Consider the following 144,179-nt stretch of genomic DNA (forward strand, 5'->3'; position numbering starts at 1 on the left):
TATTTGAGACTCTTGTGGTCGGTAAAGATCTGGCACTTCTCCCAGTACAAATAATGTCTCCAAATCTTCAATGCAAATACTACGGCTGCCAACTCTAGATCATGGGTAGGATAATTCTTCTCATGAATCTTCAACTGACGAGAAGCATATGCTATCACCTTCCCATGCTGCATCAATACTGCGCCTAACCCAAGTTTCAAAGCATCGGTATACAAAACAAAATCTCCGGGTCCTGACGGCATGGCCAACATTGGTGCTGAAATAAGAGCTTGCTTCAATGTATCGAAGCTCTTCTGACATTCCTCGCTCCACACATACTTAACATTCTTCTTCGTCAATGATGTGAGTGGAACTGCAATGGAGGAGAATCCCCGAATAAACTTCCGATAGTATCCTGCTAGCCCAAGGAAACTACGGATCTCTGATGCATTTTGCGGCACAACCCAATCTCTGACTGCTGCAACTTTCGCTGATCTACCTCAATACGACTGCTAGAAACGACGTGGCCTAAGAACGCCACTTTCTCTAACCAGAACTCGCATTTGCTGAACTTCGCGAATAGCTTATGCTTTTGTAAGGTTTGCAATACTGTGGTCAGATGTCTGCTGTGATCCTCTTGATTCTTTGAGTAGATGAGGATATCATCTATGAATACTATCACGAACTGATCAAGGTATGGCTGAAATACGCGATTCATGAGATCCATGAAAATCGCTGGCGCATTCGTCAAACCGAACGGCATCACAAGGAACTCAAAGTGACCATAACGAGTCCTAAAAGCAGTCTTGAGAACATCGGCGTCTTTCACTCTCAGCTGATGATAATCAGAACGCAGATCAATCTTGGAGAATACTGAAGCTCCCTGCAACTGGTCAAATAAATCTTCAATCCTCGGGAGTGGGTATTTGTTCTTCACTGTAACTCTGTTCAATTCCCGGTAATCAATGCAGAGCCTCATCGTACCATCCTTCTTTTTCACAAATAAGACTGGCGCTCCCCATGGCAAAAAGCTCGGGCGAATGAACTCCTTGTCAAGAAGTTCCTGAATCTGTTTCTTGAGTTCTGCCATTTCTGTCGGTGCTAATCGATATGGTGCTTTCGATATCGGTGTGGTACCTGGCATAAGCTCAATAGAAAATTCCACCTCTCGTACAGGTGGTAAACCAGAGACGTCATCAGGAAAAATGTCTAGAAAGTCCCGGACAATAGGAACATCGGATGCTGACTGCTTGGGCGTCTCGGGAACAGATACAAGAGTAGCTAAAAATGCCTGGCACCCTCGATGCATGAGTTTCTTAGCCTGGACACAAGATATCATACGCAGTAAATTAAAATACCTGTCTGGCTCGAATAAGAATTGTTCCATCCCAGGCGGTCGGACTAGAACAGATCTCCGCTGGAAGTCAATCAAAACTCTAATCCTCAATAGCCAGTCCATCCCTAGAATGATATTAAATTCTGGCATCGGCAAAACGATAAGATCCGCATACACAAGATTACCATGAAGTTCAAGGTCTATATCTCGAATCACATTAGTAGCTGTCATCTCCTCTCCAGAAGGCAATGCTACGGAATACGCTATGTCTAGCCTAATTGAATTGATCTTGAGAGAATTTGCAAAGGTTTCTGAAATGAACGAATGAGTAGCCTTTGAATCTATCAAGGCTTTCGTAGCTGAACCGGCTATAAAGATTCTCCCTGAAAGGTTGGAATATCATGCTAAACCCAATAATTTTACAAGAATTATGCTTATTAACATGCAAAGGTCAAAGTTCTTCTAACCTAAATTCCCGTAAATAACATTGATTAGAACATGCAATCCTATCATACTTCTAAGTTCAAAATCTTAACCCAAAACATTAAACTTCAAATACAACTTAAAGATTTAGGATACCTGTCATGAGCATCATCTCCGGGTTAGTCTCCGTAGCATGGAGAGCAAAAACTCTGTCTTGGGTAGGCAGATTCTTCTGAGGGCAATTCTTCAATATGTGGTCAGTACTACCACATTTGTAACCCTTTCCTGAACCATACATACAAGTCCCAACATGCAACGTGAGCACTTGACACAGACTGGGTACTCCACTGTCCTTGGGACTGCTCGTCCCTGCTATTGCTGCTGCGGCTCTCTGTTCCTAGGCGGACCGTGGAAAGGTCTCTTATTCTGATGCTGCGGCTGAGGGGGACGGTGTGGTGCCTGAAATGGTTGTTTGCCCTGACGATCACGCTCAATATCATGCTGGTCTTGCTCTGCCGCTAGAGCTCTGGAAACAGCAACATCATAGGTAGTAGGGCCAGCCACCCTAACATCACGGCGTAAGATCGGCCGCAGACCATTCAGAAAATGCCTCAATTTGGCTCCAGCATCATTAGCAATTAGGGGAACAAAATGACATCCCTTCTCGAACTTACGGATGAACTCCGTAACAACCTCGAACGCACCTCTTCAGTAAAATATTTAGAGTAGAATACCTTGGTGAAGCGCGCCCAGCTCAAAGTAGTTAAATCCAAAGCCACTGATGCTCCTTCCCACCATAGGCGAGCGTCTCCTCCGAACAGATAGGTCGCACATCGAACCCTATCTCCATCTTCAAGCCCCATAAACTCGAAAATAACCTCAAGGGACTTAATCCAGCCCTCGGCAGCCATAGGATCGGACGTCCCTAAGAAATCCTTTGGTCGCATCTTCATGAACCGCTCATAGATAGCCTCCGGTCCCGTCTATCTGGCTCCCACTGCATTGTTCCCTGCAAATTGTGCGAAGAACTGAGTCATCCCAGCTAGCATCTGGGCATTCATGTCCGGTGGAGGGGGTGGTGGTAAATCTCTCTCCTCGTTCTCTCCTTGTCTCTGATCCTCACCGTCCTCATGACGGCGCTCATCATCACCTCTCGGGCGTCCAACACGGCGTCTAGGAGGCATGCTGTTCCATAATTATAACCCATACGTAACCAACATGCATAATTCCACTATTTTTTTAAATTTAAATAAATAATGCATAATCGTAATCTTGACATAAAATCTTTCATGCAATCATGATGTAAGAATTATTTCAGGCTTTAAAATATATGCGTAATCGTAAAACTTACAGACCGAAGACGTGACTTCATGAGCTTCTCGAGAGCAGTAGTAGTACAACCCTTTACAAGATCATAGGCTCTGATACCAACTCTAAAGGCCCGTATTTCGTATTCATATTTTAGCGGAATTATTAAAAATTTTCTAAATAAATAATTATCTTGCCTCATTTATAAAACAAACATGTAAAAATATTTTAACTTTAAAATAACAGCGGAAGTAAATAAAATTTTCAAGCAACAATTTAAAAATAATCCAACGTAAACAACAATTTAAAAATAATTCAACGTATTAAAACTGAGTTTGAATGATAAAAGATGCATAAACTAAAACATGAGGTCCTCGGGTTTTCTACTGCTGCCACAAGATAGCTCACTAGTCTACGCCCTCTGTCTCGACCTCATTAGTACCTACAACAATCAAGTCTAGTGAGTCTAAAAACTCAACATGTATATATCATGGATAACAAGTAAATATATCATAAAATCGCATGCAACGTAAAAATAAATTATCGTAAAGTGTACGGTGAAAATCTTATCATGAATAATTATAACTACGTGCATATCTGAAAATCATACGTAAAAGCTTTGCTTAATAGAGCTCTATCATAATATATCATAATTTTCTGGTAGAGATAATGTTTCTAAGCAAGTGGCCCATAACATAACGTGAGCGCCTGATCAGGCTAAACCACAGTATACTGGGCGGTAGAGATCAATCACAGCCCTTGGACTGGATGTCCGTACCCATACATAATCATAAACCGGTCGTAAGTCACCGGTTGGAGAGGTCCTCGGTTGCGTCTACCGACTTCCAAACCCATAAACATAAGGTGTCCACAAGACATATCGTATATATCTCAAAAATAAACATTTTATAATTTTATGCACGTAATATAATTATAACCTTATTTTTACCGGATGAGTTGGATCGTTCCCAGGCTTGCTGCAACTTACTTCTAATACGTGACACATGCAATAAATCTTAACTTGACAAATTTTTAACAATAGAACCAAAAACGAGACGATTCGGACCAACAGTTTGATTTTTAACCATGGCTTCGTACCAACCCGAACCAACATTAAACCCACGTTTAACCATGATTAAAAATACCCCAAACGTTCAGAAAAATATTCATAATAACTGTAAAACCCGAAAATGGGTGAAAGAAATCCAAAAACATAAAACACTCTTTCTAGAGTCATTTTGGCACCTTTCACCGTAAATTCTCGTACGACCTCTAAACTCGACCAAATCACGAATGGCCAAAAACATGACTTTCCTAACTCATTGAGGTACTGTCCAGTCCAAGTCCATGGGCTAAAAGCCAACCAAGAACTCAAACCACCTCCAAAACCGAAGCTCAAGTTGCTGTCAAAAACCAGAAATAGCAGCAGCAACTATTGTGCTTGTTTTGATCAATTTATGAAACTAATGGCCCTTGGGGCTTGAACCACCAACCAAAGACTCTTACCAAAATCCTAAGGCATGGCTTGGACCATGGATAAGGGCTAAAAGCCAACCACAAACCAAGCCATTTCCTGATACAACAACAGCTCCCACCCGAGAGCCCCCTTGTTGTGTAGTGTGGTGTATTGACTTGTTTTACTGTCTTGGGTTGTTCCAATGGTCATTTAATCAACCATGGCTCGATCTAGACATGATGGAGTGTTGTATGAACCATGGATATGGGCTAGAAGCCAACCACAATCCATTCAAACCCCCAAAACCGAAACCCCTTCACACAGGAAATGAATAACCGAAATGCACTTGTGTTGTTCTTGTGAAATTCTGATGGATCCGTGAACCAAGCTTGGAAAGGACAACTTGGTCACATCCTAGACATGTTAAGGGAGTGTTCTAACCGTGGCTACGGTCCCTAGGACAGCCAAGGTTCGAATACACACCTTAACCATTCAAAGAACCAAAACCGAGACTCACTTCTGCACCTAAGAAAGATTTTGCTGTCATTTCTGTATTTGTGAGGTTGTGGATGTAAAACAACGGACCAATAACACCGTAACACATTCTAAATTATGTCTAGAAACAGCCTTGAGAGCCTAGAACTGAGCAACTCCCCATAACCAACAAAACACACCAAACTGTGACATTGAAACCAAAGGATCCGAGAACATTGTACAGAATTTTTGCTTTGTTTGAAAGTTGCTGTAATTTCGAGTTGTTGCTTGAATCATGCATATACATAATGATTTAAAATATCTATAGGACTTGATTTTAGAGCAGAGAAACAATATATACATGCATGGAATTTGTTTTGACAAAAGCAAATCAATACGACGAATACGAGCGGCGGAACGGAGTTGGATTCCTCTTCTTATTTCTGCTACTGTTCACGAATTTTATCAGCTGGTTTCTTCGGATATTTTTGAGCATATGATGGTAGGAGATGTAGGTTATGAAGGTGAATGATATAATAGGTGTTAAAGGTGCCATAATATGCATTGAGGTGGGAGTTACAAGTGAAGGAGTTGAATGGTTTTGAATTGCTTCTCATTCCTTGCTGCCGTTAATTTTTGTTTCTTATTTTTCATGCTTTACACGTTGATCTGATAGGGAAATGAGTTGAGAAGAAATGGGGTGTAATATGGTATTTGAATTAATCATAATTGGTGACTTAAAGGTGGAAAATGAATACACTATAGAAGCCATTTAGGAGTGACTTGAATGGGTTTACTCCACAATTGAATTTGTTTTAAAAGGGTTGACCAATTTCCTACTAATTTTAAATGGCATGTTATGGTTTAAATCTTGCGTTTTAATTGTTTAAGGTTTTAAATGCCCATGATACATTTTAGTGAATTTACACATTAATTTAGACTAAACTCTTGCATGGCATTGCATGGTTTATAATTTAAGTATTTAAATGCTATATTTAATTTCTTGAATATATTATACCTAGATTAATTCATCCTTATTTGTTAACACATTTTAATTTAAGCTTTAATTAAATATTGGACCTAAAAGAATTATTTACTAATTTAGCTTCAATTAATTTAATAAATCCTAAAAACATTCTTTTTCATTAAAATAAATCATTCCTTAGATTAAATTAAATTTATGAATATTTTTCTTATTATTAATCTTATCTATATTCTCCAACTCCGGTCCGGCCTCACGTATTTATCCTGAAAAGATAAACTAAACATCTACTTTTTAAATAAATAATCATGACTCAACAATTATAAAAAAATGAATTAAACACTTCATATATTTATAAGAATTCATTTTTAATTTTAATAATTGTAATTATGCATCGCTTATACGTAATCTGATTTTCGGGTTCTACCTAGCCCAACTGGTACCATGTCCCTTTGAACTATGTACTTATGCCAGGATTTCATGGGTTCGAGACTTGGGGAGGTACCACTCCACCAACCTTGTGTGGAGAGTCCTATGAGTAATGGCGCATGTGGAAAGCCCGTGAGGGAAAAGGCCCCAGAGGGAACCCAAGATGGGACAAGGCCCCCGAGGGAGCCCAAGATCGGGATAGCCCATGGTCGTTACAAATCCTTTACCTTGGTCTGATAAACATACTAATGCTGTTAAAAATATTAAAGAAAAGGTTAAAAATCTCCCTTGTCTTATGCTTGCAAATCTCCAATGGGATAAAAGTGTTGAAACAGATGTTTCAGATATAGGTTTTGGAGGAATCTTAAAACAGATAGATCCTCAAACAAAACAAGAATATCTTATAAAATTTTATTTTGGAAAATGGAATAATGCCCAGAAAAATTATTCCACAGTAGCAAAAGAAATTTTGGCTATTGTCAGATTTATTTTAAAATTTTAAGATGATTTATATAATCAAAAGTTTATTATAAAAACTGATTGTAAATCTGCAAAATTTATGTTTAATAAATATTTTAAACATGATGTTTCCAAACAAATGTTTGCAAGATGGCAAGCTCATTTAGCTCCTTTTGATTTTGAAACCATTTATAAAAAAGGTGAAGATAATCACTTACTAGATTTCTTAACTGGAGAATATTTATCCTAATGTCTTTATTTACAGATATGAATTCTCGAGGTAGAGGAGAGTCCTCTTATAGAGGGTGAGGTGGTAGGAAAAAATCCCCTAATATTATTGTCCAGCATGGTAAACAGAGGCTAATAGCCCAGAACTTATCTAGTTCATCAGCCAGTAATACTGAGCAGAATAATGAGTTATACAAAGAGTTTCAAGAATTTTTGAAACAAAAGCAGAGAAATAATACATATTCTCAAGTTTCAGCATCATATGCTAACATCATCAAAGAAGAAGATAATGATTCAGCTCTATATACAGAGACAAAACATCGTGAATTAATTCTTCTTATAGAAGAAAAAGATTCCCAATGGGAGAAAACTCCATGGACTATCATGGAAAGATACTTAACCAATACATCATATGTATATGGTTCCTACAAACAGAGAGGATCTGATGAAAATCTTCTTTTATCTACAAAAAGTGTTGATCTAACTCACTTTTTCAGTAATACTCAGCAGAAAGGAAGTTATAACTTCTCCAAGTTCATTATCAAAAATATAATAGCTATTGAAGAATGGGGTATATCTCCATTGGTTGAGAAAAAGAATTTTATTATGAAAATCATAAAATGAGTTTTAAATTCAATTTTTGGGATTATATTGAAAGTTTTGATAAAACTTTGTTTTATGAAAATGAAAAGAGAAAACATATATGGTTTCTAAAGGTTTGTGAAAATGTTTTTTATCATCCTATATTAAATTGGTTTTTAATCTGGTGGAAGATATTTGGTCCATCCGTAAAGATCTTGCCAGAGGTTTTTATAAAGCCCATGAATACTTGGTTAAATGTCTATCCAAGTATTAAAAAGTCATTTTCTGAACATTGGATAGATGGAAAAACTTTATGTTTGTTCTTCATGGAATTTTGAATCCCATGGATCTGGAAATGGCAACCAGAATTTGGATATACTGATGAAGGAATCCCTTGCATATGGCGAGTCAGTTCTACTAAATTTTGGGACAAATTATTACGATATGATCCAGTAACTGGAAAACCTTATGGTTATGATACTCTTCATCAAATGGAGGAAAAAATTTTGTTATACCAGAAAGATTTTTATAATCAACAAGAGAAGGAGAAAGCCTTTATGAGTCCATTTAAGATTCTCACTCAAAAATGCTCTGAAATTTATTCAAAAGAAAAAATGATTGAAGTTTACATTGAAGAAATGAAGAAGGATCTTTATAAGAATATTGGATGTTCTGATTCAAAATCTGATCAATCTATGGCATCTGAATCCAGTGAAAATCAATTTATTCATCGAATGAAGATGCATGATGCACAAGATCAAGAGGATGATATTACTCAACTCTCTCAAATTGATGACATTTTTGAGAATTTGAAAAATTCTATAAAGGACAATATTAAAGATGACTAAAATTATTCATCTTTAATTATGATTGATGGAAGTGGAATCTAACTATTCAGAGTTTGTGGAATAACACATCATGGTATTTCGTGACAAAAAGTGGGTTGCATATCACTGTAGGTTTGTTGAATTTTGTAGCCCTGTTACTATTTACTTTAATAAAGTATTGTACTGTTTTTATTATAAGATGGAATCCGGGGTTTCATGTCCGGCTCTTCTATCTATTTATATGTTCATTCTGTGTTCTTAGGAGGACACGGTCGAGTTTGATCCCCTCTATTCTCTCTTGTAAAAAACCCTTCTGAAGTTTATCAATAAAAGTTTTAAGTTCTGATAACAACCTTGTAAGTTTATACTATTTTTATTTTCTATTTTTATTTACTGTTATAAAATTTTAAATTTCATAGTTTAGCCTGAATGACAGGCTAAAGTATTTGTGCTAAATTATTACCTTACTATGACATGATTTATATAAAATTTAAAAATCTTAATATATTTATATAATAAATATAGATCATGTCATTGTAAGATAATAATTTAGCACAAATACTTTAGCATGTCATTCAGGCTTCCAATAGTTACAATGGGAAAAGTATTTATGAGTGGAATACTGATGGTTTTAGTGATAAGCAAATTTATAATACAGCTCATAGAATGCTTATGTATAGTACTGCATGTAAAACATCAGGCAATAATGATAAAAATATTGCTAAAATGATTATAGCATGATTTACCGGCCAACTTAAAGGTTGGTGAGATAATTATTTAAATCAATCTAATAAAGAAGAAATTCTCAATTCAATTAAAATTGAAAATCAAATACAATAAGAAAATTCAGTTTATTCATTAATAATAACAATGATTGAACATTTTACTAGTAGATTCACTGATAATGGTGAACAAATTCGTATTTTATTAAGTAATCTAAAATGTAAAACATTTACTGATTTTAGATGGTACAAAGATACCATTTTATCGAGAATATATGATATTCCAGACTTTAATAATAGTCTTTGAAAAACCAAATTTATAGATGGTTTACCTTTTTTATTTGCTGAAAGAATTAGAAAAATTCTAAGAAAAGATGATATTTATATTCCATATGACAATTATATTTATGGAAAAATAATAAGGACTTGTATTCAAGAAGATTTAGCTCTTTGTAATGAATTAAAATTAAACAATCACATTTAAAGACAGAATTTACTTGAGAAAAAAACAATTAGGTAAATTTTGTGATCAATTTGGTATGGACCTACCTAATAAAGGTAAGAAGAAAATAATAGATAAGGATGAAAAACCTTATAGAAAGAAAAGACATTTGTCTGAAAGACAAAAAGAGAAAAAGAAGAAAAGAAAAGAAAGCCGTGATTTACGGAAAACAGATAATTATAAAAATAAAAATAAATATAGATCATGTCATAGTAAGGTAATAATTTAACACAAATACTTTAGCCTGTCATTCAAGCAACTATGAAATTTAAAATTTTATAACAGTAAATAAAAATAGTATAAACTTACAAGGTTTTTAAACATTTAGATATGTTTAAAAATATTGTTATTCAAAATGGTTTTGTCATATCAAAATCTAAAATGAATTTATTTCTCCTCTAGATTATACGTTAGATATATCACAAACTTCTAGAGCTTCTACTTCTCAGATAAGAGAAGATTTTGAATCTTCTGTACAAGATACAAAAGAAGAATTAATCATTAATCAAAACAATATTGTTCATAAAAATAACTTTCAAAAAGTTAAAGAAACTGATACAGTTTCAGAAATGAATTTTAGTACTTAATGGATAGTAAAATAATAATTTATTTTACTAAAGAATCTCTTGCTAGGGCAAAGACCAATGCAAAATTTTATCTACTCAAATGAAAATCTTTCAGAGATTGGTATTGTAAAAGTTTCTCTGAAGAAGAGTTTGAATTTATTGTTTAAGAATTTTATAAATATTGTGAAAACCAGAATAAATTAATACATTTTGTTCCTTGGTTTTTTAAAACATTCATTATAGATTATATTAATATACTTGAAAGAAATTATAAACATTCTTCATGACAGATTCAAAAATCTGTTTATCCTCCTCAACAATCTTTTGTTATAGAAAAAAATAATAAAATTTTAAATTTTACTGCTTTTTCAAAATTATTTGAAAATGATAAGTTACAAATAACTGTTAAACATATTAATCAAATAATTGAAAAAAAAAGAATTATACAAATTTATATCTCACGATAATTGGAGAGGAAATAAATTCTCTTAAAGATCGTATTGATAAAATTATTTTAGCCATTAATCAAATTAAACAAGATGTTCATATACAATCTAAAGAAGAAACTAATATTATTTCTATTGCAACTTCTTCTATTTAATCCCCTCCAGATATAAAAGATTTTAAATTTAAATTTTCGGTGTCTGATATAGAAAAATTATTAGCAGAAAAATTTTAAAATCTTAATTTAAATACTCTTAATGAAGAGTTTGAAAATATTAATAATCATTCTAATAAAGAAATTAATAAAATCAAATGGGCAGATTGACCTACCCAAACCAAGTATTATTATGATAGACCCACTCCTATGGATGTTCTTTTAGAAGAACAAGAATATATCTTTTCCAATAGTCACAATGGGAAAATTATTTATGAGTGGAATATTGATGGTTTTAGTGATAAGCAAATTTATAATACAACTCATAGAATGCTTATGTATAGTACTGCATGTAAAACATGAGGCAATAATGATAAAAATATTGCTAAAATGATTATAGCAGGATTTACTGGCCAACTTAAAGGTTGGTGGGATAATTATTTAAATCAATCTAATAAAGAAGAAATTCTCAATAAAATTAAAATTGAAAATCAAATACAATTAGAAAATTCAGTTTATTCATTAATAATGACAATGATTGAACATTTTACTGGTAGATTCACTGATAATGGTGAACAAATTCGTATTTTATTAAGTAATTTAAAATGTAAAACACTTACTGACTTTAGATGGTAAAAAAATACCTTTTTATTTAGAATATATGATATTCCATACTGTAATAATAGTCTTTCGAAAGCAAAATTTATAGATGGTTTACTTTTTTATTTGATGAGAGAATTAGAAAAATTCTAAGAAAAAATGATATTTATATTCCATATGAGAATTAAACTTATGAAAAATTAATAAGTACTTGTATTCAAGAGGATTTAGCTCTTTGTAATGAATTAAAATTAAACAATCAAATTAAAAGATAGAATTACTTGAGAAAAAACAATTAGGTAAATTTTTTGATCAATTTGGTATGGACCTACTTAATAAAAGTAAGAAGAAAATAATAGATAAGGATAAAAACCTTATAGAAAGAAAAGACATTTGTCTGAAAGACAAAAAGAGAAAAAGAAGAAAGGAAAAGAAAGCTGTTATTTACGGAAAACAGAAAAATATAAAAATAAAAATAAATTAATAATTTGTAGAAAATGTAAAAAGCCAGGACATTATGCAAATCAATGTTGGGCTAAAAACAAAATTAATAATTTAGATATAGATGATAATCTAAATGAAACATTATTTAAAATAATAATGGATTCCAATAATAATTCTGATAGTGAAACTGAAAGTTCGTTAGAATCTTATATTTTAGAAGTAATATTAGATAGTGAATAAGAAATTTCTGATTTAGAAGAATGTAATAATTGTATACAAGGAAAATCTTGTATAAATCATATAAATGATAATAATGATAAAAATGATGATTTTTATAAACTTATGTCTCAATTTCAAAATTTGAATATAAATGTGTTAACTAACAATAATATTTTAGAATTCCTTAAAATGATTAAGGATCCAATATTAAAATCTACAATTATAGATCAAATGGAAAATACTGCTTCAACTAGCAATAATAATAACATTCTTGTTAAACAAGAACAAGCTTATTCTATGAAAGAAGTAAAAAATCTTCTACAACAAAAATATAGCAAACAAAATCCAGTTATTATACACGATTTAGTAAAAGAAATAGATAATCTTAAAGAACAAGTAAAAATTTTACAACATAATAATAATAATAGTTTAAATTATCGTATTTCAATAATTGAAAATAATAATTTAAATTCTAATTCTGAAAGTTTTGAAAATATTCAAGATATTTCATTTCCTGATCCAAATTCAAAAACATTTATCTGTTTCAAGTATGATTATATCTCAAAAATGGTATACTAATATTACCTTATTAATTGATAATTCTTATAAGAAAAATTTCATTGCTATGATAGATAGTGGTGCAGATTTAAATGTTATACAGTAAGGATTAATTCCTACGAAATATTTTCATAAAACTACTCATTATCTTTCTCATGCAGGAGGAGAACCACTATAAATAAATTTCAAATTACCAAAAGCATATATTTGCAAAGGTAAAAACTGTATTCAAACCAGTTTTTTATTAGCAAACGATATTTCTAGCCAACTTATACTTGGACTTCTTTCATTTATCAAATTTATCCTTTAATTTATGTTGATGAAACAGGTATTATAGGAACTTTTCAAGGTAATCCTATTTATTTTCAGTTTATAACTAAACATGTTCATAGAATTCTTAATGAATTACAAGAATAGATTGAAAGAAAAACTTTTCAAATAAATTCTTTAAAAGAAGAAGTTAAAATTCCAACTATAGATGATAAATTAAAAAATCCTAAATTACAGGAAAAAATTAAAATTATTTATAATAAATTTTCATTAGAAATATGTAATGATCTACCAAATGCTTTTTTCGATTCAAAAAAGCATATTATCTCTCTTCCATATGAAGAGAATTTTGATGAAAAGAATATTCCTACCAAGGCTCGTCCTTGTCAGATGAATTCTGAATATTTAGAATTATGTAAGAATGAAATTCATTCTTTACTGGATAAAGGGTTAATAAAACCTTCACAATCTCCTTGGTCATGTACTGCTTTTTATGTTAATAAACATTCTGAGCAGGAAGGAGGAGTTCTTAGATTAGTAATAAACTATAAACCCCTTAATAACGTTTTAAAATGGATTAGGCATCCTATTCCTAATAAAAAAGATTTATTAGATAGATTGGTTCATGCAATTATATTATCAAAATTTGATTTAAAATCAGGATTTTGGCAGATTCAAATAAAGGAATCTGATAGATATAAAACTGATTTTAATGTTCCAATAGGACATTATGAATGGACTGTTATGTCATTTGGCTTAAAAAATATCCTTCAGAATTTCAACAAATTATGAATGATATTTTTTATCATTATAGCAATTTTATAATTGTTTATATTGATGACATTTTAGTTTTCTCAAATGATATAGAAACACATTTTAAACGTTTAGATATGTTTAAAATTATTTTTATTCAAAATGGTTTTGTCATACCAAAATCTTAAATAATTTTATTTCAAAGTAATATTTGATTTCTTGGTCATATGATTGAAAAATTAAAAATTATTCCTATCCAAAGAAGTATAGAATTTGGTTCAAAATTTCCTGATATCATAACTGATAAAACTCAGTTACAAAGATTTTTAGGAAGTTTAAATTTTATTTCTCTATATATTAAAAATTTAACCAATAATTCTGCTATCTTATATGATAGACTAAAGAAGAATCTTTTACCTTGGTCTGATAAACATACTAATGCTGTTAAAAATATTAAAGAAAATGTTAAAAATCTCCCTTGTCTTAATGTTGCAAATCTCTATTGGGATAAAATTGTTGAAACAGATGCTTCAGATATAGGTTTTGGAGGAATTTTAAAACAAATAGATCCTTACACAAAACAAGAATATCTTATAAGATTTATTCTGGGAAATGGAATAATGCCCAGAAAAATTATTCCACAATAGCAAAAGAAATTTTGGCTATTGTCAGATGTATTTTAAAATTTCAAGATGATTTATATAATCAAAAGTTTATTATAAAAATTGATAGTAAATCTGCAAAATTTATGTTTAATAAAGATTTTAAACATGATGTTTTCAAATAGATGTTTGCAATATGGCATGCTCATTTAGCTCCTTTTGATTTTGAAATCATTTATAAAAAAGATGAAGATAATCACTTACCAGATTTCTTAACTCGAGAATATTTATCCTAATGTCTTTATTTACAGATATGAATTCTCGAGGCAGAGGAGAGTCTTCTTATAGAGGGCAAGGTGGCAGGGGAAAACCCCCGAATATTATTGCCCAGCATGGTAAACAGAGGCTAATAGCCTAGAACTTATCTAGTTCATCAGCCAGTAATACTGAGCAGAATAATGAGTTATACAAAAAAGCAGAGAAATATACAGATTCTAAAGCTTCAGCATCATATGTTTACATCATCAAAAAAGATGATAATGATTCAGCTCTATATACAGAGAGAAAACATCGTGAATTAATTCTTCTTATAGAAGAAAAAGATACCCAATGGGAGAAAACTCCATGGACTATCATGGAAAGATACTTAACCAATACATCATATGTATATGGTTCCTACAAACAGAGAGGATTTTATGAAAATCTTCTTTTATCTACAAAAAGTTTTGATATAAATCACTTTTTCAGTAATACTCAGCAGAAAGGAAGCTATAAATTCTCCAAGTTTATTATCAAAAAGATAAAATCTATTGAAGAATAGGGTATATCTCCATTGGTTGAAAAATAATTTTATTCTTAAAATCATAAAATGAGTTTTAAATTCAATTTTTGGGATTATATTGAAAGTTTTAATAAAACTTTGTTTTATGAAAATGAAAAGAGGAAACATATATGGTTTCTAAAGGTTTGTGAAAATGTTTTTTATCATCCTATTCCAAATTGGTTTTTAATCTGGTGGAAGATATTTGGTCCATCTGCAAAGATCATGCCAGAGGTTTTTATAAAGCCCATGAATACTTGGTTAAATATTTCCCCAAGTATTAAAAAAATCATTTTCTGAACATTGGATAGATGGAAAAAATTTATGTTTGTTTTTAATGGAATTTGGAATCCCATGAATCTGAAATGGCAACCAGAATTTGGGTACACTGATGAAGGTATCCCTTGCATATGGGGAGTCAGTTCTATTAAATTTTGGGACAAATTATTACGAGATGATCCAGAAACTGGAAAACCTTATGGGTATGATACTTTTCATCAAATGGATGAAAAAATTTTGTTATACTAGAAAGAATTTCATAATCAACAAGAGAAGGAGAAAGCGTCTATGAGTCCATAAGATTCTCACTCAGAAATACTCTAAGATTTATTCAAAAGAAAAAATGATTGACGCTTAAATTGAAGAATGAAGAAGGATCTTTATAAGAAGATTGGATGTTCTGATTCAAAATCTGATCAATCTATGGCATCTGAATCCAGTGAAAATCAATTTATTCATCTAATGAAGATGCATGATGCACAAGATCCAGATGATGATATTCCTCAACTCTCTCAAGTTGATGACATTTTTGAGAATTTGAAAAATTCTATAAAGGACAATATTAAAAGATGACTAAAATTATTCATCTTTAATTATGATTGATGGAAGTGGAATCTCACTATTCAGAGTTGGTGGAATAACACATCATGGTATATCGTGACAAAAAATTTGTGGCATATCACTGTATACTTTTTGAATTTTGTGACAAAAAGTTTGTGGCATATCACTGTAGACTTTTTTGAATTTTGAATTTAGAACATAAGATAAAAAGATGAACCAGGAAATGGTAAACACAAGGTTAGAGTTTATCCAGGAAATAATAAATTCATGTTCTAGCCCTTCTGCCTGCTTAGCCGAGAAATGGCGTTTAAGGCATTTATGGGTGATTTTTATGAATTTATGTTTCTATGAGCCCTCTGTAAAATCCTCTGTTGTTTAATTTCTTTGGTATATCTTTCATAAATATTATTATTAATAAAATATTATATTATTATTAATATAATATAATATAATATTTTAAAAAAAAGATAAATGAGAAACTTACGAGAAAGTTTCATTTCAACAGAAAGTTTTGACATAAGAGAGGTGAGAGAAAAGAAGTGGGTTTTCGATTTTTCTTTTCGGTCTTGCGACTTATCGATTTATCCAATCGACGAACCAATTTAAGTTCTGAGATCGATCAAATGAGGTCTTCTATTTGAGGTATAAATTTTATATTTTTGGTGATGTTTGAAATTCGTCGATTTTTGGAATAAATCCGATAAATTGTTAAATCATACAAAAATTGAAGATTGTTGAATATTGTATGATTTTAACGAAGAAGAGAAGATTATAGTGATGTTATTTTGAATTATTACCAATTTATTATAATTAGAAAATTTTAATCGTTGGATTGAGATTGAAAAATTATTTATCAGTTGTTATTGATTCTAATTATATAGGCGGTAGAATAACCGACAAGAAATAATGTTTTACAGTCGGAATTGAATTATGCTATCGTTGGAATTTTATATGAATTTTTGAAGTTTCAAAAGATATTCGAAACTTATATTGTTGATTTGAATGAAATTATTGATTGAAATGAATGTGTTATTGATGTAGATAGATTATTATACTTATATCTTCAAGCTACATCGACTGGAACGAAGAATTGAGGTATGTTGCAACCGAGTAACATACGACAGGTATCTCTATCATATAATATATTTTTGATTGAGAATATATGCCTATATGTCTTATTTGTTGAGTTGATGTGGCGTAATGACATACACGTTGAGCTATGATCCTTGGATATCTTGATATGATTGGATTTGATTATGGGGTTTGTGAACACGATGCTATGTTTGGCATTATGTGGCCCTTAAAACATAGTCATTAGTGGCCCCGCTGATTGCTTGAGATTTGGAATTTGATAGCGCTTTGTCGACGTTATCATACGAATATCCCTGACTGAGGCCGTGTGCCAGCTCGAGCATTGATTTGATAGCGATTCGATTGATTCTGATATATACTCAGTGGATGGACATTTGACCTTATACCTCCACGACAGGCATTGCATATCATATATCATTGTTTAGATACTTGTGGTATATATTTTGGTTGTTTCAGACTAAGCTTTGCTCACCCAGAGGGGACTGTTGTTGTCTTAGTATGTGGACAATAAAAGGTACTCCAGGTTATCAGCAGACCGGAGAGCGTGCTTCTGGAGGGAGTCACAGTTTTAGCTGAGGTTTAGTGGTCTATCCAGTATATATGTATATGTATCTATATACCGGGGCGTGTCCCGAGGATATGATTGTTTGTCTGTATTTGGGTTTGATTATGTGTGGGCATATTTTATGATGTGAGATGAAATACAATTTTTAGTATTCAAATAAGATGTTTTGGGCTCATTGTAACGAAAATTTAAACTCATTTTCCGCCGTAATTATTTAACCCTAATCAAATTGCATTTAATAACGATTAGGAGCTAAAGGGCCCCGCATTGTATGGTATCAGAGCATAGCTGGGAATGCTCGATTGAGTCTGATGTACACTTGAATAGGCACAAATGGATTGTACGTTTGTGTTTGATTTATTTGTATTGCTTGCTTCTACTTGATTTAGTTTGAGTAAGTTGTTGATGAGATTGATGATATGATCTGATGATGATGTGAAATTCATATTTGTTTGTGATATTCATCTTCTGATTTGTAGACGGATCCTATGAATGAAACTGCGAGTAGTAGTACTGAGAGGATAGTTGGAAAATTTGAAAGAAATTTCCATGGATTTAGTGATGGCTCAATTCCAGGATTTGAAACCACCGAAGTTCTTTGGCATTGATAGTGCTGAAAGAGCAGAGGCCTGGTTGAAAGATATCGAGCACTTGTTTAATGTTGTTGAATATTCTCAGGCTCGGCGAATGAAACTTGCTTTGTATCAATTGAAAGACCGAACAAAATCTTAGTGGGAAGCCGCTGAGATTGGATTGAAAGAAGCCGAGATTGAAGTCACATGGGATGTCTTCAGGGCCCAGTTTTTTGTAGCAGTATTATCCTCCGTCATATTATACTGCCCAAGAGAATGAATTTAATAGTCTGCAGCAGGGAACGATGACTGTTGCAGAGTATGCTTCAAAATTCTCTACGTTGTTGAAATATGCACCTCACGTAGCAGCGAATGCAAAAGCAAAATATAACAGGTTTGTAAATGGTTTACTTCCTGCTATTTATACTTTTGTCATATCTGGTTTGCCTACGAGCTACGCAGAGGCAGTTGAACGAACCAAGGCCGCCAAAGCTGGACTAAGGCGAGGAGGTCCTCAATACGCTCCTTCACCTCCAGTGTCAGCTCAACAGCCTACTTTGCGTCCAAGAGGTAAGAAGTTTAAGAATACTGGTTCCACTGTTTCTTCCTCTTCTTCGGGTTCTAGTGGATCCCAGAGAGGGAGTCATGTGATTGTTCCGTATTGTAGTCATTGTGGGGGCAAGCATACTATCGAGCAGTGTCAAGGTATGTTTGATAATTGTTATCAGTGTGGACAGGAAGGTCATTTCTCTCGTGTATGTCCGATTAGGGGTACGACTTCTTCTCAACCCCAGCCAGGATTTAGAGGGGCCCCCAGTAGGATGAGACCTGCTGTTCCTGTTCCCTCTTTTCAGCAGTCGAATGTTCCACGATATCGAGGACCAGGTGGTCAGACTGCTCAAGTCTTTCCTCAAGTTCGAGTGTATGCTATGACTGAGGATCAGGCGAAAAAAGCTCCTGGTGGTGTGATTGCAGGTATTTGCATATTTTTCGATTATCCTGCACGTGTTTTATTTGATACAGGAGCATCTCATTCATTCATACCGCATGCATTTGTTGCATCCCATGATATTATGGGTACCACGTTGTATGATACCTTATCGATAGCCACGCCAGCAGGAAAGATTATTCTGTCTGAGCAAGTTGTGCATAATTGTGTATTGATATACGAGAATAATGTGATATTCCCTAATTTGATTGTCCTCCCAATGCACGACTTTGATTGTATTGTTGGCATGGATATCTTGACAACAAATCGAGCTACTGTCGATTGTTTTCATGTAGCGTTTCGATTTCGACCTATTGATGGACCCAAGTGGAATTTTTATGGCAAAAGTTTCCAAGCCAAAATTCCATTGGTATCCTCTTTGGAAATGTCCCGACTTTTGTTTAGCGGGGATGAGGGTTATCTTATCTATGCCATTGATGTCTCTTAGAAGGAGCCTTCTTTAACTGATATTCCTGTTGCGAATGAATACCCGGACGTATTTCTCGATGTGATTCCTGATTTTCCTCCTCATCGAGAAGTTGAATTTAGTATTGATCTTATGTCGGGGACTGCGCCTATTTCTAAAGCTCCTTATCGCATGACACCATTAGAATTGAAAGAACTGAAAGAACAATTACAGGATCTTCTCGATAAGGGATATATTCGACCGAGTGCATCACCTTGGGGAGCTCTAGTTTTATTTGTTCAAAAGCAAGATGATAGTATGCGAATCTTTATTGATTATAGGCAACTGAATCGGGCTACTGTGAAAAACAAGTACCCACTTCCTCGTATTGATGATTTATTTGATCAGCTTCAGGGTACTTCTGTTTACTCTTAGATTGATCTTCGTTCTGGATATCATCAAGTACGAGTTCGAGATGAAGATGTGCCTAAAAGAGCTTTTCATACCAGGTATGGCCACTATGAGTTCTTGGTTATGCCTTTCGGTCTCACGAATGCTCCTGCTGTTTTTATGGATCTAATGAATCGTGTCTTCCGAGATTTTCTTGACCGATTCGTTATTGTGTTTATTGATGATCTTCTTGTCTATTGGAAATCGATAAAGGAGCATACTGAACATCTGAGACTGGTACTTCAAACCTTTCGTAATAGCCATTTATATGATAAATTGTTTAAATGCGAATTCTGGATGGACAAAGTAGTATTTTTGGGCCATGTTATTTCGAGACATGGCATATTAGTTGATCCTACGAAGGTTGAAGCTGTATTGAATTGGCCGAGACCTACGAATGTTCTTGAGATCCGTAGCTTCATGGGTTTAGCTGGCTATTATCTTCGTTTTATTGAAGGATTTTCGAAAATAGCTAAACCTATTAATCATTTGACACAGAAGAATCAGCGATTCATTTGGTCTGATGAATGTGAAGCTAGTTTTCTTGAAATGAAGACGAGATTGACCACAGCACCTGTGCTTACTATTCTCTCAGGTATCGGAGGATTTGTAGTGGGTACAGATGCGTCTGGTAAAGTTTGGGATGTGTTCTGATGGAACATGGCAAAGTGATTGCTTATACGTCTCGTCAATTAAAATCTCATGAAAATCGTTATCTTGTTCATGATCTTGAATTGGCCGGCATCGTGTTTTCTCTAAAGATTTGGCGCTATTATTTGTACGGAGAAAAGTTTGTTATTTATTCAGATCATATGAGTCTGAAATATCTCTTTTCTTAATCTGATTTGAATATGAGGCAACGCAGGTGGATAGATCTCCTGAAGGATTTTGATTGTGAGATTCAATATCACCCTGGATCGATGAATGTTACTGCAAATGCCCTTAGTCGTAAGGTGCATGATTATGTTTTAACTTCTGTTTTTGTCGCAAAAGTACACGAGGATATATGTACTTCTGGTTGGACTTTTCACTCGAATTGGAATTCTGTCACTGTCTCAGCATTTCAAATTGAGCTGAACTTGATATCTAAAATACGAAAGGCCCAACAAAGTGATGCTCAGATCCAAAAGTCGAAAGAAATTGTATCTGCAAGACATCAATCTGGATTTCAGAATTCTTCTGATGGTTCTTTACGACTTAATGGTCGGCTGGTAGTCCTTGATAATTCTTATTTGAAATATGCCCTTCTTCGTGAAGCACATTGTAGCAAATACAGTATTCACCCTGGAGGTCGAAAGATGTATTTGACATTGAGACCTCAATTTTGGTGGAGATGTATGAAGAAGAACATCGCTGAATTTTTTTCAAAATGTCTTATCTGCCAGCAAGTGAAAACCGAGAGAATGAAACCTGGAGGATTACTCCATAGTCTTGAAATCCCGAAATGAAATTGGGAAAATATTGCTATGGATTTTGTGACTCATTTACCTCGTTCGCCCAAGGGCTGTGATGCTATTTGGGTCATTATTGATCGGCTTTCGAAATATGCACATTTTATTCCGTATGAGCGGACTTATCCTTATAAGAGAATGGCCCGTTTATACATAGAGAATATTGGGAGACTGCACGGTGTTCCAGTCTCAATTGTATCAGATCGTGATATCAAGTTTGCTTTTAAATTCTGGGGTAGTTTCCCAGAAGCGATGTGTATGCGTTTGGCTATGAGTACTGTGTATCATCCTAAAACTGATGGCCAGACTGTGCATACAATTCAAACGTTAGAGGATATGTTACGTACGATTGTGATGGATTTTAACATGGGATGGCAAGATGCTTTACCATTGGTGTAATTTTCTTATAATAATAGCTTCTAAACTAGCATTGGCATGACACTTTTTGAAGCCCTATATGGGAGACAATGTAGGTCACCGTTATTCTGGGATGAAATTTGTGAAAGACAAATGATTGGACCTGAAATGATACATGATATGAATGATAAGGTTTAGTTAATTCGACAGTAGATGAAAGTTGCTCTGGATCGTCAAATGATTTATGCGAATAAACGAAGATGACCCTAAGAATTCCTGAAAGGTGATAAAGTGTTTTTGAAAATATCTCCCTTCAGAGGCACTGTTCGATTTGGCATGCTAGGGAAGTTATCACCTCGATATGTTGGTCCATACAAGATTTTTGATCGAGTTGGGGATCTTGCATATCGGTTAGCATTGCCACCAACTTTATCTGCCATTCATGATGTATTTCATGTTTCTATGTGGAGAAAATATGAACCAGATCCATCACATGTACTTCAACCTGATGAAGTTGAACTTGATTCTTCACTTTCTTATGTTGAACAACATGTTTGCATTATGGATCGGAAGGAGAAAGTATTGCATAATAAATTGATTCCGCTAGTTCGAGTGCAATGGACATGACATGGTGTAGAGAAGTCAACGTGGGAATTGGAAAACAAGATTCGAGAATCATATCACTTATTCGATTATATTCCACATGTTTCATTGTATTCAATGTATGATGATCCATTTACTGATTTTAGTTTTGATACGTACTACAACTGGTAACATATTATATGTTTGTCAATGTTATGTATATTGAGATGTTTGAGATTTCGAGAACGAAATCTTTTAAGTTGGGGAGAAATGTGAGACCCCGAAAATAAAAAAAGTATTGATGGTATTTTTGTAAATAAGTTGAAAAATATTCAATTTATTTTGATGGTATTTTGTAAATAATTTGAAAAATAATGAATTAATTTTAAGGTTAAAATGGTAATTAGTGACATATTTTAGTCATATAAAGTCAAAATGATTTGAGATTTGAATATAACGTAGAAAACTCGAAGATATAGAAGTTTCATGTTTTGAGTTTTGGAAAATTTGATCGTTTGATAGGTCCAAAGTGATATATCGAGGTTAAAATGTTAAACATTATATATTATATTATTATTAATAACATAATATTAAAAAAAGAAGATAAATCAGAAACTTACGAGAAAGTTTCATTTCAACAGAAGAGGTGTGAGAGAAAAAAAGAGGGTTTTCGATTTTTCTTTTCGATCTTGCGACTTATCGGTTTATCCAATCGACGAACCGACTTCAGTTCTGGGATCGTTGACACGAAGTCTTCGATTTGAGGTATAAATTTTATATTTTTGGTTATGTTTGAAATTCGTCGATTTTTGCAATAAATCCGATAAATTATTAAATCATACAGAAATTGAAGATTGTTGAATAGTGTATGATTTTAACGAAAAAAAGATGATTATAGTGATGTTATTTTTAATTATTCCCAATTTATTATAATTAGAGAATTTTAATCCTTGGATTTAGATTGAAGAATTATTTGTCAGTTGTTATTAATTCTGATTATATATGCGGTAGAATAACCGACAAGAAATTAAGTTTTATAGTCGGAATTAAATTATGCTATGATTTGAATTTGATATGAATTTTCGAATTTTCAAAAGATATTTGAAATTTATACTGTTGATTTGAATGAAATTATTGATTGAAATGAACGTGTTATTGATGTAGATAGATTATTATACTGATATCTTCAAGCTACATCGACTGGAACGAAGATTTAATGTATGCTACGACCGAGTAACATACGACAGTTATCTGTATCATATGGTATATGTTTGATTGATTTGATTGAGAATATATGTTATATGCCTTATTTGTTGAGTTGATGTGGCATACATGACATACACGTTGAGCTATGATCCTTGGATACCTTGATATGATTGAATTTGATTCTGGGGTTTTTGAACATGATGCTATGTTTGGCATTATGTGGCCCTTAAAACATAGTCATTAGTGGCCCGCTGATTGATTGAGATTTCGAAATTGATAGCGCTTTGTCGACGTTATCATACGAGTGTCTTTGATAGAGGCCGGTGTGCCAGCTAAAGCATTGATTTGATAGCGATCCGATTGATTCTGATATATGCTCAGTGGATGGGCATTTGACCTGATACCTCCACGACATACATGCATTGCAAATCATATATCATTGTTTAGATACTTGTGGTATTTAATGTGGTTGTTTCAGACTGAGCTTTGCTCAGCCCAGGGGGACTGTTGTTGTCTTTGTATGTGGACAATGACAGGTACTCTAGGTTATCAGGAGACCGAAGAGGGTGCTTCTGGAGGGAGTCACAGTTTGAGCTGAGGTTTTGTGGTCTATCCCAGTATATATGTATATGTATCTATATATCGGGGCATGTCCCGAGGATATGATTGTTTGTCTGTATTTGGGTTTGATTATGTGTGGGCATATTTTATGATGTGAGATTAACTACTATTTTTAGTATTCAAATACGATGTTTTGGGCTCATTGTAAAGAAAATTTAAACTCGTTTTCCGCTTTAATTAATTAACCCTAATCAAATTGCATTGTAATAACGATTAGGAGTTAAGGGCCCCACAAAGATTTTAATCGATACAAAGATTGTACAGACCAAATTCAGTTGGAATTAGCAATGCCAAAACTGAAACTCTTTGTTTACTAAATATCTCACAGTTGTTCGAGTGAACTTAGCACAAATGATATAGTTAAGATCAGATAAACAATACAACGATTTGTGCTTGTAAGCTCGAAAAGTAGCCTCAAATGCTACAAATAAGTCAGATAAGTGTGAGATTTTGATCTTTGAGTAAGAGCTATGAATTCAGCAGGGTAACAGCAAGCTTGAGAATAGATAGATCGACTGGTTGCTTGCTCAACTGCTCTTCTCACCTATTTATAGGCTTCTCTTCAACTGTAGAGCCCAACATCACGTAAATCACATGCATTTATTTAATTTTTAAATCTTTTATTTAAGTTTAAAATGATTTTAGTGGTCATGATTTATTTAAAAATGAGTTTTAGCGATGCATTTATTTAAATTGCATTATTTTAATGTTTATGTGATGCACATTAAAATATTTTCTCGAGTTTCATGTTTCAGGCGATTATTCGATGCGGAATCGAGGGAAAGAGACCGATGACGATTTTGGCAATTTTAAAATGTAGTATTTTATTTTAAGTCAAGGATGAGGCATTTTAAATAATTTATTTAGTTGTAGCATTTTAAAAGTCTAATTTGGTTATTAGGTGATTTTAAAATTTCAGAATTTTAAATGGTGTAACTATTGTGTATTTTATTTCAATTTTTAAGATGCTAGTATTTTGTGAGGAGTAAGAATTTTAGTTAGTGTTTAATTAACTTTTAATTAGGGGTTAATTTTTAGTTAAGCAATATTTTAATCCCCTAATTTGACTAAACACACACACACCGAGACACACACACACATACATGTTTTAACACACACAACACACACACATATATCAATTCAGATTTTCATATTTTTGAGAGAAGAAAACTAGGGTTCCTTGAAGCAAGAACAGCCGCCCCTCTCCTTTTAACTCTCCAGCAATTTTTCGTGAATTTTCTTCAAAGAAAATATTGCCACGTTCGTCCCGGATCAAGCCTCGCTCCATTTCCGGTTCGGTATCGCCGTATCATGTATATTCTGTTTTTCATGCGTCGATCTAGTCATTTTATGTGTTGCGATGTTTTTATGCGTGAAAGTTCATGTGTGATGTGTAGAAGTTTGAGCAATCATGTTTGGATCACTTTTGAAACAACTTTTGAGATCTCAAATCTTGTTTTTGCTGTTTTTTTAAGTAATGCGATTTTTCGGTCGCTTTTTTGGAAAAAATTTCAACATATGAAACATATAATTTTTTGATACCTTCGATTTGATATAAAATTCGAAATATTTGGATGAAAATTGAGTGAGTTATGGTGTTTTTCGTGGGACTGCTCCAACTGCGTTTTCTGAAAATTATGCTATTGATGTGTTTTTGAAGTTTATTTGTGCAGGCTTCGTTGGGAACCGTCGGGTGATCGCTGCTGTGTTTAGGTATATGGGGTATGAGTTTGGGATGAGTTTTGATGCTTCGTTTCGTGTCGAAAGTCTTTGGCTGCATTAGAAATCGTAGGAAACCATTGGTGTCAAAATTTGAGTTTACGGATTTGTTTCTTGTTTGGTGTGCGTCGTCGTTTGGGACGTTTTGTGGAGTCGAGTCAGTGCTATAGTGTCCTACGATGAGTCTCGAGGCGTTGTTCACTGTCTGTGTAATCCAATTTGGAGAGTATAAGTTTCTGAGTTGCGGAGTCCCGAAGACTCGGTGCCCGAGCGGTAATATTTTACCGCCCGAGCACCGCTCTTTCTGTCCGAGGGTTAATTTCCAAAAGACCTGGCGCTCGAGCTGTAATTTGTTACCGCCCGAGCGCGGCCCCATCTGTAAAAATGTTTGGTTTCTTTCTTCTTTTGAAGTCTAATAGTGAGTTCATGTCTATTATTTTGGGAAATGTTCACATCATCACTTTAGGGACTTTTTCGGGGTTCGATGTCATGGGTTAATACGATGATTTAACGAGTTTAAATCCCGAGTGATCTAGAATGTCATAAGCTATTTAATTACTTCGGTGGTGAGCACGAGTACCTATGTCTAAGCTATGAAAGTTAAGTGCATGTAGTCATGTTAGTATGTGCAGCAGTGATCCCAAGCGAGATCTAACGAATCCCTCAACGCTAAGTAAGTAAGTATGTTCGACGTGGAAAGAAAATACTTTTAAGTTTTTGAGGTATGCTAAATGTCTTGTGACCAACTTATGTATGGGATTGGAAAGCGGTAGAGCATGACCAGGGACCAATCCACCTCGTTAAATCATGAACGGGTTTAGATCAGTATTGGACAGCGGTAAAGTATGACATGGGACCAATCCACCCGTTAAAGCATAAACGGGGATCTCATGTATGTGGCAGTGGATTTTCTCTGTCATCCCAGTACTGTGGTTTAGTCTGATCAGGTGTATTAATAGATGGGTCACTTGCTTTGAAACATGCCCTACGCAAAATGATGAAGTTATGTATGTTCAAGTATGTCCAAGTATGCAAGCATGTTTAAGAAAAATTTCACGTTATGGCACGTCTATGTAATGTATGTAAGATCAAGCTTTTACACGCATGTTAAAGTTCAAGTATGTATGTTCCATTTTAAAGTTGCATGTGCTTTTATTACGTATTACTTGCTACTTCCAGTTTATACGGGTTGAGTCTTTAGACTCATTAGACTTGATCGATGCAGGTGATGATGCATTTGAGGAGACGAGGGGTGAGGACCAGGGAGTTGGCTTGGACTGAGAGGGAGGCTAAACCCGACGACCGCCATGTTTTAAGTTTTTATGAATGTTTAAAAATACTCTGATTTATGAGATTTTAAACCAATACTTTTGGAAAACTTTACTTTGAGATCTTTTGTGCAACTACCTTGAGATGAACAGTTTGTTTTATCGAATTTTGAAGGTTCACGATTTATTTATAAAAATTTTTATTTTTCCGCAAATTTCAAGTAGTGTAAAGTACGGTACATTACATCAACGGTAACTTTAAATGTAATTTGAATCAATATATCCATTTATTGCCACGTCGATATGCTTCTGACATTCGTACACTTTAAACTCTGAAATGCGGCGTTCCACTACGAGTTGCAGTCTGCTTTGTACTGTTGTCGGTCGAATGTCTTTTTCAAATAATGACGTGTACATCTGAATGATCAGCTGATAAGCTCACAACTGAATATGTCCACTGTCAGTTGTCTTCGATAGTTCAGTTCAGCTGGTTTAAGTTGCCATCTATAAACTGCACATTAATCTTCAGTTAGGCAACTGTCAATTGATTTTTATAGTTCTGTTACTACAATTAGCTTGATTAGTTAGTCCAATTAATTAATCACTTAGTTTGTCAAACGACCGGAATTATGTTTCCAACACTCTTGATTATCATTCCTTATAGCATTATAACTAAGATATTTCAAGGTTCTAAATATCCATACAATTCTCACTTATTGCTAAACCAGACCCTAAATTTCTTAACAATTTCAAAATTAATTCCTAATTTTCTCGAAAATTTTCCCATTTTTACTTAATTTAGAAAATTATACATTAACCTTAAGTTCTTGACATTCCTAATTCCATTCTATAGGTTTCTCGTAACATAAAGTTCAATAATTTTAAGATTATTAAACCCAAAATCAATTCTCATTACCAATCTTACATTTCCATCCAAACTAAAATATACATTTTTATACTTCTAAAAACAATCGCAAATCTTCAAATCATTATTCCTTATATGTAATTCTAAAAAATTAACTCAATTAATAACAAAGAATCATCAGTATTTTATTAGAAAATATATATGTTCCAAAAGCATTAACAATCTTCATGATTAAATTATGACCCAGAAAGTAGAACATCAGCACTAAACCCAAAAATCAATATAGTCAAATCATTTTCAATCTTTCCTAACGCCCATTAACCAAATCCTTAAACATATCCAATTTCACTACAAAGTCAGCATAAATGAAAATCATATAATTTATTATTTCATATCGTAACATGCATAAAAATTCTGAAGCGTCTAGTATTTTACCATAAAAAAAATCCTGCAACCATGCAGGTTCAATCAAAAAAATCATTTATCATGCAAAATTAAACATAAATGCCATTTAACTTCAAAAAATGTTTAAACATGTAGCTTAAACGTATAAAACATGTAAACATGCAGGTGGTAACATCAAAAACATTTAAAGTTACAGACTTGAGGCTTGATGATTGAGCTTTCCGGAACTGACCGTGGCACAACCCTTTGCAAGAATATTGCTCTAATACCAACTGAAACGTCTACTACTCGTTTTTCTTTAAAATGTACTAGAATTTTTTCTCTAAATCATTCGGACGAACCAAATCCATATATATTGGAATACTTTGCACCGTTTAAAAATAAAATCACTAACTAATTATTTGAAAATCCAAAAACACAATTCGAAAAATGAAGTCGTAAACGTCAACCAAACCTAAACATAGCATTTTTTCAAAATAAAGCATTAACATATTAATCCCTCAAAATATCTTAAAAGAACCAAAAGTAATAAAATCTTTAAAGTAAACTTAAAATATAAACGTAATGCGTAAAACTAGCAAAGGTCCTCGGGTTATGTGCACCATCAGTCCAGCTAGTTCAACCATCAAGTCCTCCATCAAATTCATTCTCACCTGCATCGATCACACCTAGTGAGTCTAATGACTGAACAAGCCTTGATCGTGATAACAAATAGTACTTATACAATCACATGCATCAATAAAAATACTTTTACTAAAAATAACTTTTCATGAATTTGCATAACTTTAAATCTTTCATCATAAACATTTCCTTTCATCATATACGTATATATTTTCCTTTTATTGAATTCAATTTGTTAATTGTGACTTCGTTTAAGCTGTAGGTCGATGGATCCATTTACGTATAATAATGGAACCAGGCGGCAGGGATATCAACGACACTCTCACACATCAACTGAGCCTTGGCCTTACATATCATCATATCATTTTGATGAAAATATGATCTTCGGGCTCCCTCTGGGCCTTCTCCTGTAAATGGGCTCCCTCTGAGGCCATTTCCCGCATCCGGGCTCCCTCTGAGCCTTCTCCCATAGACAGGCTGAAACTTCTACTACCAAAATATTAATACAAAGTTTTTTTCTAAAAGCTCTTTTCGAAAATATATTCAAACACATGCATGCAATAAAAGCTGTCGATATAGAATTTTCGAAAGTCATTCAACAACTGAATAAAAATACTGTAGTAAAAAAATGTAAATCATCAAACCCTAGACTGTCATTTAAAATAATTCAAATATGAAACATGCAAAGTCCTGTCAAACAATCCACATGTAAAAGCGAGAGTGTATAAAAATATTCATGTTTACTCCTAACTCATAAACATAATGTGCGGAAAAAATATGGTCCTTGCATTAGCGTGCGCACATCCAGCCCTGCCTACTCAGTCTTCGACGCCTCAAGTATCCATAACAATATGTTCACCTACATCATTCACACCTAGTGAGTCTAAAGACTCAACACGCCTGAATCGAAATAGCCAGTACATATTCATACCATGCAACCGTGAAAAATACTGTAAAGCGTAAGTATAAACATGACATTACATGACAAAGCATAAACGTGTCCATATCGCATCATATCAACATATACATGTTCAATTTTCTTTATTTGAATTTCGTTCATTAGTTGTGACTTTCATATCAGCTCTAGTCGAATCTAACTATGTATAACCGTGGAATCCGGCGCGGGGACATAAGCGACAGTATTACCCATCCACTGAGCCTTGACATTACATGTTCGTGTTCACAACCAACTTCCATCCTTCAAAACATATCATCATATTCATCACTTATATAAATCATGCATATACGTAAATTTCCTTAAAATCAAGCATGCAATGTATTTTAGTATTTTAATAAAAATTCTTTTTCATAATAACATATACATTAAACAAGCAATTTTAGTGTTTAGAGCGCTGCAAGGACAGCTAACGACTCGGGTGCAAAATGACCATTTTGCCCTTTAAAACCCCAATTGACCATTTTACCCCTGTACATAAAAATGTTGACCCGAAGCAAACAAAAATCCTTAAAACACTTTTAAACATAATTATAATCATTTCCCAGATGTAACCTCGAGCCCGTTTCGTAACTTATACGATTCGTTTTAAAACTTGGATTGAGGCCTCGGTTTCAACCCGAGTCAACCCAAAACTTAACCAAACTTTCCCAAATTTTAACCAAAACTTATTCATATCCTACTAGCCCTAAAAAAACACAATTCCAGTCGTTTTGAACAACTTAAAACCCGCTTACACTTCCTAGAAATTTCTGCACACATGCACCGAAAACCCTAGTGCACTAAACCCTCAAATTTTCGATCCTAGACCTAACCAACCAGAACCAGCCATGAACCAATGTTACCTAGGACCCAGATCAAGCCCTTGAATCCCTCCTAGACAATCCCTATCCACGCCTACTGCCCTTGCATTCAGCCATACGTGAACCACCCGAAAAAAAGTCCAAACTCGACCCTACTCGATTCATCCGCCTCGACCAACTCCTATATCATGACCAGCCAAACGTCTCAACCCCCTTAGGGACTGCACTGTGGCTAGGATCGACTCCCCTACAGTCGGTTCCCTTTCCTTAGCCCAATCTAGCCCCATGCATCAAACAATGCCCTAGATCCGGTCAGCCCTCACCATAACTCGACCAATTCTCGACTCCAACACCATGATGCCTAAGGTCTTAAAGTACACTGCCCTTAAAAACTTAGATCTAGCAGCTCTTGCACGAAAGCAATGGAAAAATGTAAGGACCGTGTATAATATTATCGTAAATCCTATGTGATTATCGATAATTCATGAATTTGATATGTGATTATGCAATTGATGTATATTATGACAATAAAAATGAGAAAATAAGTATCGAATATAAATTGACGTTGTAAGAGCTCGAGTGGAGAAGCCGGACGCAAATATAGTACAAAATCAAATATTTGTACAGAACGTGTGGCGCCCGGGCGGTAGAAAATTACCGCCCGATCGCCAGTGTTGAGAATGTTAGTGCTCGAAAAGAACATTCCGCGCCCGAGCGGTAGTTTTTGACCGCCCGAGCGCGGTGCATTTGAAACTCAGGGCAGAACCTCTCGCGCTCGAGCGCGAGAATTCTACCGCCTGAGCGCGAGAGGCGGTGGGATAAGAATAAATTCTTCTCTTTCTTTCCTCCGTCAGTTAACTTCAATAATTTCGAGGGAATTTGAGAGATTTCGATTTTCTTTCGTCCGAATCGACTTCGAAACGCTGTCTAAACGCGAAACAAATTATATATTTGTGATCTTTGCGTCGAGGGCTTCTGACTGAGGTAATTTTCTTCTGATTCCAGTAGCTTGAAATATCAAAGTGCTTGAATAGCATGTATTTGAAGTTGAATTTCCTGTATGTAGTAGAATAACCGACAAGAAACTCATATTCGAAGTCGGAATTGAATTATGATATGATTTTGATTTGATATGAATTTTTTAAGTTTCAAATGATATTTGAAACTCATATTAATGACTTTGGATTATGTTATTGATTGGAATGAGTATGTTATTGATGTAGATAAAGTATTTTACCGATATCTTCAAGCTACATCAATTGGAAACAAAGAATTGAGGTATGTTGCGACCGGGTAACATACGATAGGTATATGTATTATATGATATATGTTGGATTGGTTTGACTGATTGGATTGAGAATACATGTTTATATGCCTTATTTGTTGAGCTTGTGTGGCATACATGACATTGTGATTGGAATATGGATGTATAAAATAAATGTTTTGTTAACATACATCGTTTGATGCATACATCGATACATGACATGCACGTTGAGCTATGATCCTTGGATACCGTGATATGATTTGATTGGATTCTGGGGTTTGTGAAAACAATACTATGTTTGATATTACATGACCCTTAAAACATAGACATTCGTGGCCCCGACGATTGATATTAGATTTGGGATTTGAGGCGCTTCGTCGACGCTATCATACGAGTATCCCTTATTGAGGCCGGTGTGCCAGCTCGAGCATTGATTTGATAGCGATTTATTTGATTCCGACATGTGCTCAGTGGATGGGCATTTGACCCGATACCTCCACGACATACATGTATTGCATACCATATATCATTGTTTAGATACTTGTGGTATATATGATGGTTGTTCCATATGGAGCTTTGCTCACCCCCAAGGGGGGCTGTTGTTGTCTTTGTGTGTGGACAATGGCAGGTGCTCCAGGTTATCAGGAGACCGGAGAGGGTACTTCTGGAGGGAGTCACAGTTGAGTTGAGGTTTATGCTATGTTCCCAATATATATGTATATGTATTTATATACCGGGGCATGTCCCAAGGATATGAGTTGTTTGTATATGATTGGTTTTGAGTTGTGTGGGCATGTTTATGATGTGAGATGAAATACTATTTTTAGTATTTAAATCATAGAAGAAATATTTCGGGCTCATTGCAAAGGAAATTTTAAACTCGTTTTCCACTGTAATTAGTTAACCCTAATCAAAGTGCATTGTAATAATGATTAGGAGCTAAGGGCCCCACACGAGATGGTATCAGATCATAGTTGGGAATGCTCAATTGAGTCTTGTGTACACTGGAATAGGCACAAATGAATTGTGCGTATGTGTTTGATTTATTTGTATTACTTGCTCTTACTTGATTTGATTCGAGTAAGTATCTGATGAGATTGATGATATGAGATGATGATGATGTGAAATTGATATGAATTTGTGATATTCATCTTTTGATTATAGATGGATCCCACAAACGAAACTGCAAGTAGCAGTACTGAGAGGATAGTTGGACAATTTGAAGGATTGTCCATGGATGTAGTGATGGCTCGATTCCAGGATTTGAAACCACCGAGGTTCTTTGACACTGAGAGTGCTGAAAGAGCAGAGGCTTGGTTAAAGGATATCGAGCACTTGTTTAATATTGTTGAGTATTCCAAGGCTCGGAGATTGAAACTTTCTTTGTATCAATTTAAAGTCCGAGCTAAATCTTTGTGGGAAGCCGCTGAGATTGGATTGAAAGAGGCCGGGATTGAAGTCACATGTGATGTCTTCAAGGCCCAGTTTCTGGTGCAGTATTCCCCTCCTTCTTATTATACTGCTCAGGAGAATGAATTTAATAATCTACAGTAGGAAACGATGACTGTTGCAGAATATGCTTCGAAGTTTTCTACTCTGTTGAAGTATGCACCTCACGTAGCTAGGAATGCGAAGGCAAAATATAACAGGTTTGTGAATGGATTGCTTCCTGCTATATATACTTATGTTGTTTCTGGATTGCCTACCAGCTACGCAGAGGCAGTTGAATGAGCCAAGGCAGCCGAGGCTGGACTTAGGTGAGGAGGTCCACAGTATACTACTCCACCTCCAGTGTCAGCTCAGCAGCCTACTTTGCGCCCGAGAGGTAAGAAGTTCAAGAAGACTGGTATTGTTTCTTCGTCTTCTTCGAGTTCGAGTTGATCCCAGAGAGGGAGTCCAGTGATTGCTCCCTACTGTAGCCATTTTGGGGGTAAACATACTATCGAGCAGTGTCGAGGTATGTTTGGTATTTGTTATTAGTGTGGGCAGGAAGGCCATTTCTCTCGAGTATCTCCGAACAGGGGTACGACTTCTTCCCAACCCCAGCCAGGATTTAGAGGTGGCTCCAGTATGATGAGACCTACTGTTCCTGCTCCATCTTTTCAGCAGTCGAGTGTCCCACGATATCGAGGACCGGGTGGTCAGAATGCCCAAGTTCCTCCTCAAGTGAGAGTGTATTCCACGACCGAGGATCAGGCGAGAGAAGCTCCTGTTGGAGTGATTGCAGGTATTTGCACGCTTTGCGATTATCCTGCATGTGTTTTATTTGATACAGGAGCATCTCATTCATTATATCTCATGCATTTGTTGCATCTCACGATATTGAGTGTACCCCGTTGTATGATACTTTGTCGATAGCCACGCCAGCAGGGAATATTATTTTGTCTGAGAAAGTTGTGCATAATTGTGTATTGATATATGAGGATAATGTGGTATTTCTGAATTTGATTGTCCTCCCAATGCACGACTTTGATTGTATTGTTGGCATGGATATCTTGACGACAAATCGAGCTACTATTGATTGTTGTCATGGAGTGGTTCGATTTCGACCGATTGATGGACCCAAGTGGAATTTTTATGGCAAGGGTTCCCAAGCCAAAATTCCATTGGTATCTTCCTTGGAAATATCTCGAATTTTGACTAGAGGAGATGAGGGTTATCTTATCTACGCTATTGATATCTCTAAGAAGGAGCCTTCTTTATTTGAGATTCCTGTTGCGAAAGAATTCCCGGATGTATTTCCCGATGAGATTCCTGATTTTCCTCCTCATCGAGAAGTTGAGTTTAGTATTGATCTTGTGCCGGGAACTGCGCCTATTTCTAAAGCTCCTTATCGCATGGCACCTCTGGAATTGAAAGAATTGAAAGAACAATTACAGGATCTTCTCGATAAGGGATATATTCCACCGAGTGTATCACCTTGGGGAGCTCCAGTTTTATTTTTTCGAAAGAAAGATGGTACTATGCTAATGTGTATCGATTATAGGCAACTGAATCGGGCTATTGTGAAAAACAAGTACCCACTTCCTCGTATTGATGATTTGTTTGATCAGCTTCAGGGTACTTTTGTATACTCGAAAATTGATCTTCGTTTTGGGTATCATCAAGTACGAGTTCGAGACGAAGATGTGCCCAAAACTGCTTTTCGTACGAGGTATGGCCATTATGAATTTTTGGTTATGCCTTTTGGTCTCACGAATGCTCCTGCTGTTTTTATGGACTTAATGAATCGTGCCTTCCGAGATTACCTTGACCGATTCGTTATCGTCTTTATTGATGATATTCTTGTATATTCGAAATCAAAAAAGGAGCATACTGAACATTTGAGACTGGTACTTCAAACTCTTCGTACTAGTCACTTATATGCTAAATTGTCCAAATGTGAATTCTGGATGGACAAAGTGATATTTTTGGGCCACGTCATTTCGAGACATGGCATATCTGTTGATCCTGCAAAGGTCGAAGCTGTATTGAATTGGCCGAGACCTACGAATGTTCCTGAGATCCGTAGCTACATGGGTTTAGTTGGATATTATCGTCGCTTTATTGAAGGATTTTCGAAAATAGCTAAACCTATTACTCAACTGATGCAGAAGAATCAACGATTCATTTGGTCAGATGAATGTGAAGCTAGTTTTCTTTAATTGAAGACGAGATTGACCACCGCACCTGTGCTTACTATTCCCTCAGGTACCGGAGGATTTGTGGTGTGTACAGATGCGTCTGGTAAAGGTTTGGGCTGTGTTCTGATGCAACATGGCAAAGTGGTTGCTTATGCGTCTCGCCAATTGAAATCTCATGAAACATGTTATCCTGTTCATGATCTTGAATGGGCTGTCATTGTGTTTGCATTGAAGATTTGGCGCCATTCTTTGTACGGAGAAAAGTTTGTTATCTATTCAAATCATAAGAGTCTAAAATATCTCTTTTCTCAATTTGATTTGAATATGAGGCAACGCAGGTGGATGGATCTCCTGAATGATTTTGATTGTGAGATTCAATATCACCCTGGATCGGTGAATGTTACTGCGGATGCCCTTAGTCGAAAAGTACATGATTCTGTGTTAGCTTCTGTTTGTGTCGCCAAGGTACATGAGGATATATGTACTTCTGGTTGGAATTTTCACTCGAATTGGAATTTTGTCACTGTCTCAGCATTGCAAATTGAGCTGAACTTGATATCGAAAATACGAAAGGCCCAACAAAGCAATGCTCAGATCCAAAAGTCGAAAGAGCTTGTATCTGCTGGACATTAGTCTGGATTCCAGATTTCTTTCTGATGGTTCTTTACGACTTAATGGTCGACTGGTAGTTCCTAATGATTCTGATTTGAAATCTGCCCTTCTTCGAGAAGCACATTGTAGCAAATACAGTATTCACCCTGGAGTTCGAAAGATGTATTTGACATTGAGACCTCAATTCTGGTGGAAACGTACGAAGAAGGACATTGCTGTGTTCTTGTCTGCCAGCAAGTGAAAGCCGAGAGAATGAAACCGGGGGGATTACTCCATAGTCTTGAAATCCAGAAATGGAATTGGGAACATATTGCTTTGGATTTTGTGACTCATTTACCTCGTTCGCCCAAGGGTTGTGATGCTATTTGGGTCATTATTGATCGGCTTTGGAAATCTGCGCATTTTATTCCGTATGAACGGACTTATCCTTATAAAAGAATGGCCTGTTTATACATCAAGAATGTAGTGAGACTGCATGGTGTGCCAGTCTCAATTGTAACTGATCGTGATCCCAGATTTGCTTCTAAATTCTGGGGTAGTTTTCAGGAAGCGATGGGTACGCGTTTGGCTATGAGTACTTCTTATCATCCCCAAACTGATGGCCAGACCGAGCGTACGATTCAAACGTTGGAGGATATGTTGCGTGCTGTTGTGATGGACTTCAGAATGGGATGGCAAGATGCCTTATCATTGGTTGAATTTTCTTATAATATTAGCTTTCAGACGAGTATCGGTATGGCACCATTTGAAGCCTTGTATGGGAGACGATGTAGATCACCGTTATTCTGGGATGAAATTGGTGAAAGACAATTGACTGGACTTGAAATGATACAGGAAATGAACGATAAGGTTCAGTTGATTCGGCAGCAGATGAAAGCTGCTCAGGATCGTCAAACGAGTTATGCGAACAAACGAAGACGACCCTAGGAATTCCAGAAAGGTGACAGAGTGTTTTTGAAAATATCTCCCTTTAGAAGCACGGTTCGATTTGACATGCGAGGAAAGTTATCTCCTCGTTATGTTGTGCCATACGAGATTCTTGATCAAGTTGGCGATCTTACGTATCGATTGGCATTGCCACCAGCTCTATCTGCCATTCACGACGTGTTTCATGTTTCTATGTTGAGGAAATATGAACCAGAATCATCGCATGTGCTGGCACCTGATGAGGTTGAATTGGATCCTTCTCTTTCCTATGTTGAACAACCTGTTCGCATTATTGATCGAAAGGAAAAGATATTGCGTAACAAATCGATTCCTTTGGTTCGAGTACAATGGACACGGCATGGTGTGGAAGAGTCGACGTTGGAGTTGGAAAGCAAAATGCGAGATTCATATCCGCATTTATTTGATGCTAGTCCACCTGTTCCATTGTATTCGATGTATACTGATCCGTTTACTGATTTTAGTTTTGATATGTATTATAACTGGTAACATATATATGTTTGCCAATGTTATGTATATAGAAATATTTGAGATTTCGAGGACGAAATCTTTTAAGTGGGGGAGAAATGTAAGGACCGTGTATCATATTATCGTAAATCCTATGTGATTATCGAAAATTCATGAATTTGATATGTGATTATGCAATTGATGTATATTATGACAATGAAAATTAGAAAATAAGTATCGAATATAAATTGACGTTGTAAGAGCTCGAGTGGAGAAGCTGGACGCCAATATGTTAGTGCTCGAACAGAACATGCCATGCCCGAGCGGAAGTTTTTGACCGCCCGAGCGCGGTGCATTTGAAACTCGGGGGCAGAACCTCTCGCGCTCAGGCGCGAGAATTCTACCGCCCGAGCGCGAGAGGCGGTGGGATAAGAATAAATTCTTCTCTTTCTTTCCTCCATCAGTTAACTTCAATAATTTCGAGGGAATTTGAGAGATTTCGATTTTCTTTCGTCCGAATCGACTTCGAAACGCTGTCTAAACGCGAAACAAATTATATATTTGTGATCTTCGCGTCGAGGGCTTCTGATTGAGGTAATTTTCTTCTGATTCCAGCAGCTTGAAATATCAAAGTGGTGGAATAGCATGTATTTGAAGTTGAATTTCCTGTATGTAGTAGAATAACCGATAAGAAACTCATATTCGAAGTCGGAATTGAATTATTATATGATTTTGATTTGATATGAATTTTTGAAGTTTCAAATGATATTTGAAACTCATATTAATGACTTTGGATTATGTTATTGATTGGAGTGAGTATGTTATTGATATAGATAAAGTATTTTACCGATATCTTCAAGCTACATCAATTGGAAACGAAGAATTGAGGTATGTTGCGATCGGGTAACATACGACAGGTATATGTATTATATGATATATGTTGGAATGGTTTGACTGATTGGGTTGAGAATACATGTCTATATGCCTTATTTGTTGAGTTTGTGTGGCATACATGACATTGTGATTGGAATATCGATGTATAAAATAAATGTTTTGTGAACTTACATCGTTTGATGCATACATCGATAAATGACAAGCACGTTGAGCTATGATCCTTGGATACCCTGATATGATTTGATTGGATTCTGGGGTTTGTGAACACAATGCTATGTTTTGTATTACATGACCCTTAAAACATAGACATTCGTGGCCCCGACGATTGATATGAGATTTGGGATTTGATGGCGCTTCGTCGACGCTATCATACGAGTATCCCTTTTATTGAGGCCGGTGTGCCAGCTCGAGCATTGATTTGATAGCGATTCGTTTGATTCCGACATGTGCTCTCATTTAACCCGATACCTCCACGACATACATGCATTGCATACCATATATCATTGTTTATATACTTGTGGTATATATGATGGTTGTTCCATACGGAGCTTTGCTCACCCCCAAGGAGGGCTGTTGTTGTCTTTGTGTGTGGACAATGGCAGGTACTCCAGGTTACCAGGAGACTGGAGATCGTACTTTTGGAGGGAGTCACAGTTGAGTTGAGGTTTATGTTTTGTTCCCAGTATATATGTATATGTATTTATATATCGGGGCATGTCCCGAGGATATGAGTTGTTTGTATATGATTGGTTTTGAGTTGTGTGGGCATGTTTATGATGTGAGATGAAATACTATTTTTAGTATTTAAATAATAGAAGAAATATTTCGAGTTCATTGTAAAGGAAATTTTAAACTCGTTTTCCGCTGTAATTAGTTAACCCTAATCAAAGTGCATTGTAATAACGATTAGGAGCTAAGGGCCCCAAAAAACGTGAGTACATGCCATACATATGCATATTTCGTGACAAAACTATGCAAAAACGATGAAAAATAATAGGGAATATGCATTTCTCATCCAAAAACACACAAATCAGCATATAATAATGTTAATTATGAGAAAAATTAGATTTAGGGCGTGAATTTGCGTTTATACGCTTGGAAACCTTAGAGATTTTCGCGTAGGAAGTGCACCAGAGAGAAGGGGAAGGATTTTTTGGAAATCTAGGGTAAAATTTGAAGGAGCTGCTGTATCTTTTTTGAAATATCTGCTGGAGGATGAAGGAGGGGGTGGCCGAATTTATTGAGTGTAGGTTTAGGGTTTAATTGTAGAGTTTAAGTCAATATATTAAGTGCTAATGGGTCCTTAATGAAAAATAAAGGGATTAAAAAGATTTTGGGTTCATTAAGCAATAAAACAATTTCATGCCCTTAAATTCCATACTTAGACGTATCTTGAAAGGGATCGGTTACGGGTGCCTGAAAGCGCAACGGAATTTTTGAAAAATCATATTTTTGAAGCAAGAAATTAGAGCACCTCTTTTTTGTGTATAGCAAATAACAAAAACACAAAAATGACATTCACAGTGGTTTAGAAATGTACCTATCAATCACAAAGATTGATTATTAGCTCCAACTAAGTTGTAAACAACTTAGCTCTTGAAGGTAGACAATCTACAAGCTTCTCTTGAGTACTTCTTGCTCAAATTCCTTATTTCCTTCAAATTAAATCCACTACTAAGAAGGTAGATCCACTCTAATTTTGCACTAGAAAAATTAGAGCATTTTTTTTAGAAGTGTATACTTTCCTCAACAACTAAAAAAATAAAAATTTAAGGAATGATAGAAGAAAATTTCGGCCAAAGCATAAGGGAGAAGTGGAGGAAAAGGTTTTTCTTGGTGCATGAAAAAGTAAAAAGTGCATGAGCATGTCATGCCTTGTTTATTGAAAAAGTTTCTTCCATCTCTTCACTTCCCAAGCATGCAATTTTATTTGGGCTTGTAACAATTATAAAGCTCATGGAATTTTATTTAAATATTTCAAACACATTTAAGATCAATTAAAATTTTCTTGAATTTAATCAAGCCCATTAATTGAATAATTATTTCTAATTGCGCTCTACAAGGCTCAATGTTATTTAATTAATTCAACACTTGAATTAATTTAATTATTTGGATTCTACTAGGTTCACTAGTGTTTAATTAATTCAACACATGAATTAATTTAATTAATTCATAATAATGTATATGAAAATCACAATTTTCAAAAACATTATTTATTTAAGCCATCTTTTTTATTTATGAACACTTCCACAAATTAAAATTACATTTCCCATAATCCTCATATAGAAGTCATACTTCTAATTTTCTTAGCGCTTATAAACTCTTTTATAAGCCGTTCAACACATTAAACTATTTTTCTTGTCAACGGGATCTAGAAAGTTACCACTTGTGTGACCCTCAATGGTTCAATGATACAACTAGCCGTGGGTCCAATCTCAATGTGATTCGGGACTAAACATATCCTTATATGAGCATACCCCATGTGATCCATTCTTATTTATCAACTCCTTGATAATAAGAAGTTCAGAACTCAAGTATGATAGTACCCAACCAATCATCTCAAACGCCTAGCAGCATCGCTTACATGATTCCCTAGGTATCAAATGATAGTGTCTGCAAGAACCATCCTATTATGGTTTGCGTAGAGTACGGTCCGTTCATCTTATATATCTAGACCGATTCTACAACTATTGGTATATCGAGAGCTGTCAAAGAATCGATACTATGTGTCATGTCGTTGTTGCATCGACGGTGTAATCTATGAAAGCCCTTTCTTAATTACAACCAATACTCTGATGAGAGATTTCAAACTACATACACATGAGATCATGTAGGATATCCATAGCCGAAGGTAAGCGGTGAATCCCTGACTACAACACATAGAATCCTATATGTTTTGATAGAACACCCAACCTTGCCACCTGATAACCCCATACGAGTCGGTAAACAAGTCAAATTGCAATTCTAGCATATAGAGTCACAATGTTGTCCCGGGTCAAAAGGACTAATGGTGTACAACCATAAACTAGGACGTTTCCACTCGATAAGTAATAACCACTTGGAAAGTCCTTTATGGAGGGTTGTTCAGTGCACTCTACAAGGAGCACCTATCTGCATGCTCGGACATCACAATGTCCCATACCAATGAAACATGGTACTCACATCGCAGTTACTAGTCTCAAACTCGAGCGGCCTTTATCCTACTTAGTGGCGGCTGAATCGATTAGGAACTGTTTAGAATATACAGTGTTCCAAATATGAGTTTCATTATACTCATCATATGAGCATCTCATATTCTTTCTACTATTTGTATATTCAAGTATTTTATCTATGCAAGCATGGTTATACAGATAAAGATGTGCCAAAACAATAATTTCAAATATTATTTAAATAAAGATTTTTTATACATAAAATTTCCATGTGAACCCTCGGCCAACACTTGACTCGACGGGCACCTGCTCTAACAATAGTCGTGCTCACCACCAAAGTGACAATTGACTTATGACATTATAAAACACTCGGGACTTGACCTCTTTCAACCAACATACTAACTCGTGACTCGAACCCCGAAACAATCTTGACATAAAGTACGAAATGTCCTAAGCAAGAAGACACGAACCTCGCTTAAACCGTATTTCAACGTTCCCCAAAAAAACTTCGTAACATCTAAACTAACTTTTAGTATCCTAGGACATAACGACGTAATAGAACCCAAAGGAAGCAAGAGCACCTAAATTCGAAGCCCGAAAACGTGTTTGCTGCAGTGCCAAACTGGCGCCTAGGCGCTACACTGCGGCACTGCCTGGTGCAAAAGTGTAGTGCAGCGGCGCTCCTGATGTAGTGCTGCGTATCTAGTCCTGTGCGATTTCGACCCCAAAAAGCCATCTTCTACCCATTCCCTTCCCTATGCCTTATAATGTCACCAAACCCATACCGACTCGATTCGAAACATCGAAAGACAGCTTATCACACCACATGACACCACCTATGCAGCAAGGAACACCCGACTCTTCCGAATGAAGCCTGCAACAAACAATCAAAAGAACACATCAAGAACATGTTTTCATAAAATCACAGTTTGAGCAGTCCCAAGAAAATGACCACAACTCACTCGTTTTTTGTCTAAAAATTACGAATTTACTGTCAAATCAAAGGTATCAAAAAGTACTACGTAATATGTTGAAATCTTTTCCAGAAAATAAATAAAAGATTCACAGAAATCGACATGACAGCAGACACGTTTTGAGATCTAAAATTTTTGATCTAAAACTCATTTCAAACGTTTGTGCTCAAACTTTTGCACAACATACATGGATTTTTACACCTAATAAACATCAAAACATATATTATGACGAGATCGATGCAAAAACCAAAGAATATACATGCCTTTGATGAATATACTAACGAAACGACGATAACAAAGCGGAGAGATGTGAGGGTTGATCCGGAACGAATTTTGGCGCGATTTTGCTGCTAAAAACAACGTGTGATTGCTGAAATTTTTGAAGGTGAGGGTGGATGCTGGAATAATGCTCAAGAACCCTAACTCTCTTCATAAGAAAATGGAATGGAAGTCAAATGGATTGTGGGTGTGTGTAGTGGGTGTCGGCCGAGTGTGTGTGCGTGGAAATGTGTGTGTGCGTGTGTTTTCTTTTAATTTAGGGGAAACATTGCATAATAAAATAATTCACATGCTAATAAAATGTTAAATAACATTAATTAAACTAAATCCCCTAATTTAAAATAAAAACACACAAGTGTTAAACTTTAAAAGTTTAAAATCTTAAAATCACTAAATAAATAAATTAGGCTTCTAAAAAAAGGGCTAAAAACTTAATAAATCATTTAAAATGCCACTTTCTTAACTTTAAATAAAATATCACATTTTCCAAATCGTCCAAATTGTCGTCGGTCTCATTTTTCCGATCCCCCTCGAATATTCGCCTGAACCATGAAACTCAAGAAAACATTTTAACGTACATCACATAAACATAAATAATTTAATATTTTGAAAATTCGTAAATCATGCACCGCTAAAAATCATTTTAAACTTAATTAAATAATTTAACAATTAAGTAAACGTATGGGCTTTACGTGTACTGATTTTGAGCTTTACAAATAATAATTGTTTACTAAAAATATTTTTTGTTAATTATCTCCGGCCTCCATTCCTCTTTCGAGTGCAAAAAACTACTTAAAGCCCTTATACATGAAACTTTAATAAATCATGCAATTATCATGCATTAAATGCATAAAAATAATTAAAAACACATATTTTAGCAAAAACCCAAGATTTCATGCAGTCAAGTAATGTATTTCGAATTTCTTAAGACCTTTCACAAGCTTCCTCTAGGCCATTTCCCTCACGATATCCCCAATCATATCCTTATGTCACAATTAAGTCTCCTCCTTCAAATTTTCATTATTTTCATCACATATAAAAATCCATGCATATATATATTTTTTCTTTTAAAACCAAGCATGCAACACATATTTTAGTATTAATGTTTCATCATAAAATTTCATAAACATTTAAAATAGATATTTTAACATTCATTACAGAATTCAGGGCAGTGCAAGGATGTCTAACATTTTTCAGTTGTAAAATTACTGTTTTGCCCCTGAAACTCTAACTTTTCCAATTTTTCCTTAGACCTTAAACAACGACCCAAATCCATCCAAACTTAACATAACACCTTAAAATTTACTCATAAATATTTATTAGACGTAAGCTTACGTTCCTCGACTAGTTTCCCGATTCGTTTTCAAACTTAAACGTGAATCCTAGTCTTAACCGGATTTGACTCGAAACTTAACCAAACATAAGCCACAACTTATTATCACCTAACCATACCATATACAACTCAAATAATGACAATTAAGACCCTTGAAATTGCCTCGAACCACTACTGGAGTTTGCCCATATTTTTCCAAAACCCTAGCTTACCTTGAAATGTACCCCTTCGGCCCTAGCCCCCAACCAACAAGACCAGCCCCTATGAACCCTTCCTAGGACAATGATTGAACCCTAGACAAGCTATTGGATAGAGCTTAACACGCCTAGAAGCTGCAGCCCTCAAAGCCGATCGCCCCTAGCCATGCACGCCCAAGCCTTTCGTCCCAACCCCTTGCCTTCGAACCATCCCTTGTGCTGCCACCCTAGGACCATGATACAACTCCCTTAGGACTCCTGGTCACATCCTAACAGCAGCTAAGAGTGCCACAATGCTAAAGAAGAAGCATCGTCGCGCTTGGTAGAAGAAACCAGGCGCCTAGGCGCTAGTTCAGCCGAAGCTGTAGCGCCTAGGCGCTATAGACCGGCGCCGAGGCCCTATTTTGCGTAGCTTCAGCACGTTGGCGCGACTTGGTCAGCGTCACGGTGTGCCGCAGTGCAGATTTTATATATGGAAAACATAGATTATTACATAATCCATTGTAAACACGAATATAATTCTGAAGTTTTAATCATATTTTGTGAGTTTTTTTCTTAAATTCAAAGCTTGGCTTTTTATACACCTATTTGTGTTTCTTAAATCAAACTTATCAAAGTTGAACACTTTGTGGCGTTTGTCGATTGTTCTTCACTCGATTGTTAAAGACGGATTCTTTGAAGGTTTGTCTGAGATTAATTGTTTATCTCGTTAATATTTGTTGCTAAATTCTTCATAATTTAGAGGTGAATATTACAACCTTACTTGTTCAAAATTATCGGGACAACACAACTTGTTTTTGTTTCATCGAATCAATGGCGTGACTCGATTTTTTAGCGCGTTTGCTTTTCGTGGTAGAAGAATCGCATCATTGGAATAGTTTATATACCCACTATTCTCCTCACGTTGCCTTTCATCATCACGATGCAAATGCAACGCTTTACTTCCTTCAACTCCACTACCTCATCTATTCTCATCAACATGCCTATCATATGTCTCCTCTTCTTCACACCTCCTATACCTCTCACGTAGAGGCTTAAACTCATTCTCCCACATTCTATCCAACCCTCTTAACATTGTTTGAAATTTATGATTTTCAATCATTATACCTGCAATAAAAGGTTAGTAGAAAACAATAAAGAATAAAGTTTCTCACCATGAATCCTCACTAGTCACTCCAATGAAAATACTCTCGATTCTTTTTTTTTTTGTACTCACTACAAATACCTCGCACGTTACTCCAAGAAATAAACACTCGCCCTAAAGTATTTCACTCGATTTTGAGAATTCTCTCGTAGGATATGCTTTCAGGCTTCGTAACTTGTGTGCATCAAACTCAAAAATTCAAACTTCACAACACTTGAAGATCGACTTACACGGACTGCGTAAAACAAGTAATTTAATTTTTTTTAATGTGAGAGTCACTTTAATATAACTCACAATAGAGATAAGAACAAGATTCAAATTTATATAATAACACAATTTTTTTTTATTGTGTGGCTCCCACAAGAGAATAGAACAAAATAGCAAAACAAATTTATGCCAAATTTTCGAATTTTTGGCATTTTTTTTTATTTGCACAAGGATTCTTTGTACACTCGAAAAAAAATCACAAAATTTTGAGATTCAAATATTCATGAAAGACGGAGAACAATAGAAGAATGCATATAAGAAAACAATAGAAGGATAAACACAAATATGATAATAAAAAGGATAAACTTACTGGAATCAAAGAGAACCAAAAGCTCTAATACCAAATGAAGCGATTCTTCGATTACGAAAAACAAACGTGCTTAAAAACAGAGTCACGCCCTCCATTCGCTGATACAAAGAAATGGTTATGTTGTCCCGATCTTTTTGAACAAGTAATGATGTAATATTCACCTCTAAATTATGAAGAATTTAGCAACAAATATTAACGAGAAAAACAATCGATCTAAAACGAACCTTCAAAGAACTCGCCTATGGCAATCCGAGTGAAGAACAATAAAAAAACGCCACAAAGTGTTAAACTTTGATAAGTTTTATATAAGAAACACACAAAGGTATAAATGAAGCTAATCTTTGAATTTGAGAGAAAAACTCACAAAATATGATTAAAACTACCGAATTATATCTAATTCGTGTTTACAATGGATTATATAATGAAATACAAAAAATTGAATTCTAGGGTTAATTTCATATCTAAAATCTGCACTACGGGGTGCCGCGGCACTGAAGCTATGCAGAGGTAGCGCCTAGGGGCTACAGCTTCGGCTGAACTAGCGCCTAGGCATTTGGTTTCTTCTTCGAAGCATTACGACGGTTCTTCTTTAGCGTTGTGGCGCTGGTCCGTCCACATTGTTCCACACTTAATAACATTCATATGGCTTCCAAGCTCACTTTCATGCATCTCGACTCCTTTGAGGCTTGAAACCTTGCTTAAAAGCTCCTCTTTGCCGCTTATGAATCCATGCAATGCTTCCTTGAATCTCTTTTCAACCATTAGCATGCCATGCCCAATCAGATTCATTTCATACTCCCCTTCTTCAAAAACATTTGTCCTCAAATCTGGGCTACCTACGCAAAAACGAAGCACGTTAGTAATATAAAGAATTAAATTATCTACATCCTTACCTTTTAACACTAGATTCTAGGTGCTATCATTTGCTCGCTCCAACCGCACTTGAAATCCCAACTTCAGGGTTGCCCTTTCTACGTATTCATGTATTACTCCTAACAATAAATAAAACATGACCCCAAATAAAAACAATAAGATATCATTGAGTATCACAAAAATCTGATTTCTCACCTTCTTAGACCTAGTTAACAACACAACAAATTTCATACGCATGTACAAAATTTGCTCACTTAGAATAAGACGTAGTTCATGCACAATATAAGAATGTAGCCGAAATTACAATCTCTTATATACAATGCATGTTTCACAATAAAACTCAATATGCCTCTTCATATGCAACCAACACATATAATCATGCATTTTGTCAATGATAAAACCACCACAATATTCCTCAATAGGACGTAACTCATGCAATAAATATAGAATGAAAAATTTATTCTCTTTACACATATATTCATCATTAGTGAAGAAATTAACATATTAAACCATCAATCTTTCAAAACCATCACCAAACAAATATAAATCATGCAAATAGGACACAATAAATGTACTGCCCATGTAATCATTTAACACCTCACAAAGGTTTAAGCATAATGCATATAATTCATGTCCATGACTAAGTTTTATCAGGTTGAAAGCTTTTGAGAAACCAAAATCAATAACATTATCGCTTAACTCAATCAATGCTGAGCTCACCATTATCACCTCCATGACTCCTCGTGAACAATGTTAATTCACAGTTATACCCTTTCGACATCCCATTTTCAATACTCCCTCGAAATTCTTTGAAAGAACAAAACAACAAATTAAGGTAGAGAAGCAAATCATATCTATTGGTTGTTGCATTGACAACTAACCTTACCTCATTATGATTGCACTTGAATTCTTCCGGCTCAAAGCAAGGGGTTCTCCCTTCAACAATACTCGTTTGTCTCTTTATCATGACAAGTCCAAAATCATGTAAAGAAAAAATAACATTGCTCGGGATTGAACCTGCTATATCATCACAATGAGAATAAACCACTTTGTACAAAGGTACATAAAAGGAGTTTATTAAAATTGGAAAACAATTTTCCAAACAAAGCGAGCTGGTAGTCAAGTAATAGGCCCTTTTGTTGGCTGCAAATAGAGAATTTTGCGAAATGCGGAGAAGAACAAATTTTAATAAATTCTTCATCATCCATAGCAGCTGTCTAAATACACTGTCAATGGATGGCCTTTCCCCGTAAATCAGCAAATAATCTATATAACAGCATGCTTCAGTAATTTCGTCGCACCAAATTCATTCTATAAAGAGAAATGATATTAAAAGAATGTCATAAAATATGATTGTATCGATGACAGATGACAAGCATTAGACAAAAATTTCTAAATCTTGATCCATTATGCTCAACAATTTCACAAAGATAATGTTGTAGAAAACTTCCACCCTCCATGTCATTAATTGCAGAATAATCATATCAATATTGAACTCAACCAATACATGGATGATTCGGTCTCAGTCACTGACTCGATATCAAGATCCGCGAATTGAAATGAGTTTGGAGAGTAAACAATAAACTTTCGTTTGTTCGCAATCAGTCGATCAATCTTGAAACCAGTCCATCTCAGGATCTATATTCATCATCGATCCCATATCAAAATCCTGCTGCTTTTCATCAGGAATCTGACACGAATTTGTAGTAGGATAGCCGGTGCTGTTCTTCATGTTATTGAGTGAATCCTCCCCCAATCCATTATCCAGCTTCTGATCAGAAAATGTGAAGAGCTCAGAGCTGAATAGATCGGAAAAGAACTTGTCGTCCAGTTTGAAATCCACCATGCCAAACTGATCAGATTCCAACTTTTCCAAACACATGAGATCATGTAGGATATCCATAGCCGAAGGTAAGCGGTGAATCCCTGACTACAACACATAGACTCCTATATGTTTTGATAGAACACCCAACCTTGCCACCTGATAACCCCATACGAGTCGGTAAACAAGTCAAATTGCAATTCTAGCATATAGAGTCACAATGTTGTCCCGGGCCAAAAGGACTAATGGTGTACAACCATAAACTAGGACGTTTCCACTCGATAAGTAATAACCACTTGGAAAGTCCTTTATGGAGGGTTGTTCAGTGCACTCTACAAGAAGCACCTATCTGCATGCTCGGACATCACAATGTCCCATACCAATGAAACATGGTACTCACATCGCAGTTACTAGTCTCAAACTCGAGCGGCCTTTATCCTACTTAGTGGCGGTTGAATCGATTAGGAACTGTTTAGAATATACAGTGTTCCAAATATGAGTTTCATTATACTCATCATATGAGCATCTCATATTCTTTCTACTATTTGTATATTCAAGTATTTTATCTATGCAAGCATGGTTATACAGATAAAGAAGTGACAAAACAATAATTTCAAATATTATTTAAATAAAGATTTTTTATACATAGAATTTCCATGTGAACCCTCGGCCAACACTTGACTCGACGGGCACCTGCTCTAACAATAGTCGTGCTCACCACCAAAGTGACAATTGAGTTATGACATTATAAAACACTCGGGACTTGACCTCTTTCAACCAACATACTAACTCGTGACTCGAACCCCGAAACAATCTTGACATAAAGAACGAAATGTCCTAAGCAAGAAGACACGAACCTCGCTTAAACCGTATTTCAACGTTCCCCAAAAAAACTTCATAACATCTAAACTAACTTTTAGTATCCTAGGACATAACGACGTAATAGAACCCAAAGGAAGCAAGAGCACCTAAATTCGAAGCCCGAAAACGTGTTTGCTGCAGTGCCAAACTGGCGCCTAGGCGCTACACTGCGGCACTGCCTGGTGCAAAAGTGTAGTGCAGCGGCGCTCCTGATGTAGTGCTGCGTATCTAGTCCTGTGCGATTTCGACCCCAAAAAGCCATCTTCTACCCATTCCCTTCCCTATGCCTTATAATGTCACCAAACCCATACCGACTCGATTCGAAACATCGAAAGACAGCTTATCACACCACATGACACCACCTATGCAGCAAGGAACACCCGACTCTTCCGAATGAAGCCTGCAACAAACAATCAAAAGAACACATCAAGAACATGTTTTCATAAAATCACAGTTTGAGCAGTCCCAAGAAAATGACCACAACTCACTCGTTTTTTGTCTAAAAATTACGAATTTACTGTCAAATCAAAGGTATCAAAAAGTACTACGTAATATGTTGAAATCTTTTCCAGAAAATAAATAAAAGATTCACAGAAATCGACATGACAGCAGACACGTTTTGAGATCTAAAATTTTTGATCTAAAACTCATTTCAAACGTTTGTGCTCAAACTTTTGCACAACATACATGGATTTTTACACCTAATAAACATCAAAACATATATTATGACGAGATCGATGCAAAAACCAAAGAATATACATGCCTTTGATGAATATACTAACGAAACGACGATAACAAAGCGGAGAGATGTGAGGGTTGATCCGGAACGAATTTTGGCGCGATTTTGCTGCTAAAAACAACGTGTGATTGCTGAAATTTTTGAAGGTGAGGGTGGATGCTGGAATAATGCTCAAGAACCCTAACTCTCTTCATAAGAAAATGGAATGGAAGTCAAATGGATTGTGGGTGTGTGTAGTGGGTGTCGGCCGAGTGTGTGTGCGTGGAAATGTGTGTGTGCGTGTGTTTTCTTTTAATTTAGGGGAAACATTGCATAATAAAATAATTCACATGCTAATAAAATGTTAAATAACATTAATTAAACTAAATCCCCTAATTTAAAATAAAAACACACAAGTGTTAAACTTTAAAAGTTTAAAATCTTAAAATCACTAAATAAATAAATTAGGCTTCTAAAAAAAGGGCTAAAAACTTAATAAATCATTTAAAATGCCACTTTCTTAACTTTAAATAAAATATCACATTTTCCAAATCGTCCAAATTGTCGTCGGTCTCATTTTTCCGATCCCCCTCGAATATTCGCCTGAACCATGAAACTCAAGAAAACATTTTAACGTACATCACATAAACATAAATAATTTAATATTTTGAAAATTCGTAAATCATGCACCGCTAAAAATCATTTTAAACTTAATTAAATAATTTAACAATTAAGTAAACGTATGGGCTTTACTTGTACTGATTTTGAGCTTTACAAATAATAATTGTTTACTAAAAATATTTTTTGTTAATTATCTCCGGCCTCCATTCCTCTTTCGAGTGCAAAAAACTACTAAAAGCCCTTATACATGAAACTTTAATAAATCATGCAATTATCATGCATTAAATGCATAAAAATAATTAAAAACACATATTTTAGCAAAAACCCAAGATTTCATGCAGTCAAGTAATGTATTTCGAATTTCTTAAGACCTTTCACAAGCTTCCTCTAGGCCATTTCCCTCACGATATCCCCAATCATATCCTTATGTCACAATCAAGTCTCCTCCTTCAAATTTTCATTATTTTCATCACATATAAAAATCCATGCATATATATATTTTTTCTTTTAAAACCAAGCATGCAACACATATTTTAGTATTAATGTTTCATCATAAAATTTCATAAACATTTAAAATAGACATTTTAACATTCATTACAGAATTCAGGGCAGTGCAAGGATGTCTAACATTTTTCAGTTGTAAAATTACTGTTTTGCCCCTGAAACTCTAACTTTTCCAATTTTTCCTTAGACCTTAAACGACGACCCAAATCCATCCAAACTTAACATAACACCTTAAAATTAACTCATAAATATTTATTAGACGTAAGCTTACGTTCCTCGACTAGTTTCCCGATTCGTTTTCAAACTTAAACGTGAATCCTAGTCTTAACCGGATTTGACTCGAAACTTAACCAAACATAAGCCACAACTTATTATCACCTAACCATACCATATACAACTCAAATCAAGCCAATTAAGACCCTTGAAATTGCCTCGAACCACTACTGGAGTTTGCCCATATTTTTCCATAACCCTAGCTTACCTTGAAATGTACCCCTTCGGCCCTAGCCCCCAACCAACAAGACCAGCCCCTATGAACCCTTCCTAGGACAATGATTGAACCCTAGACAAGCTATTGGATAGAGCTTAACACGCCTAGAAGCTGCAGCCCTCAAAGCCGATCGCCCCTAGCCATGCGCGCCCAAGCCTTTCGTCCCAACCCCTTGCCTTCGAACCATCCCTTGTGCTGCCACCCTAGGACCATGATACAACTCCCTTAGGACTCCTGGTCACATCCTAACAGCAGCTAAGAGTGCCACAATGCTAAAGAAGAAGCGTCGTCGCGCTTGGTAGAAGAAACCAGGCGCCTAGGCGCTAGTTCAGCCGAAGCTGTAGCGCCTAGGCGCTATAGACCGGCGCCTAGGCCCTATTTTGCGTAGCTTCAGCACGTTGGCGCGACTTGGTCAGCGTCACGGTGTGCCGCAGTGCAGATTTTATATATGGAAAACATAGATTATTACATAATCCATTGTAAACACGAATATAATTCTGAAGTTTTAATCATATTTTGTGAGTTTTTTTCTTAAATTCAAAGCTTGGCTTTTTATACACCTATTTGTGTTTCTTAAATCAAACTTATCAAAGTTGAACACTTTGTGGCGTTTGTCGATTGTTCTTCACTCGATTGTTAAAGACGGATTCTTTGAAGGTTTGTCTGAGATTAATTGTTTATCTCGTTAATATTTGTTGCTAAATTCTTCATAATTTAGAGGTGAATATTACAACCTTACTTGTTCAAAATTATCGGGACAACACAACTTGTTTTTGTTTCATCGAATCAATGGCGTGACTCGATTTTTTAGCGCGTTTGCTTTTCGTGGTAGAAGAATCGCATCATTGGAATAGTTTATATACCCACTATTCTCCTCACGTTGCCTTTCATCATCACGATGCAAATGCAACGCTTTACTTCCTTCAACTCCACTACCTCATCTATTCTCATCAACATGCCTATCATATGTCTCCTCTTCTTCACACCTCCTATACCTCTCACGTAGAGGCTTAAACTCATTCTCCCACATTCTATCCAACCCTCTTAACATTGTTTGAAATTTATGATTTTCAATCATTATACCTGCAATAAAAGGTTAGTAGAAAACAATAAAGAATAAAGTTTCTCACCATGAATCCTCACTAGTCACTCCAATGAAAATACTCTCGATTCTTTTTTTTTTTGTACTCACTACAAATACCTCGCACGTTACTCCAAGAAATAAACACTCGCCCTAAAGTATTTCACTCGATTTTGAGAATTCTCTCGTAGGATATGCTTTCAGGCTTCGTAACTTGTGTGCATCAAACTCAAAAATTCAAACTTCACAACACTTGAAGATCGACTTACACGGACTGCGTAAAACAAGTAATTTAATTTTTTTTAATGTGAGAGTCACTTTAATATGACTCACAATAGAGATAAGAACAAGATTCAAATTTATATAATAACACAATTTTTTTTTATTGTGTGGCTCCCACAAGAGAATAGAACAAAATAGCAAAACAAATTTATGCCAAATTTTCGAATTTTTGGCATTTTTTTTTATTTGCACAAGGATTCTTTGTACACTCGAAAAAAAATCACAAAATTTTGAGATTCAAATATTCATGAAAGACGGAGAACAATAGAATAATGCATATAAGAAAACAATAGAAGGATAAACACAAATATGATAATAAAAAGGATAAACTTACTGGAATCAAAGAGAACCAAAAGCTCTAATACCAAATGAAGCGATTCTTCGATTACGAAAAACAAACGTGCTTAAAAACAGAGTCACGCCCTCCATTCGCTGATACAAAGAAATGGTTATGTTGTCCCGATCTTTTTGAACAAGTAATGTTGTAATATTCACCTCTAAATTATGAAGAATTTAGCAACAAATATTAACGAGACAAACAATCGATCTAAAACGAACCTTCAAAGAACTCGCCTATGGCAATCCGAGTGAAGAACAATAAAAAAACGCCACAAAGTGTTAAACTTTGATAAGTTTTATATAAGAAACACACAAAGGTATAAATGAAGCTAATCTTTGAATTTGAGAGAAAAACTCACAAAATATGATTAAAACTACCGAATTATATCTAATTCGTGTTTACAATGGATTATATAATAAAATACAAAAAATCGCAATCTAGGGTTAATTTTATATCTAAAATCTGCACTACGGGGTGCCGCGGCACTGAAGCTATGCAGAGGTAGCGCCTAGGGGCTACAGCTTCGGCTGAACTAGCGCCTAGGCATTTGGTTTCTTCTTCGAAGCATTACGACGGTTCTTCTTTAGCGTCGTGGCGCTGGTCCGTCCACATTGTTCCACACTTAATAACATTCATATGGCTTCCAAGCTCACTTTCATGCATCTCGACTCCTTTGAGGCTTGGAACCTTGCTTAAAAGCTCTTCTTGACCGCTTATGAATCCATGCAATGCTTCCTTGAATCTCTTTTCAACCATTAGCATGCCATGCCCAATCAGATTCATTTCATACTCCCCTTCTTCAAAAACATTTGTCCTCAAATCTGGGCTACCTACGCAAAAACGAAGCACGTTAGTAATATAAAGAATTAAATTATCTACATCCTTACCTTTCAACACTAGATTCTAGGTGCTATCATTTGCTCGCTCCAACCGCACTTGAAATCCCAACTTCAGGGTTGCCCTTTCTACGTATTCATGTATTACACCTGACAATAAATAAAACATGACCCCAAATAAAAACAATAAGATATCATTGAGTATCACAAAAATCTGATTTCTCACCTTCTTAGTCCTAGTTAACAACACAACAAATTTCATACGCATGTACAAAATTTGCTCACTTAGAATAAGACGTAGTTCATGCACAATATAAGAATGTAGCCGAAATTGCAATCTCTTATATACAATGCATGTTTCACAATAAAACTCAATATGCCTCTTCATATGCAACCAACACATATAATCATGCATTTTGTCAATGATAAAACCACCACAATATTCCTCAATAGGACGTAACTCATGCAATAAATATAGAATGAAAAATTTATTCTCTTTACACATATATTCATCATTAGTGAAGAAATTAACATATTAAACCATCAATCTTTCAAAACCATCACCTAGGACACAATAAATGTACTGCCCATGTAATCATTTAACACCTCACAAAGGTTTAAGCATAATGCATATAATTCATGTCCATGACTAAGTTTTATCAGGTTGAAAGCTTTTGAGAAACCAAAATCAATAACATTATCGCTTAACTCAATCAATGCTGAGCTCACCATTATCACCTCCATGACTCCTCGTGAACAATGTTAATTCACAGTTATACCCTTTCGACATCCCATTTTCAATACTCCCTCCAAATTCTTTGAAAGAACAAAACAACAAATTAAGGTAGAGAAGCAAATCATATCTATTGGTTGTTGCATTGACAACTAACCTTACCTCATTATGATTGCACTTGAATTCTTCCGGCTCAAAGCATGGGGTTCTCCCTTCAACAATACTCGTTTGTCTCTTTATCATGACAAGTCCAAAATCATGTAAAGAAAAAATAACATTGCTCGGGATTGAACCTGCTATATCATCACAATGAGAATAAACCACTTTGTACAAAGGTACATAAAAGGGTTTATTAAATAGTAAATAACTCACAACCTCACTCATTTGGGCCGTTAATTTATTTTTCTTTTCTTTTTAATTTTCTTCGGCCTCTTTTTCCTCCTCTTTCTATCATCTCATCATTCTCTTCTTTTTTTCTTTCTATGGTCATCTCACTCTTTTGTTCACTCTTTCTTTCGACCATATCACAATTTTTTCCACTCATTTCAATAAATTTCAATTGATCATCAAGATTTTCTTTTCGTTCCAATTGATAAAAAAAATTTGTTTTTCTTCAAATGATTTGAACAACAAATTTTCTTCTTGCCTACACTCTTCCTCCATAGTAGAAAAATTAGGCTCTTCTTCCCTACCTAATGATTCAGCCCCCACTGTTGGAATCATAGTTTCGGATTTTGACAAATTAAGTGATTGAAGATTGCAAAACTGATAACTTTAACTGAATCTACTCAAACTGAAGTTACCCGAACTGATAAATAATGTGTTAACTAATCAAAGGCAAACCGAACAGATCAAATCCAACTGAATGTATGAAGACAACTGAACTATTAGTTATGAGAGGTCAGTTATACTCAGCACACCTAATCGGCTATATACTCAACTGATAATCAGTTGAACACGTCATCATCTGAAACATATCCAACAACCGATAAGAATTCTCCAAACATATATTCATAGCTTTCATGCTGAGGAATTCAGCTGAGGAAAAGACTTCGCGCACATTCATTCTGAGTAAATTTTTGAGTTAAAATTTTCAAAGATCAGTTACGAAAAAGCTCACACTTATCAGATACATTAATAGCTTTCATACTATCTTTCGAGCAAAAAGTACTAGCACATCTCTTTATTGTATTCAATTTTTTGAGATCAGTTGTGCTAAGAAAAGAATATCAGTAGGTTACTGATAAAATTGTAAAGATACTAGGAGTTTCAGTTTGGCAGTGTTTAAGACCAAACTGAAGTGGGTTATTACAGTTTCTGTAATTAATCAAAGACTTTTAGTAAAATCCTATCCTTGTGATAGAAGGGGTGACGAAGGAGCATATGAATTCTCCAAAAATTCATAAAATCCCCATGTTCTCTGTTTTAATTATTTTTAGTATTCAATCTGTCAGTCAGTTTATTTCCGCAGTACATTAGTTAACTGATTGACATCAACAACAAGATTTGTGAATCCAGTTTATCACTAAACTAATTCACCCCATAAGAAAAAATTTGAAAAACTTAAAGTGTTTATTCAACACACCCTTATAAACTCTTTCACTCATATATTCGATCAGAAGAAATGGTATGAGAGCAGTTTTCAATCTTGATTTTTAATACCTTCTATCCATACATCTGTTCACTATGTCGTCCTTCAATTAAATCCCCATGTTCTCAAGAGAAGAGTTCGACGATTGTAAGATCAGAATGCAGGCTCACTTAGCTGCACACGATGATCATATGTGGTATGTCATAACTAAAAGACCAATTAGAATATTAAAAGCAAATACATCTGTTGCAATAACTGATTTAGCACCTCATCGCATTGAAAAGCCTAGAGAAGAATGGACAGCTGAAGATAAAAGGAAAGAAAACTTGGACAACGTAGCAAAGGACATTCTGTGCAAGATAGTGGACAAGATTACTTTCAGTAAGAGCAATATGTGTAGAACAACAAAATAAATTTGAGAAAATTTGATTCAACTATGCGAAGGAAATGAGAAAACAAAAGAGAAAAAAATCTCAGTCGCCGTGCAAAAATTTGACAACATCAAGATGAAGACAGAATATTCAATGATTGAATATGATGAATGAGCCAGCGGCATCATCAATGAACTAAATGCACTTAAAAAGTGTATTCAAACAAAGAAATTGGGCTGAAAGTTGTTCGAGGTCTTCCCAAAGAATGTGTTATTAAGATGATGGCTATGAGAGAATCGAAAGACCTAAACAAGGTAGAATTGCACGAATTGTTTTCAAATCTTAAAGCCTATGAATTCGAACGGCAGACAAGAGAAGGAGAACCTTCAATGCCAACAGTTACAGCTGATCTCAGTGCCATGAAACTGGAACCAACTGGTTCAGCTGAAAAGACCGTAGAACAGCTGAGTAATTACGTCATGTCATTATTTGTCAAAAAATTGGAAGATTCATGAGAAGAAATCAAGGTTCCTTCCAACGACAATATCAGAAGAATGTACCTAAGGAAGAACCAAACTCTTGCTACAACTGTGGCCAGACAGGTCACTTCATCGCTGACTATCATAAACCAAAGAAGGACAATCGGTATTCAACATAAAAGGAAAAGAAGTCAGTTGAGCACCGAAGAAGAGATAAGAGTAACAAAGATCATTCAAGAAGAAACATGAAGTTTTGTTGGCCGAAGAAAATAAGTCAAAGTGGGCAGAAACTGATACTGATGAGTCAGATTCTGAGAGCTCAAGCAGCTCAAGCGATGAAGATGAAGCAAAGTGCTTAATGGCCAATGACGTAGAACTGAAATCAAGCAACAAACATGTATTTGATTTCAGTTCAACTGATTTTTCACGAGAAGAAGTCATTTCCACATTGCATGACATGGTTAATGAGTATCATAAGCTTGCTCTCTCATTTGAGAAAGTCAAAGTTAGGAAAACTGATCCCAAAGACAACAAAACTAAAACTAATAAATCAGTTGATCTGTTGAGTCTAAGAACGGAGATTTCTGAGCAAAAGGCTGAAATGATTGAGAATTAATATTTAGTTCAGCAGTTAAAAGTTGAAAATTTAAGACAAATTTATCTGATTAAAGCTTGAAACAAGTCATCAGTCACACAGACTGAGATGCAAGATTTACAAATATCAGTTACTGATAAAACTTGTTTAGACTTTAATAGCCATGTTGAATCATCTGCAAATGATACTATGCCAAATTTGATTGAGTGTAAAGGGAAATATATTAACTTCGTCAAGTCAAATAGGGTATATAAATTCTCAGAACCAAGTAAAGTTACTGAACAACCGATTGAAAACACAAACAAGGCTAAAAGATATGGAATTGGATACAATCCTAAGAGTTCAACTGATTCAAGAAGATGGTCACCTAAACGGTTCATCTATAAAAATCAGAACTCTAAAAATGGATATTTCAATTACTATAACTATAAGCATGTCCAAAAGAGACATAAGATGAACAGTCAGTCGAAAAAAGTTAAAAATCATATTGTTTCAGCTGCACACCACACATCTAACACACAAGCAAGGAAAATCATTAGGGTCACACCGACTGGAAAGTCAGCCTGATTGATTCAAGTCTGGGTTCCCAAGTTTATGACCCAAATAGATGTGGGTACCCAAAATTATTTATTGTGTGTGATTGCAGGTGATAGGAACACCAACAAAAGAATCAATATGGTATTTGGACAGTGGATGCTCACGACATATGACAAGGGATGCTCATTTGCTATCCCAACTGATCAAGTAATCTGGTCCAAACATCAGTTTTGTAGACAACTCAAAAGGTAGAACTATGGGTAAGGGTAAGTTTATCAATGGTAATATTATTATTAATGATGTCTTACTTGTTGACAATCTGAAGTATAGTTTAATTAGCCTCAGTCACTTAAGCGATGACAATTTTTCAGTTCATTTCAACAAGCACACATGCACAGTTAAAAACTCAACTGATAACATCATCATAACTGGTGATCAATGTGGTAATACTTATAAATTAAGTTGGACAAATCAACCAAATGCACCGGTTTGCTCTGTAGCTTCTAAATCTTCTAAAAACTGGTTGTGACATAAGAGGTTGAACCACTTGAATTACAAATCCATCACTCATTTGAGTAATCTTGATCTTGTAACTGGTCTTCGTAAAATTGATTTCTCAAAATATAGAATTTGTTTATCATGTCAATTTGGTAAACAAGTAAGATCTTCTTTCAAGAACAAGGGTAGTAAATCTTCATCCAGATGTTCAGAACTGTTGCATATGGATCTTTTTCGTTGTCCTATACCAGTCAAGAGTTTAGGTGAAATGAAATACACAATGGTAATTGTTGACAATTTTTCAAGAATAACTTTGGTTAATTTTCTCAAATCAAAAGACCAAACTGCTGCACAACTGATTAATCTTTTCAAAAGATTATTAAATGAAAAATCAGTTGAAATTGACTGAAGAAGATATGATTGAGGGACTGAATTTTTCAATCAAAATCTTTCTCAATTTTTAGAAAATACTGCAATTAAGCATGAGTTCTCAGCAGTTAGAACAATGTTTGCTGATTCCGGTATATCTCAGAGATTTTGGGTAGAATCATTAAACACTGGATGTTATACTCAGAACAGATCAATGTTTAATAAAAATCATTTGAAAACATCGTATGAGATCTAGCATGGACAGAAAAGTGTGGTGTCCTACTTTAAAATATTTGGCTATAGATATTTTATTTACAATTATGACAAAAATCATCTAAAAACATTCGATGCTAAATCTGCTGAAGGAATATTTCTTGGTTATTCATCAGTTAACAAGGGTTATATAGTGTTTAATAAATGCATTTTAAATGTAGAAGAGTCAATTCATGTTGTATTTGATGAATCTGCACTAACTAGTCAGTTGAGATAACTGATCGCTTTACATAAATCAGTTTAGAGAATAATAGTGGAAAAGAAGTTTACATCAATCGAAACATCCTTCAAACACCGGAACTAGAAATATTGGATCAAACATTTAAACATGAAGATGTACCTAACAATCAGTTGGTAGAACAACCCGACGATATTCAAATACCAACTGAAGCCATTGCAACTGAAACTGCAGAAAATGCTCAGTTACGAACTAAACCAGTTGCTAAAATCGATCCAAACTACAGATGGAAGAAATCACATCCACAAGAACTTGTAATTGGTAGTCCATCTGATCCGATAAGAACAAGAAATCAAATGTATAATTTATTTGTACACTCGGCATTTATTTCTCAATTTGAACCAAAAGAAACTGATGAAGCTCTAAATGATCCTAATTGGATAAATGCTCTGCAAGAAGAGCTGAATCAATTTACCCATAACAATATCTGGACTTTAGTTCCAAGACCACTTTAAAAAACTATTATAGATAAAAAATGGGTCTACAGGAAAATGAACGAAGATGGTTCAGTTGTGCGCAACAAAGCTAGATTGATAGCACAAAGGATATAGGCAAAAAGAAGGAATTGATTATGATGAAACATATGCATCAGTTGCACTACTGGAAGCATAAGAATTTTCCTTGCCTATGCCTTCTTAAAAAATTTCAAAGCATATCAGATGGACGTGAAAAGTGCATTCCTAAATGGTCAGCTATAAGAAGAAGTCTATGTTGAACAACCACCAGGTTTTGTAAGACACACTTTTTATGATTATGTTTATCATTTGAACAAAGCATTGTATGGTCTCAAACAAACTCCCAGAGCTTGGTATGAGACATTATCAAAATTTTTAACTTATCATTACTTTACTGTTGGAACAATTCATAAAACTTTGTTAAATTTACAAAGGAAAATATATTTTACTCGTGCAAATTTATGTTGATGATATTATTTTTGGGTCAACTAACCCCAAATTGTGCGAGAGATTTGCTAAGTTAATGCATCATAAATTCGAGGTGAGCATGATGGATGAACTGACATTCTTTCTTGGTCTGCAAGTTAAGCAACTAGGAACTGGTACATTTATCAGTCAAACTAAATATACGAAAAAACTGCTGAAGAAATTTGTCATTGAAACATGTTCAGCTGCACATACTCCCATGAGTTCATCAATAAAATTAGATAAAGATGAAGGGGGAATATCAGTTGAGAATGCATTTTACAGAGGTTTAATAGGTTCTTTACTTTACCTAACTGTTAGCCTTCCTGATACGGTTTTTTGTTGTTTGCATGTGTGCTAGATTTCAAGCTGATCCTAAACAATAGTATTATTCAGCTGCGAAACACTTGAACTATCTTAAAGGCACACAAAATGTGGGCTTATGTATGCTAAGGACTCATCTTTCAATTTAGTTGGCTATTCAGATGCAGATATTGCAGGATGTAAACTTGATCGTAAAAGCACCAGTGGATCATATTAGTTTCTAGGAGACATACTGATTTCTTGGTTCAGCATGAAGCAACCATCCATAACAACTTCCACAACTGAAGTAGAATATCTAGCTGCTGGAAGCTGCAGTGCTCAACTGGTCTGGATTCAGCAACAACTAAAAGATTATGGAGTCGTTGTAGAAGAATCACCAATCTTCTATGAAAATACAAGCTGTAACGCCCCTAAAATTTAAAGGTTTACACGAACCACATGCATATAAATTTCTAAATTCTTTGTGTATTTTAATTAATTGTTTTAATCGCTTCAATTAATTATGTTGTGCAAATTTGCATGTTTAAAATATATTTTTCTACATGGTTGCATTAAAATATATTTTTAAAGGTTATTCGAGTTGCGATCGAGGAACGGAGACCAATGGCTAAAAAATAGAAAATGTTTTTATTAAATAATTGTTTTTAATTATTTAAAATATGGGTGATGCTTTTTCATATTTTTGAAAATAAGGGGTTTTGAGGTGATTTTATACGTCGTGACGTAATTTTTATCGGTGTTTGATTTTTAACAAAACGCGAACGTTTTAGCAACCCGGCAAATAAATTTACAAACTTTATTAAACAAAACTATTATAAAATTTTAGTTAATTCCTAATCAAGCACTAGTGGGCCTAATTTGGGGGCTTAATGGGCATAAGCTTAATTAAGGAATTAATTAGTATAAAATATGTAAATCACCCCAAACCCTTCACACAAAACACACTGCCACTTTTTCAGAATTTTGGCACACCAAAACTCCCAATACACACGACAGCACACACATCATATTTGAAAGAAGAATTTTCGGTTTTTGCAAGAGAGCATCAAAGCCATCGTCTCCTCGTCCCCGTTCTTCGACGTCAATATTTATTCATGCGTTTCAAACTTAAAGACAAGCCATATTCTCCTTTTTCTCATCATTCACACCATAGTAATTATTTAAATTCGTTTTTCATGAAAAACAAATTGCACATCATGATATTTTCGTAACTATGCATATGTGTGTGTTAAACTCGTGTTTTGGTTCAAAAATCAAGTTTAAATTGTGTTAAGGGGCTGCCATGGTTATGGTATGGATTAAGGGTGTTTTACTGAAAATCTAAGAGTCCCAAAACACACAAAAACGTTTCAAATTAAAAAGGAACAAAGCTGGAACCGTGGGCCAAAGAAGGGCTGAGAGTTTGTGTGTCTTCATAGGGACTCGTTTTGATGCATGGGGCCTAGGGGCTCGACCATGTCTTGAGGAAGGCTAGGTTGGGTCATGGCTAGGTCCTAGGAAGAGTCCTAGCATGGCTAGGACTCGTGGTTCAGGCTGGGGAGGAGTCCACGACAGCTAGGACTCTCCCCAAGCCCTCTCGCGACCAGCTGATGTGCAGGTGGGTTGTGGCTCAGTTTGGGGCTGGGCTAGGGGTCCATCAGGGTCCTAGGATGAGGGGCAGTGGTCGGCATAGGGGCTGGTGCGGCTGGCTCGATGCTGGCTCGAACAAAACAGTAGGACCGTATGACAGCAAGGGACGCGCAGGTAGTGCTTCTGATCCAGGAGCTTCGGGTTTGGGGTTCCAGGGTAAGGGTTGGTCTGGGCTGGGTCCAAGTGTGGTAAAGGGAAGGTTAGGGTCATGAGGGGTCAGGTGGTTAAGGGTTGGAGGTGTCCTAGTTGGCTAGGAGTCTTGGGGAAGGGAAGGGAGTCACGCACACAGGGGCAGAACTTGGGTCGGTCTCCAGGAGTGATGGTGCAACCTAGGGGCTGATTTTATGGGCTAGGCTTGGTCAGTAGGGTCCCTAGGTTGGTTGGCTAGGGTTTGGCTCGAGGTGGCTCGGGCGTGGCTCGAGTAAATTGGGAGATGGCTCAAGTGGTTCAGTAATGTGTAAATTTCGAATTTTAGAAGATAAAAATTGAATCCATGGGTCCACGGGGGTGGCTGATGACTTGGAAGGGTAGAATAAATCATAAAAATGCTATGTTTAAAATTTGGGATCAAAATAATGAGTTTTGGTTTTATCCAGGATTTAATCGTCGCACGAAACGCTAATTAACGATTTAATTGAAAAGCCTAGTTTTAAGCTTTATAAATTTATGGAAAATTATATTTAAGCTCAAATAATTATTAAAAGGCTAAGTTTTTAATTAGAAATTTTATATTAAAGTTCGGGATTTTTTCGGGATTAAAACACCGTCAAAACAATTAATTAAAGATAAATGAAAATGTTTAATGTTTAAGCTAAATAAAATTATGGGAAAATTAATTTAGGCTTAAATAAATATTTTGGACATGTTATAGTTAATGAATTCATGAAAAAGTCATAATCGAGGAATTTTACGTCTATGGGTATAACAGTCTTTTTACACAAAAAATTAGTAAACGTCATGGCAGTGCTCTAAATGCTGTTTTTATGATACTATGATTATGTTCAAATTTTTATGAAATGTTCATGATTAAATTATGAATTTTAAATGTCTATGGGATTTTTATGATTTAAGGAAGACATTTAAAAGACATGTTGCATGCTTGGTTTCAAAAACAAAAATGTTATGTTATGCATGATTTTATAAAGTGATGTGAATATAAAACGTTGAAGGAAGTGAAGTAATTGTTACTAATTCGATAATGATGGATATATCGTGAGGGCGACGGTCCCAGTGGGAACCCGACGATCGTATTTCCATTATTACGAATATGAGGATATGAGGTTGAGGTAAGAATGGGAATATCGTGAGGGGAAAAGGCCTCAGAGGGAGCCCATTTATGGAAAAAGGCTCCAGAGGGAGCCCCGACGATTGTATTCTATTCGAAAGAGGATAGGCCAGGGCCAAGTTCACCGGTAAGAGTGTTGCTGGTGTCCCCTGCCGCCCAGTACTGCGGTTTCATGTAGATGGATCCATCGACTTTTGAGGTTTGAGAAAAGTCACAATTGACGATCTGAATTCAACAAAGGAAAAGGAAAAGGAAAATGTTTATGACCATGTTAAAAGGTTTTATGTTATGTCATGTTGAGGAAAAAGGAAAAAGTTAAGGTTTATTTATGCATGTCATGAAATTTTATTTTTACATAAAAGTATTTTCACTGTTGTATGTGGTTTTATACGTATTATTTGTTATAAAGATTATGGTGTGTTGAGTCTTTAGACTCACTAGGTATGATTGATGCAGGTGAATTTGAGAGAGGTCTTGATGGATGATTTGACTGGACTGAAGGTGCACACAACCCGAGGACCAGCGCTTCCACTTCTTCCGCATTTACGATTTATGAATCATGATTTACGTTATAGATTTTAAGACTGTTTATTTATGCTTTTGAGAGATTTTTGAGAGGTTTAGTATGAGCTATATTTTTCAAATTTATTGCTTTTTAGGTTTGGTAAAACAGTTGACAATTTCAATTTATGACTATTGCACTTGATTTTTAAGATACTTGTAGGTTGGTTTATTTTTAAAAAAGGATGCAAAATATTTTATAAAAATATTTTTATGCATGTGTGAGGTTCGGCCGAGGGTGCTTAGTTAAAAAAAAAATCTAGTACTTTTAAAGCAATAAAAAGGGCAGACGTTTCACAAGCACCATTTTGATTACATATAATCCGTTTCTTCACTCCAGAACTAAAAATATTGATGTCAGACATCACTTCATCATAGATCATGCTTTTAAGAAGGAAATCAAACTGGAATACATCTTAACTGAACAACAAGCACCAGACATATTCACTAAACCATTACCCGAGACTTAGTTTTCTTACTTTCGAAACATTCTTGGCTTAATTGATTTATCTTAATCTTGTTAACATTGTTAATTGATAATTTGTTGTCAAGTTTGAATGCAAGAAACAAAGTAGTACAAAAATAAATAGCAATGGACAAAATATAAATTTTATTGGTAAAAACGAGCTACTATTACATTGTTGAGTTCCCTATCTACTGCATCCTGCCATAAGGACATCCAACTGGATATCCCTTCGGAGGAGGTTCTCATGAAGCTTTCTGAGAAGGCAATCCTTTGCACAAACCTCTGCTTCTTTATGAGTATCAGGAAGTAGAATCCTTCATCTGTGAAGAGGCTTGAAGTTTGCACAACGGAGAGGCGCCGCTTATACTTGATGTTAGTTGCCACTTGTTCACTCGTGGGAACTAGTCCCTCATTTCAGATAGACTGCAGCTCCTGGATCTTGGTCCAGGTGGACATTGCCTTTTCAAAAACAAAGTCTTCAATGTCTTTCTTCAAAGCTGCCTCAAATGACAGCCTCCTCTTCTCTGCAAGATCGGGTTGCTCGTAACTGATAGCTTTGTCCATCTTTTCTTGATTTTTATTATCTGCTGAATTACTCAAGTGATTTTATGTCTAACTAAGTCGTTTTTATTTATAGACTGGAACCAATATGAAGAGGACAATTACAATTTTTGAGAAAAGTAAATTAAAAGAAACTTCTGTCAACAAACAACAATTAATCTTCCAAGGATAAGATTATTTAATATATAATGCACCCATTTAGGATGATATTGAATTGAAGTATGTTAACTGATAAGACAACTATTAGTTGGTCTTAAAATGAGCTGATTTAATTTCCAACTGATCATTCAGTTATCCACCTAACTGATATTATCATATATGATAAGTGATTATCGATTCAGTTGAAATTCCATAATAAATATTGTCACTTTCAAAATATTTTATTTTCAATATTTATATGAAGTACACGTATTTTGCTCAAATAAATCTCGGAAAGCCACGTGTCTCAAAATTTGAATAGTCCCAAACTTAAGTAATAGTGTCGCCTCCATTCAGTTCTGTTTACGTTACTCTCTCTCTCTCCCCTAAAGCTTTCGAACTTTCAAACTCTCAGAGCAATCTTTTTCAAGGATAATCGACAGAAATGGCAAGACAAATCCCAGCTTTTCTTCTCAATTCTACGGATATTGACTTCGATCCAGTCCTCTCTGTCCCCGATGAAATTGTAAGAAGCGTATTTCAAAATTTGGATTCTGCAGGATTGAGGAAATTCTTAGGGTTGGCGACCCAAGTAACTTATCCAAAAGAAATCCAAGAAATTTATGCTAACAAAACTATTTCTGATGACGGCAAGATTGTTATGACCATCAACAATAAGTCGCTGATAGTGGATGAAGACTATTTCAGCAATCTGTTTCTACTGTCAAGTAATGGCTTATCTCACTTCTCTGATATTGAGGAGATGCAGACTCTCTTGTCTGCTGATGGGAGAAAGATCAAAGCGTCTGTTCCCAAAAAGGAATTGAAGCCAGAGATACAACTGCTAGCAGATATCGTCGCCAATGGTGTACTAGCCAAGGCAAGCTCATTTGTTGCCCTCACGCTTGAAAATTTTCAAATTATGACAGCAATAATGACCGACAGAAGATTGAACTGGTCTACCATCTTCTTCACCATTTTGAAAAATATGGTTCGATTTTCGATGCATTCAAATGGTTACGCTTTGCTGAAAGGGGATCGATTAAGGTGCCCGATTGCCAACGGAAGTTTCAAAATATTTTTCATACAAGAAAATCGAGAACCCTAAACTATCGTGTGTAACAAATACAATAAAACACATAATGACATTCATAGAGTGTTTTAGAAAAATTACCTATCAATCTTAAAAGATTGATGATGGCTCCAACTAAGTTGTAAACAACTTAACTCTTCAATGGCAAGACAAATCTTCAAGCTTACAATGAGCATTCCTTGCTCAAAATTAAACTCACCACTAACAAGAAAGATCCACCTTACACTTGCAGTAGAAAATGTAAGGAATTTTTCTTTGAGAAGACTAAGCTTTCCTCAACAAATTGAAGAAGCAAAATTGAAGGGAATTAAGCTCCAAAATTTCGGCCAAAAAGCTTGAGGAGATAAGGGGAAGGATTTTTCTTGGTGTTTGAAAAAGTGATAAAGTGCATGAGCATGCCATGCATTGTTTAATGAAAAAATTGGCTCCAACCCTTCACCACCTTGCATGCTTTTTACTTGGGCTTGTAACAATTACAAGGTCCATGTACTTTTATTTAAATGTCTCAAACATATTTGAGATCATTTAAACTTTACTTAATTTTACTCAAGCCACTAGTTTAATAATTATTTCTAATTGGGCTCTACAAGGCCAATGTTATTTAATTAATTCAACACTTGAATTAATTTAATTATTTGGACTCTATTATGTCCACTAGTGCTTAATTAATTCAACATTTGAATTAATTTAATTTAGTCCATATTAATGTTTATGAAAATTAAAATTTTCAAATACATTATTTGTTTGAGCCGTCTTTTAATTTAGGAATACTTCCTCAAATTAAAGGTCACATTCCCCTTATAGAAGTCATACTTCTAATTTTCCTTGCGCTTATAAACTCCGTTATAAACCGTTCAACATATTGAACTATTTTACTTCTCAACATGATCTAGAAAGTTAGCACTTGTGTGACCTTCAATGGTTCATTGATACAACTAGCCGTGGGTTCATATCTTAATGTGATTCAGTGCTAAACATGTCCTTATATGAGCATACCCCAATTGCTCCATTCTTAATTATCAACTCCTTGATAATAAGAACGTCAGAACTCAAATCTGATAGTACCCAACCAATCATGTTAAACACCTAGCAGCATCGCTTACATGATTCCTTGGGTATCAAATGATAGTGCCTGCAAGAACCATTCAATTATGGTTAGCGTACAGTAAAGTCCCATCATCTCATATATCCCGACCGATTCGACAACTATTAGTATATCGAGAGCTGTAAAAGAATCGATACTATGTGTCATGTCGTAGTTGCATCGATGGGCACCCACTCTAATATTATTAAAATAAAGATTGTTTATACAAAGAGTTTCAACATGAACCCTCGGCCAACACTTGGCTCGACGGGCACCCACTCTAACAATCACCCACTTGCACTAGAGCCAACTACCCATATGCTTCAAACCCATCGATTCGCGATGCTTCTCGAATAATTGTCCAGATAAAGGCTTAGTTAGCGGATCAGCAACATTATCGTCGGAGCCGACTTTGTCAATCGACACTTCTCCTCTTTCCACAATCTCTTGCAGGATGTGCTACTTTCTCAATACGTGTTTGGATTTCTAAGAGACCTTGGCTCTTTTTCTTGAGCTATAGCTCCCGTGTTGTCAAAAAACATCGGGACAGGAGCAACTCCATTTGGAATGACGCCCAACTCTTGGACGAAATTCCATATCCAAGCAGCCTCCTTTGCTGCAGCTGATGCAGCAATGTATTCTGCCTCAGTGGTGGAATCCGCAGTACTGTCTTGCTTGGAACTCTTCCTAGAGACAGCAGCAGCATTGAGCATGAATATGAACCTAGAGGTTGACTTAGAGTCATCGATATCGCTTTGGAAGCTAGAATCGGTATAAACATCCAATTTCAGTTCTCCACCCCCATAGACCAAGAACAATTTATTGGTCCTTCTCAAATACTTGAGGATGTCTTTCACAGCTTTTCAGTGTAGAAGACCAGGGTCCGATTGATATCTACTCAATACACTTAGTTCATAAGCCACGTCAGGACGTGTAGATATCATCCCATACATGATACTACCAATTGCGGATGCATACGAAATGCGTGTCATCGCCGCTATCTCTGCATTAGTCTTGGAAGACATAGACTTGGATAGGGACACGCCATGACACATTGGTAGATGTCCTCTCTTGGACTAATCCATCGAGAACCGCTTCACGATGGTATCAATATATGTGGACTGGGTGAAACCAAGAAATCTTCTTGATCCATCTCTATAGATCTGTATTCCCAATATAAAAGATGTTTCGCCCAAGTCCTGCATCGAGAAATTACTTGCTAACCATATTTTAGTTGATTGGAACATCCCTACATCATTCCCAATGAGTAGAATGTCATCAACATATAGCACCAGGAATGTCACAGCACTCCCACTGACCTTCTTATACACAGAGGGTTCCTACGGATTCTTAGTAAAACCAAAATCTTTCATTGTACTATCGAATCTGAGGTTCCAACTCCTAGATGCCTGCTTTAGACAATAAAAAGATCTTTGAAGTTTGCATACTATATGCTCACTTCCGATATATGTAAACCCTTCAGGTTGTGACATGTAAATCTCTTCCTTAATATCCCCATTAAGAAAGGTTGTCTTTACATCCATCTGCCATATCTCATAGTCATACCATGCAGCTATGGCCAGCAATATCCTTATAGACTTGAACATTGCAATTGGAGAAAAGGTTTCCCCAAAGTCAACTCCTTGTCTTTAAGTATGTCTTTTTTCCACCAATCGCGCCTTGAAGGTCAATACCATCCCATCCGCCCCAAGTTTCCTCTTGTAAATTCATTTACACCCTATGTGAACAGTTCAATCAGGTGGATCCACAAGATTCCACAATTGGTTCGAATGCATGGAATTCATCTCAGATTCCATTGCTTCAAGCCACTTGGATGAATCGGCAACAGATAACGCTTCTTTGAAGGTTAATGGATCATATCCTTAGTTAGGCTCATCATGGCCCTCTTCAAGAAGCAGACCATACCTCATAGGGGGTCTCGAGACTCTCTCGGATCTTCTAGGAGCTTGTATCTCCTCTCTTGGCTCTTTAAGTGTGGGTTCTACAATTGTGGGTGTCTCTCAAACCTCTTCGAGTTCTATCATCTCCCCTTTTCTATCCAATAGAAATTCCTTTTCCAAAAAGTTTACATTCCTAAAAACAAACACCTTTGTTTCTTGGAGATGATAGAAATAATATCCAACTGAATTCCTTGGATATCCCCCAAAGTAATATAAAATGAATCGACTATCCAATTTATCTCCCACAGCTTGCTTCACATAAACAGGGCATCCCCATATTCTGAGATAAGAATATTTGGGAGGCTTACCCATCCATATCTCATATGGTGTCTTATCAACTGTCTTTGAATGGACATTGTTCAACAACAGTGCCGCTGTCTCAAGCGCATTTCTTCAAAAGGATGGCGACAACTCCGTGAACCCCATCATAGACCAACCATGTCCACCAAAGTCCGGGTACGACTCTTTGAAACACCATTCAACTGTGGTGTAGCAGCTGGAGTCCATTGCGAGAGAATCCCATTCTCCCTAGGATACTCTTGGAACTCGGCACTCAAATACTCATCACCTCGATCTGATCGAAGTGTCTTGATGCTTCGTCTCAGCTGTTTCTCTACTTCATTTCTGAATTCTTTGAACTTTTCAAAGGCTTCATATTTGTATTTCAACAAATACACATACCCATACCTCGAAAAGTCATCGATAAAGGTAATGAAGTAGGCATGTCCATGCTTAGTGGTGTTGCTAAGCGGATCGCACACATCGGTATAGATCAAATCCAATAACCCTTTGGCTCGCTCCACGTGGCCCTTAAAGGGAATTTTGGTCATCTTTTCTTTCAGACAGGATTCACAAGTCGTGAGAGAATTAATATCAGAGATATCAAACATGCCTACTCCCACTAGCTTAATCATCCTTCTTAGAGAAATATGTCCTAATCGAGCATGCGAGAATTGTGCCGAATTCAGAGTATCTTGTTTTTGTTTGTTTGTTGTTGTTATTTCTTGGACATTGTTTAGTGGAATATCTTTCAATTTTAAGTTATAGAGATCGTTTTCAAGTTCTCCAATACCAATTAAACATTCATTCTTGAAAATGTTGCAAACATCTTTGCTAAATAAACAAGAATATCCATCTTTATCAAGCATAGAAATGGAAACAATGTTTTTAACCAAATCTGGTACAAACAAAACATATCCTAAAATTAACTTAAAATCATTGTTCAAAAGCAAGTAAACATCTCTAATAGCCTTGACAGCAACTCTTGCCCCATTGCCCATCCTCAAGAAGGTCTCACCTTCCCTCAGTCTCCTACTTCTTCCCATCACTTGCAAATCATCACAGAGATGTGAACCACATCCGATATCATATACCCAAGAAGTAGAGTTAATTGAAATGTTTACTTCAATATAGAACATACCGTTTCCTGAACCCTTCTGGGCAAGATATTCTCTGCAGTTACGCCTCCAATGTCCAGGCTTCTTGCAGTGATGACAGATATCAGCAGTCTTATTAGCCTTCACTGGTATGGCTGCCACAGCGGGACTCGGAGATTGCCTCTTCAAGGGCACGTTCTTCTTGGGACGTTCGAAAGAACGTTTCTTTCCCTTCCCAGGTGTACCAGTCTTTGTACCAGATGAAGAACCCACATAAAGAACCGGCTTCTCTTTCTTGATGGTGGACTCAAAGTTAACAAGCATGTTCACCAACTTTTAAGGGTAGGCTTGTGGGGACCCGAACCTAATTCATCTTCTTAATCATCATTAGGATGAATTAATTGTATGGGTCTAAATATTTTATTTTATTTTTTTAAAAAAATACATAGGTGCGCAACGTATGATAATCAATACCATTTTATTTACAAGATCAGTTTAATATCTACAACCTGACAAATAGTACAAGTCTTGTACAAAATAAAGTCATAACAAACTATTGTTTATCAACTTCATGTCATGTGTTGAACAACAACTCTATTTCTAAGCTCGGATCTCCACTCTAATCTTGATCTCTCATCCTCTTCTCGACCCTGATCATGTCCCACCTGTTGTCATGCACACATACAAACACAACAACAGCCGGATAAATCCGGTCAGAATATAATTCCCAGAATAAACAACGTATACATGCAATCATATAAACATATACAAAAGCATATAACAGTTATCAATAACATGTATCATAATCTGAAAAACATGAATTGATATAAACTGTAAGTCAAACTCTTTGACTCTAGATCTCCGACTCGACTCTTCTCTAGTCTAAGGATCCCAGTTTTCGGACGTTGGCACATTATATCGAATTCCTGCAATAGAAGTCGATCTACTCCTACGCACATCGATATAAACCAAACATCCAGTGTCGTGGCACCTCTTCCAAAGACTTGGCACCTCTGCCAATGACTAGGCACATCTGCCCATGACTTTTTCTCGATATCTATCTTCTATTCTCTGCTTTTCTATAAATCAATAGAATAAGCATAAACATTCAAAGAATACAAAGGTATTAATGCAATAACAAATAAGTATGTGGTTTTGGGAAAACTCAAGTCGAATCTAACTCGAATCGTATCTTCCCGGTTTAACATATATTTATACCTTTCTTTTGTCGATCTGACGAAGTCGAAGTCTTGAATTCGAAGCTGTCAATACTCAATCTGGAAATGACATTATTGAGGAGTACAATATCAATATACAGCCCAATCAATACTAGATATAATCAGAATTAAATGTAATTCTGTTTCGACGGTATAACAGCACAATCTTGATATACCCAGCAAAACAATATCAACGATACCAATATCAACTCATAATCAATTAACAACATAATCTGATACCAAATCTGTATATACTCAATCAATTCAAATCTGAAAAATTATAACAATTTCATACGGTATCCGTTCTTCAATCTAATTTCGATTATACGATGACTAAATTCTCAGGAACATGGAATCAAACTCGGATTCAATATAAATCAAACTCTGATTCCTTCAATATCGAGTTTTCGAATCATAACAAAACATAAAAAACCTTACGTTCTTGTGAAGCCTTTGTCGGGAGGAGCACGGAATCAAACTCGGATTAAAATTTGGACGGACAGATCTTGTATAATTTAAATTCTAAAATAAAACTTGAGAATTTCTCCAGGGCTTGTCTCGTTCTTTTTTGCTGGAAATATGAATTGATGAAGACTTTAATATATATACAATGCATGACAAAGAAAACGAGGCTCACTTTTTTGTGCAGCACATCTCGCGCATATGCACGACCGTCATCGGCGCATGTGCACGAGACCTACTGGTCTCGGCATTCATGAGTTCCTCTGCTCGCGCATATGCGCGCCCCATCTTCGCGCATATGCGCGAGACCTGCTGTCTCGGCACTTCTTCCTTGCACATGTTCGCACATATGCGCGCCCTGTCTCGCGCATATGCGCGAGGTTCTCTGCCCTGCTCGCACATATGCGCGGCTCGTGTCACGCATATGCGCGAGGTGTTCTGTCCTCGCACATAACAATATCACACGCTATCTCAAATCGTGCCTCTGAGTGGTCCTTCTATAATCACATTAATTCATAATCAATAATCTCAGATTAACGAATAAAAATCTAGGACATTACATTTCTCCCCCTCTAAGACACGATTTCGTCCCCGAAATCATAGGTAATCAAATCATATCAAAAAGAAATGTATAACAGAAGCTAAACAGGAAACTCACATCAGTGTAATAATTCTGGGAATTCCTGTCTCATGTCTGATTTATTCTCCCACGTAGTTTCTTCAATGCCAGGACGACTCCACTGAACTTTCACAAGCGGAATAGTCTTCGTTCTGAGTTGCTTTTCTTTACGATCAAGAATCTAGATCGGCTTTTCAAAATAACTCAGAGTTTCATCGAGTTCTGCCTCGTCTGGCTGAAGAATATGAGAAGTATCAGGAAGATATTTCCGCAATAAAGATACATAAAAGACATCATGTATTCCAGATAGAGAAGGCGGTAGTGCCAAAATCTAGCAATACAGCATTAAGCATATCCTCTAATGTCTGGATAGTCCGCTCTGACTCTCCGTCTGTCTGAGGATGATATGCAGTACTCAGATTTTACTTCGTACCTAGAGCTTATTGCAGACTGTGCCAAAAGTGCGAAGTAAACCGAGGATCACTGTCTGATACAATCGACTTCGGCACCCCGTGCAATCTGACCACTTCTTTGACATAAATCTCTGCCATCTGGTCATGTCTGTACGTCATTCTGTACGGAATAAAACATGCTGATTTGGTCAATCTATCAATAACGACCCAAATCGCATCGCAACCTCGGGAGGATCGTGGTAGCTTCGTTACAAAATCCATGGAAATGGGATCCCATTTCCATTCAGGAATACATAAGCTATGCAATAGATCTCCTAGTTTCTTTCTTTCGGCTTTCACCTGTTGGCAATTCAGACATTTGGATACAAATTTGGCAATATCTGCTTTCATCGATTTCCACCAAAACTGTCTTTTCAAATCATTATACATCTATCTGCCACAAAAATGAATACTAAATCGACTACTGTGTGCTTTTGACAATATCTGTCGTTTCAAATCTGAAACATCTGGCACAACAAGACAATTATTCACATATAATATATTCTCACGAACCTTATATTCTGATCGATGCCCTGCTCTGACCCTCGAAATCGAGTTCTGAACATTCTTATCAACTTTCTGTGCTTTTTTAATTCGGAAAATCAACTATGTTTTAACTTGAACAGCATAAAGTCTCAGAGGTTGACAATCTGTCTCAAATATTAATCCAGAAAGGCAGTAATCTTCAATCAAATTCGAAACACCAATCGTCGATAAGGATAACAAACATACCTTTCGACTCAGTGCATCAGCTGCTGCATTCGACTTTCCTGGATAATTTTTGATTTCACAATCAAAATCTTTCAACAAATCAAGCCATCTTTGTTGCCTCATATTCAATTCTGACTGTGAAAATAGATATTTCAGACTCTTGTGATCAGAATAAATCTCAAATTTCTCACCGTATAGGTAGCATCGCCAAATCTTCAGTGCAAATACTATGGCTGCCAATTCAAGATCATGAATTGGGTAGCGAGACTCATGTGGCTTCAATTGTCTTGAGGCATAGGCAATAACATGTCATCGCTGCATCAAAAAACACAACCTAATCCTCTGTGAGAAGCATCACAATAAACAACAAAGTCACCAGTACCTGACAATATAGTCAACACTGGAGCACTGGTCAATTTCTTCTTCAACTCTAGAAAGCTGGACTCACACTCTTCTGACCATACAAATGGTGCATTCTTCTGAGTCAATTGAGTAATCGGCTTAGCAATACTCGAGATATCTTTAATGAATCGACGGTAATAGCCTGCTAAACCCATAAAACTTCGTATCTCTGGCACTAATGTCGGTCTAGGCCAGTTGATCACGGCCTCAAATTTGCTGGGATCAACAGAAATACCATCTCCAGATATAATATGTCCCAAAAATATCACTTGTTTCAGCCAAAACTCATATTTAGACAGCTTAACATATAATTTCTCAGTTCTAAGAATTTTAAATACAGTTCTCAAATGCTCAGCATGATCAGTCATATTCTTTGAGTAAATCAGAATTTCATCAATAAATATAATCATGAAATCATCAAGATACTTCTAAAATACACGGTTCATCAATCCCATAAATACAGCTGGAGCATTCGTTAAACCAAACGGCATGACTATAAACTCATAGTGGCCATACCTGGTTCTGAAAGCTGTCTTCTATATATAAGAATCTCTCACTCTCAACTGATTATATTAAGATCTCAGATCGATCTTGGAATAAACAGAAGAACCCTGCAAATGATCAAATAAATCATCGATTCGAGGCAAAGGATATTTATTCTTTACCGTAGCCTTGTTCAGTTGCCGGTAGTCAATGCAGAATCTCATTGAACCATCTTTCTTTCTGACAAATAATATTGGAGCACCCCAAGGAGAAACACTCGGTCTGATGTAACCCTTGGCCAGTAAATCTTCTAACTGATCTTTCAATTCTCTCAATTCAATCGGTGCCATTCTGTATGGAGTTTTTTAGATAGGAACTGTACCTGGTAACAACTCAATGCTGAAGTCTATCTCTAAAACTGGAGGCAATCTCGGAATCTCATCTGGGAAGACATCAGCAAATTCACATACCACTGGCAAATCTGCCAATGATGGGCTCGATTTCAGTACATCTACTGAATACACAAGGAATCCCTCTACTCCTTTCTGTAATAATCGAGTCGTAGATAGTGCAGATATCAAAGGAATTCTAGCTCTAGAACCCTTACCGTAAAATTTCCATTCATCAGCCATTTTAGGTTTGAATCTTACAATCTTCTGGAAACAATCTACAGTAGCTCTGTATTTGGTCAGCATATCAATACTGATAATGCAATCAAAATCAGATAAACCGAGTAAAATACAATCTAACTCAATCTCATTCCCATCATACTGCAGTATACAACGTTTAACAGCATTTACTGATATAAGACCTCTCCCCAAAGGTGAAGAGACAGATACTACAACAGATAATGACTCAACAGGCAAGGAATGTATCAATGCAAATATTTCAGATATAAAAGTATGAGATGCACCAGTATCAATCAATACATAAGCAGAGTAACCACAAAGATAACAGTTAACTGCAACAACATCATCAGGTGCTTCATGTGCCTGTTCTTCAGTCAATGCAAATACTCTGGCCTGCTATTTAGGAGGCTGGCTAAAATTCTGGCTTCCTCCTGGCCTCGGCTGTGACTGAGTAGTCTTTGGTGGCTGGAAGGAGTGAACAGCTGATGATCGTCTATCTGATCCCTGGGATTGTTGAGAACCTCGCTGTGGACAGACTTTGGCAAAATGTCCCTGCTGTCGACAGATATTGCAACTACCAAACACTCCTTGGAATTGCTCTGTGGGATGTCTCCCTCCACAAGTTCTGCAATAAACCCCGGTATAACTCTGGCTCTGTCGTGAACCACTAGAGCTAGATGAACTACTACCAGACTTCTTAAACTGTTTCCCTCTGGCTTTCAATTGATCTTTCTTCCCACTTCTGCTACCACCACTATCAAATCTGGGAGGGGGTATGCGGATTTTAGTGGAAGGTTGTTGCTGTCTCGGTGCTTGGGCAATGTACGAAGATCCTTTCTGCCTAATCAGGCCTGCTTCAACTCCTTTGGCTCTGTTCAGCGCATCATCAAATTTATTCGGTCTCCCAGCATTTACCAGTGTAAATATCTCAGGATTCAGTCTATTAATGAACTGATCAGCAACTGCTTCATCATTCTCAGCAACATGCGAAGCAAAACGTAACAAGGTAGAGAACTTGGCCACATATTCTTCTATATTCAACTGACCCTGTCTCAGATTGGCAAACTCTGTACCCTTATCTTTCCTGTACGATACTAGGAAAAATCATTGATAAAATTCACTCTTAAAGATTTTCCAATTAATAACTGTACCTCGATACTCCAAAGCTCTCTTGGTCGTAAGCCACCGGTTCTTTGCAACGTCATGCAATTGATGCCCAATAAGTCTAACTCTTCGTTCATCTGTATAATCAAGCGAATCATACAGCATCTCAATATCATCTAGCCAACTTTCACACTCAATAGAATTCTCTGTGCCCTTCAAAGTCGGCGGTTTGAATGACTGAAATCTCTTCAGCAGTGTTTCCATAGGAGTTGCTGTGACATCCGTCAAATTATTAGAGGTACTACCCTGTCTCGCGCATATGCGCGAGTTTCTCTACCCTGCTCGCGCATATGCGCGCTTCATGTCGCGCATATGCGCGAGGTGTTCTGTCCTCGCACATAACAATATCACACGCTATCTAAAATCGTGCCTCGGAGTGGTCCTTCTATAATCAAATTAATTCATAATCAATAATCTCAGATTAAAGAATAAAAATCTCGGGCATTACAAGGCTCCAGCTTGTTCATGTTAAAATTCACAACAAAAGGATCAAATGAGCTAGGCAGCTACAAGAGCAACACATCAGTAATCAACTCCGAAGGCAATGTAAGATCCATGCCAACGAGCTTATCCACGAGCCCAATCAACTTTAGGCCATGATCATGGACCGAGGCCCCATCTCGCATGCGTAAAGTGATAAGCTCCTTGACGGTAGCATGCCTAAGAGGCCGTGTTTGCTCACCAAAGAGTTCCTTGAGATTCAAATGAATGTTAGCAGCACTCTTTGCATCCTCAAAACGCCTCTGCAGCTCAATATAAAGCATGTATATGCTAGACAAAATAGTAACCACAGCTTTGATACCACTTGAAAGGGGATCGATTAAGGTGCCCGCTTGAGAAACGGAAGTTTCAAAATATTTTTCATACAAGAAAATCGAGCACCCTAAACTATATTATGTAGAAAATACAATAATAACATAATGACATTCATAGAGTGTTTTAGAAAAATTACATATCAATCTTAAAAGATTGATGATGGCCCCAACTAAGTTGTAAACAACTTAGCTCTTTAATGGCAAGACAAATCTTCAAGCTTCCAATGAGCACTCCTTGCTCAAAATTAAGCCCGCCACCAACAAGAAAGATCCACCTTACACTTGCACTAGAAAATGTAAGGCATTTTTCTTTGAGAAGACTAAGCTTTCATCAACAAATTGAAGAAGCAAAATTTAAGGGAATTAAGCTCCAAAATTTTGGCCTAAAATCTTGAGGAGAGAAGGGGAGGGATTTTTCTTGGTTCTTGAAAAAGTGATAAAGTGCATGAGCATGTCATGCGTTGTTTAATGAAAAAGTTGCCTCCAACCCTTCACCTCCCTTGCATGCTTTTTATTTGGGCTTGTAACAATTACTAGGCCCATAGACTTTTATTTAAATGTCTCAAACACATTTGAGACTATTATAACTTTGCTTGATTTTACTTAAGCTCACTAGTTTAATAATTATTTCTAATTGGGATCTACAAGGCCCAATGTTGTTTAATTAATTTAACACTTGAATTAATCTAATTATTTGGACTCTACTAGGTCCACAAGTGTAGAATTAATTCAACACTTAAATTAATTTAATTTAGTCCATAATAATTTTTATGAAAATCACAATTTTTAAATACATTATTTGTTTGAGCCATCTTTTAATTTAGGAACACTTGCTCAAATTAAAAGTCACATTCCCCTTATAGAAGTCATACTTCTAAGTTTCTTTGCGCTTATAAACTTCTTTATAAGCGTTCAATATATTGAACTATTTTACTTCTCAACGTGATCTAGAAAGTTAGCACTTGTGTGGCCCTCAATGGTTCATTCATACAACTAGCTGTGGGTTCACATCTTAATGTGATTCGGGACTAAACGTGTCCTTACATGAGCATACCTCAATTGCTCCATTCTTAATTATCAACTCCTTGATAATAAGAACGTCAGAACTCAAGTCTGATAGTACCCAACCAATCATGTTAAACGCGTAGCAGCATCGCTTACATGATTCCCTAGGTATCAAATGATAGTGCCTGCAAGAACCATTCAATTATTGTTAGCGTAGAGTACAGTCCCTTCATCTCATATATCCCGACCGATTCAACAACTATTGATATATCGAGAGCTGTCAAAGAATCGATACTATGTGTCATGTCGTAGTTGCATCGATGGTGTAATCTAAGGAACCCCTTTCTTAATTACCACCATATTCTTATAAGAGATTTCAAACTACATACAAATGAATCCCCGACTACAATGCATCGACTTCTATATGTTTCGACAAAACACCTAACCCTGCCACCTGATTACCCCATATGAGTCGGTAAACAAGTCAAAGTGCAATGCTAGTACGGTCCCTTCATCTCATATATCCCGACCGATTCAACAACTATTGATATATCGAGAGCTGTCAAAGAATCGATACTATGTGTCATGTCGTAGTTGCATCGATGGTGTATTCTAAGGAACCCCTTTCTTAATTACCACCATATTCTTATAAGAGATTTCAAACTACATACAAATGAATCTCCGACTACAATGCATCGACTTCTATATGTTTCGACAAAACACCTAACCTTGCCACCTGATTACCCCATATGAGTCGATAAACAAGTCAAAGTGCAATGCTAGCATATAGCGTTTCAATGTTGTCCCGGGTCATAAGGACTAATGGAGTACAACCATAAACTAGGACGTTTCCACTCGATAAGTGAAAACCAATTGGAAAGTCCTTTATGTAGGGTTGTTCAGTGAACTCTACAAGGAGCACCTATCTGCATGTTCGGACATCACAATGTCCCCTACCAATAAAACATGGTACTCACATCGCAGATACTAGTCTCGAACTCTAGCAGCCTATATCCTTCTTAGCGGCGGCTGAATCGATGAGGAACTGTTTAGAATACAGAGTATTGCAAATATGAGTTTCATGATACTTATCATATGAGCATCTCATATTCTTTCTACTATTTGTATATTCAAGGACTTTATTTATGCAACTAGCATGGGTTTACAGATAAAGATGTGCAAAAACAATAATTTCAAATATTATTAAAATAAAGATTGTTTATACAAAGAGTTTCAACATGAACCCTCGGCCAACACTTGGCTCGACGGGCACCTACTCTAACATCTGCCGCTAAGCTATTTGCTGAAAAATTCTGGTTTGGTGGATAAATTAACAGAGAAGTCATCCAAATTCAAGGTTTTCAACGCCAAAATGTTCGGCAGAAAAAGGTAGAAATTTTATTAGAAAAGTTCATCAACATCAAAAAGGATATTGCGATTATGGCAGCTCCCAAATCCCAAAAAAGGCCAGAACTAAGGATTTGGCGAAGAACCTTACAATCAAAAAGAAATTGATTGTTATCGATATTAAACAGAGAAAACACCATATCCGAAAATTATGAAAAAGCCAATGTCTAAGAAGACAAAATCAGTTGTTGTTGAAGTAATTCTAGCTGAAAAGCTTATGCCAACTATGGCTCAACCACCCCTAACTGCTATACCTATTCGGTCAGTTCTAGTTGTGCAATCCCCTAAAAGAGACTTAGCAGGAGAAACCAACTGATCCTCCAATGAAGAAAGTCACCTAATCTTGTGAAAAGCTTAAATTGTTGGAGTCCGAGCACCACTTATCTCTTTTACTATGCCAACTTTATTGCTATTTGCTCGACCTAAAGGCTTGGTGATACGTGCAAGGTGAATGCGAGTACCTCTGGGCTGAGTATCTCTCATGCCCTAACTGATCCAAAAGCAAGGGAAAGATGATTGAAGAGCCCATGCCAACCAACACGATTCAGACACATATTGGTCTCATTTGGAACGAAATAAATGAGTTTGCTGAATTGCAGTTGGAACATTTTGATGATTGTATCAGATTCCAGACTGAAGTGTTTGCCAGAAAATTGAAGAAAAAATCAGTCTTGAATGAAATCATCACTCTAGAAACAATGGTCCTGAAGACAGTAAAAGCTGTCACTATTGCTCAGGCACTAGAGAAGAGACCTTATTTCTTTGATTTGATGCGCGTGAAGAAGCTGGCTGAATCAACAGCTCATCTGAAGTCGAATTATGATCCAATCAGTCCAACTTCTTACAATGACAGAACAGTTTTCCAGTAGCTGGACTCATTTAAAGCCCAAAATCAGTACACGTAATACCCATGCATTTATTTAATTGTTAAATCCTTTATTTAAATTTAAAATAATTTTTGTGATGCATGATTTATTAAATTGCATTATTTTAAATTATGTATGTTTATGTGATGCACGTTAAAATGTTTTCTTGAGTTTCTTGTTTTAGGCGAATATTCGATGCGGGATCGAGGAGATGAGACCAGGGACGATTTTTGGTAATTTTAAAAACGTGGTAATTTATTTTTAATTAAGTTTGAGGCATTTCATATAAGTTGTTAAGTTTCATCATTATTAAAGCCTGAGTTATTTATTTAGGAATTTTAGAGTTTTAAAACTTTTAAAGATTTATTACATGTGCACTTTATTTTAAATTAAAGGATTTTGCTAAAGTTAGAGGTGGATTAGCATTTTTATTAGTTGTTAATTACAAATTAAGCAATTTATTTTCCTAATTAATATCCCTAATCCCCTCCCCACTACCCAAAACTCACGCACACATCTATCTACACACACACACACTCAAGTACAAACACACACAATTCCTTCCCACTATATTTTCAGATTTTTAATATTTTTGAGAGAGAAAACCTAGGGTTCTTGAGTATAGCAGTAGCCGCCCCTTTCTTTCAAATTTCCAGCAAGTTTTGGTTATTTTATTTCAAGAAAAACCGAGCCACAAGCGTCCCGGATCAACCTCACATCTTTTCCTGCGTCGGTGTCGTCGTATCGGTATTTTTAATCAGCAAAGGCACATATATTCTGTTATTTCTGTATCGATCTCGTAATATTATGCGTTGTGTTGTTATTTATGAGTAAAATTACATGTGTGATAGGTAAAAGTTTGAGCAATGGCGTTTGGATCAATTTTGAAACGGTTTTTGGATCACAAATCTCGATTTTTGCTATCATATTTAAAACCGCGATTTTTTGGTCGTGATTTTGAAAAAACTTTCAACATATAAAACGTTGAACTTTTTGATACCTTCGATTTGACAATAAATTCGAATTATTTGGATAAAAATGGAGTGTGTTATAGTGTTTTTCGTGGGACTGCTCAAACTGCATTTTTTCAGAAAATTATGTATTGATGCGTTCTTGAAGTTTTATTGTTGCAGGCTTCGTTGTGGATCGACGGGTGATCAATGCTGCATATAGGTATGCTTAGTATGATGTTGGGTTGGTATTTGGATTGCCGGGTAGTGTCGATAGACACTTGAATTCATTAGAAGCCGTAGGAAACGATTTGGGGTTAATTTCCATGTTTTGAGTTGTATTGTGTCGTAGGGTGGATGTCGTTGTTTTGGGGTGGTTGTACGGGTTTGGATTCAAGGTTATAGTATCCTAGGAAGGGTCTCAGGGTGTCGACTCTTGGTCGGGATGATCGAGTTAGGAGAAATAAGCCTTGAGTACATGAAATTTTCGTTGGTTCACGCGTACCGAGTCTGCACGGACCATTAGACGGACCCTGGCACGGGGTCCGTGCCTTCGTCTTCCTCTTGGTGTCATTTTTGCGAGCCAATACAGACCCCCACACGGACCAGGGCACGGGGTCCGTGCCTTCCCTTTTCTTCACGACAAATTTCACCGCACCTACACGGACCCGGAGCAGGACCTGGTCACGAGGTCCGTGTCCCTTCTCCTTCCCGAGTAATTCTTTTGCGCACCTACATGGACCCATACACGGACCCAGGCACGGGGTCTGTGTACTTCCTATTTTTGGGAAATTTTATGGTGTCTTGGAGTTTCATGTCTTTGGTTAGTACGTTGATTTAAATGAGGTCAAGTTCCGAGTGTTTTAGAATGTCTTAAGTTATTTATTGAATTCGGTGGTGAGCACGTATACCTACGTCTAAGCTATGCAAGTTAAGCATTAAAAATTCATGTTAGTATTTTCAGCAGCGGCCCCAATTGAAATCCAACGAATCCCTCAACGCCAAGTAAGTATGTTGACGTGCAAAAAAATATTTTCAAGTTTTTGAGGTATGCTAAATGTCTTGTGACCAATGTATGTATGGGGTTGGAAAGAGTTAAATCATGAACGGTTACCAACCCACCCCGTGAAAGCATGAGCGAGTTTAGATCTGGATTGGAAAGCGTTAAATCATGAACGGGGACCAATCCGACCGTTAAAGCATTAACGGGAATCTAATGTATGTGGCAGTGGATTTTTCCCTGTCATCCCAGTACTATGGTTTAGTCTGATCGGGCGATTATGTTATGGGTCACTTGCTTTGAAAATTCCTGTACTCAAAATGATGAAGTTATGTATGTTCGAGTATGCTCAAGTATGCAAGCATGTTTAAGAAAAGTTTTATGACAATGGCACATCTTTGTTATGTACGTATGTTCAAGTTTATTTGCAAGTTCAAGTTTCCGTATATACGTTCTATTTTGAAGTTGCATGTGGTTTTATTATGTTTTACTCGTTACTTCCAGTTTATACGTGTTGAATCTTTAGACTCACAAGACATGATCGATGCAGGTGAGGATGTTTTCGAGGAGACAAGGGGTGGGGCCAAGGAGCAGGCTTGGACTGAGCAGGAGACTAAACCCGAGGACCGCCCAAGTTTAATCTTTTATGAAAATGTTCAAATACTTTTGTCAAACTTTATTTTCAAATCTTTCGTTGCAACAACTTTTGAGACGTACAGTTTATTTTATAAAATTATTTAAGAAAATTTTTAATTTTTCCGCAAATTTTGAATGGTAAAAGTTCAGTACGTTACAATTGGTATCAGAGCGGTGTTCTTGTAAAGGGTTATGCCTACTGCCAGTTGCAAGAAGCTCACGAAGTCACACCTCAAGTCTGTAAGTTTTAAAGTTTTTAATTATGTTATGTAGTGAGCATTGGGTCATAATTTCAGCATGCGTATATTAAAATTCAAGTACGTGCATCTTATGATGTTGATATCGTGTTCATGCATGTGGGGATTACGTTTTTGGTAAATTCTGGAACATTATGCCTCCTAGACGTTTGATTGACCGTGAAGCCAGGGATGAGGATAGAGAGGCTCGTGAGGAGAGGAGAGACGCTCATCCTCCTCCACCGCCGGACATGAAAGCTCAGATGCTTGCTGGGATGACTCAGTTCTTCGCACAGTTTGAGGGGAACCAAGCCGCAGTAGATGCAGGGGCGAGGCCCCGACCTGAGGCTATGTATGAAAGATTTAGGAGGATGAATCCGAAGGAGTTTTCGGGTACCACTGACCCGATGATAGCTGAAAGATTGATTAAGTCCATCGAGGTAATCTTTGATTTTATGGAACTGACCGATGCAGATAGGGTCAGGTGTGCCACGTTCCTTCTGACAGGGGACGCCAGACTGTGATGGGAGAGTGCGTCAGTGTCAGTCAACTTGCAGGTGTTGCCTTGGAATGAATTCAAGGAGGTATTCTACTCCAAGTACTTCACTGAAGAAGTATGCTCTCGTCTGACCAGGGAGTTTATGACGTTGCGTCAGGGGGATAGCAGCGTTGCGGAGTTTGTGAGAAAGTTTGAGAGGTGGTGTCACTTTGTGCCCCTGATAGCTAATGATGCCCAGGGGAAGCAGAGGCATTTCATGGATGGTTTGCGGCCGATCTTGCGCCGTGACGTTCGAGTTGCTGGTCCTACGACCTATGCCGTTACCGTATCTAGAGCCTTGGCGGCGGAGCAGGATCAGAGGGATATTGAGGCTGACAGGAAGGGCAAGAGGCCCTATCAGGCTACACAGCAGCAGCAGCAGAAGCGACCTCAGTTTAAGAGGCCGTTCCAGGGGCAACCAGGGAAGAAATCCTACCAGAGACCACCGAAAGGCAAGGGCCCTGTTCCACAGCAGAAAGCTCCTCAGAGGCCGGGAGAGTATTCGGTGTGCCCGAAATGCAAACGCCAGAATCCGGGGCAGTGTTTGTATGGGTCAGACAAGTGTTTCAAATGTGGAGCCAGTGACCACATGTTGAAAGAGCGCCCACAGTGGAGGCATCCAACTCAGGGAAAAGTGTTCGCCATGCATGCACAGGAGGCGAACCCAGACACTACAATGTTGACGGGTAACTTATTTAATTCCGTACAGTATTAAATTTTCGCCTTGCATGTTTATTTGAATTGGGATTATTAGGATCTTAGATGGAATTTTTAATGTCTTTTGCTGCTTAAGACTACTATTAGAACTTTGTGATATAAGTTGTGTGGTGCTAACGTCCTTCAGGAAATATTTTTATCAAGAGAATAGCTACTCAGGCCTTGATAGATTCAGGAGCCACTCATTCATTCATCTCGAAGACTTTTGCTAACCACTTGGATATCAAGACCATCGGCCTTGATGCAAATTATTCCATGACAGTCCAATCAGGGGAAGAGTTGTCAGCTACTAGCGTGGTCAGAAACATTGATCTCGAACTGCAAGGCCACCTGGTGTATGCAGATTCAATTGTGTTGCCGATGCCAGAATTAGACATTATCTTTGGTATGGACTGGCTAACGAAGAACCGAGTCCTGATTGATTTTCAGAAGAGATCAGTATTGGTTAGACCGTTGGGCATGGAGCAGTTTCTATTTGAACTAGCAAGATGGAGGAGTTTCCCTCGCATGATCTCTTGCATTCAGGCGCGGAAACTTATTTCCAAGGGGTGTCAGGCTTTCTTGGCCAGCATCATTTCAACACCTGACATACCCACTCCATCAATAATAGATGTGCCAGTATTCAGAGACTTCCCAGACATATTTCCTGATGACGTCACAGTTCTTCCACCAGAGAGAGAGGTGGAGTTTGCGATTAATCTCATGCCAGCCATAGTGCCAATCTCTATGGCACTGTACCGATTAGCTCCAGCTGAGATGTTAGAACTCAAGCAGCAGATTCAGGAGCTTCTCGACAAGGAATTCATCCGCCCTAGTTTCTCACCGTGGGGCGCACCAGTGCTCTTTGTGAAAAAGAAGGATGGGAGCATGAGGCTGTGTATCGATTACCAAGAATTGAACAAGGTAACGATCAAGAAAAAATACCCACTTCCTAGAATCGAAGATTTATTTGATCAGTTGCAGGGAGCCACAGTGTTCTCTAAGATAGAGCTTCGATCAGGGTATCACCAGCTGAAGGTGAAAGACGCAGATGTTCACAAGACAGCCTTCAGGACCAGGTATGGGCATTACGAGTTCTTAGTGATGCCGTTTGGATTGACGAACGCTCCAAAAATTTTCATGGACTTGATGAACCGAGTAGCAAAGAGGAGCACAGCCAGCATTTGAGGACAGTTTTGCAGATCTTGCAGAGTCGCAAGTTATTTGCGAAGTTCAGTAAGTGTGAATTCTGGTTAGAGAAGGTAGCCTTTTTGGGGCACATATTGTCAAGCAGCGGTATCGAGGTGGATCCAGCGAATGTGTCAGCCGTTAAGGAGTGGGTTGAGCCGAAGAATGCCTCAAAGATCCGCAATTTTCTGGGTTTAGCAGGTTACTACCGTAAGTTTATTCAAGGATTTTCATCGATAGTAGTGCCACTCACTTCACTGACCAAGAAGAATGCTAAGTTCGTGTGGAGTGGCAAGTGGCAGAGGAGCTTCGATGCCTTGAAGCAAGCCCTCATTTCAGCGCCAGTGCTAGCCATGCCATCAGGGCAAGAAGATTTTGTGTTATACACCGATACATCTAAGCTCGGGTTAGGCGCAGTGTTGATGCAGCATGGTCGGGTTATAGCTTATGCTTACAGACAGTTGAAAGTGGATGAGAAGAATTATCCAACTCATGATTTATAATTAGCCGCCGTTGTCTTTGCATTGAAGATTTGGAGACACTACTTGTACGGCGAGAAATGTCAGATATTTACTGATCACAAAAGTCTCAAGTATTTCTTCACGCAAAAATAGCTGAACTTGAGACGGAGACGGTGGTTAGAATTGGTGAAAGACTACGACTGTGAAATTAGCTACCATCCGGGAAAGGCTAATGTTGTCGCAGACGCCTTGAGCAGAAAGTTCGCAGTTGTAGCACAGTTGTCAGTGCAGAGACCCTTTCAGTCTGAGATTCAGAGGTTTGGGTTAGAAGTTTATCGCAAGGACAGAGCTCCGAGGCTGTCTAATCTGACAGTCCAGTCTTCCTTACTAGACAGTATCCGTACAGGACAGCCTTCTGATAAGCAGTTGCAGAAATGGAGACTGAAAGATGAAGCCAAGGGCAGTGTACTCTACATGGTGTCGGATGGTATTGTGAGGTACAGAGGTAGAATGTGGGTGCCTAGTGCTTACTTGATCAGAGAAGATATTTTGTCAGAGGCACATACATCTCCGTATTCCATCCACCTAGGAGGGACCAAAATGTACAAGGATTTGCAAATTCTGTATTGGTGGCCAGGTATGAAGAGAGACGTCCGCCGTTACATGTCAGAATGTCTCACTTGTCAACAAGTGAAAGCGGAACATCAGAGGCCAGCATGAAAGCTTAAGCCCCTCCCCATCCCAGAGTGGAAATGGGAGAATATTACAATGGACTTTGTGGTTGGTTTGCCGAGGTCAGTCAGAGGATTCAATGCCATTTAAGTTATAGTGGACCGACTCACCAAGTCAGCACATTTCCTGTCAGTGAAGAAGACTTTCTCCATGACGCAGTATGCGGAGCTTTATATCATGGAGATCGTTCGATTGCACGGAATCCCAGTTTTCATTGTGTCCGACATGGACCCGAGGTTTACATCGTCCTTTTGGAAGATTTTGCATGCAGCCATGAGGACGAAGTTTCTATTCAGTACAGCTTTTCACCCGCAGACAGATGGCTAGTCTAAGCGAGTGATTCAAATTTTATAGGATCTGTTGCGAGCCTGTATGATCGATTTCCAGGGGACTTGGGAATCGAAGCTACCACTAGTAGAGTTTACCTACAACAACAGTTTTCAAACTTCTATAGGTATGGCTCCCTATGAGGCGTTGTATGTGAAAAAGTGCAGATCGCTGATTCATTGGGATGAAGTCGGAGAAAGAGCAGAACTTGGCCCAGAGATAGTTCAGCAGACTGCAGACGTGGCGGTCAAGATTCGAGACAGAATGAAGACCGCCCAAAGTCGCCAAAAGAGCTATGCTGATAAAATGAGAAGAGATCTCGAGTTTGCCATAGGTGAACATGTTTTTGTAAAGATAGCAGCTATGAAGGGTGTTATGAGATTTGGGAAAAGAGGCAAGCTGAGCACGAGGTTCAATGGACCTTTCGAGATTCTGGACAAATTGGAAAACTAGCCTATCGTGTTGCCCTTCCGCCGAATCTGGCTGGGGTACACAATGTGTTCCATGTCTCAAAGCTGAGGAAGTACCTAGCTAATCCTTCGCAGTTGACTCCAGATCTGTCCTATGAGAAAAGACCTGTCCATATCTTTGATAGACATGAGCGTAGACTTCGGAACAAAGTGACCAAGTTGGTCAAAGTCCGGTGGCTGAATCAATCAGTGGACGAAGCCACTTGGGAGTCAGAGGCGGACATGAGGATTCGCTACCCGGAGTTGTTCGGTAAGATTTAATTTCGAGGACGAAATTTATATAAGTGGGGGAGGAACTGTAGAGTCCAAAATCAGTACACGTAAAACCCATGCATTTTTTAATTGTTTAATCCTTTATTTAAATTTAAAATGATTTTTGTGATGCATGATTTATTAAATTGCATTATTTTAAATTATGTATGTTTATGTGATGCACGTTAAAATGTTTTCTTGAGTTTCTTGTTTTAGGCGAATATTCGATGCGGGATTGAGGAGATGAGACTGGGGACGATTTTTGGTAATTTTAAAAACGTGGTAATTTATTTTAAATTAAGTTTGGGGCATTTCATATAAGTTGTTAAGTTTCAGCATTATTAAAGCCTGAGTTATTTATTTAGTAATTTTAGAGTTTTAAAACTTTTAAAGATTTATTACATGTGCACTTTATTTTAAATTAAAGGATTTTGCTAAAGTTAAAGGTGAATTAGCATTTTTATTAGTTGTTAATTACAAATTAAGCAATTTATTTTCCTAATTAATATCCCTAATCCCCTCCCCACTACCCAAAACTCACGCACACATCTATCTACACACACACACTCACGTACAAACACACACAATTCCTTCCCACTCTATTTTTCAGATTTTTAATATTTTTGAGAGAGAAAACCTAGGGTTCTTGAGTATAGCAGTAGCCGCCCCTTTCTTTCAAATTTCCAGCAAGTTTTTGTGATTTTATTTCAAGAAAACCGAGCCACAAGCGTCCCGGATTAACCTCGCATCTTTTCCCGCTTCGGTGTCGTTGTATCGGTATTTTTAATCACCAAAGGAACATATATTCTGTTACTTCTGCATCGATCGCTTCATATTATGGGTTGTATTGTTATTTATGAGTAAAAGTACAAGTGTGATGGGTAAAAGTTTGAGCAATAGCGTTTGGGTCAATTTTGAAACGGTTTTTGGGTCACAAATCTCGATTTTTGCTGTCATATTTAAAACTACGATTTTTCGGTCGTGATTTTGTGACAACTTTCAACATATAAAACGTAGAACTTTTCGATACCTTTGATTTGATGGTAAATTTGAATTATTTGGATAAACATTGAGTGAGTTATGGTGTTTTTTGTGGGACTGATCAAACTGCATTTTTTCAGAAAATTATGTATTAATGCGTTCTTCAAGTTTTATTGTTGCAGGCTTCATTGGGGATCAACGGGTGATCATTGTTGCGTATTGGTATACTTAGTATGATGTTGGGTTGGTATTTAAATTTCCGGGTAGTGTCGATAGGCACTTGAATTCATTAGAAGCCGTAGGAAACGATTTGGGGTTAATTTCCGTGTTTTGAGTTGTATTGTGTCGTCGGGTGGATGTCGTTGTTTTGGGGTGGTTGTACGGGTTTGGATTAAAGGTTATAGTATCCTAGGAAGGGTCTCGGGGTGTCGACTCTTGGTCGGAATGATCGAGTTAGGAGAAATAAGCCTCGAGTATATGAAATTTTCGTTGGTTCACGCGTACCGAGTCTGCACGGACCCGTACACGGACCCTAGCACGGGTTCCGTGCCTTCGTCATTACATGTGCATTTTATTTTAAATTAAAGTTTGGGGCATTTCATATAAGTTGTTATGTTTGGGCATTATTAAAGCCTGAGTTATTTATTTAGTAATTTTAGAGTTTTAAAACTTTTAAAGATTTATTACATGTGCACTTTATTTTAAATTAAAGGATTTTGCTAAAGTTAGAGGTGGATTAGCATTTTTATTAGTTTTTAATTACAAATTAAGCTATTTATTTTCCTAATTAATATCCCTAATCCCCTCCCCACTACCCAAAACTCACGCACACATCTATCTACACACACACACACACTCACGTACAAACACACACAATTTCTTCCCACTCTATTTTCAGATTTTTAATATTTTTGAGAGAGAAAACCTAGGGTTCTTGAGTATAGCAGTAGCCGCCCCTTTCTTTCAAATTTCCAGCAAGTTTTTGTGATTTTATTTCAAGAAAAACCGAACCACAAGCGTCCCGGATCAACCTCGCATCTTTTTCCGCTTCGGTGTCGTTGTATCGGTATTTTTAATCATCAAAGGAATGTATATTCTGTTACTTCTGCATCGATCTCTTCATATTATGCGTTGTATTGTTATTTATGAGTAAAAGTACATGTGTGATGGGTAAAAGTTGGAGCAATGGCGTTTGGGTCAATTTTGAAACGGTTTTTGGGTCACAAATCTCGATTTTTGCTGTCATATTTAAAACTACGATTTTTCGGTCGTTATTTTGTGACAACTTTCAACATATAAAACGTAGAACTTTTTGATACCTTTGATTTGACAGTAAATTTGAATTATTTGGATAAATATTGAGTGAGTTATGGTGTTTTTTGTGGGACAGATCAAACTGCATTTTTTCAGAAAATTATGTATTGATGCGTTCTTGATGTTTTATTGTTGCAGGCTTCATTGGGGATCAACGGGTGATTGTTGCTGCATATAGGTATGCTTAGTATGATGTTGGGTTGGTATTTGGATTGTCGGGTAGTGTCGATAGGCACTTGAATTCATTAGAAGCCGTAGGAAACGATTTGGGGTTAATTTCCGTGTTTTGAGTTGTATTGTGTCGTCGGGTGGATGTCGTTGTTTTGGGGTGGTTGTACGGGTTTGGATTAAAGGTTATAGTATCCTAGGAAGGGTCTCGGGGTGTCGACTCTTGGTCGGAATGATCGAGTTAGGAGAAATAAGCCTCGAGTATATGAAATTTTCGTTGGTTCACGCGTACCGAGTCTGCACGGACCCGTACACGGACCCTAGCACGGGTTCCGTGCCTTCGTCATTACATGTGCATTTTATTTTAAATTAAAGTTTGGGGCATTTCATATAAGTTGTTATGTTTGGGCATTATTAAAGCCTGAGTTATTTATTTAGTAATTTTAGAGTTTTAAAACTTTTAAAGATTTATTACATGTGCACTTTATTTTAAATTAAAGGATTTTGCTAAAGTTAGAGGTGGATTAGCATTTTTATTAGTTTTTAATTACAAATTAAGCTATTTATTTTCCTAATTAATATCCCTAATCCCCTCCCCACTACCCAAAACTCACGCACACATCTATCTACACACACACACACACTCACGTACAAACACACACAATTTCTTCCCACTCTATTTTCAGATTTTTAATATTTTTGAGAGATAAAACCTAGGGTTCTTGAGTATAGCAGTAGCCGCCCCTTTCTTTCAAATTTCCAGCAAGTTTTTGTGATTTTATTTTAAGAAAAACCGAACCACAAGCGTCCCGGATCAACCTCGCATCTTTTTCCGCTTCGGTGTCGTTGTATCGGTATTTTTAATCATCAAAGGAATGTATATTCTGTTACTTCTGCATCGATCTCTTCATATTATGCGTTGTATTGTTATTTATGAGTAAAAGTACATGTGTGATGGGTAAAAGTTGGAGCAATGGCGTTTGGGTCAATTTTGAAACGGTTTTTGGGTCACAAATCTCGATTTTTGCTGTCATATTTAAAACTACGATTTTTCGGTCGTTATTTTGTGACAACTTTCAACATATAAAACGTAGAACTTTTTGATACCTTTGATTTGACAGTAAATTTGAATTATTTGGATAAATATTGAGTGAGTTATGGTGTTTTTTGTGGGACTGATCAAACTGCATTTTTTCAGAAAATTATGTATTGATGCGTTCTTGATGTTTTATTGTTGCAGGCTTCATTGGGGATCAACGGGTGATTGTTGCTGCATATAGGTATGCTTAGTATGATGTTGGGTTGGTATTTGGATTGTCGGGTAGTGTCGATAGGCACTTGAATTCATTAGAAGCCGTAGGAAACGATTTGGGGTTAATTTCCGTGTTTTGAGTTGTATTGTGTCGTCGGGTGGATGTCGTTGTTTTGGGGTGGTTGTACGGGTTTGGATTAAAGGTTATAGTATCATAGGAAGGGTCTCGGGGTGTCGACTCTTGGTCGGGCTGATCGAGTTATGAGAAATAAGCCTCGAGTATATGAAATTTTCGTTGGTTCACGCGTACCGAGTCTGCACGGACCCGTACACGGGTTCCGTGCCTTCGTCATTACATGTGCATTTTATTTTAAATTAAAGTTTGGGGCATTTCATATAAGTTGTTAAGTTTCAGCATTATTAAAGCCTGAGTTATTTATTTAGTAATTTTAGAGTTTTAAAACTTTTAAAGATTTATTACATGTGCACTTTATTTTAAATTAAAGGATTTTGCTAAAGTTAGAGGTGGATTAGCATTTTTATTAGTTGTTAATTACAAATTAAGCAATTTATTTTCCTAATTAATATCCCTAATCCCCTCCCCACTACCCAAAACTCACGCACACATCTATCTACACACACACACACTCACGTACAAACACACACAATTCCTTCCCACTCTATTTTCAGATTTTTTATATTTTTGAGAGAGAAAACCTAGGGTTCTTGAGTATAGCAGTAGCCGCCCCTTTCTTTCAAATTTCCAGCAAGTTTTTGTGATTTTATTTCAAGAAAAACCGAGCCACAAGCGTCCCGGATCAACCTCGCATCTTTTCCCGCGTCGGTGTCGTTGTATCGGTATTTTTAATCATCAAAGGAACGTATATTCTGTTACTTCTGCATCGATCTCTTCATATTATGTGTTGTGTTGTTATTTATGAGTAAAAGCACATGTGTGATGGGTAAAAGTTTGAGCAATGGCGTTTGGGTCAATTTTGAAACGGTTTTTGGATCACAAATCTCGATTTTCGCTGTCATATTTAAAACTACGATTTTTCGGTCGTGATTTTGTGACAATTTTCAACATATAAAACGTAGAACTTTTTGATACCTTTGATATGACAGTAAATTTGAATTATTTGGATAAACATTGAGTGAGTTATAGTGTTTTTCGTGGGACTGCTCAAACATCATTTTTTCAGAAAATATGTATTGATGCGTTTTTGAAGTTTTATTGTTTCAGGCTTCATTGGGGATCAACGGGTGATTGTTGCTGCGTATAGGTATGCTTAGTATGATGTTGGGTTGGTATTTGGATTGCCGGGTAGTGTCGCTAGGCACTTGAATTCATTAGAAGCCGTAGGAAACGATTTGGGGTTAATTTCCGTGTTTTGAGTTGTATTGTGTCGTCGGGTGGATGTCGTTGTATTGGGGTGGTTGTACGGGTTTGGATTAAAGGTTATAGTATCCTAGGAAGGGTCTCGGGGTGTCGACTCTTGGTCGGGATGATCGAGTTATGAGAAATAAGCCTTGAGTATATGAAATTTTCGTTGGTTCACGCGTACCGAGTCTTCACGGACCTGTACACGGACCCTGGCACGGGGTCCGTGGCTTCGTCTTCCTCTTGGTGTCATTTTTGCGAGCCAACACGGACCCTCACATGGACCAGGGCACGGGGTCCTTGCCTTCCCTTTTCTTTACGACAAATTTCACCGCACTTACATGGATCTGGAGCCGGACCTGGGCAAGGGGTCCGTGTCCCGTCTCCTTCTTGAGTAATTCTTTTGCGCACCTACACGAACCCAGGCACGGGGTCCGTGTACTTCATATTTTTGGGAAATTTTATTGTGTCTTGGAGTTTCATGTCTTGGGTTAGTACGATGATTTAAATGAGGTCAAGTCCTGAGTGTTTTAGAATGTCTTAAGTTATTTATTGAATTCGGTGGTGAGCACGTATACCTACGTCTAAGCTATGCAAGTTAAGTATTAAAAATTCATGTTAGTATGTGCAGCAGCGGCTCCAAATGAAATCCAACGAATCCCTAAACGCCAAGTAAGTATGTTGACTTGCAAGAAAATATTTTCAAATTTTTTAGGTATGCTAAATGTCTCGTGACCAATGTATGTATGGGGTCGAAAAACGTTAAATCATGAACGGGGAACAACCCACCCCGTGAAAGCATGAACGGGTTTAGATCAGGATTGGAAAGCGTTAAATCATGAATGGGGACCAATTCGCCCGTTAAATCATGAACGAGGATCTCATGTATGTGGCAGTGGATTTTTCCCTGTCAGCCCAGTACTGTGGTTTAGTCTGATCAGGCGATTATGTTATGGGTCACTTGCTTTGAAACATGCCTCTACGCAAAATGATGAATTTATGTATGTTCGAGTATGCTCAAGTATGCAAGCATGTTTAAGAAAATTTTTATGACAATGGCATGTCTATGTTATGTACGTATGTTCAAGTTTATTTGCAAGTTCAAGGTTCCGTATGTACGTTCTATTTTGAAGTTGCATGTGGTTTTATTATGTATTAATCGTTACTTCCAGTTTATACGTGTTGAGTCTTTAGACTCACTAGACTTGATCGATGCAGGTGAGGATGTTTTCGAGAAGACAAGGGGTGGGGACCAAGGAGCAGGCTTGGACTGAGCAGGAGGCTAAACCCGAGAACCGCCCAAGTTTAAGCTTTTATGAAAATGTTCAAATACTTTTGTCAAACTTTATTTTCAAATCTTTTGTTGCAACAACTTTTGAGACATACAGTTTATTTTATCCAATTATTTAAGAAAATTTTTAATTTTTACGCAAATTTTAAATGGTAAAAGTTCGGTACGTTACTACTCATATCTATTATCTTTGAAAATGAAGATCAAAGATTGGGAAATGGATCAACAACTGTATATGCCAGTTGATTCCTGAAGCCCAACATCGATGGAGCAGGCTCAGACATCTGGATTTTAATCAGAGCCATCCAAGGAAGCAGTTGCTGAAGAGAGCTCTGATCAATGATTTTGCCTATCCCTTAGGGTGATCAACCATTGTCATCCTCTGCTCTTCCAAAATCTCCTATAGTTAGTCTTCAATTGTACAAAGATTCTAAGTTGTTACTGGTAATGTTGATGAAATTATCCAATCAGTTGCCACTGACATTCAGCTAAATTTTGAAACTGATCAACCAACCGAGACAGTTGAAAATTAGAGCTTATTAGAACAACTAGCCTCAGAGGCTATGTTGGAAAATATTTAAGAAATGGCTCATTCAATTACCATGACTGACCAACAAAATAAAGTTGAATCGACCCACTTGCACTTCGAACCAGAAGCTGATTTACAAGTGCCAACTGATGTGCCATCCAGCTCCACTGCTGCTTAGCCTTCTACCTCAGTTCCAGACCCTCACCGGAAGCAGTTGAAGAAATTGCAACATAACAAAATCAGATTGAGACTGAATTACAAAAATTAGCCATGGTCATTTTCAGTGAAGAAGACAAGGATAAAGCTCCAGCTATATCCGAAGTCTCATCTCGTGAAATACATATAGCTACTGACCTTATGTTTGAAGAAATTCAGTCCATTTTGTACAATCTTATATCAACTATCTCTGATATCAAGTCAACATAGCTGCTGCACAAACTGAAAATCGATTCTATGAAGGAGAATACAATGAATACACTCTAGCAGGTTACAAAAGATATTATTTTACTATTTCTCCTTCTAGATCAGCTAAAGAAGAACATAGTGACAGTTCTAGCTCTCTTTCAAACTCTAGACATGATTGTTCAACGAATCGACTTCGTACAGACAAGTACGGAAGAGCGCATGGATTTGATGAAGGAACAGATGATGAATTCCATATCACAAGTCGAATCTGAAGTCCTTATTCTTTTCGGCTCGTATTGGTGTTGACTAAAAGGGTAAAGAGGAGCAGCAACAAAAAATAAAGAAAATATCAAGTCAACCAACTGATCAAGAACCTGCTGACAAAAGAGAAAAAAAATAAGAGCAGTAAAGATGAGTTAGAAGAGAGTAATTAATCTTTTACTCTTTGATTTGTACGAATCTGTACAATAGAAGAACATTTTTTTACAGAGATCAGTTAGAGGTCAATTCTTTCATTCTTTGTACGAATCTGTACAGTGAAAGATTATTTACAATGAAAGATTATTTCATCAACAAAAGTTCAGTTCATCGGTTCTTGAGTTCTATGTTTTGTGAAACACCAAAAAGGGAAAAATTGTTGGAATCATAATTTTGGAGTTTGACAAATTAAGTGATTGAAGATTGCATAACTTATCATTTAAACTGAATCTACTAAAATTGAAGTTGCCCAAACTGATAATTAATGTGTTAAATAATCAAAGACAAACCGAACTAATCAAAGCCAACTGAATGTATTAAGATAATTGAACTATCAGTTATGAGATGTCAGTTATACTGAGCACACCTAATCGACTATATACTCAACTGATAATCAGTTAAACACGTCATCAGCTGAAACATATCCAACAACCGACAATTTGTACATAGCACACTGTTACCTATAGTGGGAGCGCCACATATCAGAATGCTACAGTGTACTATTTTCATAAAAATGTTGACACAATCAGAAAGGACAAATCAACAGATATAAACTATTCAAATGCATTCAATATTACTGTTGGAAGCAAAGCCTTTAAATAGCCGAGGAGTTGAGCTGAGGAAAAGACTTGTGGAACATTCATTCTAAGTAAATTTTTGAGTTAAAGCTTTCAAAGATCAGTTACGAAAAAGCTCACACTTACCAGATACATTCATAGCTTTCAAGCTATTTTTCGAGCAAAAAGTACTAGCACATCTCTTTATTGTATTCAATCTTTTGAGATCAGTTGTGCTAAGAAAATAATATCAGTAGTTTACTTATAAAGTTGTAAAGATACTACGAGTTTTAGTGTGGTAGTGTTTAAGACAAAACTTAAGTGGGTTATTACTGTTTCTGTAATTAATTAGTCTTTTAGTAAAATCATATCCTTGTGATAGAAGGGTGACATAGGAGCATTTGAAGTCTCTGAACATCCGTAAAATCTCCATGTTCTCTGTTTTAATTATTTTGAGTATGTAAATTGTCAATCAGTTTGATTCCGCACTACATTAGTTAACTGATTGATATCGACAGCAAGTTTTTGAACTCAGTTTATCACTAAACTAATTCACCCTATCGAAAACAATTTTAAAAACTTAAAGTGTTTATACAACCCCCATTTCTAAACACTTTCACTCGTATATTCGATCCTAACTGTATATTGTTCAACAACATTCAAGTTAGTAACTAGTGGAATAAAATCATCATCAACTCTATCCTCAACTTCGGATTCAAGTTCAACCATGACCTCAACTTCAAATTCATATTCAACTACAATATCAACCTCATTTGGCGATTAAAGCTCAACAGACGACTCTAATAATGTCACCTCCATATATGGACATTGGCTAGTATCATGCCCCACTTCTAAACACCAACAACATATAATATCACAAGTACTACAAATTGAGTTTTTAAATATACCTCGATATTCATATTTGGTAGTTTCACGTCTCGACTCCTTCATTGGCCTAGCAATGATTTTCTCTTCTCGGTTTCTATACCCACTATTCACCTCACTTTTCTCTTCTCGGTTTCTATATCACAAGTACTACAAATGCAATGCTCTACTTCCTTCAACTCCACTACCTCGTCTATTCTCATCAACATGCCTATGATATATCTCCTCTTCTGCACACCTCTTATACCTCTCCCATAGAGGCTTAAACTCCCTCCCACATTCTATCCAACCCTCTTAACATTTTTTTAAATTGACAATCTTCAATCATTTATATCTGCAAGAATATCTTAGTAGAAAACAATAAAGAATAAAGTTCCTCACCACGAATCCTCACTAGTCATGTGGGGACCCGGACGCTAATAATCTTATTAATCGTCATTGAGACTAATTTAATTAATTATAATAAACATGGTCTAAATTTTTTTTTTCTTTTTAAAATGCGGAACGTAATGGCATACATCTTAACATACCCGTCAGTACTAAAAGTACAAATCTTGCACTATATACAATCAGTCTCAACTAAGGTTTAACAACTATATAACAAGTGTTTAAACCCTAACTCTAGTCCAAGTCCGTAGTCTCCACTCTAACTCGATCTTTCTTCACCTCTGTGACCCTGAACCTGTCCCACCTGTTGCCATGCACACATACAGACAAGACAACAGTCGGATAACTCCGGTGAGATATAAATATCCCAGTATAAACAATGTATCAATGCAATCATATAAAACATATATAAAATCATAAACAATCATTAAAACATGTATCCAATCTGACTACATGAATCAATACGAATCTGTATTTAAGTCAATGACTTATTATCTTATCTCAACTTATTTCTAACCTAGGGATCCCGATCTAATTTAGACTTTGGTATGCTGTATCGAATGTCTACAATAGACGTCGATCTACATCTAAGCTCATCGATACACCGTAAGTCGAGAGTCTTCGCGGTTCTGACAAAGACTCGGCGGTTCTGCCCTAGCTAGGCTGATCTGCCCTAGACTCAAACTCTGGCTCTGCTATAATTCAATAGATTAAACATATCAATCTGATAATCAGCAAATATCAATGCAATAAAATAAAGTATGTGATTTTGGGAAACTCGAGTCAAACCTAACTCGAGTTGTGCAATCCCGAATCAACATTTATTAATACCTTTTATTCTGTCGCTCTGATGCAATCGAAATCTCGACTCAAGGCCTGTAAATGTTCGATGTCCAGTTGTAACCTGCGTCGATAGGAACACAGTATCGAAGTCGAATTCAAAATCAGACGGACGAATTTCTCACAAAAGGCGTAAGGATTTTCTATTACTTCACAGAGACTTTTTCTCGATTCTTTTCTGATTCTGAAGGATTTTCGTACGTTTTGTATATATATATATATACATTCATGCATGTAAAGCAAATGGCTCCTCCTACATGCAACACGTCTCGCGCATATGCGCGACCCTTCTCGGCGCATATGCGCGAGACAGTATGTCTCGGCGCGTGTCTTCTCAGCTGCTCGCGCATATGCGCGCCTCAATTCCGCGCATATGCGCGAGGCTCTCTGGACTCGACCTGTGCAGCTCGCGCATATGCGCGCCCTCATGTCGCGCATATGCGCGAGGTCTTCTGCCCATTTGGCGCATGGGCGCGAATCACATCGCGCACGTGCGCGAGAGGCACTGTCCTTGCACATAAATTATCACACGTGACCTCAAATCGTGTCTCGGTTAATCCTCTCATAATCACATCAAATTATAAATTAATAATTACGGATTACTAGGATAAAATTCTCGGGCATTGCATTTCTCCCCCCCTAAGATATGATTTCGTCCTCGAAATCACAGATTGTCAAATCATATCATTAAGATGGCATGTAATTAAAACTAAATAAACATTTACATCAGTAAAACAATGCTGGGAATTCTTGTCTCATATCTGATTCAGTTTCTCAAGTGGCTTCTTCAATGCCATGACGAGTCCATTGTACTTTCACCAACGGAATCATCTTCGTTCTGAGCTGTTTTTCCTTACGATTGATAATCCTGATCGGTTTCTCAACATAACTCAATGTCTCATCCAGCTCGGTCTCGTCGGGTTGAATAACATGTGAATCATCAGGGAGATACTTCCGCAACATTGATACATGAAAGACATTATGTATTGCAGATAATGAAGGTGGCAATGCTAGTCGATAGGCACGATCTCCTATCTTTTCAAGAATCTCATAAGGCCCAATATATCGTGGAGACAGTTTTCCTTTCTTGCCAAATCTGACAACTCCTCTGAAAGGTGAAATCTTTAAAAATACTCGGTCTCCTGTCTCAAATACCAACGGTCTACATCGAACATTGGCATATTTGGCATGTCTGTCTTGTGCTGCCTTCATTTTCTTTTGAATTAGCTTCACTTTTTCTGTCATATCTCTGATCATATCAGGTCCAATCTCAGGCACTTTAGAGATATCATCCCAATAGAGAGGGGATCGACACTTCTTTCCGTACAACGCTTCAAATGGTGCCATCTCAATACTCGTCTGATAGCTGTTGTTGTACGAAAACTCACAAAGTGGCAATGCGTCTTGCCAATTAGTGCTAAAATCAAACAATACTGCTCTCAGCATATCCTCCAGTGTCTGGATAGTTCGCTCTGATTGTCCGTCAGTCTGTGGATGATATGCGGTACTCAGATGTAACTTCGTACCGAGAGCCTGCTGCAAGCTCTGCCAGAAGTGCGAAGTAAATCGAGGATCACGTTCTGATACAATTGACTTCGGCACTCCGTGCAATCTGACCACTTCTCTGACATAGATCTCTGCCATCTGGTCAAATCTGTACGTCATCTTGTACGGAATAAAACATGCGGATTTGGTCAATCTGTCAATCACGACCCAAATCGCATCACAACCTCGGGAGGAACGCGGTAGCTGCGTCACAAAATCCATGGAAATGTGATCCCATTTCCATTCAGGAATGGACAAACTCTGTAATAAACCTCCTGGTTTCTTTCTTTCTGCTTTCACCTGCTGGCAATTCAGACATTTGGAAACAAATTCGGCAATGTCAGTCTTCATTTGTTTCCACCAGAACTGTCTTTTCAAATCATTATACATCTTTCTGCCACCAGGATGAATACTAAATCGACTGTTGTGCACTTCTGACACTATATGTCGTCTCAAATTTGAAACATTCGGCACAACCAAACGATTATTTACATACAAGACGTTATCACGTACCTGATATTCCGATCGATGTCTTGTTCTGATCATCGATACTGATTTCTGTACATTTTGATCAACTTTCTGAGCTGCCTTAATTCTTAAGATCAGCTCGGGTTCCACTTGCACCGTATAAAGTTTCAACAGTCTATAATCTGTTTCAAATGCTAATCTAGACAAACAGCAGTCTTCTATCAAATTTGAAACACCGATTGTCGACAAGGATAAAGAACATACCTTTCGACTTAGTGCATCAGCTGCTGCATTAGACTTTCCTGGATAGTATTTGATTTCACAATCAAAATCCTTAAGCAAATCAAGCCATCTTCGTTGCCTCATATTCAATTCAGATTGTGAAAATAGATATTTTAAACTCTTATGATCAGAATATATCTCAAACTTCTCACCGTAAAGATAGTGTCGCCATATCTTTAATGCAAAGACAATGGCTGCCAATTCCAGGTCATGAATTGGATAACGGGTCTCATGTGGTTTAAGCTGTCTTGAGGCATAAGCAATAACATGCCCTTGCTGCGTCAGAACACATCCCAATCCTCTGTGAGAGGCGTCGCAATAAACCACAAAATCACCAGTACCGGATGGAATAGTCAACACCGGAGCACTGGTCAATCTTTTTTTCAACTCCAGAAAACTGGTCTCACATTCTTCAGACCAAACAAATGGAGCATTTTTCTGAGTCAGCCTAGTAATTGGTTTAGCAATACTTGAGAAATCTTTAATAAAACGACGGTAATATCCCGCTAGACCCATGAAACTGCGAATTTCGGGCACTGACGTCGGTCTTGGCCAAGAAATCACGGCTTCAACCTTACTGGGATCCACTGATATCCCATCTCCGGATATAATATGCCCCAAAATACTACCTGTCTCAACCAAAACTCGCATTTCGACAGTTTAGCATATAATTTCTTAGTCCTTAAAATTCGCAACACAGTTCTTAGATGGTCAGCATGCTCACTCATATTCTTTGAATAAATCAAAATATCATCGAGATATTTCTGGAATACACGGTTCATAAATTCCATAAATACAGCTGGAGCATTCGTCAAACCAAATGGCATGACAATAAACTCATAATGTCCATACCTAGTTCTGAATGCTGTTTTCGAGATATCAGAATCTCTGACTCTCAGCTGATGATATCCCGATCTTAAATCAATTTTGGAATATACTGAAGAACCCTGCAACTGGTCAAACAAATCATCAATACGAGGCAGAGGATATTTATTCTTTATCGTTGCCTTGTTCAGTTGCCGATAGTCGATGCAGAGTCTCATCGAACCGTCTTTCTTTCTTACAAATATTACTGGAGCACCCCAAGGAGATACACTCGGTCTGATATATCCCTTGGCCAGTAAATCATCCAGCTGATCTTTTAATTCTTTCAATTCAATTGGTGCCATTCTGTACGGGGCTCTAGAAATCGGAACTGTACCTGACATCAATTCAATGCTGAAGTCTATCTCTCGAACTGGAGGTAATCCCGGGATTTCATCTGGACGTCAGCAAACTCACGTACCACTAGCAAATCAGCCAAGGATGGACTCGACTTCAGTAAATCTAAAGAATATACAAGGAATCCCTCTGCTCCCTTCTGTAACAATCAAGTCATAGATAATACGGATACTAAAGAAATTCTCGATCTAGAACCCTTACCGTAAAATTTCCACTCTTCCGTCATATCTGGTCTGAATCTCACTATCTTGTGGAAACAATCAACTGTAGCTCTGTACTTGGTCAGCATATCAATACCGATAATACAGTCAAAATCAGACAACTCCAGTACAATACACTCTAACTCAATCTCATGCCCGTCATACTGTAGCATACAATGTTTTACAGAATTTACGGATATCAAACCTGTCCCTAAAGGAGAAGAGACCGACACTACAGTAGCTAAAGACTCTACAGGCAATGCATGACTTAATGCAAATCGTTCAGAAATAAAAGTATGTGAAGCACCGGTATCAATCAATACATAAGCAGGGTAACCACATAAAGAACAGTTACCTGCCACAACGTCATCTGGTGCTTCCTGAGCCTGCTCCTCGGTCAAAGCGAATACTCTGGCCTACTGTCTAGGAGGCTGGCTAACAGTCTGGCTACCTCCTGGCCTCTGCTGTGACTGAGCTGGCGCTGGCTGGAATGTATGAACGGCAGCTGATCGTCTCTCAGTCTGTGCTGCTGATCCCGATTACTTGGCTCCCTGAGATCTTTGGGACCCTCTCTGTGAACACACTTTAGCAAAGTGTCCCGGCTGTTTACAAATAATGCAACTACCAGTTACTCCCTGACATTGCTCAGTTGCATGTCTTCCTCCGCAAGTCTTACAATAAACTCCAGTATAACTCTGGCACTGTCGGGAACCACTAGAGCTAGAAGAACTGCTGCCCGATTTCTTAAATTGCTTTCCTCTGCTTTAAAAAATTCTTTCTTCCCTCCACTGCTGCTGCCACCCTCGAATCTGGGAGGTGGTTGCTGTGGTTTCGGTGCTGGAGGCACAAATGAAGTCCCTTTTTGTCTCATCGGACCGGCTTCTGCTCCCTTAGCTCTGTTCAGGGCGTCAGTAAAGTTATTCGGTCGCCCTGTGTTCACCAATGTGAAAATATCTAGGTTCAAGACATTGATGAACTGATCAGCAGTAGCTTCCTCACTATCAGCCACATGTGGAGCAATTTCAACAAGGTGGAGAACTTGGACACGTATTCTTCTATGTTCATCTGTCCCTGCCTTAGATTGGCAAATTCTGCCCCTTTGTCCTTCCGGTACGACACTGGAAAGAATCGTTGATAAAATTCGGTTCTAAAAACATTCCAGGTGATATGCGTACCTCTATGCTCCAAAGCCCTCTTTATCGTACTCCACCAAATCTTTGCAACATCGTGTAACTGATGTCCAATCAATCGAACTCGTCGCTCATCTGTATATTCCAATGAATCAAACAGCATTTCAATATCGTCAAGCCAACTCTCGCACTCCACAGCGTTCTCTGTTCCTTTCAAATTTGGCGGGTGAAATGACTGAAATCTTTTCAGTAACGTTTCCATTGGAGTCGGTGTTACATCCATTGGAGGATTTGATCTCAATAAAACATATTACTATATCAAATCAGATAAGCAAGTAACATGTATTAAAGCAGTAAGACATGCTAGCATTCAAAAGCAACAAAGAAATCCTCAATCTACCCCGCTCACTAGCCTCTTCCATCTCAATCTAAAGGATCTATCGCTCTGATACCACCTGTTGTGGGGACCCGGACGCTAATCATCTTATTAATCGTCATTGAGACTAATTTAATTAATTATAATAAACAGGGTGTAAATTTTTTTTTTCTTTTTAAAATGCGGAACGTAATGGCATACATCTTAACATACCCGTCAGTACTAAAAGTACAAATCTTGCACTATATACAACCAGTCTAAACTAAGGTTTAACAACTATATAACAAGTGTTTAAATCCTAACTCTAGTCCAAGTCCGTAGTCTCCACTCTAACTCGATCTTTCTTCACCTCTACGACCCTGAACCTGTCCCACCTGTTGCCATGCACACATACAGAAAAGACAACAGCCAGATAACTCCGGTGAGATATAAATATCCCAGTATAAACAATGTATCAATGCAATCATATAAAACATATATAAAATCATAAACAATCATTAAAACATGTATCTAATCTGACTACATGAATCAATACGAATCTGTATTTAAGTCAATGACTTATTATCTTATCTCAACTTATTTCTAACCTAGGGATCCCGATCTAATTTAGACTTTGGTATGCTGTATCGAATGTCTACAATAGACGTCGATCTACATCTAAGCTCATCGATACACCGTAAGTCGAGAGTCTTCGCGGTTCTGACAAAGACTCGGCGGTTCTGCCCTAGCTAGGCTGATCTGCCTTAGACTCAAACTCTGGCTCTGCTATAATTCAATAAATTAAACATATCAATCTGATAAACTGCAAATATCAATGCAATAAAATAAAGTATGTGATTTTGGGAAACTCGAGTCAAACCTAACTCGAGTTTTGCAATCCCGAATCAACATTTATTTATACCTTTTATTATGTCGCTCTGATGCAATCGAAATCTCGACTCAAGGCCTGTAAATGTTCAATGTCCAATTGTAGCTTGCGTCGATAGGAACACAGTATCGAAGTCGAATTCAAAATCAGACGGACGAATTTCTCACAAAAGGCGTAAGGATTTTCTATTACTTCACAGAGACTTTTTCTCGATTCTTTTCTGATTCTGAAGGATTTTCGTACGTTTTGTATATATATATATATATATATACATTCACGCATGTAAAGCAAATGGCTCCTCCTACATGCAACACGTCTCGCGCATATGCGCGACCCTTCTCGGCGCATATGAGCGAGACAGTATGTCTCGGCGCGTGTCTTCTCAGTCGCTCGCGCATATGCGCGCCTCAATTCCGCGCATATGCGCGAGGCTCTCTGGACTCGACCTCTGCAGCTCGCGCATATGCGCGCCCTCATGTCACGCATATGCGCGAGGTCTTCTGCCCATTTGGCGCATGGGCGCGAATCACGTCGCGCACGTGCGCGAGAGGCACTGTCCTCGCACATAAATTATCACACGTTACCTCAAATCGTGTCTCGGTTAATCCTCTCATAATCACATCAAATTATAAATCAATAATTACGGATTACTAGGATAAAATTCTCGGGCATTACAAGTCATTCCAATGAAAATTCTCTCGACTCTTTTTTTTGTCCTCACTACAGAAACCTCGCATGTCATTCCAAGAAATAAATGCTCGCCCTCAAGTATTTCGCTCTATTTTGAGAATTCTCTCGTAGGGTATTGTAAGGTCACGGAAATTTAAAGTACGTAATCTGAAGCATGCAATCTAGGGTTTCATTTAAATTATTTGTTTAATGATTTTATGAATTTAATGCATTATTATTGCATGGTTAGGATTTATTTCACGATTATTTAAAGTTTCATGCATTAAGGTTTATGTTTCATTTCGTGCTCGAACGACGGAGACCGGGGATATCCAGGGTAAAATATTTTTATTGAATAATTATTTTAAATTATTTAATATGAGGTGTTTTAAGTGTGATTTTTTGAAAAATGGACCTTGTCTGGGTATATTTACCCGTTGGACTATATTTTTAACCGGTACGTAAATTTTAACGATTCGGAGACCTTTTGAGGGCTCATGCAACATTTTAAAAAAGGTACCTAAACGAAATATTTTTCGAGAGTGTTTTTGGGCTTGATGAGTTTGTTTTAATGATTAATGGGTTCAAAACCCTTTTAATTTTTAACTAGGGCCCATTAGCGCATGTCTTATTTAATTAAAACCTAACCTGATCAAATCCTAAACCTAAATATTCCCCTTCGACGCCCCCTCCCATCATCCAACAGCCTCCACACTTCGGATTTGCAGTAGCAACCAGCCACCATCAAAATTCCTCCATTTTCTTCCAAGCAAGTTCCCTCCTCGCTCCTCCGGTGCTTCCCTGACGCGCATTTCTTCGAGTTTGTGAGCTTATAATCATGAAGGCACGCATGCATCTTCTTCCCTCTTCATTCAATCCATATTATTGTTGTTATATATGTAAATGCTTGAGGATTATTTTCGGCTAGCATCAGGGTTCATTTTTGTGAAAGTTTTTGATATGATTGTGCATTCTTGTGTTATATCATAACGTTTTCTTGACTTTTTTGCAAGGGGCTGCTAGTATATGATGTAAAGGGGCTGCATACGACTAGGATTATGGAAACTAGGAGCTGGAGTCACGGCTTGGTTGAATTGTTGGGTAACCTAGTGTGAAACGTTCAGTTAAGGCTTGTTTTGGCTAGGTCGGTGATTATGTGTGAACTATGGTGCAAGGGCGACTCCAGGCCTTGGAACAGAATCTGGTGGATCTTAGATTTGGTCTGGAAAGGATCGAACACTGCTGATCATGTCTTAGAATTCGCAAGAGGAAGACGGGCGAGGGTTGGATCGGTTGTTGCAGTTCGGGAAATAGTGTGTATGCCTTGTGGGGCTTGCATGGGGCTTTGGCCATGAGTCACGTAGGTCCAGTAGGGTCCTAAGGTGGTCTAGAGGGGCTGGTGTGTTGCTGGTACCGTCGGTTGTAGGCTATGATCGAAAATATGGAAGGTGGGTGCGTCTAGGGTTTCGAGTGGTAACTTGAAAATTTTTTACCGGAAACTTTGAGCAACGGTTTGGGAGTCATATGAGGTCTGTAATTGTTGGTTTAGCGGCTGGTCTGGTAAATTTAAGACATGTATTGAGTTGGGAAAATTTTCGTTAAGTTTCAGGTTAAAACTGGGACCCCGGTCCAAGTTTTAAAACGAATCGTTTACGATTGATAATGGGCTCGAGTTTACGTTTAAGAAATACTTCTAAATATGTTTTGGGATGTTTTAAGAAGCTTAGTAAGCTTCACGTCAAAATGTAGAGACCCAGGGGTAAAATGGTCATTTTGGGATTTCAGTGGAAAAATGGTTATTTTGCACCAGAGTCGAGATTTTTTCCTGGCAGCGCCCCAAACACGATTTTACATGTTTTACAATGTTTTTACGATTATGTATATGATTTTTATGAAATTATGAAAATACCTTGCATGCTTGGTTTTAAGAAAAAATCACGTATATGTATACTTTTTGTTAAGTGATGAAAATGATGATGTTTTTGATGGATGAAATTTGGTTGTGTAGTGCCCAAAAAAAACTAGTATACGTAAACCCTGCATAATTATAAAATTTAATTTAATTAATTATTGATTTAAATGGTGTTTGATACATGATTAAATTATTTTAAATGTTTATATAATCATATTATTACAATTTAAAATGTTTTCACGAGTTTAACTTTTCAGACGAATAGTCGGTGTCGGACCGGGGAAAGAGGATCGTAGACTATTAAGGAGCTAAAATTGAATGTAATAATTTTAGCCAAGACAATTATTTAAATAATTTTATGAATTTTAGTATTTTAAAGTATCACTAATTTACTAGGCGAGTTATAAAATTTTAAGGGTTTAAAATGTAAATTTTAAAAATTAAAGAATTATTCCTTAAATTTTGGATAAAATATTTTTTAATGATTTTTATGACATAAATAAAATATTGGAGATATTAATCTTTTGAATTGGGAATAAAAATTTTAAATTTGACCGTTTATCTTTTTTAATTAAAGGGATAGATTTTTAATGCTTATTTAAATTGTTGATTAGACTTTTAATCAACCTAGAACACCTAGTCGTTGATCCATTTAAATATAAGAAGAATCCTACCCTAACCCTTCATCTCCATTCACGTAACACACACAACACACTCACAAACACACATTTTTTACCCACACTAATTGTCGTGACTTCTAGGCCAAGGATTGGGATTTTTTTTCAATTTTCTCCATCAACAAACTTATGCCATCTATCACACAACATCCCTTGATTAATATAGCCACTTTCGAGCAAGAAAAACGCAGTACAATGCCATTCATTCGTCCTCCGTTATTTCCCGCAACGATAATCGACAGTTCGAGCGTTTAAAAACACAAAGGCATGTCTTAATCCTTTCTTTATGCATCGAACTTGTCATATTATGTATTTTGATATAAATCATGCATGAAAATTTATCGGTCATATGAAAATTTGGGTTCAAAACAATTTGAAACAGTTTCCGAAAACTTGAAGCATGAACTCACGTATTCTTCCAAAAACTGTGGTGTGCTTCGGCTAGGGCTCCTAGGACTTTGCTGCTGGTTATGCATAAGTTTTAGGGGTGTCCTAGTGTCCTAGGGTGACCCTAGTTAAGGTTGTTCACGGCTTGGTTGGCTAGAGAAAGAGCCGGAACCAGAAACGCATGGCTGCACAGAAGTAGGTGTCGTGGAAAGGGCTGTAGGTGCTTCTGCCTTATGGTTTCAGTCAGGGGATGGGTTTGGCTCTTGGATATTGTTTAGGCGGTCTATAAGGGTCTTAGGATAAGTTTTTTATGATGCTTCATGGTCTGGAGCGGCAGCTTGGTGGCTGGAACTAGAAAACTACAGCAACATAGAAGTGGGTCTCGTGGAGGTGCTGTCATGGCCTTTCTGGTGCTGTTTAGTGCATGGGTTGTTTAGCGGCTCTTGGCTGTGGTTTAGGCAGTCTCTAAGGGTCCTTGGATGAGCCGAGATAGGGTGGTTCATGGGCCGGTTGGCTGGGTAGAAGGCTTCAACTATAAAACCACAGCTGCACTGGATTTGGGTGCATGTAGGGGCTGTAGGTGTTGGATATTGTTGTTCAGCGTATGGCTGGTCCAGGGCTCTAGGCTACGGTTTGGGGCATGTATTAGGGTCTTAGGGTGAACCTAGTGGTGGTCGTTCATGGGCTAGAGCGACATCAAGAGTGTTGGAACCAGAAACTCGAAAGCTGCACAGAATTGGCCCTAACATGAGGGGCTGTCACAGTTATGATGTTTTCGGGCTTAGGCACTGGTTCTGAGTTAAAAAAGGCTTAACCATGGTCTTAAGTTATGTCTAAGGGTCGAGTCTATGGCCTAGTTTGGGTCCTATTCTAAGGGTCGAGTCTATGGCCTAGTTTGGGTCCTATTCACGTTTGTTTAAGCGTGGAGTCGTTTGAAACGCATATAGGTCATCGCGCATTTCTTTGGAACTGCTTTGGTTCAATTGATCATTGGTTGTTTTAAGTTGGTTTGATTATGGTTCGTGGATAGTTTAGGCTCTTGGACAGTAGGTTAGGTGTTGGCTAAGCATGGGTCGAGTCCCGAGTCCTTCGGTAAGTCGTAGAATATGTTAATTAATTCAGGAGTCGCATGTGTACGTGGGGCATTTTGTGCTAAGTTTAGTCATTTAAATTTTAAGGTTATGGCAGCAAGTCTAGTGTGTTCCAACGAAGCCCACGATGTTCGTAAATATGTATCATGTGCAAAATAATTATTTTTGAGCTATGCGATTTTTCTTGTGGCCAAATTATGTTACGAGATTGGAAAGCGGTAAAGCATGACCGGGGACCTCTCCACCGGGTAAAGTATGACCGGGGATTTATGAATGTGGGAGTGGACATCCGGTCGAAAGGCTGTGGTGATCTCTGTCACTCCAGTACTATGGTTTAGTTTGATCAAACGATTTATGTGTATGGGCCATTTGAATTGAACAAAACTCTACACAAAATTATTTACGTTTATGATTTTGCATAACAAGTATGAAAATATGATTGTATGATTTTTATGAAATTGTTTATGTAGGAAAGTTGCTTTATACATATATATGCTTGTAATATTTTATGTATAAACTATGTAAAAATTGAATGGATTTTTATTACGTGTTATTCTTTATTTATGGTTTATGAATGCTGAGCCATTAGACTCACTAGAATTGATCGATGCAGATGATGTAGTTGTGTAGACGGGAGGCGATGACCAGTAAGCAGGCTCGGACCAGTGGCAGTGCAAACCTGAGGACCTTGTAGTTTAAGTTATATTATTATGCATGTTTTTAAACTATTTACTTTGACATTTGATTCATTAGAAATGGTGATAAGCAAATAAAATTTATAACTTTGTTAGACCATTTTTAAATTAAATTAATAAAATTTTTGGGATTTTAGGATTAATTGGACTTTATTGATTTATTTTAAATGACAGAGTTTTAATATTAATTTTATTTTAGTAGGAGTGGCGACAGTTAATTTATTTTAAAAGGTATACTTTTAGTAAATTATTTAATAAAAAAATTTAAATTTTTCCGCAAATGTTAAAGTATTAGTATTTTAAGATATGGTTCGTCAAAGTTGGTATCAGAGCGCAAAGTTTCCTGATATAGGGTTTTGCCACTGTTGGTTGCGAGAAGCTCATGAAGTCACGCCTCATGTATGTAAGTTTTTACGATTTTACATGCATTAAGTATTAAGTAAGATTTTTTTTACTGCATTTTTAAGTTTTTGAATCACTTTAGCATGTTAAATGAGTAATAGGTTGTGCATGTTTGTTATGTGTTGGGTTAAAATTGTGGTACAATATGCCTCCTATAAATGTTATTGATCATGAGAGCCGTGAGGCTCGTGATGAGCAGAAAGCTTCCCCTCCATGTCCACCACCAGTCCTTCAGGCTTAGATGCTCGCGGGCATGAATAAGTTCTTTGCGCAGTTTTTGAGGAAAAATACTGAGGTGGATTGGAGAACGTGGCCTAAGGCAGTGTATTAGTGATTCAATGACTCCATAAGATGGACCTTAAGGATTTTGGGTATATTATTAGTTATTTTCGAAATTATTATGATAACTTTAGGATAGTGGATTTAGCCTTTGCATGACATTCAGTTTAGCCTTTTTGGGAATTGTTGGGTTGAGTATATGCTAATATTATCTCATGGAGGATCTATATAGCGGGAGTAGCCACAAATGCTCTATTAGATTCTGGGCTACTCATTCTTTTATATCAGATGGCTTTGTGAGATTTTCGGACGTCAAGCCCACCAGGCTCGACGTTAGTTATTCTATGTTCGTTCCATCTGGAGAGAAACTGTTTACTTCTAGTGTGATCAGGGACTCGGGTCTCGAGCAACAAGGCCACACGGTCGATGCTGACCTTATAGTATTTCCGATGCCTGAGTTTGACATCATTCTAGGAATGAATTGGTTGTCAAAGAATGGAGTAACAATTGACTTCCAACAAAAATCAGTGACGGTCAGACCATTAGGGAAAGAGGAGTTTGTATTTTAGCCAAGCGGACGAAGCAGCACACCGCAGATGATATCATGCCTTCAAGCGAGGAAGCTTATACTCAAGGGGTACCAGGCATTCTTAGCGAGCATTAATTCAGCCCCTGATGATAGCAGTCAGACAGTAGTAGAGGTCCCAGTTGTCAGAGATTTTCTCGATGTATTCCCCGACGACATCGCGGGTATGCCACCTGAGCGCAAGGTGGAGTTTTCTATTGAACTTACGCCGAGTACTGGGCCAATCTGCAAGGCACCGTATCAATTAGAGCCCACAGAGATGAAGGAGCTCAAACAGCATATACATGAGGCATTGGATAAAGGATTAATACGCCTTAATTGCTCACCTTGGGGTGCACCAGTAATCTTCAAGAAGAAGAAGGATGGAAGCATGAGGCTTTGCATCGACTACCGGGAGCTGAAAAGAGTTACAGTGAAGAATAACTACCCACTGCCTCGGATCGAGGACATATTCGACCAATTGCAAAGAGCTTATGTGTTTTCTAAGATAGATGTTCGCTCCGGATACCATCAGCTATGGGTGAAATGTCACACCCTTACTCTATACTTGACACGATTACCATAATCAAAATAGGGTTTGAATGATATATCTATTTTATGAAACAATTCAAACAAGGGGCATCAATTTGATGGTTTATAAAAAATTTGGCATGATGTCCCTATATTTTGTATACACCAACAACTCAAGCAACAGCAACAATACGTACCTATAATCGTATTCTTACACACAAACATACTCTGTATCAATATACACATAGACATAAGCATTGTAAAAACTTGTTTCAAACCCTGACATTGAATTCACTATAATACATATGCGGAAGCTATAAAATAAGACATCCAGGTTCTTGTCGAGGAAAGGCACGTCACAAGCATCCATTAGCAAACCGGCATCCTATGTATCTTCATTACCTGATCATATAATACATGAGCTACGTGAGTTTATAAAACTCAATAAGTTGGCACTTATACGTATCAATATGAATATAAAGAACATATGTATCAAGTAGTGATCAACAATGAATCTTTAAACCATGTCATATCATAGCATATATTCATGTTCATTTTTGTATGCTTGCTTTATTATATAGCTACTACTGTGTTGGACGTTAGGGAGCATCTTTGGCAACCCCACGCCCCATTAACATATATTGGCCAATAGGTTTGGTCGACTTAAAACCACCCATGATGTCAACAAGCTCTATAAAATGTAAAAATCAGTTCTTTTCTTTTCATGTTCATGTCACAACACCCATCTTCAATATTCATGAGTTTCTTTCATATTTAATACATAAAAATGGAATATGGTGCTATGTTTTAATCAATAAACATACTAACAATGTACATGTAACAATAATTAATGGGAAGCATTTGAAATTCATCATATTACTCATGTATTACTTCAAGAACATGCCAACTTACAGTCCAAGCGTAAGAACACTTGTTTGAGACGATGTTTATCAGTCCTATGCTGTCAATACACCAATAGTTCAGTTACTATTTTTTATACTAAGTGAAAGTTACCCCTCTACATGTAGAACTAAAAGAGAAAAAACTTACACCCTTATAAAGTTCTTGTGATGGAGGACTTAATTCTAGTTTCAAATTGATGAAAGGAGTGAAGAAGGAAGCTTTGGAGGAAGATTTCTATGAGTTTCTCTCGAGTTCTTGCTCAAGAAGTGTTGAATAAATGGTTTAAATGGCTTGGAAAATTGATACTCATCTTTTCCTATGAAAGGCGGCGCTCAGGCGGTCTTTTTCTACAACCCGAGCATGGAATGTTCTGTAAAAATACTAGGCTTGTAGTGCACCGACGCGCGGGCGGTCATTTTCTACCGCTCGGGCGCCACATGTTCTGCCTCTGCGCACTGCTTCATCAAAGATTGCTCCAAAAACAGCTCTTCCCTTCATAATGTGAAAGAGTGGTAAACATAAAAATTGTAGCTCTTGGTCGTGGCTTGAATCTCCAACTTTTTTCATGTCATTTGGAGGTTTGAGTACAATGTTATGCTTATTCTCCTAACATGTGTCAGTGAGGGAATGACGGTATACATGACATACTTCGGGGCACTTTTGACTTATCTTCCACAATGGTTTGGACAAAACCCAAACATGAAATGTGTAGCATTATATCTTAGCTTTCTAATGGTTATGGTCTCACACAATCTGGATCAATATTCAAATGATTATGCTAAAACTCGTAAGAACTACCTCATTTTCATCTCATTTCCTACAAACTTCATTACACTACTTCTACCTACACAACTTACTATCACTATTGAAACACATATTCATTCTCAATACACCATAGACAATATAAAAATCATGTTCAATCTCAATATTGATACCTCAATCATCACGTGAAATCTAATGATATAAATAACTACATAATAAATGACATAAACGCCTTATTATCATTTGTAGGAGTAACCGGGCATTACAATTCTCCCCTTCTTCAAAGAATTTCGTCCTTGAAATTTGACGTACCATATAGTTCAGGATATCTCTGTTGAATTTCGTCTTCTCACTCCCATGTTGCTTCTTCGATTGCATGGTTGCGCCATAGTAGTTTCACTAAGGGTATTTCCTTGCCTCGTAACAATTTTGATTTCCTATCGAGGATTTGGAGACGGCCGTTCTTCGTACGAGAGATTCGATGCAAGCTCTAATGGTTCGTAGTGAAGAACGTGAGAAGGATTGGCCAAATATTTCCGTAGCAAGGAAACATGAAAAACGTTATGAACGTTTGATAAGCTCGGTGGTAATGCAACTCGGTAGGCTCTGTCTCCTATTCTTTCCAAGATTTCAAATGGACCGCTATATCTTGGACTCAATTTTTCTTTCTTACCAAAACGTAAAATGCCCTTCAATGGTGATATCTTTATAAATACATGGTCTCCAACCTGAAATTCCAATTGACAACGTCGCACATCAGCATAGCTTTTCTGTAGACTTTGGACAGTTTGCATTCTTTCTCTGATCTTAATTACCAATTCAGTTGTCTGATGTACCAATTCAGGGTCTAATAATTTTCTTTCTCCTACTTCATCCCAATGTACCGGAGAGCGACATTTTCTACCATATAATGCAGTATATAGTGCCATTCCAATGCTTGACTGATAGCTATTGTTATATGTAAACTCAGCCAACAGTAGTTTACTATCCCAACTGTCTGGAAAATATATAGTAGAGGCCCTCAACATATCTTCTCATATCTTATTTATTCGTTCTGATTGTCCGTCAGTTTGAGGGTGGAATGCCATACTAAATGACAATCGAGTTCCCATAGAATGATGTAAACTCTTCCAAAATGTAGACGTAAATTTTGGATCTCTATCAGATACAATGGACACTGGGATGCCATGAAGTCTCACTATCTCTTTGATGTATTCTTCAGCATATTGATTCATCGTGTATCTGGTCTTTACCGGAAGAAAGTGAGCTGATTTCGTAAGTCGATCCACAATAACCCATATAGCATTGAATCCTTTATGTGTTCTTGGCAAACCAATGATGAAATCCATTGTGATATGTTCCCATTTCCACTCAGGAATGGGTAATGATTTCAGGAGTCCTGCTGGTCTTTGATGTTCACTCTTGACCTGTTGACAAGTTAGACATTGTGCAACAAATTAAGTAATGTCCTTTTTTATACCTGGACACCAAAATAATGGTTTCAAATTTTTGCACATTTTCGTTCCTCCTGGATGGATCGAGTAGGGTGTAGCATGAGCATCTATAAGAATGTCGTCTCTTATCGTTCCTTGCTTTGGCAAACAAAATCTACCCCGATATGTCCACATTCCTTCCCAATTCAATTCAAAGTTCAAATTTCCTTTTTCCTCATCTCGTTGTTTCAGTTGTTGTAATTTATTATCCGCATTTTGTTCGGCCTTAATCCTGTCTGCAAGTGTTGGTCCAACCATGATGGATGATAATTGGATTACAGTTCCCTTTGGCATAACATCAATCTTCAACTTTTGTAAATCCCATAAAATTTGTTCTTGTACTTGCATTGCGGAAATAGAACTGAACTTTCGACTTAGCGCATCAGCAACAACATTGGTTTTACTTGGATGATAATTAATAACACAATCATAATCTTTCACTAATTCCAACCAACTTCGTTGTCGCATAATCAATTTTTTTGCTTGAATAAATATTTCAAACTCTTGTGGTCCGTGTATATTTAACACGGTTCACCATACAGATAATGGCGCCATATTTTCAACGCAAATACCACTGCTGCCAGTTCTAAATCATGTGTGGGATAGTTCTTTTCATATTCTTTCAATTGTCTTGTGGAATAAGCAATTACCCTCCCATGCTGCATTAAAACCGCTTCTAAACCTTGTTTCGAAGCATCACTATATACCACAAAATCTCCTGGTCCTTCTATTATCGAAAGGACCGGTGTTGATGTCAATTTTGTTTTTAACTCTTGGAAATTGTGATCACATGCTTCGTTCCATTCAAATTTCACATTCTTTCGTGTTAAAGAAGTCAAAGGCAATGCTATCTTAGAAAATCCCGCTATAAACCGACGGTAATAACCAGCTAACCCAAGAAAACTACGTACCTCAGTAACAATAGTTGGTCGTAGCCAGTTATTAACAGCTTCAATATTGCTTGGATCCACAGATATGCCCTCTTTTGAGAGGTTATGCCCCAAGAATGCTACTTGTTCAAGCCAAAATTCGCATTTCTTCCATTTAGCATATAAATGTTTATCTTTCAAATTCTGCAAAACTAGTTTCAGATGTTCTCGATGATCCTCTACAGTTCGTGAGTATATGAGAATAATGTCTATAAACACAATCACGAACTTGTCTAAAAATGGCTTGAAAATTCTGTTCATTAAATCCATAAAAGCAGCGGGTGCATTCGTTAGTTCGAATGGCATTACAAGAAATTCATAATGCCCATACCTCGTTCGGAATGCAGTCTTTGAGATATCATCTGTCTTCACTTTTAGTTGATGATAGCCTGATCGTAAATCAATCTTCGCAAAGATAGCAGCTCCTTGTAATTGATCAAACAAATCATTAATCCTGGGGAGGGGATATCTATTCTTGATTATTACTTTGTTCAACTCCCTATAATCAATACATAGACGAAGGGTACCATCTTTCTTCTTTACAAATATAGCAGGTGCACCCCACGGTGAAAAGCTCAGTCTAATAAACCCTTTATCAAGTAACTCATATAACTATTCTTTCAATTCTTTCATTTCTATAGGGGCTAATCGATAAGGAGCTTTTGTGATCGGATGAGTTCCCGTCACAACATCAATCACAAATTCGATCTCTCTATCTGGGGGTAAGCCTGTTACATCATCAGTAAATACCTTTGGAAATTCACAAACAACATCTGTATCTTTTAATTCAAGAACAGGTGAGTCAATAGTTAACACATATCCTAAATATTCTTGACACCCCTTTTGTAGTAATTTACAAGCCTTCATACAAGAGATTATGCGAAGAGGTAAGGATATACATGCACTTGCTACTGTGAATGGTTCAGCTCCTACTAGTGCAAAATTGATCATCTTCATGACACAGTCAATAGTAACTCTGTACTTCGAGAGCCAATCCATTCCCAGTATCACATCAAAATCAGTCATGTTCAGAACTATCAAATTGGCATACATCTGATGGCCTTGGACAAATATTGGACACCCTCGCACAATCTGATCTTTCTGTAATTCTTGCCCGGAAGGTAAGGCTATGGCGAGTTGTGTCTCTGTTGTACTTGGTGTAATGCCCAGTCTCCTTACAAATGATTCCAAAATAAAGGAATGCGTGGCTCCTGAGTCTAGTAAAACAATAGTAGTAATACCAAAAATCAAGAATATACCCGTGATCATCGATGTATCCGCATCCAATTCCTCTTTGTTCATGGAGAAAAGGCATCCCTGTGCTTTCTCAGAACTTCCTGGACAATTCCTGGCGAGATGCCCTCGCTTTTTGCAGCGATAACAAACATTGGAACCTTGAATACATTCACCGCCATGGATTTTGCCACATTTAGGACAAGGTGGTCTGTTTTGTTCATTACGTGGAGGGTGACCCTTACCACAGGGTTCCTCTGGTCGAGTACCTTTACTATCTGTCTTTTTTCTTTGTCCTGTTGCTTGGCTATTTGAAAGTACTTCTGCCTTCGCTGTTGTCTGTCTCTGTCAATGTCTTGTTCATCCTGTTCAGCCATAAGTGCTCTTTCCACTATTTTCCCATAGGTAACAACTTTCGACATCCGTACATCTCGTTTAATTTTAGAGCGAAGTCCTCGCATGAAGTGTTCGCCCTTACTTGTGTCATCCTGTGCAATATATGGTACATATTGGACTCCAACCTCGAATTGTTGTATGTATTCAGTCATTGACATGGTTCCTTGCTTCGATTAAGGAAATCACTGGCTTTCTTGGCTCGTACATCTTTGCTAAAATATTTGTTGTAAACCATGGATTTAAATGTATCCCACGTCAATGGTATCGTAGGTAATACCACCCTTGCACTCTCCCACCATATCCTTGCATGTTGTGTTAACAAAAATATGGCACAAGTTATTTTGTTAGTATCTTCCATATGAAGGTAAGAGAAGATGGACTCCAATGACTTAATCCATTCTTCTGCTACTGTCGGTTCGGTGCTTCCCATGAATTCAGGAGGATTCAGACGTCGAAAGCGGTCATATACATTCGTTTGAACAGGTACAAGTCCGGGTAGCATGGCTTGTGCGTGTGCCTGCTCATGAGTAGTCCGTTTCATCTCAAGTAATTGTTGTATCTGCTCAACATGGATTTTCGCTTGTTGTTGGAGCAATTGAGCAAAGTCATCCATAGGTCGTGGCACACTGCTCTCACCTTCGACTGCTGGGGCCTTGCCCTTAGATGACTCTGCTTCATGGACCTTACGTTTAGGTGGCATGGTCTTTTATCTTAAACTACATATAGGTCACGTGGAAACACATAACTTAGCATAAACTATGGGATACAAAGATACTTACTTGCCGAGTTCCCCAGGTATGGATGAAGGGCATTGTCTTCCCTTTTCGAAGAACCATGGGATCTGATACCATTCTAAAATGTCACACTTAGTCTATACTTGACATGATTACCATAATCAAAATAGGGTTTTAATGATATATCTATTTTATGAAACAATTCAAACAAGGGGCATCAATTTGATGGTTTATAAAAATTTTGACATGATATCCCTGTATTTTGTATACACCAACATCTCAAGCAACAACAACAATACGTACATATAATCGTATTCTTACACACAAGCATACTCTGTATCAATATACATATAGACATAAGCATTGTAAAAACTTGTTTCAAACCATGACATTGAATTCATTATAATACATATGCGGAAGCTATACAATAAGACGTCCAGGTTCTTGTCGAGTTAAGGCACTTCATAAGCATCTATTGGCGAACCGGCATCCTATGTATTTTCATTACTTGATCCCGTAATACATGAGCTACGTAAGTTTATAAAACTCAATAAGTTGGCACTTATACGTAACAATATGCATAGAAAGAACATATGCATCAAGTCATGATTAACAATGAATCTTTAAACCATATCATATCATAGCATATATTCATGTTCATTTTTCTACTTGAGCCTCATTAGTTGACCTGTACTACTGTGCTTGCTTTATTATATAGCTACTACTGTGTTGGACGTCATGGAGCACCTTTGACAACCCCACGCCCCATGACCATATATTGGCCAATAGGTTTTGTGGACTTAAAACCACCCATGATGTCAACAAGCTCTATATCATGTAAAAATCAGTCATTTTTCTTTCATGTTCATGTCATAGCACACATCTTCAATATTCATGAGTTTCTTTCATATTTAATACATAACAATGGAATATGGTGCTATGTTTTCACCATTAAACATATAATAATGTGCATATAACAATAATCAATGGGAATCATTTGAAATTCATAATATTACTCATGTATTACTTAAAGAATATGCCAACTTACAGTCCAAGCTTCAGAACACTTGTTTGAGACGATGTTTATAAGTCCTATGCTGTCAATACACCAATAGTTCAGTTACTATTGTTCATACTAAGTGAAAGTTACCCTCTACATGTAGAATAATTAAAAGAGAAGAAAACTTATACCCTTATAAATTTCTTGTGATGGAGGACTTAATTCTAGTTTCATATTGATGAAAGGAGTGAAGAAGGAAGCTTTGGAAGAAGATTTCTATGAGTTTCTATCGAGTTCTTGCTGAAGAAGTGTTGTAGAAATGGTTGAAATGGCTTGGAAAATCGATACTTATCTTTTCCTATGAAAGGCGGCGCTTAGGCGGTCATTTTCTACCGCTCGGGCGCGGAATTTTCTGTAAAAATACTAGGCTTGTAGTGCACCGGCGCTCGGGCGGTCATTTTGTACTGCTCGGGCGCCACATGTTCTGCCTCTGCGCACTGCTTCATCAAAGATCGCTCCAGAAACAGCTCTTCCCTTCATAATTTGAAAACGTGGTAAACATGAAAGTTGTAGCCCTATGTCTTGGCTTGAATATCGAACTAGTTTCATGTCATTTAGAGGTTTGAGTAAAAGGTTATGCGTATTATCCTAACATGTGTCAGTGAGGGAATGACCATATACACGACACACTTCGGGGCATTTTTGGCTTGTCTTCCACAATGATTTGGACAAAATCCAAAACATGATAGTTGTAGCATTATATCTTAGATTTCGAACGATTATGGCCTCACACAATTTTGATCAATATTCAAATGATTATGCTAAAACCCGTAAGAACTACCATATTTTCATCTCATTTCCTACAAACTTCATTACACTAGTTCTACCTACACAACTTACTATCACTATTTAATCACATATTCATTCTCCATACATCATGGACAATATAAAAATCATATTCAATCTCAATATTGATACCTCAATCATCACGTGAAATCTAATGAGCTAAATAACTACATAATAAATAACATAAACATCTTATTATCATTTGTACGAGTAATCGGGCATTACATAAAAGATGCATATGTTCACAAGACTGCCTTCAGGACTCTCTATGGGCATTATGAGTTGCTAATGATGCCTTCTGGGCTGACAAACGCTCCAGCGATCTTCATGAATCTCATTAATCGCGTATTTCAGCCTTACTTTGATCAGTTTGTCATCGTATTCATAGATGACATCCTCAATTATTTAAAGAACCATGAGGAGCATGACCAACATCTACGTACTGCGTTGCAAGTACTACAAAATCATAAGTTGTTTGCAAAATTCAGCAAGTATGAATTGTGGTTAGAGAAGGTAGCATTTTTGGGACATGTTATTTCTAGTAGTGGCACTGAAGTTGATCCGTCCAAGGTTGAAACAGTGAAAGAATGGGTTGAGCTGAAGAATGCATCAGAGCTCCTCAGTTTTTGGGCTTAGCGGGTCACTATAGAAAATTTGTAACGCCCCGAAAATTTAAATGTTCACGCGAACCACATGCACACAAGTTATTAAATTTCTTTTGTATTTCAATTAATTGTTTTAATTGCATTAATTATGTTGTGCATATTCACATATTTAAAATATATTTTTCTACATGGTTGAATTAAAATATATTTTTAAAGGATTATTCGAGTTGCGATTGAGGAACGGAGACCGAGGGCTGAAAAAGCGGTTTTTAGGTGATTTTATACTTCGGGACGTAAATTTTATCGGTGTTGGTTTTTCAACAAAAAAATATACGAACGTTTTGGCAACCCGGCTAATAAATTTACTAACTTATTTAAACAAAATTATTTTTATACTTTAATTAAAGCCCTAATGGGCTTAATTACATTCCTAATGGGCCTAAACTTGTTTAGTAATTAATTAAAGTATATAATATACTAAACAACCCCATTAAACCCTTGAACCCCACGCCAAACACAATCAAAATTCTCTCCAAACCCTCCCCTCAATTTACACGGAACACTCATTATTTTAAGGAGAAACTTTCGTAAATTTAAGGGAAACATCAAAGCCATCGTCTCTTCATCGCCGTTCTTCAATCGTCAACGGTTTCTCATGCGTAAAATATGCAAAGGCACGCCTTAATCTTATTTTTTCTCATCTATCACACCATATTATATGTTTGATTCATGTTTACATGAAAAATATGAAACACTACCTTGTATTTTCGTTTTTATGGCTTATTATGCATAAAACTAGAGTTTTATTTTTTTAAAACTCTTCATAATGATGCACAAAGGGGCTGCCATGGTAGGGGTACTTGAAGGAATATTTTTCCACATGTTTAAGGGTCTATAGGTGTATGCTTAAAGGCTGGAAAATATAGGACACCATTATGAACGAAAATTGTATGTTTTAGAGTCCTAGGGTACGGTTGAAGGGCTAGGCTTGTTTGGGGCTTGTAGGTTCTGTACAGTAGCATGTCATGGGTTTGTTCTAGTCCTAGTATGGTTGGGTGGAGGCTGGACATGTAGGTTAAGGGCTGAACTCGAAATTAGCCTAGGTTCGAATCATATTAGGACTAGAACTCTTGGTGCAGAAAAATTCAGTAGCTTCCTAGACGTGTTCAAGGGACATAATGGGCTTGATTTGGGTAGAATATGGTTTAATTAGGTGTTGTTAAGCTTTTGTTCAAGTTTGGTAAAATTTGGTTAAGTTTCGAGTCCACATGAGTCAAAACCGGGAGGTTCTAAGTTTAAAAACAAATCGGGGAATCTATCAAAGAGCTAAGTTTTAAGCCTAAGAAATATTTATGGGAGTGTTTTAAGGTTATATCTTAAGTATGAAATGATTTAAGATGTCGTTTCGAGGTCTAAAGATAAACACGAAAAATTATGCTGCTCGGGGTAAAAATGTCATTTTACACCCGAAAATTAGTAAACGTCATGACAGTGTTCTTAAGGTTATATTATATGCTACTATGACTATTTTAAATGTTTATGGATTTTTATGATGTTTATATGATAAAATATGTATTTTTAATGTTTGTGGATTTAGTATGTCAAAATGTTATTTTTAATGTTTATGGATTTAATATGTCAAATGTTATTTTAAATGATTATGATTTAATATGTCAAAGTGTTATTTTAAATGGTTATGATTTATTATGTAAAAATGTTGATTTTAAAATGTTTATTGCTTTTTATGATTTTTATATGTTAAAATGTTTATGTTAAATGTTTGCGGATTTTTAATATTTTAAAATGTTTATTTTAAAATGTTCATCGATGTTTATGATTTTAAATATGTTAAATTATGATTTTTACATGTTTACGGATTTATATGATTTAATATTGACATTTAGAATATATGTTGCATCCTTTGTTTAAAATAAAAACGTTATATGTATGTTTAATTTTTATTAAGTGATGAAAATACGAAATGTTGAAGGAAATGAATTAATTGTGACAAAATATGTTCGAGATATCGTGATGATGAAGGTCTCAGTGGGAGCCCGACGATCGTATTCCATTGATACGAATACGAATGTGAATACGAATACGTTAATATATTAATACGTTGGCCATTACTCAGTTGACCGGTGAGAGTGTCGCTGATGTCCCCACCGCCTAGTATTGTGGTTTTATGCAGATGGATCCATCGCCCAATACGAATACAAATACGAGTCACAATTATCGATCTGAATTCAATGAAAGGAGTATGAATATGTTGATACAGATATGAATATGAATACGAATATGAACATGGATATGGATATGAATAAGAATATTTTTATATTGATATGAAATTGTTTATGAAAAGAATATGAAAATGTTTTTGTTTAAAGTTCATGTATCTTTATGAAAATATTATTGTTTTAAAGTTTATGTATTTTCATGAAAACGATATTTTAAGTACAAGTATTTTTCAATGTTGCATGTGATCTGTATATGTATTATGTTGTTATTAAGATTATGGTATGTTGAGTGTTTAGACTCACTAGATGTAATTGATGCAGGTGATTATGAAAACGATGGATGTATTGATGGTTGATCTGACTGGACTGAAGGTGCACATAACCCGAGGATCGACGCTAGTTTTCCGCACTAGTTTATGATTATGATTTATGTTAAGAATATTTTTACGAATATTTATTTATGAATGGTTTTTTTGAGAGGTTATAGTATGGGCTATATCTTTCAAATATTGTTTTTAGGTTTGGTAAAATGTTGGATGATTTTACGATGCAAACTATTTTCATTGATTTTGGTTGTTTTATTTTAAAATTGGTGTCAAGGTATTTTAAAGTATTTGTATATTTTGAATTATTGAAATTAAGGAGAAAAAAAAATTAGCACGTTTTAATAAAACGAGTAGCAGAGGTTTCAGTAGATATCAGAGCAATGGTTCCTGTAAAGGGTTGTGCCACCATCAGTGCCGGAAAGCTCAGTCGTCAAGCCTCAAGCTGTAAATTCACATGCTTTATATGATTTATGTGATGTTACCTACATGTTTACATGACCTAAACTTTTAAGCTACATGTGCATACACATTTTGAAGTTGATTGATGTTTATGTTTAATGTTGCACGGCAAATGATTCTTTTATCCTGAATGGTTGCATGACTTTGTTATGCTAAACCATTATATGATTCATGATTTTTATACGTGTTACGATATGAAATAAGAAATTATTTGATTTTAATTCATGTTGGATTTGTGGTGGAATTGGATTATGTTGATTTTTGGGTTTTAGTATTGACGATCTACTTTTTGGGCCATAAGTTAATCATGAATATTATGAATGTCTTTGGGACACGTAGATTCTTTAAGAAAATATTTATGATTCGTGGTTATTAGTTGAATTAATTTTTGAGAATTACTCATAAGTAATAATGATTCGAAGACTGCGATGATCTTTGTAAGAAAGAAAATGTATAAATTGGGAATTTAAGTTTGATGAAAGGTAAGATTGGTTATAGGAATTGATTTTTTGGTAAATAAGTTTAAATTTATCGAAATTATGTTATGAGAAACCTGAAGAAAGAAATTAAGAAGGCCAAGAACTTATGGGTTAACTGTAGGAATTTTGAAATTAAGGACCAATTGGGTAACTTTTTGAGGAAATTAAGAATTAATTTTGCAATGTTTAAGGAATTTGGGGACTAATTTAGCAATAAGAGAGAATTGAATGAGTTAAATGATAAGAATTTTCGATGATTTAGACTTTTAAGAATATTTGGAACCTTGAGATATTTTGGTTATAATGTTATAAGGAATGTTAATCAAGCGTTTTAAGGATAAATCAATATTAAGCTTGAAAAATCTAAGCGTTATAGGATGCGTTTGGGATTTTAAGATTGAAATTTGATAAGTTGACGAATATTTTAGGTATAAATTAAGGAAAGTAATATACAATATGAAATGTATGCTTATTCGTTTTGCTTAAAATGTGCTAGAAATTTTTTTCTCCTCTTACATATATATATAAATACTTTGAAAATACCTTGTTCCATTTAAAAAAAAAAACAATCAACTAACATTTCAAAATCAAAGGAACATATTTTAAATCGTAAAATCGTCAAACGTTTTACAAAACCTAAAAATAACATTCGAAAAGTATAGCTCATATTATAGCGTCTCAAAAACCACTCATAAATAAATCGTCATAAAAATATCTTTAACATCACTTAAAATAATAAATCATAACTAATGCGGAAAACTAGCATCGGTCCACGGGTTATGTGCACCTTCAGTCCAGTCAGATCAACCATCAAGACCTCCGTTAAACAATATTATCATAATCACCTGCATCAATCATCCCTAGTGAGTCTAAAGACTCAAAACACCATAATTTTGATAACAAGTACTACATATACAGCTCACACACAATAATGAAAATACTTGTAATTAAAATATCCTTTTTATGAAGATACACAAACATTATACATAACATTTTCGTAAACCTTTTCATGATGCATAAATTTAAATAAAAGCATTTTCATGATGATGTATCATCTTTAAACGTAAAAATTTTCATGTCATCTTCAACATATTTATATACATTTGAATTAATCATACTAGAACACAAAACAGCATTCATAGCACTGTCATGACGTTTAATAATTTTTATGTATAAAATGACCTTTTTACCCCTAGACGTAAAATTTTATTTTTTTGTCATTTTTTTATTTTTATTGACTCTAACATGTCCCAAATAATTATTAAGCCTACATGAATTTTCTCATATTTTTATTTAGCTTAAATCGAGAACTTTTAATTTATTCTTTAAATATAGCATTTTACTGCGTTTTAATCTCGAATTAAATCAAACATTAATATAAAATTCCCAAATTGAAATTTTAATATAAAATTCCCAAATTGAAAATTTAGAATTTTAATAATTATTTGAACTTAATTTTTCATAATTTTATTAAGCTTAAATCTAGGCGTTTCGATTAATTCGTTAATTAATGTTTCGTACGACGATAAAATCCTGGATAAATCCAAAACTCATTATTTTGATCCCAAATTTTAAACATAGCATTTTTATTATTTATTCTAGCCTTCCAAGTCATGAGTCACACCCGTGCACCCATGGATTCAATTTTTACTTTATTATTTTTTAATTTGACACCTTATCGAACAACCCCAGCCATCTCCCAATTTACTCGAGCCATGGTCGAGTCACCTCGAGCCAAACCTGAGCCAACCCACCTAGGCACCCTATTGACCAGCCTTGACCCCTGGACCTAGCCCTTAACACGCCCAAACCCTGCTGGAACTAGACCCACGTTTCTGAATGTGTGTGTGTCTTGTGTTCTAGTTGTACTAGGACTCCTAGCTAGCCTAGGGCTCATCCAGCCGAGCCACCACCGAACCACCATGACCCGAACTAACGCTGGACCACGCCCAGACCATACCCAGACCAACCCATGCCCTTGGACGTGAGTAGCAAACCACTGAACCAGTGGCAGCAGTCTCGCGTGCATCATGGTGTCCATGCTTCATCATGTTCCTTCGAGCCACAGCGCACCCAAGCCGCACCAGCCCCTAGCCCAGCCTTGGTCCCAGCCGTGATCCAAGCCAAGCAACATGCCATAAAATCGAGCCCCTTGATCAACAAACACCAATTTCAGTTCTAGTTTTACTGTGGTACGTGTGCAGCATATCTGGTGTTTTTTATGACTCTTTAAGACATGTAGAAACCAACCTTAACCCTTTCCTAATCATGGCAGCCCTTTAGGATCATGTTAAACATAATTTAGCAACAATTGCATGCCTAAAGAATTCACATGTACTATAAAAATGAAATTGTTCATGATGCACTTATTTTTCATGCAAAATTCACTTAAATAAAATACTATGGTGTGATAGATGTGGAAGGAAAGAATACGGCGTGCCTTTGCGTATTTTACGCTCGAATTTACGTTGACGATTGCGACGAAAGGCGACGAACGACCTTGGCTTGTAACTCTCTTGAAACCTTCAACTTTTTCCTCCAATTTGATTGTGTGTGACGTGTGTTTTGCTGGTCGGGAGGGAGTTTTAATTGTGAAGGGGATTGTGGCGTTGGTTTATGGCATGGGATAGGGTGGGTTTTGTGCTATAAATATAAAATAAATCCTTAATTAAGCTTAGACCCATTAAACATACAAATTATGTGGGGACTCGGACGCTAATCAGTTCTTAATCGTCATCAGGATCAATTTTCTAATCAAGTAATTAGGGTCATAAATTTTTTTTCCTTTTTAATGCGGAATGTAGTGAAATAAAACTAATATACAACTCAGTATAAAATAAAGTACAAGTCCAGTACCGTCTACAAATCAGTAAAAATCAAGGTTCAACATCTAATTATCAAGTGCCAAAACCCTATATACATCAAAGTCCGAAGTCTCCACTCTATCACGATCTCTCCTCATCTCCTGGACCCTGATCCTGTCCCACCTGTTGTCATGTACACATACAAACAAGACAAAAACCGGATAATTGCGGTGAGAATATAATCTCAGTATAAATCAACGAAATATGCAATCATATAAACAAATATAAAGAATGTAACAGATAACAGCAATATGTATCAAAATCTGAAACATAATCAATATCAGACTGTCGACAATACTCGTAACTCTACAATTCAGACTAGACTCAATCCTAGTCTAGGGATCCCGGTTTCCAGAAGTTGGCATTCCCATATCGACCAACAGTAATAGAAAAGACTCCAGTTCTATCCACGTCGATAGGGTATCGATCACCAGTAATAGAAGAAGCTTTGATTCTATCCACATCGATATAGTATCGATCACCAGTAATAGAAGAAACTCCAATTCTATCCACATCGATATGATATCGATCATCAGTAATAGAAGAGCTACGATTCTATCCACATCGATACAGTACCGATCACCAGTAATAGAAGAAGCCACATTTCTATCCACATCGATAGCCAATCATCCGGTGACAGACTTTGGCACTATCGCCCATACACTATCTTGTGAAATCGTGCAATGTGCCCGTGGCGATCCCGCTACTATCAGGAACTTCTGTCACAAGATTACTCGTCTAATACCTGCTATCTATAAATCAAGAGAACAAGTACATCAATCAAATCAATGCAAATATCAATGCAATAAAGTAAAGTATGTGATTTAGGGAAACTCAAGTCTAAACCGACTTAAGTCGATCTCCCGATACCACATTGACTTATACCTTCCGTTTGTAGTCTCGGTCTGAAGCAATATCAATTCTGAACTCAAGACTGTCTCTTTAATCTGAAACAACATATTGAGAATCATAATATCAATATTCCATTCTCAATTCAACATTGAATCTGATTAATCCGGATTTAATCCAAATCATGGCATAACGGCACAATCTCAGTATCCCCGTCAATACCATATCAACAGACATCAATTACAAATCATAACTCATATCCGATACAATCTATAATCCATCCATAATCCAAATCTGTCCGATTTCAGATCAATATAATCATAAAATCATAACAATTCCATGATCAGTCCGTTTCTTAATCTGACTTCGATTCTACGATGTCTAGCAGCATGCCAAGAACGTCATATATGAATTCTATCCAATTATGACAATATAATAATTTCAAGACATGTCAAAACGTAGTAAAACTTACGTCCAGTTGTAGCCTGCGTTGAGAGGAACACAGTACCGTAGTCAGATTCAAAATCAGACTGACGGATTCTCACAAAATCCAAACTTAAAATCAAAGTACAAAGTTGGCTTCGATTTTCCTTTTCCTCTTTTGTTTTCTTCGTAACTGAATCCTATATATATATATACATACACGTACATGCAACAAGGCAAATGGCTCACTCTACGTGCAACACGTCTCGCGTATATGCGCGACCCTCCTCCGCGCATATGCGCGAAGCGATAAGCCCTGGCGCGTGTCTACACAGCATCTCGCGCATATGCGCGCCCTTACTCGGCGCATATGCGCGAGACCAATGTTCATGAATGCCAACTCTCGGGTTATCTCGCGCATATGCGCGAATCTAAGTCGCGCATGTGCGCTTAACTCTCTGGACCTCTCGCGCATATGCGCGTATTGAGGTTGCGCATGTGCGCCCAACGCTTGGTCTCTCATTATGGCTTCCGTACAGCTCGCGCATATGCGCGCCCACTCTTCGCGCATATGCGCGAGACCTTCGGTCCTCGCACCAACAATTCCCACATAAAATCTCCTTTTGTGTCTCGGTTATCCCCTCTCATAATCGTCTCGATTAAAATCAATATCATAATTTAACACGATATTAAATCTCGGGCATTACATTTCTCCCCCTCTAAGATACGATTTCGTCGTCGAAATCACAAATCGTAAAATCATATCATTAAGAAGGCATGTAATTAAAACCGAATAAACATTTACATCAGTGAAACAATGCTTGGAATTCTTGTCTCATATCTGATTCAGTTTCCCAAGTAGCTTCTTCAATGCCATGACGAGTCCATTGAACTTTCACAAGAGGAATCGTCTTTGTTCTGAGATGTTTTTCTTTACGATCGATAATCCGAATCAGTTTCTCGACATAACTCAATGTCTCATCCAGCTCAGTCTCGTCTGGTTGCATAACGTGAGAATCATCAGGGAGATATTTCCGCAGCATAGATACATGAAAGACATCATGTATCCCTGATAATGAAGGCAGCAAGGCGAGTCGATAGGCACGATCTCCTATCTTTTCGAGAATCTCATAAGGACCAATATATCGTGGAGACAATTTCCCTTTCTTACCAAATCTAACCACACCTCTGAATGGAGAAATCTTCAAAAATACTCGATTTCCAGTCTCAAATACCCAAGGTCTACGTCGAAGGTTGGCATATTTGGCTTGTCGGTCCTGTGCTGCCTTCATTTTCTTTTGAATTTGTTTCACTTTTTCTGTTATATCTCTGATCATATCAGGTCCAGTCTCCGGAACTTTAGAGATATCATCCCAATAAAGAGGGGATCGACACTTCTTCCCGTACAACGCTTCAAAAGGTGCCATCTCAATACTCGTTTGGTAGCTATTGTTGTACGAAAACTCGCAAAGAGTCAATGCATCTTGCCAATTAGTGCTAAAATCAAGAACTACATCTCTCAGCATATCTTCCAATGTCTGAATAGTTCGCTCTGACTGTCCGTCAGTCTGTGGATGATATGCGGTACACAGATGTAACTTCGTACCGAGAGCTTGCTGCAGGCTCTGCCAGAAGTGCGAGGTAAACCGAGGATCACGGTCTGAAACAATCGACTTTGGCACTCCGTGCAATTTAACCACTTCCTTGACATAAATATCGGCCATCTGATCATATTGGTACGTCATTTTGTATGGAATAAAACATGCAGATTTGGTCATTCGATCAATCACAACCCAAATCGCATCACAACCTCGGGAGGACCTCGGTAACTGTGTCACAAAATCCATGGAAATGTGATCCCATTTCCATTCAGGAATCGACAAACTCTGTAATAATCCTCCTGGTTTCTTCTTCTCCGCTTTCACCTGTTGGCAATTCAGACACTTGGCTACAAATTCAGTAACATCTGATTTCATTTGCTTCCACCAATATTGTGTCTTTAAATCATTATACATTTTCCTGCCACCAGGATGAATGCTAAAACGACTGTTGTGCGCTTCTTCTAGTATTCGTTGTCTCAAATCCGAAACATTCGGCACCACAAGACGATTATTCACATACAAAATACTATTTTGAACCTGATATTCCGATCGATGTTCATCTCTGGCCATAGGAATCGACTTCTGTATATTCTGATCAACTTTCTGAGCTGCTTTAATTTTCAAAATCAGTTCTGGTTCAGCTTGAATAGTATATAATCTCATAGGTCTCCGATCTGTATCAAATACTAATCCAGACAAACAGCAGTCTTCAATCAAATTTGAAACACCCATAGTCGATAAGGATAGAGAACATACCTTTCGACTCAGTGCATCAGCTACTGCATTAGATTTTCCAGGATAGTATTTGATTTCACAATCGAAATTTTTAAGCAAATCAAGCCATCTTCGCTGCCTCATATTCAGCTCGGATTGTGAAAACAAATACTTCAAGCTTTTGTGATCAGAATATATCTCAAATTTCTCACCGTACAGATAATGTCGCCATATCTTTAATGCAAAGACGATGGCTGCCAATTCAAGATCATAAATTGGATAACGAGATTCATGGGGTTTCAGCTGTCTCGAGGCATACGCAATCACATGCCCCCGCTGCATCAAAACACAACCCAATCCGCGGTGAGATGCATCACAATAAACAACAAAATCATCAGTACCTGACGGGATAGTCAGCACTGGAGCACTGGTAATTCTTTTCTTCAATTCGAGAAAACTGGTCTCACATTCCTCAGACCAAACAAGTGGAGCATTCTTCTGAGTCAACTGTGTAATCGGTTTGGCAATACTCGAAAAATCTTTAATGAATCGGCGATAATATCCTGCCAAACCCATAAAGCTGCGTATCTCTGGTACAGATGTCGGTCTCGGCCAAGGCGATAATATCCTGCCTCAACCTTACTACGATCAAAGGATATCCCGTCTCCGGATATAATATGCCCCAGAAATACCACCTGTTTCAACCAGAACTCGCATTTCGACAGTTTAGCATACAGTTTCTCTGCCCTTAAAATTCTCAACACAGTTCTTAGATGCTCAGCCTTCTCCATCACATTCTTTGAATAGATCAAAATATCATCGATGAAAATAATCACAAAATCATCGAGATATTTCTGAAAGACACGGTTCATTAATCCCATAAATACCGCTGGTGCATTCGTCAAACCAAATGGCATGACAATAAATTCATAGTGTTCATACCTAGTTCTCAATGCTGTCTTTGAGATATCAGAATCCCTGACTCTCAGTTGATGGTATCCAGATCTCATATCGATCTTGGAATACACCGAAGAACCTTGCAACTGATCAAATAAATCATCAATACGAGGCAATTGATATTTATTCTTTACCGTTGCCTTGTTCAGTTGCCGGTAGTCGATACAAAGTCTCATCGACCCATCCTTCTTCCTCACAAACAGTACTGGAGCACCCCAAGGAGATACACTCGGTCTGATATATCCCCTGGCCAGTAAATCCTCCAACTGTTCTTTCAACTCTATCGGTGCCATCCTGTACGGAGTCCTCGAAATCGGAACTGTCCCTGGCATCAACTCAATGCTGAAGTCTATCTCTCGAATCGGAGGCAATCCAGGAATGTCATCTGGAAAGACATCAGCAAACTCACACACCACTGGCAAGTCCGCCAATGATGGGCTCGACTTCAGTAAATCAACTGAATATACCAGGAATCCATCCGCTCCTTTCTGCAATAATCGAGTCATATTTATTGCAGATATCAAAGGAATTCTAGCTCGAGAACCCTTACCGTAAAATTTCCACTCCTCAGCCATTTCAGGTCGGAATCGAACAATCTTGTGGAAACAATCGACTGTAGCCCTGTACTTGGTCAACGTATCGATACCGATAATACAATCAAGGTCAGATATCCCAAGCACAATACAGTTTAACTCAATTTCATGCCCATCATACTGCAGTATACACGATCTAACAGATTTCACTGATATCAAACCTGTCCCCAAAGGAGAAGAGACAGACACTACTGCAGATAATGACTCAATAGGCAAAGAATGCATCAAAGCAAATCGCTCAGATATAAATGTGTGGGATGCACCAGTATCAATCAATACAAAAGCAGGATAACTAGAAATAAAACAGTTACCTGCAACAACATCATAAGGTGCATCTTGTGCCTGCTTTTAAGTCAAATCGAACACTCGGGCATGCTGTCTAGGAGGCTGGCTCACTGTTTGGCTCCCTCCTGGCCTCGGCTGTGACTGAGTAGGCGGTGCTAGCTGGAAGGAATGAACGGCAGCAGATCGTCTCCTTGTCTGAGCCACTGATCTAGATGACTCAGCGGCCTGGGATCCCTGGGCACTTCGCTGTGGACACACTCGGGCAAAGTGTCCATGCTGTTTATAAATGCGGCAGTTGCCGAACACTCCTCGGCACTGTTTTGTGGAATGCTTCCCTCCACAAGTGCTACAGTAAGGTCCTGTTTAACTCTAGCCTTGACCAGTCTGTCTCGAGCCACTCGAACTGGATGAGCTACTTCCAGATTTCTCGAATTGCTTTCTCTTAGCTTTCAGGAAATCTTTCTTCCCACTACCACTGCCGCTTTCATATCGAGAAGATGGTGGAGACTTCTGTGATCTTGGTGCTGCAGGCACAAACGAAGCCTCTTTCTGTCTCATCAGACCGGCTTCGGCTCCCTTGGCTCGGTTCAAGGCATCAGTAAAGTTGTTTGGCCTCCCGGTATTCACCAAGGTAAAGATTTCAGGATTTAGGCCATTTATGAACTGGTCCGCAATGGCCTCATCATGTTCAGCTACGTGGGGAGCAAATCGGAGCAGTGTAGAGAATTTGGCCACATATTCCTCAATGTTTAACTGGCCCTACCTCAAGTTTGCAAACTCGGCTCCCTTGTCCTTTCTATACGACACTGGAAAGAACCTTTGATAAAATTCAGTTATAAAGACATTCCAGGTGATAGTCGTACCTCGTTGTTCCAAGGCTCGCTTTGTGGTAATCCACCAGTTCTTTGCCACATCATGTAACTGGTGCCCTATCAGTTTCACCCTCTTCTCATCAGTATAGTCCAAGGACTCAAACAACATCTCGATATCATTTAACCAACTCTCGCATTCCACTGAATTCTCCATACCCTTAAGAGTTGGTGGATGGAACGACTGAAATCTCTTTAACAAGGTCTCCGTTGGAGTGGCTGTAACGTCCATTGGAGGATTTGAAGTACTACCCTGTTCAGGTACTTTTCTCGGAGGCATATCTGATAATCAAAAGGATTAGTAATCCCAATACACAAATATGTTTCAGTCCTCCTCCGATCTCTTACTGCTGATCCAGAATCGGTGCTGATCCATTCTCAATAACACATGTTTTCAAATCAAGTCAGATAAACATGCATTATAAAGCAGTAAATCATGCTAGCAATCAAAAGCAGGAAAGAAAACCTCAATCTACCCCGCTCACTAGCTCTTATCTCAGTCTCAAGGATCTATCGCTCTGATATCACCTGTTGTGGGGACCCGGACGCTAATCAGTTCTTAATCGTCATCAGGATCAATTTGCTATCAAGTAATTAGGGTCATAAAATTTTTTTCCTTTTAATGCGGAATGTATTGAAATCAAACTAATATACAACTGAGTATAAAATAAAGTACAAGTCCTGTACCGTCTACAAATCAGTAAAAACTAAGGTTCAACATCTAATTATCAAGTGCCAAAACCCTATATACATCAAAGTCCGAAGTCTCCACTCTATCACGATCTCTCCTCATCTCCTAGACCCTGATCCTGTCCCACCTGTTGTCATGTACACATACAAACAAGACAACAGCCGGATAATTGCGGTGAGAATATAATCCCAGTATAAATCAACGAAACATGCAATCATATAAACAAAAATAAAGAAAGTAACAGATAACAGCAATATGTATCAAAATCTTAAACATAATCAATATAAGACTGTCGACAATACTCGTAACTCTACAATTCAGACTAGACTCAATCCTAGTCTAGGGATCCCGGTTTCCAGAAGTTGGCATTCCCATATCGACCAACAGTAATAGAAAAGACTCCAGTTCTATCCACGTCTATAATCAGAAAATCATAACAATTCCATTATCAGTCCGTTTCTTAATGTGACTTCGATTCTACGATGTCTAGCAGCATGCCAAGAACGTCATATATGAATTCTATCCAATTATGACAATATAATAATTTCAAGACATGTCAAAACGTAGTAAAACTTACGTCCAGTTGTAGCCTGCGTTGATAGTAACACAGTACCGTAGTCAGATTCAAAATCAGACGGACGGATTCTCACAAAATCTTAACTTAAAATCAAAGTACAAAGTTGGCTTCGATTTTCCTTTTCCTCTTTTGTTTTCTTCGTAACTGAATCCTATATATATATATACATACAGGTACATGCAACAAGGCAAATGGCTCACTCTACGTGCAACACGTCTCGTGTATATGCGTGACCCTCCTCCGCGCATATGCGCGAGGCGATAAGCCCTGGCGCGTGTCTACACGGCATCTCGCGCATATGCGCGCCCTTACTCGGCGCATATGCGCGAGACCAATGTTCAAAAATGCCAACTCTCGGGTTATCTCGCGCATATGCGCGATAAGTCGCGCATGTGCGCCCAACGCTCGGTCTCTCATTATGGCTTCCGCACAGCTCGCGCATATGCGCGCCTACTCTTCGCGCATATGCGCGAGACCTTCGGTCCTCGCACCAACAATTCCCACATAAAATCTCCTTTTGTGTCTTGGTTAGCCCCTCTCATAATCGTCTCGATTAAAATCAATAATCGTAATTTAACACGATATTAAATCTCGGGCATTTCAAATTAGGCCCATTAGTGGTTAATTAGATTTTAATTAAAATATTATAATAGTTTTTTTAAATAAAATTTGTGAATTTATTAGCCGGGTTGTCAAAACGTTCGTATTTTTGTTGAAAATCCAACACCGATAAAAATTACGCACCGACGTACAAAATCTCCTCAAAACCCCTTATTTTCAAAAAATATGAAAAAGCATCGACCATATTTTAAATAATTAAAAACAATTGTTTAATAAAAATATTTTCTATTTTTCAACCCTTGGTCTCCGTTTTTCGGTCGCAACTCGAATAATCTTTTAAAAATACATTTTAATGCAACCATGTAGAAAAATAGATTTTAAACATGCAAATATGTACAACATAATTAATTCATGCAATTAAAACATTTAATTAAAATAGAAAGGAATTTAATAACCTGAGCTTGTAGTTCACGTGGACTTTTAAATTTTCGGGGCGTTACATTCTTCCCCCCTTAAATTGAATTTCGTTCTCGAAATTCGCTTATCCTTAATAACCTAAAGTTTATACTTAGTTCTTGTATCCTAAAAATCCACGCTACCGCTGCGCTAATCTGATAAAACTTAAGCTCTAGAATGTCCTTACGTCTCCTTGATCCTAATTAAATTTTCTTTCTAAATCCTTATTTTCAAATCGCAACTTAAAAAGACCCATAATGACTTAGTGGTATTACTATTATAACCTCGATTTTCAATTTTTCTTACAATTCTCAATATCAAAAGATGGATGACCATACTTATCGTATATTACTTTCCTTATTTTATGCCCAAAATATTCATCAATTTATCAAATTTCAATCTTAAAATCCCAAACGCATCCGCTAACGCTTAGATTTTCAAGCCTAATATTGATTCATTCTTAAAAACTTTTTATTAATATTCCTTATATCATTATAACTAAGATATCTCAAGGTTCCAAATATTCTTAAAAGTCTAAATCAACAAAATTCTTATCAGTTAACCCATTCAATTTTCACTTATTGCTAAACTAGTCCCCAAATTCCTTAATTGTTGCAAAATAAATTCTTAATTTTCTCAAAAATTATCTTAATTGATCCTTAATTATAAAATCCTACGAATAACCCATAAGTTCTTTGCATTCTTGATTCCCTTCTACAGGTTTCCCATAACATAATTTCAATAATTATAAACTTATTCACTCAAAAATCAATTCTCATAACAAATCTTATCTTTCATCAAAACTTAAAATCCCAATTTATAAATTTTCTTCCTTCCAAATATAATCGCAGTCGTCGAATCATTATTACTTATGAATAATTCCAAAAAATTAATTCAACTAGTAACCACGAATCATAAATATTTTCTTAGAAAATCTACGTGTCCCAAAAGTATTCATAATATTTACGATTAACTTATGGCCTAAAAAGTAAAACTTCAATACTAAAACCCAAAAATCAACATAGTCCAATTCCACCACAAAACCAACATGCGTTGAAATCAAATAATTTCTTATTTCATACCGTAACACGTATAAAAATTCTAAAGCATATAAATCATATATTATCATAAATCTATTAAACATGTGACGTGAACATATAATTCATATAATTATGCAGGTAATATCATTAAATCATATAAAGCATGGAAACTTACAGATTGAGACTTGACGACTGATCTTTCCGGCACTGATGGTGGCACAACCCTTAACAGAACCATTGCTCTGATACCAACTGAAATGTCTGCTCATTCGTTTTGCTTAAAATGTGCTAGAAAATTTTTTTTCTTCTTACATATATAAATAAATACTTTGAAAATACCTTGTACCATTTTAAAAATAAACAATCAACTAACATTTCAAAATCAAAAGAACATATTTTAAATCTTAAAATCGTCAAACGTTTTACCAGACATAAAAATAACATTCGAAAAGTATAGCTCATACTATAAACTATCATAAACCACTCATAAATAAATCGTCGTAAAAATATCTTTAACATCACTTAAAATAATAAATCATAACTAGTGCGGAACACTAGCGTCGGTCCTCGGGTTAGGTGCACCTTCAGTCCAGTCAGATCAACCATCAAGACCTCCATTAAACATTATTCTCATAATCACATGCATCAATCAACCCTAGTGAGTCTAAATACTCAACACACCATAATCTTGATAACAAGTACTGCATATACAGATCACACACAACAATGAAAATAATTGTACTTAAAATATCATTTTCATGAAGATGCACAAACTTTAAACATAACATTTTCGTAAACCTTTTAATGATGCATAACTTTAAATAAAAGAATTTTCAGGATGATCCATTATCTTTAAATGTAAACATTTTCATGTCATCTTCAACATATTCATATACATTTTAATTAATCATATTATCACATGAAACAGCATTAAGGGCACTGCCATGACGTTTACTAATTTATATGTGTAAAATGAACGTTTTACCCTAGACGTAAAATTTCACGTTTTTGAAATTTTCTTAATTTCATTGACTCTAACATGTCCCAAATAATTATTTAAGCCTACATGAATTTTTTTATATTTTTATTTATCTTAAATCGAGGACTTTTTATTTATTCTTTAAATATAGCATGTTACTGCATTTTAATCTCGAATTAAACCAAACCTTAATATAAAATTCTCAAATTGAAAACTTTGCCTTTTAATAATTATTTGAACTTAAATATAATTTTTAATAATTTTATTAAGCTTAATCTTAGCGTTTCAATTAATTAATTAATTAACTTTTGTGCGACGATAAAATCTTGAATAAATCTAAAACTCATTATTTTGATCCCAAATTTTAAACATAGCATTTTTATTATTTATTCTACCATTCCAAGTCATGAGCCACACCCGTGGACCCATGGATTCAATTTTTACTTTATTATTTTTGAATTTGACACCTTATCGAACCACCTGAGCCATCTCCAAATTTACTCGAGCCATGGTCAAGCCACCTTGAGCCAAACCTGAACAACCCACCTAGGCACCCTACTGACCAGCCCTGACCCCTGTACCTAGCCCTTAACTCGCCCATACCCTGCTGGAACTAGCCCCACATTTCTACATGTGTGTGTGTCTTGTGTTCTAGTTGTACTAGGACTCCTAGCTAGACTAGGGCTCATCCAGCCGAGCCACCACTGAACCACCATGACCCTAACTAACCTGGACCACGCCCAGACCATACCCAGACCAACCCAAACCCCTAGACGTGAGCAGCAAACCACTGAACCAGTGACAGAAGTCTCGCGTGTATCATGATCTCCATGCTTCATCATGTTCTTTCGAGACACAGCGCACCCAAGCCGCACCAGCCCCTAGCCCAGCCCTTGTGCACCATTCTAGGACCCTAAGGACCTAGCCTAGACTAGCCCAAAGGCCTTAGGCCGAGCCCCTTCTTCCCTATCCCAGCTGTCAACATGCGCTACTATCTATTGGGCTCTCGGGTGCTAGGACTCCTCCTCAGCCCCTAGTCTCGAGTCCTAGCATGGCTAGACTCTCTCCCTGACTCACTCATGACCTTAGCCCAGCCCTGGTCCCAGCCGTGATCCAAGCCAAGCAACATGCCCTAAAGTCGAGCCCCTTGATCAACAAACACCAATTTCGGTTCCACCTTTACTGTGGTACGTGTGCAGCATATCTGGTGTGTTTTATGACTCTTTAAGACTTGTAGAAACCAACCTTAACCCTTTCCTAATCATGGCAGCCCCTTAGGATCATGTTAAATATAATTTAGTGACAATTTCATGCCTCAAAAATTCACATGTACTATAAAAACGAAATTGTTCATGATGCACTTATTTTTCATGAAAAAATTCACTTAAATAAAATACAATGGTGTGATAGATGTTGAAGGAAAGAATATGGCATGTCTTTGCGTATTTTACGCACGAATTTATGTTAACGATTACGAAGAACGGCGACGAACGACCTTGGCTTGTAACTCTCTTGAAACCTTCAACGTTTTCCTTCAATTTGATTGTGTGTGCCGTGTGTTTTGCTGGTAGGGGGAGAGTTTTAATTGTTAAGGGGAGTGGGGCGTGGGTTTATGGCATGGAGTAGGGTGGGTTTTGTGCTTTAAATATAAAATAAATCATTAATTAAGCTTAGGCCCATTAAACATAAAAATTAGGCCCATTTGTGCTTAATTAGATTATAATTAAAATATTAAAATAGTTTTGTTTAATAAAATTTGTGAATTTATTAGTCGGGTTGTCAAAACGTTCGTATTTTTATTGAAAATCCAACACCGATAACAATTACGTCCCGGCGTATAAAATAACCTCAAAACCCATTATTTTCAAAAATATAAAAAAAAACCACCCATATTTTAAATAATTAATAACAATTGTTTAATAAAAATATTTTCTATTTTTCAGGCCTCGGTCTCCATTCCTCGATCACAACTCGAATAACCTTTTAAAAATACATTTTAATGCAATCATGTAGAAAAATATATTTAAACATGCAAATATGCACAATATAATTAATTCATGCAATTAAAACATTTAATTAAAATACAAAGGAATTTAATAACTCTAGCATGTGTGCGCGTGTACTTTTAAATTTTCGGGGCGTTACACGGTAAGTATGGTCATCCTTATTTTAATATTGAGAATTGTAAGAAAAATTGAAATTCGAGGTTATAATATTAATATCACTAAGTTATTATGGGTCTTTTTAAGTTGTGAATTGCAAAAAAAGAATTGAGAAGATAAATTTAATTGGGATCAAGGAGACGTAAGGACATCTTAAGATTTAGGTTTTATCAGAGTAGCGTAGCAGAAGCGTGGATTTTTGTGATACTAGGACTAAGTCTAAAATTTTGATTATCGAGGATAAGCGAATTTCGGGGAAGAAATTCAATTTAAGGGGGAAAGATTGTAACGTCCTTAAAATTAAAAGGTTCATGCGAACCACATGCATACAAGTTATTAAAAAATCCTTGTGTATTTCAATTAATTGTTTTAATTGCATTAATTATATAAGGTCCAAAATTAAGACGACGTAATCCAACGGCATGCGAATCTAGGAATTTATGAAAAATAAACAATAGTTGATTTTTATTTGCTAATTAATTATGTGACATACTTGTTTATATTCTAAATGAGATTTTATTGTCATCATGCATAAAATTATATTTTAGGAATATTCAAGTGACGACCGAGGAACGGGGACCGAGGGCTGAAAATGTAAAATATTTTTATTAAATAATTAATTTCAATTATTTGAAATATGGTCGATGCTTTTTAGTATTTTTGAAAATAAAGGGTTTTGAGGTGAATTTATACGCCGGGACGTAAATTTTATCAGTGTTGGTTTTTCAACTGAAATACGAGCTTTTGGCAACCCGGCTAATAAATTCACATATTTATTAATAGAAAAACTTTGTTAATATTTTAATTATGTCTTAATTAGACTATTGGGCCTAATTAGATGGCTTAATAGGCCTGATTAGCCTTGTAGGTGATTAACTAATATTTAAAGTGTTAAAAAAATCACAAACCCTATTCTAGTAAGAAAACCATCGGCTACCCTAGAGTTATTTTCTGAAAAATACTCTCCCCTCTCTCATACACTCACGGCAGCACACACATCACTTGGAAGGTGGATTATCGAAGGTATTAGCAAGAAGAAGCCGTAGTCGTCCCTCCGTTCTTCGTCGTCAACGGTTACTCGAGCGTATAATACGCAAAGGCACACCTTAATCTCCCTTTTCTCATCCATCATGTCATATTTATATTTTTAAAGATGGTTTGTATGAAGCATGAAGCACCGAAACCTTGCTGCTCTCGTTTTGTTCATATGCTTGATTTTCATGCTACCCGTTGATGTTGAAACATGTTTTTACGATAATAAGGGGCTGCCATGATGTCTAGGTATGGTTAGGTAAGGTTTATACTTGTTTTAGAATCACACCAACTCACCTTAATCACCACCAAAAGTTACGAAAGAAACAAAAACACCAAGCAGCACGGGTTGCTGTCTTGGGTTGAGGGTTCGGGTTTTCATTGCAGGGGGTTGGGGTTGGGTTGGCTGGTTCCAGGGGCTAGCCAAGGTCACGAGGGAGTCAAAGAGGGAGTCCTAGCCAAGCTAGGTGTAATGCCCTAGATTGTATGTGGATAAAATGAAAAGATGAAGTGTTGCTTGAAGAAAGGGACCGCACCCGCGCTTAGAGAAGCACCGCACCCGCGGTGCATGGACAGAAAGATGGCCATTTTACAGTAGGGTCACTACACCCACGGTCCAAGAAAGAGTGCATCTGCGGTTGATGGACAGAGAATTGGAAATTATTTACAGAAATGACACCGCACCCGCGGTTCAAACGTAACCGCACCTGCGTTAATGTTACCGCACCCGCGGTCTTATATGTAGCGCACCCGCGGTCGTCGATTTTGGAAAATGAATGGACTGCCGAAGCTTAAGCGCACCCGCGGTCTAGACGGAGCGCACCCGCGGTGCTTTGTGCGAGAAATCCACCTTTGAATTTTATGTTGACACATGGCCTGAGGTATATATAAGTTGAGCATGACTCACTTCTTCTTCATTCCAGCAGACCAGCAACGATAGAGAGAGTTTCTTCAAGCCTTTCCCTCCATCTTTATCATTTGGTTGTGTAAGAATTACTCATCCAAAAGTTAAACCAAGCTTAGATTCTTGTTCCTCACTTCAAAGGCTACAAGAGGATGTAAGTTGGGTTATGTTTCAGCATGATTTAGATTCCATGTGTTGAAAAATTATGATATGATGGTTATTATGTATTCTTGACATGTTGGACATAGTATATTAGCAACCGGATCGAAGAACGGACACTGTATGCTATTGTTATGAAATTCCATCTTGTATGAGTTGAGATAAAGCAGATTTTGGGAGATTATGATTGTTGTTATTGATGTTATGGCTTGTGGATAATATGTTGATTGTTATTGGATGACCGGTATCGAGAAACTATGCCATTATACCGTCGAATTGTATCAAGATTTGATATTGAACCGTACTAGTATTAGTTTGAGTTGTGATTTGATATTGTGCATCTCAACTTTGTCATTTCAGATTTGGATTGACAGGTTCGATATCCCTACTTCGAGACTTCGAATTATTCTAACGACAAGAAAGGTATAATTCATGTGAATTCTTCAGACTTGGTTGGAGTTTCCCTAAATCACATACTAGATTTGCTATTTATCTTTGATTATTATTATGTCTTGTTTATAGATTTATATTCAAGCATTGAGATAGGAGAGTCATTAGCAGACTTGCTAAACTAGATGTTCGGTGGTATCGACGCTTCGGATCTGATTCACTCCAATTGTAGACATTCGATACAGACATGACCGAAGTCTAGGAATAAGACGTACAGTTACCCCGATTGGGAGGGTAGGTGACAGACAGTGACATCTTATTCACACCGGGATCCCTA

This window comes from Primulina tabacum, chromosome 12 (assembly GCF_025594145.1).
Source record: "Primulina tabacum isolate GXHZ01 chromosome 12, ASM2559414v2, whole genome shotgun sequence".
In the NCBI taxonomy this organism is placed as follows: Eukaryota; Viridiplantae; Streptophyta; class Magnoliopsida; order Lamiales; family Gesneriaceae; genus Primulina; species Primulina tabacum.